General features: G+C 40.1%; 4 protein-coding genes across 11 annotated transcripts; all 4 read right to left on the reverse strand.

The window, feature by feature from the left end:
• Positions 1 to 29,037: 29,037 nt before the first annotated feature.
• LOC142037322 (coagulation factor XI-like) lies at positions 29,038 to 46,910 on the reverse strand. Of its 6 annotated transcripts, none has more exons than XM_075041622.1 (14): positions 46,853 to 46,910; positions 43,262 to 43,424; positions 42,490 to 42,596; positions 40,500 to 40,659; positions 39,813 to 39,922; positions 36,617 to 36,776; positions 35,719 to 35,828; positions 35,471 to 35,630; positions 35,227 to 35,342; positions 34,665 to 34,839; positions 32,587 to 32,762; positions 32,184 to 32,279; positions 30,664 to 30,803; positions 29,038 to 29,279 (listed from the first exon to the last, which is right to left on the reverse strand). In XM_075041622.1, exons 1-14 carry the CDS (start codon positions 46,908 to 46,910, stop codon positions 29,124 to 29,126), a joined length of 1,887 nt encoding a protein of 628 aa, XP_074897723.1. In that variant the 3' UTR covers positions 29,038 to 29,123. The 6 variants fall into 6 exon arrangements, with proteins under 6 accessions (XP_074897723.1, XP_074897767.1, XP_074897739.1 ...); XM_075041666.1 differs by having other exon boundaries at positions 32,163 to 32,279; XM_075041638.1 differs by lacking the exons at positions 36,617 to 36,776; positions 39,813 to 39,922 and adding an exon at positions 35,057 to 35,075 and having other exon boundaries at positions 34,665 to 34,817; positions 35,233 to 35,342; positions 35,471 to 35,588.
• An 8,407-nt stretch (positions 46,911 to 55,317) lies between these two features.
• On the reverse strand, positions 55,318 to 71,309 carry CYP4V2 (cytochrome P450 family 4 subfamily V member 2). Its single transcript, XM_075027176.1, has 11 exons — positions 68,867 to 71,309; positions 66,807 to 66,919; positions 65,850 to 65,935; positions 64,057 to 64,247; positions 63,569 to 63,638; positions 62,220 to 62,346; positions 60,165 to 60,356; positions 58,663 to 58,765; positions 58,180 to 58,314; positions 57,829 to 58,008; positions 55,318 to 56,192 (listed from the first exon to the last, which is right to left on the reverse strand). The coding sequence occupies exons 1-11, from the start codon at positions 69,075 to 69,077 to the stop codon at positions 56,017 to 56,019; spliced, it is 1,584 nt and encodes a 527-aa protein (XP_074883277.1). The 5' UTR covers positions 69,078 to 71,309; the 3' UTR covers positions 55,318 to 56,016.
• Positions 71,310 to 71,332: 23 nt separating this feature from the next.
• On the reverse strand, positions 71,333 to 106,926 carry FAM149A (family with sequence similarity 149 member A). Of its 3 annotated transcripts, none has more exons than XM_075027145.1 (14): positions 106,528 to 106,926; positions 87,635 to 87,745; positions 86,209 to 86,341; positions 84,536 to 84,678; positions 82,170 to 82,295; positions 81,839 to 82,015; positions 79,822 to 80,012; positions 78,245 to 78,399; positions 77,014 to 77,117; positions 76,560 to 76,787; positions 76,139 to 76,259; positions 75,187 to 75,327; positions 74,727 to 74,805; positions 71,333 to 73,932 (listed from the first exon to the last, which is right to left on the reverse strand). In XM_075027145.1, the coding sequence occupies exons 1-14, from the start codon at positions 106,806 to 106,808 to the stop codon at positions 73,859 to 73,861; spliced, it is 2,064 nt and encodes a 687-aa protein (XP_074883246.1). In that variant the 5' UTR covers positions 106,809 to 106,926; the 3' UTR covers positions 71,333 to 73,858. The 3 variants fall into 3 exon arrangements, with proteins under 3 accessions (XP_074883246.1, XP_074883256.1, XP_074883265.1); XM_075027155.1 differs by having other exon boundaries at positions 71,334 to 73,932; positions 75,199 to 75,327; XM_075027164.1 differs by lacking the exon at positions 106,528 to 106,926 and adding an exon at positions 90,038 to 90,134 and having other exon boundaries at positions 71,335 to 73,932.
• Positions 106,927 to 110,635: 3,709 nt separating this feature from the next.
• Positions 110,636 to 121,002, reverse strand: TLR3 (toll like receptor 3). Its single transcript, XM_075027134.1, is given in 6 exon segments — positions 110,636 to 111,850; positions 112,508 to 114,333; positions 116,135 to 116,326; positions 117,761 to 118,209; positions 120,679 to 120,849; positions 120,852 to 121,002. Coding segments are annotated over 6 exon segments (2,940 nt in total). The 5' UTR covers positions 120,925 to 121,002; the 3' UTR covers positions 110,636 to 111,621.
• Positions 121,003 to 121,896: the final 894 nt, after the last annotated feature.

Here is a 121,896-nt window from a genome sequence, read left to right on the forward strand (position 1 = left end):
GCAGTCTGTTCACCTGATCAAGCCATTGCATGGTTTTTGCTTTCCTTTGGGAACAGTGCAGTCCTCTTGCCTGCACCCCTGCCAGTACATCTCTGCTTTTCATCCCCGCCTTGGGCAGTCTCCCAAAGTTGTAGGAAATCACATTATTCCCATGAGGGAGTGGGGCAGAACAGGACAGTGGATGCCCTCGGGCACGGAGATGGCGGGTGAGGGTCCCTGCGGGGTGAAACAAGGGCAGAGCCTCTCGGTGCAGTCAAGGCCTGGACTGTGCCTTCAAACCCCTAAAACTCACCACTGCCTGGATATCCCTCCTCCGTTTCACGGTCTCACATGGGAACAGCATCGGCTGTAAGTGGTACCGGACCTTGCTGGCAGTGTAAACCAGGGAGGGAGCAGCTTGAAACACCTCCACGTTTTCACCTCTTGAATGGTCTGTCGGGGTAGAGACAAAAGCTCCTTGGGGGAGGAAAAAAATGCTTCAGTGCAAAACCATATTTTCAAGGTCACTCATGAAGTTTCAAAATACTATTTTATGAAAACAAACTGAAAAAGAAAGATGTAGCGGTATGCACAATTCACTCTGTCAACAAGGACAAAACTGCTGTTGAAATCTATCACAAGGGGGTTAATAAGGTCTACCAAATGCTAGTACTTTTGTGTTGAATGCACTATTTGAAACTTTCAGGGAGAAATAACATCCTGGAAGATGTGCCTGAAAAATTTCCTGAAACAAGGAGTAAACAAAGTACTCTCTGATCAGTTATTTGTTGCATGCCCTGAACAGCTGCAACCACCTTGTCTCCTTAAGGGTTACCTGAGCAGTAGCCAAGCACCACACAAGTCTGGGTGGTAGTCACTGCAGTCGAATGGGGTACCTGGGCCCAACCTCATTTTGGATCCACAGTATAGGAAAAAATTGTAGTGAGTCACTTCCAGTGTGCTATAGATAGTGTGCTCGGTCTGTCTGCAACTAACCAGCACAAATGGCATAATACAAGCATTTTGATCATAAACAAACATACATCGTGATGCACAAAGTGTTGGTTTGGTTATTTTTTTCTTAGAGAGTTTTAAGTATGCTAGCTATAATGCTTAACAGAACAGGATTTTTTTCCTTAGTGATATTTTTGTTGTTCAAAATATAAGAATAATCAGAGACTATAGCAGCATTGAGAGATGTTACAGAACTTTTCTCTCCCCTGCACCAGAATTACGTAATTTTCTTTTCAAAATAACCCAATTGGATTTCTGAGTTCAGTTCATATGAAACAAGAACAGCAAACCAAATACCATGACTATCTGCTTTGCTGTAAGGGGTTTTAAGGTTGCATTAGAGGTTGTAAGAGACATAATGAAGAAGAGAAAGAAAATAGTCTGTGTTTTAAAATAAACCAAGAACGGTCACAGAGCAATAAATGGCACAAAAAGCAATATGTCAAAAGGAGGACAGAAAAAGAAATGCCAGCAGAAGCACACTTACACTAAATGTCCCCTTAGCACAGAGAGAAAAAGCAAAGTCTGAACTTGACAAGGCTGAAAATAAATTTGACAGCCTTAGACAAGAAATGTAAGATGACCTCAGCTACACTGATTTGAGTAAGCAGTTGTAGACAGATGGCCAAAAGAAAAAAAACTGGGTACTTTCAAGTATAAAATATTCCTGCGACTGTAGAGACAGAGTTGCTGATTATGAATGAGATCTGAAGAGTAAAACTAGATGTTGCAATGTAAAAAATGCCAAACATTATCTTCAGAAAACAATCTAAAATGTCTTATCATAGACTAAAGAAAAAAATATCTGTCACTGAGTAGAAGATATCCAACCTTAATAACTGAAATTCAGAGAAAACAGGAAATAATAGAGCCGTATTTAAAATCCTTGGTCACGCTTGGTACAATAGTAAAGAGGATTTATTTGAATGACAGTGGAAATTTTATCATATATCTCTTTCTGCAATTGAATTAATGCAGAAAAATCACACAGTAGCATTGAAAGTCATTATATATTCATTCTTAATAAAAAATATTGATTCTGAATAAAGCAGACTAATTGCTAGCAATTTACAGTGGAGGGGAGGGGTGTGACTCCTGGTGGTCTCTTCTAGGTGTCCTCAGCTATGAGGTACATGAACTGTTTTGTCTAACCTCCCTGTAAAATCGCCTTACGCCCAGCCTTGCAACTATTTCACTGGGGAGTTTTCTTAAGCAGCACTATAAGCCATGTTTTCTTTTGAAACTGCAGGTATACTCAAGTCTTTCTTGTGTGCATACCTCCCTGCTACACCAGTAACAAACTCATCACCAAGTCTGTTTGGATTTGAGAGACCTTCAGCGACAGAGGCTTTCGTGTTCCTCGGGTTGTCAGCAGATAGTTAGTTCAGCTTCAAGATAGATGGGGGTACAAACACTACTATCACGTTGCCTGGAGGTGTGTAGACTTCAAATAAATTTGAAGTCCTGACTTCTCTTTTTCTCCTGTCTACCAAGAACTGCAAAGGGCTTTTTGTGCTGGAGAAATACTTGACTTACAGCTTTCATTTATTAATTAGAAATCTGCAAAACTAAGAGGATCACTTTTAACATTTGGTTTGCTGAATTTTCCTGCATAGTAGTGAGCCCTCACATTTAATCATTCATTATACTCTGCTCATTCAGAGTCTGTGGATGATGTGCCATTATAGTTAAGTTTTTTCCTCAAGAGTGACTTGCATTACTAAAAATGTGTAAAAGGAAAAAAAAAATCAATTAATATTTCATCTAGCATGCGGTGCTTGTTCTTTTGGAAAAAAGGACTGCAGAAGTTGCATACTGTGCAAGTATTTTAAACTTAATGAAAGCTCAGCAGCATATCAGAAATAATTCTGCTCTTTCTTTGATAAAAACACATGAGAATTTGGTTTGGGTCCCTATAAAAAAAACACTGAAGTACTTTTCAGCACCAGACAATAATTGACTTTTTAGGTCAAGCTCCCTTAGATTTACTTGTAAGGCAGCCTTGCATCATTCAGATGTATCAAATGTATCATCAGTTTAAACTTTTGGCCACTGTATCAGAGGTCCCTTGTTTTATTTGTTCAGTTCTGAATCAAAACTATTTTCAATATATTTTTCATTTAAAAAGCTATTTGTGGCCATCTAAATAAACTTTCATTTGTATTTTACATTATAACCCTAAAACTCTACATTAATCATAATTGAAATGATGATGGCCAACTTTAGCTTCCTGACTGTGAGTGCTGAGATTGTGAGTGCTGTGAAAATCCATACCCGGCAGATTACTAAAAGAAAATAATGTTTTCAGATGTCAAACTGCTGAAGGGTCCTGGGCAACTTTCTTCACAGCCTTACCAGATGGTATGTTTCAGTTTCTATTAAAAAAAACTCCATCAAGCACATTAAAGCACCTGGATAGAAATTATTCTAATGTAATAATGGTAAAATGGTAAATGACCCATACGTTTCCCATAGCTGATCAGGCTATGGGAAAGGAACCGTGGAGGTACACATGCGTGCCTGCCCCAGCAAACGGTGCGGGTAAGGGCTAGTGCTAGTTCAAATATGGACAGAAATGAGAAGCATAGATAAACACCAATCACAGAGCCTATTCAAAAAAAAATAATTAAGTTAACAGAGAAAATCCTACGGTTTGCTGTGGGTTTGACATCTAACCCTGGTGGCAAGGTGTATGGTGATATGATATAACCGTTCTGACTGAAATGGCCCAAACCAAGGTTTCTGCCTCATTTTTCTCTCCAGGGGGATGATGAGGAGAGGAAAATGGAGGATGGGAGGGGAAGGGTAGGAGACAGCTACTATTTTAGCCCCACGTCTGGACTATCAAAGCATAAAAGACATTCTGTATTGATGGGAACATAACATTTTCATTTTGTGTCAGCAATAGAAGTCACAAACAGAATGCCACACATCTGTAACTCATACTGGATTTTGCTGCTGTTAATTATGAAAATGTATCTTGTATGTATGTTCAGAAGTAAAAATAAAAATCATATTTTGATGTTGCCCTGGCAAATTCTTGAGCTTCTTAGAGCAAAGGCTGTGGGGTTTGGCAGAGGGATGTCCCTATAATTCTTAACAGAAAATAAGTAGCCATGTTTCTTAGGTCCAAGAGCTCTCCCCAAAACTCTAGTTGTAATATATTTTACATATTGATAAACATATCTGTATTACGAATGAAATATTCTTGTTATTATTTCAGTGTTGGGTTGGGGTTTTTTTTTTTGGTACAATCCAGGGCCAGAATTTCCACGTAAACTTACTTGTGCTTTGAATTTATGGATTAGAGTCTCAGTACTGCTCATTTTGAATCTCTGTTGCTGTTAATGTGTTTGAAATTGCTTCTGCTTTAGAGAGGGGCTTTCCTACAGATCAAAAGCCCAAAGAAATTTGCAAGTAAGTTATTTCAGCTGTAACAATCTCCTACCCAGCTGTCATTCTCACTCTCCTGCATTTTTGTTAGCAAACTGAGACCAAAATACACCCAACAGTAGCAATTTCTCAAAACATATAGCTGTTTCATAATGGCATCTGAACATAAAATTTGAATACTGTAACCAATGGCATGATAGTACAGTGAAACACCCAACCTGTCCATGACTCACACTTCTGATGGTTGGGCCAATTTCTATGTTGAGAGCTATGAGCAGTTACTGTCTGTTACACATTTTCATTTAAGAGAAAAAAAATCTTTTCCTTGTATCCCATATACAAGATTTTCAAAGCCTAAAACTTAATTTGGCCACACTTCAGTTTAAGGTCTGCTGTCAGACTGGGATATCTCAGATGCTTTTGTCTAGCAAGAAAATAAAAAAGAAAAAAAAAAAAGAATGACCTGCTAAAACCAATTATTGTTATCTAATACAAACCATCGCTCTTCAGGGCATGAGCCGACCAAGTCACTTTGAATAGGAATAAATGTTCACTATCGGGTTTCTGTTTCCTTCATCTAAAAATCCAGATCCTGCTCTTTGTTGGAGATAGTGTATCAAATGGACACATTCCATGTAAAATACCCGTCTCCTAAGAAAACATGACTGATAAGATAGTCAAAATTCATAGGGTTGCTTTATATTAACTTATTTCTAGCTCAGCTGGGACAATGAATTCTGAAGTATAATTAAGTTGTGTATTTATTTGTTTTAAATTGTCACTTATTTACTGAATTAATCTTTTCTTGTAGTTTTTACTAGGAAAAAAAGGAGACTAGGGTGACCTGATTTACCTTCTTTATACAATCCATACCTTTGTAACAATTCAGATCTAAATTAGAAAACCATGGCTGCATATTACTTTTTACCTGTTATATCAATGAAACGTGAAAAATCATGTTTGACTGTCCATGTTAATTCTGTTCTCTGTGATATTGCCTGGAAGAGTTAGTGCACCTTATCTCCTTGTTCTCACTGGGCCACTTGTACCTAAATCAATCCTCTTTTGATCTGCTTCAGAGGAGAAACCAAACACTCCATGTAGTTAATTATACATAAATCTTCTAGAAAAAAATAATTAACATTATTACATAAACATATACACAAAAATTAATAAATATATGTATTTATTTACATATATCTACATGTAGGCATGCCTCAAAACATATGTTGCATGAAGATACATGAAAACTTAGGAAGCTTTTCAAAAGAATAAGTATGTGTTTATTCTTGAATGTCAATTAATACATTATTTTTTAAAATCACAGCAAATAAGTAAATGGTGCATACTTTAAAACTTCCTCCATAAGGAGTATTCAGAATTTGGAGTTACAACTACAGTGCTACCCACAATGTACAGTATCTCCTCCAACAGCATTTGAAAGGCAAAAAACTATAAAAATGTATAAAGAAAATGCAAATTTGAGCTCTAATGACAAAACTGACTGCCTAACAACATTTTTCAGATAGATGCACAATGAACTAAACCACTTCATCTGCCCACTCTGGGAAACATGTGGCAATTAAGACCTATGCTAATCATGTACAAGAAAACGGACTGCTTCACACACACACGGCTCGTACACGCATGCATACACTACTTTCCACAACTTTCCCCTGAGGAAACTGATCTTTTCAGATCCATTTGGTAGTGGATATTTCCAACTAAAATGGGGTCTTTGTCTTAAGAATGTGATTGATTCCATTAACACCATCAGAGGCTTTACAGTCTCTGTTTGTCAGGGTTTTATTTACTTTACAAACCTCTGAACAGATCAGAATATGATATTTACTTGAAACTTCTAAGTGACTCTTCGATGAGTCATTCTGCAAGTGACTTTTTCCTTCAGCCTCTCTAGGATAACCCAGCCTTATGTTCCAGAGGGAAATACAAGGGAATAATCAGCTGTGTTTCCTGTCATTATGATGTTGACTTTCATTGCACTTCCACACAGAGGTCTCACTCAGTGATTACAGCCCTGTTTTACTGCGCATTTACCCAGTGTAATACACTAAAATGTAATTACTCTCATTTTTTCTTATAGAAATTAGTCCTTTTTTTCATTACAAAGCTCTTTAGTATTCAGTTGCCTTTTTAACATTTAATGTAAAAACAAAGGGAAAACAAAAAACACAGTGCTACCAAGGACAGCAATGTCTCCATCCACCCAGAAAATGCAGTGGATGTAGTCTGTTGTCGATCTTTGCCTTGCAGGACATAACCTCACTTATTCATTCACCAGGATTAAAGGCTATTAATCTCCTTTTTGCATTTATGTATCTTACTGCATAAAAATATTCTTCTGAACATAGAATAAAATTTCCTCTTTCTGGTCAAAGGCATGCAATTATATAGATCTAATGTCTAAATTCTTAGAGTCATGCTCATTTCTAATTCTCCAGAAAATAGGATAAATATCTGTGGCATTAATATCTGTTATCCACCTTTTTAAAAAAAAAATCCCATTGATTACATCCATTCAAGCACTGACTGAAAACTTTAGCAAGATTTATCTTTAAAAAGCAATGCCAGAACAGGTTTAAAGAAATAGTATTTTCTCTTGGAATCTTTTACGAATTATCTTTCTATTTCCCAAATAGCCATTGACAAAACCCACCCCCACCCCCCCATCTTTCTCTCTTCTCTTTACTCTTTATATATTTGTCTCTTCCTCTTCCCAGTCCTTTGCCTTTTCCTTTGTTTTCTACTCTTTTGGGATAACTGTCATTGATCAGATTCTGCCCTGATTTAAACTGTGTTGTCCTGCAACTTTTTAATCAGGATACAGAGCATGAGTATCGGAATTCCACAAAACCTGCAGGGAACAGCCTGCACGGCAAAGTGACTTGCACTGAATAAAATCCAGCTGCTGGGGAAGGGGAGGGAGGTGCAAAAATCACCCCTCTTTTTGTTCCTGCAGCAAAGGTTGCTTTCTCAGATTCTACACTGAAGATCAGCATCAAATCTCTCCTTATGGCCTTTTGTTTGGACACAGCAAACATTTAGATAGTTGCTTAACCTTAAGCACACAGTTATTCAACAGAGCGCTTTACTTAAATTGATTCCTCACTGTCCTACTCTTGCATAAATATTCTTAATTACTTGAGGTGAATTACAAGTGCATGTATCGGTACTGGCTGAGATTCCATGTACTTAACTTTTTGGGAACTGCCGTTTCTTAACATAATTAATTTAATGGAAAATTACAAAATGAAACAACTTGCCATTTTATATTGCAGCCTATGAATTATTAAACTTTCATTACAGTTACTTTAGTTCTTTTAATCATTCAAGTCAACACTTACAGTCTTAAGTAGTACACACATTTTTAATATTTCATCTATTGATGGTTCAAATTAGCACTAAGCCAAAGCCTTCCCCGGCACTTTATGAATTTTAGAGCATTCATACCAGAAACGACCTAGAGGGCTAAACATGTCCTTGTTAAATCCTTCATGCATTGTGCCTATAACTGAGAAAAAAGCATGATGCTTCTTCACAGGGGAGGTTTCAGACAATTCTCATGCAGGGAAAAGAGGCGGTACCATAAAATTTTCCACTATTTTTCTCTCTGATGCAGGGACAGAAAAAGTCCTGGCTAAAAAGTGATGCATTCTGCCAGCTTTTGTCAGCATTGGATTTTATACTGAACATGCTTTGATCTTCACAGCAAAATGTCACCTTTGCTTTCCTCCCTAATATCCAGCAAATAGCACTCTGACCACCTAGGGATCAAATCAAGAAGCTTCTTTTGCCAGGAAAGTCAACTGAAGCTGGTTTTAGACCATGGAAGGCTTAAAAATAGTCAGATAAAACAAGAATTTCAAAACCTCAAGCTTAAGGTTTCTCTTGATCCTGGCTTTGTGTCAGCTTTATCTGCTAGACCCCGTCCATCTTTGTTGCAAATCCTTCTGTTTCCTTTGATCCTCACCTCTCTCTACCCAGCTGGAAGCCAGAGCACCACTTGACCTGGTGTTCGAGCAAGCTGCGACAGAGCAAGCTCTCTTTCCCCAGATAAAGTCCTGAGTCAAAATCCCGGCTCCAAGAGAAGACAGGATTTCACCTCTAGCATGACTGTCTTCTCCCTTGTCACAGAAGAAATCCTGTAAATGTTAATGGTTCAATATCTTCAAGCCAGTGACCCCCACAGCTTAGCTACTTCTTAATACTTCAAACTGTGTACAAATGTATTTCCTTTACTGCCTTTTGTGCAATATTATTTCCAGTCAGTGACCAGCAGTCCAGATGCACTCAATATGCAATTTTGCAATACTTAACATATATGTTATTAGCACCGGATAGTAACACAAAGGTGTCCTCAAAGGTTAGGACTCTCTCTTCTCTGTTATGAAGCAGTCAGTGTAGTAGCAAGGAGTAAAATAGAGCAGAAAGCTGCTGAATCCAGACCCTTGGAGAGGGGGTGAGAAGGAGCATTTTTTGCAATAAGGAAAAGTTCAGAGATCTTTGTGGTGTGAGCTATGCTGCTCACAAAGGCCTAAGCTACGCTCCCTTTGAAACTCAGCTGTGCGGTCAGTCCTGAAAGCAACTAGGCTGAAAAGTGTGAGGTTGGTCCAGACAATTTTAGATTTGCTAGGCTGAGTGGCTGAGAGTCTTAGAATTCACTTTTCCTAAAATCTCCAGGCCATGGCTCCTCAAGACTGCTAAAGTAAAAGCTGTGGAATTCACTTTTTCCTCTCTTGTGCTTTGTTGTGAGAAACACAAAAGTTGCATTATGACATGGACTCCAGAGCTCCATCTAAAATCTGAGAAAGGAGTCAACATAACTTTACATTCACCTTTCCTCTCCAAAAAGCTCTACTGTAAAACTAGTATTTAAAGCCCTTCCCTGCTGATTCTCAAAAATAGAGCAGTTCATTATCCAAACTACTGAGTTGCTTGAGAAAATATGTTACTCACGCAGTCCCAACACAACCAGTCCAAGTGGCAGCCACTTCACATCCCTAGTGTAGGAGTTGAGACAGGCTGAGTCCAATTGAATAAGATTGTAGCTCCTCTGGTCTTAACACTTCAGCTGTGCCTGTGAGGTATGAAATAAATCTGAAGCTTTTTCACCAGACTGTGAACAGAAACAGGATTTCCAGGATTAACAGGACATTGGACTTTTTCCCACAAAGTGAAAATTCTTATTACAAAATGAAATGTTTTCTTTCTGTTCAAATATTAATTAAATACTTCACAAATTACAAAACTTGATATTTTACTGAATGCATGATTCCCAGGGAATTGAAATTGGTCCTAAAATATATTTGAAGAAGATGACACAGTTTAAGGTGAGTGCATCTATAACCATTACATGCTTGTGAAAAATAACACCCTGTTTCTTTCACTTCAGGAAAACATTGAAAAAAAAATTCTTTGAGACTGTAAGACCAAGATTTCCTTGGTTTCACTAGAAGAAATTCTAAATGCTACAGATTTAGCAGTTTAAATGCCTGTAGAAATGCTTAAAACTTTATTAAAACTGAACTAAAAAACAAGCAGGAACACCATAAGCCAGGAATGCCATAAGACAGAAAAAATTATTCCCCTAAACTCCTCCCCTGCTTATATTCAATATCTCTCTAATCTTCATTCACTATAATAGGACACTTGCACAAAAGTCAATTGGGGATAATGATGTAACACAAGATGGGAGTGCAGCATTATTATCTATTCAAACTCAGAGATAAGACCATAAAAAGCATAGCAGGTCAGGCCAAAGGCAAGAGCCTTAATCAGATTTTCTAACTCCTCCCTGCAAAGCAAAGCCCTTATTTATATCATGTAGCATATGCTTGAGGTGATAGAGACAGCCCTACTCTGACGACGTTTAACGATACGGGAGCCCTTCCAAGAAGGTCAGGTCTCTGCTCCTCCCTGTTCTGTGAAAGGTCAGCAGCTTCCCTCAGTGACTTATCCTTTTGGATCCAACTGGCTTTTTTCCATATCTGGTTAAAAATGGACAGCACGAAAATGAAACATATTTGATTTACCAAAGAAACTTGCTAAATTTGCACTGCAGTTTGACCTGAATATTCTTTTAAGTTTGGTTCATCTGCCAAGGGATAAAACCAATTATTCATACAGCTTTACTGAAAGCAGTTCTCTTGTCACCCTAATGCATGATTAACTTTCCAAAAATAAAAAATTAGTATTTTTCCCCTCAGTTCCAAAGACCTGACATAACCCACACATTTCCTGAGAAACATGCACATCTTTGATTCCTGAGCGACTCCCAGGATAATAAGTTACATCTGTTTTACACAGGGACTAAGTACTACAAATAACAGTTTCAGTCCAGTGAAGCAACTGAAGTAACAGCCAGTTACCAGAAGAATAATCTTCAGACAATAGTCACCCCACCTCTGGCCTCCCAGATCTCCGACCCCCACTTGCACAACCCCGAACCCACCCTGACTCTCTGCTACCTTTTTTTTCCTGCCTCTGTCTTCCTGTTTCTCTCTCAGTGCTATCCCTTGATGCCGCTCACAACACAGCCTTCATCATGGAGATGGGACTGCACAGCCAGAGCAGGACCTTGAACCACAGCAGCAGAACTGGACCTCCAGACATTTACCAGAACTTCTTAAAGACATGTCTAGGAGCAAAAATTTCTAACTAAATAGCATGGACTAGAAGGAAAACTATGTTTTACACCCATCTCATTTTTTTTCACTTCTTCTATCCCAGCCCCTTCTCTCTCAAACTAAGTTCCTCCTCCTACCTTAAATTGTATATATGTTTAACACAGTTTGTTTATAACACTTGGTCCTACTTAGCTTGGTATTTGGTCTCTCTGTGTCAGATTTGACAAAGGGCTTATGTACCTGAAAGTCTGTCCAGATTTTTCAGGTACATCTGTTTGTCCAACAATGTCTATCAGATCATCTTACAAATCTCACTTTTACATTATCCTGTCATTGTGTACAACATGTAAACAAGAGACAGGGACAGGAATCAAAAACATCCTTCTGCCTCCCAGTGGCCTAGGGAGAGAATCTTCTCATCTCTTCTTCACACTGCTTCATAGTGACCAGCTGCAACAAACAAGAGAGAGCATTTCTCCCGTGACACGTTTAGGATGTTCCTCACAGTAATAGGACACATGATTTTGAACACCTTCTGACTAGGAGGACATGGATCCCGTTTCCCATTTTCCAGATGAGTGCTCTGATCATGAGATTGTTACCCATCACCGCCCCAACAAGAAGCAGCCGCAAGCCCAGTTTGTGACCAGGGAATTTCTAATGGGAGTTTGTCTCCACAGGCAGGCTCTTTAAGTGTGAATTTTTCACAGTTCTTTGATGTAAGTTCCTCATGCACGTCAGTCTTGTTCCACGTCCTTAGACTCGTTGTTAAACCCAAGCCTTGTTGAGGGACCCCCAGCTTCAATCAGGACAGAAGGCCTTGTAAAGCACTCCATTTTTGTTTATCAAGGCGTAAGTAATGGGAAATCAGTTCCATCCATCCCTGTGTATGTGCATTTGGGCAGTATTCTTGTGTGTGTGAAGTCTCACAGGCTGAGCTTCTCAGTGCGATGTTTGTTATCCTGTAAAGCATTTTTCTGGTCGCTTGGAATTTTAATTAATCATCAATTGTCATTGCAACTCACCAACCTCTTTCACAAACACTCCAGTGACCTTTTTTATTGTGCTAAAGAGTAGAAGAGTTTTGTTTCTCAGTGAACAATTGCAAAAGAATACATCTTTCCTATGCCTGTTACACTTTCAAGAAGCTATTTACTGATCAGGGCAACCAAGGTGGATTGATTAAGGGGTTTAGATTACTAATACTTAACTGAAACACTCAGTTCCAGCCACAGAAATTAAATCCAACTGATTTTGAGACTGCAGAATCAGGGCCTGATTTGTCAGTATTGTTTATATAAATTACAATCTTAATTATAGCCAAAAAGCTGTCTATTAATAAGTGCACAGGATGCATCCCACCACAGCTGTTATCTACTATCAGCAGTTCTCACAGCCTGAATTGCAGGTGTCTCGATATTTGGTGTTCCTCTGAAAGCTGGAGTCCTGGTGTGAGAACTGCTTCCACAAAAACAATGCACAAGTTCTGCCTAGCATTTAGAGTTACCAGGTAAACATATAAACATGAACATAAAAAAGATTGCAAATTAACCAAATTCAAAATGAAGAAAAGAGTAATATTTGATTTTGAAACCAACCTCGGTATTTTGGTGTTATTTTTCCCTTGTGCTAAGAAGTGAAAGAATCATTTGTTCTATTCTCAGCCTGTCCTAAACTGCCAATCTTTAGGATTATGAAAAAGTACAACATTTTAAGTGGTAGCCTTGAAAATCATGCTTAACCAAGCTTAAATTTTCTACCCTAGGTAGTCAAGGACTTCCTACAACTCCAAGTGTGTCATCAGGAAATTTGGTGCTTTCAAGCTAAAACAGACTCCAGAAACATCAAAGAAATCAAGAAAAGCTGAAAAAAAGGCAGTTCTTCATATATTTTTTTCACTATCTTTGTCAATTAAGATTAGATTAAGAAAGGACCTAACACCTTGGATATTTTAAATTTGTAACTGTCTGCTTCTTCCACTATTAAAGAAAGAAACCTAGGAAACCCAGGGAGTGATAGACAGTAAAACGGAAAGAAAGTCTGTGTTTTCCTGGATGTTTATGCTGCTAGATAGCTGGATGAATGCAACTACTCCTTTCTAAGCAAACATGCTTAATTGTAACTTGGCAAATAAAATATGAATTCATTAGTGGAAGGACAGATTTTTGTACTGTGTAGCTGGGGAAGATTCAAATAGACTAATTGTGCAACCTACAAATCCAAGGGAATTGTAAGGGAAACAGATATATAAATAGTGAGAATTAAATTATCGCACTAATTGCCATCTGGGTTCCTGTCTCATGTGATCAGCAAGACTTCGGAAAAAAGCAAGCCACTTAACTCATGGTTGGTCAATGCAAGACTTCTGACTTCATTTACAAAATCAAACACTCACATGAGCAAACACAAAACCAAAACCCCACACCCATATAGGACCTCCTTTTCAGTGTGTCTTATAGCTGCTGTTTGTCCACAGGTCTTACGTGACAGCAAGAACAATAGCCAACACACATATAATCTGTTGCTTGTTCTGAAAATCCTTGGTTATGAATTTTATGTACTTTTTGGTACATGTAGATTTATATAAAGATAACAAAGCAAACCAAATACATCCTTTGGAATCACTTTGATTTCCAGTACTGGCATCCAATAGTTTTTGCATTGTGTTGACACTAGAGAAGGGAAGGTAACTCACTGCTTATGCTGCTGGGTCCTGTGTGCCTGTACAAATGTCACCAGGATGTCAGACATGCTGCAAGCCACGGGATAGTGCAGAGGAGGGGAAATGAGGAGAGAGAGGTGCCAATCTTTTTTCCAGTGGTCATGTGATTGCCTCTGCAATTCTTCTGGGCAAGAAGTTACTCAAAAGGATTTTCTTCTTTAGCACTATAGTGGTGGGGCTTTCTTAACAAATAAAACCCTCTTTGGAGGTCCAAGAAAAGATGGGGACTTTTTGACAAGAAACACAATTTTTGTTTAAAATGATGAAGTATTTTCCAAAGCTGAAACATGCAGACAGAACTGGTTGGCTTTTGGGGAGTATGGGGAGGATAAATGAGACAGAGATGGGGATAGGTGACGTTAAGAGTGTGGCCCTCATTAGAAAAAGGCCGGGGGGGGGGGGGGAGAAGTACTTTCGCTGAGAAAACTAGATAGCTGTAAGATGTATCATACCTTGAAGTTACAACTTGTATCGTATGTCACATGGACATTGCTACATTTACTCAAGTACTTACAATCATTTGCTGTGAAAAGTAATAAGGATCCCCAAAATCTTCAAAAAGCCTTTGAAAAATCTCTCAAAAAGTAAACAAGCATAAATAAGCCATCCAAAATTGGTAGGTATTTAAAACTCAGTCTGGTATTAATGTATAATGTATTTAAGAAAGATCCCTAGATTCAAATAGTTTCAAGACCAATAATTTATGCTTCAGGTCTTTTTACTGAGGTGGTTATTTCCAAGGCGTCTATCAAAGGAAAATAGTTTTAAACAAGACATTACAGCAGTGCTATTCAAAATGTAGGTTTTAAGAATATAGAATGAGAACACCTGTGTGATGATTTTTTCCAGACTAAGCCACTGTTCCAGTGAAGTTTAAAAAGTAATCACCTGATAACTCACAGTCTTGTAACCAACTAAATCTTTAGGATTTAAAGAAATTTTTAGGATTTCCTTCTAATACTATAAATGTTACATTTCTGAATTTTATTATTAATTATCTTTAAGCATGTGTAGTGAAATGAATTCACCAAAAAGCCCTCAAAAACATCCATGTTTCCCAGTCTTATGTTCTAAAACTAATTTCAGTGCTGTTAAATCTCATGAAATTATCACACTTCTCATAATTATTTGTTTGTTTGTTTCTCTTTAGCACACAAACTTCTTTAGGCATAAGAACAGGTAAAGGATAAGCCTACAAAGTAAATATTACGTCAGAGCCGAGGGACCCACAAGCACTTCCAAGCTCCCACATTCGGGAAGCACAGCCCAGGTTCAGCCTGTGTCAGGGTGAGACCTGAGGACCAACCATTCCCCTCCTGCCTACTCAAGATCTGATCCTAGTCTCAAGTCCAATGACTCTCTGTTTGTTTTATTCAGTATTTCTTCATGCTTTTGAAGATGAAATAGTCTTGACATCATTACTTGTAATGATGCATTAAACCTCAGAAAAGTTTTTAACAGTCATCCCACCCGCAAAGGAAAATCTCTAAAGTTAGGTTTTCAGAGAAGATGGCTGTCCTAGGTCAGATATATAAAATACCCTGGGGAGATGTGGAGACTTTGAGCTCATACCCTTTAGATAAAAGTTATATCATATCTAGTGAAGTGATTACTCTAGCACAGACTTTTAAAGCTTACTTTAGAGTACTGTTAATCTATCCTGGTGAAACAGAGCTAGTTCCTCTGTAGTCAGGTACTTGGCAATTAATACGAATTTCTTAATTGCCAAAGGCAAGTTAGGCTATCAAGAACGGAAGATATAAAAAAATATGTATCTGCGGACATATTTTATATCACCCAGGAACAGATTTAATCCATGCCTCTCTGAATTCTTCAAAATGTTTCTTGCACTTAAATGTACTGTAACAGCTAACAAATGCTTTTTTAGCTAAATGAACATGCAACATCCTCAGCCAACACAGACAAGGTCAGATGAAAGACAGAAGCTCTGCTGAATAGGTAATGATAAAAGTTCATGTGCTGAGAAAGCCAACTGGTAAAACCACTGATGAATGAAGAGAGACACTTACCAAGCTCAGCTCCTGGTTACTTGTGTAGGCAGTGGGGAAGGTTCTGCTTTGTAGGCATGCCCGTACAGTGCAATTTAGCACCATGAATAAACACCCAAGCTCTGAATAAGCACCAAAACAAAACAAAAAGAGCAAGAAATCTGTTGCATCAGGATTATGCTGAATCCGGCTAATTAGCCTTGCTATGCATCAGAGCTAATTTACCCTGGAAGAGCACTAAATTGCCCCAGGACCCCAAGCAGGGCCTTTGCAGCACACTGGGCAGCCCATGGCACCATCTGGACATGCCAGCTCATGCAGATCTGGCTCAGGGGTCACTTAGAGGAACCCAGCCCGCAGCCCTCTCCTGTGATACAACAGAGTTTTTACAAATCATTCTGCTGACACCACTTTGCAGCCCTGAAGCTACAGCGTAGAGAAGATATAGGATGATAACCTGCACAGAGAAGCTCTGGCCTCACTAAACGGAGAGGTCAACTAGTCACCAACTCAAATAGGGCCAGAATTTCCCTTTCTTTGTAGCAAGTCCCAAGCTGTTCAACTCAGCATCAGCTACTTTTATAGTCATAGCACTTTACCTCTGAGTTCACTCTGGCTGGAACTTTTTGCTTAATGTGCATGGATCATCTCAGCCACATCTGAAATGCTCTGACCCTCCGGGTCAAGAGGCCACGACATCCATTTCATTCTTGCAACGTCTCAAGGCTGGTTTTCAGACAGGAAACAAAAGGAAAAATCTTCAAAAGAAACTGCAAGTAAAAGGTAGATGAGGAGAATGCAAATGTTGCCCTGGCTGAAATATAGCTGGGACAGTTCAAGCTGGCATCTGTATATTTCGAAAAAGTGCTGGAGTAATCACAAATGATGGTGCTCCCTATTGTGCTTCCTTGAACTTTGAACATCCACCAGCAAAATATAATTTGTATCGCTACACTTTCGCTTTCTCTCTGTATTGTATATTTATATATATTACCTTATAGTGCTGATGGACAGAATCGGGCCTTTGTATTTCCTCTATTTTTAAAATATTGCTTTTTCTAGTGCTTATGGAATATTTAAAAAGCCAAAAGTCAGCAGTACTTCATTTTCTCCTTTTGCTTGCCTTATTGTATGTTTGCATGCTTCAACTGCCAACGTATATTTAACTCTCCCTGTCTATCCCTGTTCTTTTTTCTCATCAGTAATTTTTCTGCGTAAGCTCTTTCATCAATCTTCCCTTGAGCCATAAATTTTAATCTTTTCTACAGTTTAAAATTGCACTGGAAGGGCCAGTCTTTCTACGTGTACGGCTTAGCACCAGCTTATCATCCAGTTTCTCCTAACTCCTTCCTGGATGTCAAAGAGGTCTGCCGACCTTTCAATTTATCTTTAACGAGTAATTATTCCAGCAGATACTTATTTAATCCTCTCACACAAAGATTTTTGCTACACTGTTTACTTTCTCTGTAAACTCATATGGTAGGGGGAAAGCAACTTAGCCTTTCTGGTATAAAGAACATTTCTGATAACACAAAAAACAGTCTTTGAGGTGAGGGTGCTGGTGCCAGGACATGAAGTTATGATAAGTAAAAATGTAGAAGATTGAAACGTTATTTAATGTGGTTATCTAGGCTTGTATTCTTACAACGGCATCCAATATAGAGAGAAGAAGGAGTTTATCAGAAACCACAGGCTTAAGAATCCTATTTACCAAATAAAAACTATGTAGTCCAAGTCGAGACCTGATGGACACAATGAGAATCTGACTTTCCACATATGTCACCCAGGTGTGGGGTTTTTTTTTTCCTTTTTCTAGAAGTCAGCTGTCAATAGCATCACCATCTGTACCTTCTGTGCCTCGGGTGAGAGTCATTCTCAGGCAGGCTGTGAGATAACCAGTAAGCAAAGAGTCTACCCCCATCGATGGGTACCCACTTCATGGTATGGCATTCGGAAATTTGGGGCATTTATAACAGCCATGTTGTGATTGAAAATTCATGGTTTCTTGTTACCCCTTAGAGGGCTCATATGTATGCCAGATGTGCTCACCTGAGGCTTACGGATACAACCAGAAAAACAAACATTCAAGTAATAACAGAAATCCGCCAAGGTGGATTCAAAAGGAGATTTGGATGGCATTTTCAAAATATCAAATATTTCCTACACTAGAAAGTACATAGTCAGGTGCTCCATTTTTTTTAACTTCTTTAATTTTTTTTAAGGAGTGGGGGGGGTCATATCCATCCAATTGCTTCAGCCAAAAAAACTAGAGTAAAATGGACAAAATTTTTAAAAAAATTCACATTTATGAATCAAAACATTCCAATTTCTTTTTATTTAGAATCTTTATACAAGTAAATTTGCATCTAATCATGAGAAATTAATGAATGCCATCAAAATTTTCAAAAATAATTTAGTCCAAAATATGATAAAGTTTTTCATTGGTTTGATTTGTCCAGCGGCCTGAAAAATTAAAACTTGTTAAAATAAAACTGAGCTCAAATGTTAAGAAAACCAACTTCATATCAAATTAATACCTTCTTAATATACTTAATAACAATGTCATAATCTTCATTAGAAATGTTTGCAGTCTGAAAATAAAGAACATCCAAAAATCCACTTTGTTTTATGCTTGTTGACTTTCTGCCTTACTAGCATATATACAGAACACACAGCAAAAGCTCTTACGATGCCATGTTTGGAAGAGTTACCAGATACACTAGTTTGACTAACATCTCTCTGGGTACTAGGTCTTTACTTAGAGATTTTTTTCTTTGTACTTCTCACATGCTTATAAATTTAATAGTTAATCTCTCAAAGCAAAATTGGTCCATAGCTGTTATAAAGCTGTTTGGGCTATGTATTCATTCTACAAATTGCCATAACCACTTTTGCTGTCTCTACCATCATTAGAAAAGCCTTTGATTCATGGGGAACGTTTCATAAACTAAATGTTAATGACATGGAAAATGGTATGATCCCAACCAGTCAAAAATGTCTATTGACTGTACATTACAAAGAAGATGCATAAGCAACACTGAACAAAACAGCAGACCTATTATTTACAAAACTGATCATAGCATCTGAAACACAAGTCTACTATCCATCTCAGCATTATACTTCAGTAAAGTGCCAGGACCTGATTTTAGTATTGCTAGTTTACTGTACATTCTTACCCTATTTCCTAAAAAAAAAAAAAATTAAAATAAAATTTAAAAAAATTTTAAAAGGACTACTTATTTTATTTTCTGAAAAAGAAACCAACACATGCACATGAAAAACTTGTTCATTTATCATCTATATTCATCTGTCACTTCCCTCTCATCTACATAGAAATAATTCATTTCACTATAGAATCACCTATTTTATGATGGTCTAGAAAATTTACTTGTTTCTTTTGTTCCTGTGAGCTATCTGAAGGAAATATAATTGCACCTCTATTTGAAACATTATTTTTACCTCATCAAAGGCCCTTCACTGCCCATCCAGCTGGTCTTAAAACATTTTGAAATGCTGTAAGTAGAGATGAACAAAACAAGAATCAAAGTGCTAAGAGTTAGTGAAGTGAGCTCTACATGTGGAGTACCCAAGTCACATCCAGGTATAGATTTATTCAAATATGGGGGAATGTCCCCCATATGAGTTCAAGTCCAAAAGTTAAGCTTAGTCCATTCATAATGACTGGTTATCCTGTAACACTTAGTACTACTGAGAAATTAAGTTCTTAACAGAATACTAAATCCTTTCCATTAAGTTCATAGGGTATAATCTAGATTTTTAGTACAATAAATCAAATGTCATTTGTTAGATATGTTATAAAGTAGCCTTTTGCACTGCATCAAAACATACACCAAAAAATAGGCTGCTTTGATGCCACATACAACTGCAAGTAATAAGGCTGGGAAAGCAATTCATTGAAAAATAAGCATCTCACCAAGCAGGCGTGAGTCATTTTGCCATGGGTATCCCTTGTGTTCAGACAATGTGTTTAGGAAACATGAGTTATCTCTCTATAATCTTGTCTGCCCTGAAGTATTGTAGATGGTCATCACAGTGTTGTCAGTGCACCCGTGAAACACTGCAGTGGGAGTCTCTCCATCAATCAAAGCACAGAAACAGAAGCTGAAAACATTGCTATAATTTCCTAATGATAAAACAGTATTATTATTATTTACTTTGGAGGCTTCCCCCAGACAGGCCAGAGCAGAGAAATGTAGAGAGGCATCATAACTGATAGTCTAGAAGCAAAGGAAGAATAAGTGACATGCTCCAAATAATCAGCTCTTTCAAATCCCAGTTTTATTTGCAAGATTACCCTATCCATCCCTTTTCCAAGTGTGCTTCTTCCAAGGTAATTTTATCTATATCTGTAGGTTTGGATAGTGTCAATACAGAGAGTTCACTTCTGGAACGGAAAAGTAACACCAAGTCCAGACATACCACCTGGGGCCTGTCTACCAAGGCTGCTCTCAGGTTTGGAGTATTTCAGCAGTGCACGCTGCCCTTTGAGGAACCAATGTCGGTGGCTTAAATCATTTACAAGAGTCTGTGGTGTAGATAAAAGGGAACGCAAGACATTCCGGTCAGATTTTGCTGAATTTAAGTTCTGGTGGAACATTTGGCCTATATTTTTAGCTCAGGAGATTTACCCTTCATCTTGTCTGAAGGTTTACATAGTATTGTCAGTGCCACACACGTGACAGCTATGAGTCAGATCTCTGAAAATAATGAAAAAAAGCTTTAATATCAGGAGAATTTTTGTTCAGAAAAACTGCTTACAAGTACTAATGGTAGCTTGTAAGCCTCTAGGATGGCCATAGGTCATGTTTTTCAGCCTTTTTCCCTGCAACCCCAAGAGACAGAAATGTACTTTCTATGTATAAAGGTGACCTTCCTACCCAGTCCTATGAATCTAGCAGCTGCAGCTTTAAAAGGAGTATCAAATACAGAACATTCTGTAGAAAATTAAAAAATAATCAATACCAACTGAGTACAAAATCTTTATATGTCAGTATCAACTGTATTTATGAGGACACTACGAGTTACTCATTTTACCGATGTTTTTTTTCATTAGGTAGCACCTGGAGGCTAACTGAGATGAGTTTCCCTTGTATTATGCAGAGTAATACAAGCATTCAGAAGCAATAGAAAGAGTCACAAAAAGACTGGTTTTCTTGTTTTTCAATCAATGGACAACAATACTCCAAACTGAAGTTCTGCTACCACCTTGAGACAGTTTTCTACTTCTTCCATGCACACTTCTATAACCCAATGTAAATCTCCTTTTACTTTATGTCATGCTGAAAAAATCTTCTTATGGGCAGAAGGAAATGCACCACACATGCACATTCAAAATGTATTGCCAGTCCAGCTAATGTTTTAATAGCTTAATAATCCATGTTGTCTAATTAACACAGAAAATCTTCATTAATAATACAGGAAAAAATGCTATCGAAAGAAAATAGCCCTTCTTACTATGCACCCCTTTTCTCTGGTGTGTGCTTGCCTTTCCCATGTCCCCTTGGGTCCTAAGGTCAATGGTTTCAGGCTTGCTTGAGAAGCTCTCGGTGCAGGGGAGGTGGGGGGCATGTTGCGTATACAGCAACCATGAGCATCCTCAGTCCTTCACTGGGAGGAGTATGCTGTTCAGGGTGGGGATCCCAAAGAGCCACTTGAAGTTATCTCTTTGTGCTTTTTATCAAAGTCTGCTTCTTTCTCATTGTTTCCCAGCTGAAGTTTGAAAGTTGCCCCCAGCCTCCCCCAGCTCTCTTACCCCAGGGGGCTGTTGTTTGTTGCACAGTGGTTCCCTGGGGCTGTCAGGCCTTTACCACATACGGTTTCCCATCGCTCAAACTAAAACAGGTCAGGCAGCAGTCACTGACCACTACACAGCCGTTAAACCAAGCTACAACCAGCTCAGGCCAAGGCACAGGCAAGTGCTGGGTCCCTGCACTGCCAGGTCAGTGCAACGCCTGGTGCTTTCTCCTGGTAATGGCAAAAATCACATTTACCAGACTAGCACAACTAACTCATGTCTTTATATTAGTCATGCTTAGGCCTATTTTATCATCTCAATTTTCTTTATACCTTTCACTTTATTATGATTTTAAATGGACTTGAGTTTTCTAAGCAACCAAAACTGCAGGGAAGGGAAATAAGTCCATAATAAAACATTCTGTTGTACACAGGAGGATGAAAGGAGAGAACCAGCTGAAGAATGGGTAAGAAAAAAAAGCAAACAAATATTCTTCTGATGATATTTCAAGTTCAAAAAGCCACATGTATTATAGGGAAAAAAAAACCCCTAACATGATTTTGTATTGCTGTTGGTGATCACAGGCAGCAGCTGGAAAGTTGTCCAGTCCACCTCCCCGGTGCAAGACAAGGCCTGTTACACCGTGGTGTAACCTAGCCCTACATACTTCCAGTGACGGAAGTTCCACAATAACCTCAACTGCCCCCTAAGCACTGCTTCACTCTCTTTACTCCAGATAATTTTTCTCAGCATCCTTCTTCCTGTAACTTAAGGCCACTCGTTCTTCTTTAATCCACAAATATCTATAAAACCTTGGTTTGTTCACTGGTGCACATAACGAACACCTCTCTCCTCCTGCCTGACTGGTGCAAGTTTTACTAAGATTGACGACCACTTTGAAACCATAGGGTTGTAGTAGAACAGCAAGATATTGTATACCCTCCTGCTCCTCAAGACCCTGTAGTACCTGGGACATCGTTGTGCATGGTCCCCTTTGGTTGTGTCCAGGGCAAATGCTGAAGACTAACAATTCAGATTTTCATAGCTGCTCCAATCCTTTTACCCGTTTCAGCAATTTATCCATTTCAGACAATTTCACTATAGATTTTTCCAGACATGAATATCTGACAAAGGAATTCTTAACAGCTACATATATTTCTGGTGGTAAGAACCATACATTATTAAAGTACAGCCTAAGTTTGCTTTAGGATTATAATGCGCAGTAGTATGTGAGGGCCAGGCTCACACATAGCTCCCCAAGCTGAGGTTTCCCCCAACTCTGCCTCCCCAGCTCCCTGATTCAGGGCCAGACAACTGCACCGTGCCCACGCTGGCCTCCAGCCAAACCCCCCAGAGAGAGCAGATGTGCTCAGGGCCTTGACTGTGGCTTTCAATGGTTTTGATGCCTATTTATTAAAATGTGAAATTCTGTGGGGTTCCACAGGCAGGGAGCTGTGGGCAAATAGCACTTGTTTAGCTTGATTTTGTCAGCCTTCATGTCCTACTGTCTCTTAATGTCCCTATGCCATGCAGAAAAGTGGACCTAAACATATCCACTGTGTTTGAACTCTTTGAGTTCTACAAATGGAGATGCTAATTTAATTACTTACTATTATTGATCAGTGATAGTAATGAAAAATATCCTTTTTAGATCTACTAATCGTACTTACTCTAATCAAAGCTATACTAAAACAAGTTCGATTTCTCACCATAGCTATTACACTCAAGACAAATTAGAGCAAAAGTGCCACCTAGTGACAAAACTATTGAAAGTTATTTTAGAATACATGAAAACACTTCTTTTTTCCCCTGAAATTTTAGCTGAACATGCAGTGAATGTTAAAGAAATCAGAGGCTTACTGAGAGCCATACAAACCTTTTTGTAGATAAGCAGAATACCTTTACTGGAAAGAAATACACAACCTCTTTATTCCATTTCTTTTTCATGTTTATAGTTACTTCAGTGCTCCCACCAGCCCATTCTGCCCATCTGAAAGTTTTGGACTCTTTGAAGTCCAAAGTTTTGAATTATGTGGACTAACCCAATATGAGCCATGTAAATTTTTTATTAACTGTTTATTAACTGTTCACTATAGTTCTTCCCACAAAAGCGTTCAGAAAAGTAGCTGCATTCAGTGATCACCTACAAGTTTATGGCTTCAAGTCATCTGCCAAGACAGCCAAATCCCAGGAAGCCCAGAAGAGAGAAGCAGCTCTAAAGCCGACATACCTTTCCCCTTCTACACCTTCCCCCAGTCCCCCGTGGGATGGCATTGCTCCTCCCTCCTCCCCCACATTGGGTCATCTGTTGAGTATGTCTTGTTCCCTACTCAATGTGTTGGGCACAAGTTCAAAACTAAAATATTCATGCTTTAAGTTCTTAAATGATGAACGATGCACAGGACAAGGGAATCACAATGCAGAAACACAAAAGCCTCAGGAGTGCTATACATGGTGTTCCCATAAGAAGCACCTTTCCATAAGCAGCACTCAGCCAACAGGAATGATTGAAAAAGTGATGCTGTACTAGGGACATGCAATGCAATAAACCTCAGGGAGGCCACATCACCCATTAACACCCCAGAATAGTGATTTCTCCAGATCTCCCATGACAATTAATATCAGACCATTCTTCACATCACCTTACGTGACCTTTGGGGACAAAAATGAATAAAGAGATAATCAGGAGACAAAAACTACCAGATGGTAAGATCAGTGGAGAAAGGTGTGGAAGCACAGACACAATATGGGCCGCTAAATACATGCAGAGCAGCAAATCATAACAGAGAGATATGTGGCAGTAAACTCAGGTCTGAGTGCAGCACAGTCATGTTAGGGCACCATTGCACTTCAGCCAACTCTACAACTTCATAGTACACAAAGAGCTAATAAGCCCGTTTCTGCACTATACCTTATTAATCATCAGCTCCCGGAGTATAGTTGTGTGGACCTGGAAGGGATGTCTGGGTGCTCCATCATGTTTGCAGTTCCAGGTGCCTAGATGAGTACTTACCGTTTGGGCTGGTCTTTCTTCATCTTGCACTGATTCTTGTTTTGTTTGTTCCAACTCTTCTCTTAATAACTTCACTTCAGCTTTAGTTCCTATCAGCTCCTTTTAATTTCTTCGTGTGTGCTCTGTGCCTATAGACCTCTTCCTTCAGTGTTCTTATCCCCCCTTCCTGGTCTTTGCAAAGAAACCAGCTAGCCAAAATGTAAGAACTGACTCAACATTGGCTAACATCACATTGTGATATGAAAAGAGTATCAAATCTATGAAGGGTGACTACAAAAAATGAAAAAAAAAACCAAACAAACAAACAAAAAAAACCAACAACAAAACCCAACCACCCTCCTTCCCATTTTCCATTTCCATGGCAGGTAGTACAAGAAGTACTAGAATTAAACTGCAGGAAAAATTATTTAAGTCAGTGCCAAGGAAAAGCTTTGTAGCTGTGAAGATTGTTGAGCACTGAAATAGCTTATATAGGGTTACTGTAGAACCTCTGTTGCTAGATGCTAGAGAAACTCTAGTCATGAATGATATAGGGGTTCTTGACTGTGCATGAGGGCAGGATGGTGCACTAGTAAATCTCTAAAGACCATCTCCAGATCAGTTTTCTAGGATCCTATGAAAATTAAGAAACATTGTGAAGGTGCAAAACAACTGTTTCATATCTCCACTGCATAACTCTCATGAAAAAATTTATTCTAATGTACAACACTCCACAGTAACTCTAATACATCTATATGTATCTATAACATGATTTACAATACAAAGACCACAGGAAAAACAATTCATTTATTATTCCAGGAAATGCTTAACTATGTAATATTTCATATCTGCTATTATTGTTCAAAGAGGCAAATTAATGTTGCCCTCTATTTGAAGTGGAAGTGCATTTTTAATATATTATAATGCAGATATTTCATAAACAAAATAAGCTAGCAATGATTTTCCAAAGAGTCCTCCACACATACTGGAAATTAGGCAGAAAATAATAATCCACATTTTAATTTAACTGAGTGAGTCTTCCCACTATGAAGACCACCACCATGAATTATTTTCATTCCATCCAGTTCCTTATTTTTCAGCATCTGAGATGCATATTTCATCACAGCAGAATAATATTTTTTCACAGAACAAATAAAACTTATACTAAAAGCTTATACCAAATCATTCCCTTCCCTTCTCTTTCTGGGGAAGCAGAGGAAATGGGCATACTTGGTGATTGCTGTACACCATCACTGTAAGAATTTTTAATTCTCCCAGGCAGAAGAAACAAGAGGCTTCATGTCATCTTATTCCCAGCTCAGGTAACTTTCAAGAAGACATACTTCAGCCTCAGACATTAGGCAAAGCATCAGTAGTGATAAGAAATGCAGTGCAATGCTGGTTTAATGGGAAGCTGGTTTTGTTTGGTTTACAATTCTATTAAAACAGAGAAGGCTATTACAAGCTAAAGAGTCCACTTAAGCAGCACCTCAGTATGTCTTACTTTATGATGAACTAATTGCTCTCCAGGCTATCATGCCATATATAAAGTGTTTCATCTGTGCCTGAACAAGACTGTAAATTTCTGGCATCAGGGACCTTATTTATACAAAAACTCAGGACATACCAGTGCTGCCATTCAATACACCAGCAGTGGTGCTTGCCCCTTGCAAGATTTCTGCCTATCTAGTGTAAATAAGATTATAAGCTTTATTGATTTTCAGTGTAAATAAGAGCTGAATATAAGACACCGCCAGAGACATTTGCCATTAATCAAAATAACAACTAAAGCGCTGATGTTTATGTTCTGTACTAACATAAACAGAGACAGATTTAAAGTGTAAGGTCAGGCTTTTCTTTAATGAGATTGAGATGATAGATTTTGTGGTTGTTGGTTTTTAAAAATTATTTTTCCCCAGAGACATAGAGGAGAAGGGAGAATAAATAAAGGTCATAAACTGCCTCTCATTTAGTGCTAGCTACCTACTGATGCCAGAAAGCCTAAGCAACATAACACTTAATAACACCAACGTGTTTCTATCTATGAGTCTAAAGGTCTCAATGAGTTACATACTATCCTGCTGTATAAATCCACAGAAAGGTCAGACATTCCCTCATGTAGTTCTTCTTAAATGAAGTCACAAGGACTTCATATAGCTAGCAGGAACTCCTGCATTCTCCACATATAATCTATTCCTGTTACTCACGTTTAGCTATCAGGAATTTGTTATGGATGAACAGACAACTACTGCAAAACTTCACTGAAGAATACCTGCTCTAGGTGAAAATATTATTGAAATAAGAAATTTTATCTGGTCAACAGCTGCTCATGAGGGATGTATGTGGTCACTGAGATCCCTTATCCTTTCCACAGCAACAACTAAGTTTCCTTTGGCACATTGCTGTTACCGGGTATACCTCCGAGAAACAAAACATGGAGCTCCAGAGGTCTGCAGAGTACTGCTGAGCTGCCATTCCTCTTCATTACTCCAGTAGCCACAACCTGGAAAGTCTCATAGCAGAAAACGAAACAAAACACACACCAAAAAAAAAAAAAAAAAACCAAACAAAAACCACCACATGCATTTTGTGTGCATTTGAAAAAGAAGCAGCTGATGATAGCATTATTATGGGAAAGCATTAAAGGTTATCAGTTTGACATTGGACATACTTTTTAGCAAATACACAGCTTGAGTATTGGGAGATGGGTATTTTGGATGGTCTCCTGATCATTCTTCTTTAGAGAGATTCAGTGTCTGTTTTCATACTGAAGCAATTCCTTTGTTGCTTCAGCAGCTCTTTTCCAGCTGTCTTCATTCCTTCCCCATGAGGACAGAAGCACAGCTGAATGCCAGGAATCTTTCCTTTTTTGCTGTTTTCTATTTCTCCCTGCTCTTTCTCAGTCCCTTATTTAAGTCTCTAGGTTTTTGACAGCATGTCTGAGGTTTGCTGATTTTTTAAACCAGTCGTGGATTAAACAGAGCACGAAAAGGACATCAGCCCCTACCTTTATCTCCTATTCTGCCTCTGCAGTCAGCATTGGCAAAAAGTCCCAGCACAGCGATATGCCTTCCCTCTCCCCCTTGACCCAATCCCCCCACCGCACGCCAGCCTTCGCCTGGTGGCTCTCTGAACATCTACAGCCAGCCTGGGGACTCCCAAAGCAGGAGACCCTCAGCACCGTGCAGCTCCAGCGATGCAAGCCCCTGTCCCCGGCAGCCCGTGGCGGGGCGGAGGGAAGGCAGGGCCCTTCTTCCCCAAGGTGTGCCTGCAGCAGCACCATTCCCTCTCCCCTCCTGTTACATTAGGACTGTTTTCAGCCCCGCTTTCCATTTTGATTCTTTAAAAACAAACAAACGCAACCAAACTCCCAGCCTTTGAATACAGCTTTGGAATTTTGGGTGGGTTGACTGCAGTCAGCTTAGTGCTGCACAACCCCAAGAAGCGCTTTGACTCCAGGGGTTCTTTGGACACTTAGGCACAGATACAACTGTTTTTAAGCTTGTAGTTGTGGAATCACATTTTTCCTCAGTCTTTTTTGCAAATAAAGCATCAAAAAATTAAATGCAGAAGTTGTTTTCTTTAGCAACTTGACCATTTTCTCCCATAAATTTGACATGTTTAATTTCTAATTTTCACGACCTCCTTTACATGTAAAGCCACTCCTGCTTTTTACCTCTACAACATACCCAGTGTGGGTGTGTGGCAATTATGGGTAGTGCTCTAGAACATATCTTCAGCACATAAGGTAATGTAGATGATTAGGAAACAAGCTCATGAAGTTTGGCAAAGACAGTACCAAGTCCTGTGCTTTCCTTTCTGATTCAGTGTGAAATGGTGCCTTTTACTATAGGAAAGTAATAAATTTTTGACTGCTGTTTCTCACACTAGTGTTAATTTTGGCCATGAAACATATTTGCTACCTGATATAAATTTGTTACCTGGATAGTCTGCTTCAGGGGAAGTAGACCCACATTATGATTCTTATCACAAAACTTTCCACAGAAATAAGAGTAATATAAGTGAAAGACAGTGTTGTTACCATACTTGCAAAATTGTTACTGAAGAGCTTGCCAAGGTCTCTGGTTTTGTTTTCTCAGTTAGTACTGCCACTTTTTTGGCTAATTCCCTAAGGAAACAAGGTTTATACAACTGCACAGGCTTCTCCCTGCCCCAGCTTCCCTTCCCCAAGCCTCTTACTAAGTTTGTAACTGGTTGGCCCATTTCAACCAAATTTGGACAAGGGAGGGAAAACTCCATTGCTGTATCCAAACCTCAGAAGTCAGAAGCAGTTCCCAGGTCTGTACATGCCCTGCAACCTCACCCACTCCCATTTTATGCTAGCAAGGACAGAAGTAATCAATGGTTTGGACATATTCTTTTTTTTTTTTTTTTTCCTGCCAAATCAGAGACCACAGAGTTTATTTTTATTACAGCTTTTTATTTAGTAATAGCAAAGTCATTCATTGCTGCTTTTCTACTTTTTTAATCAAGTTTTTTACATTCTAGGCTAACAAGAAACACCATTTAAAAAACACTAATACACTTCATCACATTGCTCCTAGGGTTATTATTCCATGACATCACTCTGAGGCAGTAGGTAACTCTCACGCTATGTAGTTTTTTCTAGAATCCAGTCTGAATACTCAGCAACTTTTGTGTAGACACCCGGCTGCCTGGGGCGAGCACACCCTTCGCCCCAACTGGTGATGCCCACCAGGTACCACACCTCCTCGTGCTTGCATGACAGCGGCCCTCCCGAATCCCCCTGTGTCACAGGAGAAAAAGACAGAGCATGCAAGGAAGAGCTCTCATCAGTATTTCTCTCACAAAGAAAGCCTTGATTAAAATCAGCATCATTCAGCCTTAACACCAGCATAACCACCTAGATTTCAATCACTTTTGCTTAAGGCTAATTAACAGACTACTGAAGCAGGTTTTCTGTTTTTCTAGTAAATTGACTTGTAAATACTTTCCAGTCATTGCAAATAATTTACACTTCCCAAGAAGGTTCAAAACTACTGGCTTTTTTTTTTTTTTTTAAATTTATCTACACAGACTGATTTAAAACCCAATGAGGACTTCATGTGCAAGTGAGAAAAACAGTAAATCTGCCAATGTTTTCTCTTACGACCTTGGTTTTAGTACCCAAACCTCAGTTCTCTGCGTGGCTAATCTTGTTTGAGTGACTCCGTCCCCCTTGGGATAAAACACCTCTCTGTTTTCTTTTGCTATTCCTGCCTGATATTTCTGAACATAAGGTTCTTTAGGGTAGCTGTTATGAGCTTTTGAGACAATAGCAAGTGTGCTATTTTTATAAAACAGCATCTCCATGTTCTGGTAGACTGTACCAGATAAAGGAAGCTTAATTGGCATAGAGGAAAAATTGCTTCCCAGCTCCAAGGATTTTTATTCCTAATTACTCAATACTGATTATAGTAACAGTAACATTTTAACAGAAAGATGTTAAATGTTTAAAGTGAAAATACTGCATTTTGTAGAGAATTTAATCTTACTAATCAGACTATTTTCTTGTTGCATAAATTAACTCAGAATATTTAAATTAACGGAAGTGCATGAGTTTACACTCAGAGAATTTGGCTCACTGAACTCACGCTGTTGTGACATTTTCAATTCTAGTGATGAACAGACCAGTCTGCTTAAGTTGTCTTTAGCCTTCCATTCCCCATGCATTTTAATAGCATTGCTAGCACCCTCCCTCCTGGTTTGTACATACACAGTGGATGCTTTAAAATAAGCTTTCATGTACTGTATTTCATGTCAAGAAATAAAAATATCACATAGGAAATCTGCTTTTGTTGGAGAAATGCTTTGAGATACTATACTGTCTTTGGATTTCTGATACACCAAAGGAATACTGTTTTATTCCCTAAATGGATGAGATATAGATACGTACACTCAGAGTTTCTTATCCACAGAATCTATCCCTAAAGACTTCAATGTCACTGAAGAAATGTTTTGTATATACCTTGATTTTCAGTGCTTTTGACATGCAAAAGTGACAAGTTAATCAACAGCTCTATTGATAATGATATTTTTCTAATGGTGATTAAAAAATAATTACAGTATTCAATTATATATTTGAGTAAATGGTTGGAATATATGACTACATACTACTTCTTTTTGATTACCTTACAAGCATCCCTTCCACCTTCATCATATCCAGCACAGATCACTTTGTCACCTATTCTGCGCTTCCGATACCTTGCCTGGCATTCCTCTTTTGACATGAGGGGAACAGTAGCCTTCTGAAGAATATCTTCTACACGACCTATGTAATAGACGGTATGAACAGAGAAATGTTTGCTTCTAGCAAAATAAAAGTTAAAATTAAACTCTGGAAATCCCCATACAGTGATATTACAAAGTTGGAGACCACTGCTTTTAGAGTGTCATTAGACGTTCATGACACCGATTTTCTCTTTTTTTGTGTTAGTAAACAATGTGAGTTGTCTGCTAAATTGAATGTTTTCATAATGGCGTTTTATGTCTCATGACTAGGCAAGCTTTAAAACTCTCTTGTGATTTGCAATGAATCCTCATATGAGTATGTCTTTCGGGACATTGGGCCTTGGAACCTGTCCTCCCATTAAGAGCATCACTTTGTGTTACTAACAATTATTTCTTAGTAATGTGTTACAATAGGTTTGGAATCTCCCAGGTGCCAAATCTGTGCTGCTCCATGCCCTTGTATTTTACAGGATGGAGAAATTTGCACGTAGTGTAAGTAAGAGTATTTGAGAGCAGCCTTTTCTTAGAAATTAACAGAAGAAATTAGGTTATACAATCTGTCTAAATGTGTTAGACTTCACATTGAACCCTAACCTTCAAATAGGATGGTGTATAAAGGAAAGGACACCGTTTAAATAGGTGTCTATATATATATGTATACACACACATAAATGTTACACATATAAAAATATATATGAAACATGTACAAACAGACTTTGATAATTAACAGCTATTTGGCCTACCTCCATATAAAATCAGAGGAGTTCAAATCCCATCTACTACCAAAACACAAAAGTCATTGGCATTGTTTATAATCAACCTTCAGAATCATAAAAGCCACATGCTTCAATCTCCGATTTCTAAAGTCATATGAATACAATCACGTACAAAAAAAAAAAAAAAAAAAAAAAAAAAAAGCATGGGTTATCTGCAGACTGTAATTCAAAACCTCACAATTCAGTGATAAGTTTGTTGGCTTTGTTCAGCTGGGAGCATGAAAAGGAGTGTATATTCCAGATATATACTGAGTTTTGTCAGTAGATTAAGCTAGAATCTAAAGAAAAGTATTTGAGGGCTCTACAGGATATATTTATGAAACCGTAAGGTTGCATTCTTACATACATTATTAAATCAAACAATTTATAAGATCTAGTTTTTGTGTCTGAGCACAGAGCTATTTAACGATAATTTCATACATCTTTCATATATGTTTTATGATGTCTTAATAGAAGAAGATTCTAATTAAGAATTATATTACAGTGCTGGCCAGATAGCAATAATAGTAGCCAAGAACATAGTAGAATTTTCTCTTAAAAAAGAAGGGGGTTTTCTTTTTTTTTAAAGAAGGAGGGCTTGGGGTTTTTTTAACCACATGAATTTTGCAAATACAAGAACTCACTGTTTAAATGTTTATCTGTACCTTTTTCTTTTCTGTAACCCCATCCAATTACCCAACAGTCAGTATAAAGTATGTTAGCATCTTCTTTTGATGGCAGGCAAATAGGCAGTTGAAGATCTAAAATATGATTAAAAATATTAGTTTGACCAGCAGAGACAACTGCAACATTAAGGTTTTGTGGGCGCCTACATGACCCCTGATGATAGCCTTCATGTTATGCCTTGTCCCTTACACTATATATCATTCCAGTCACATAAATAAAAGCCACCCATTTTCTTTTCAAAGCCAACAGAATGAGATTCTCCTCAAACCCCAGTAACCACATATTAAAGGAAGCCAGCCCAGGTGTCATGCACTGCCATACCAATGCCAGCCCTGTGTCATCCTGCACATTTTCATAATTCCTCTGAAATACACTACATACCAGTAAAATTCATAGGCTTATCAAGTTTCATTAAAGCAATGTCATATCCAGTCTGTGCGTATTTATACTGAGGGTGAACAATAATCTCTTCCACTTTGAAGAAGGGCGTATCCTCATTTATTTCTGATTGTTTTAAAATACCGGCATAAACACGCCAAATGTTGGGATTCTCAAGACTGAGGGAAAAAGACAAACAGTCAGTCTGTGGCAAAGGATTTGTACTGATGTAGAGCTTGTGTGCAAATGCCAACATCTTCCCTTACTCCTGAGTGTACAGTGAACAGAACTGAGGTCATTTTTTTCCTTTTTTTTTTTTCACACTCTCAGAACTAAAAAAAAGTTCATTTTGTCCCTTCCCTCCACTTCTTCTTTCTGTTCCTCTTCCTATTTATATTTTCATCCCCACATCAGTTTTCTCTCTCATTTATGTGCAGACTCTCATTGTCCTGATCCTTCATCTTCCTTCCCTTTCTGCCTGCTTTTGTTCTCCCCTTTTCTCTTCTTTTTTTTTTTTTTTTTAATTTTCAAGAGCCTAACACAAGTAAATAAGATTCTTTCCATTCATTCCAACACAACAGCTTTACTAGTAATGAAAATAGGGTTGGGAATATAAATTCAAGTAGAGTCTATTCTAACACTTACTAGTTAGGAAAGTGACACTAGCCAAGTAATATAGATTAGAAAGTGTAATATCATAGGCCTATATGAAAAGTTCCAGTTAATCTTTATGATTTCAGCTTTACTTTGAGTAAGCTTAAGGGATATTTCATTGTGATATTCTACCATTAAGGCAACCTAGTAGTTTTGGTACATGCAATGAAGAAGATGCAAAACTTGTCCTAAACAAACTTTCCAATATTTTTGAAGATTTTTATATATGAATTCTTAAACATCAGTTAGGCTTAATAATTTCCAATTATCAAAGTCTATTTTTTTTTTTTTATTTTGCAAGCATATATTCTCCCTTTGCCTTTTATAATACTAGTAACTTCTACACTTGATAGCAGGTAGAGAATGATGTATTTTTTATATAGTTCTTTTAGAGAGTATAACCATTTCTATAAAGTTTGCCACTGGAGGCAAAATATTGGCAATACTATTCCACATGAAAACAATAATGGGTAATGTACTACACTGAATGAGTAAAAATGCCTGATTTTGGACCGTCTTGCTGGGTCAACATCCTCTGAAGCATTTTATCTGTTACTTGTCCCTTTTCTCCCATCAGACTGCATTATAGCCTTAAACTTTTCACTCTGTAAATGACAGGATAACCTGCTTTACAGGTGATGACAATCTAACAAAGGAAATGAATCATCTGCATGACAATTAAATCAGCTTTTCACAACACAAGTAATTTCATGACCCAAATCCGATGGTAATTTGATTAACAATACAGACTATACACATCGGTGCAAATTAGCAATGTTTTAGGTATTGGCTGCTTTAAATTTTGTTCTTACAGCTGAAATCTGCATTAAAAAGAGGGTATTAATTGACCAGTTGATAGAATTTGGAAAAAAAAAAACTGTTAAAGAAATCCAGGACAATTGGGATCTGGATGTTTCATGTGATGAGACAGGTAGCTCAGGTACCAGAAGCAGCCTAATTGGACGCCCACAGAGATTTACTTTGTGTCCTGGTCAAATAAGTTAACTTGCTGAGCACCCTGCTGCTGAAGCTATCAGATTAGTACCACTTCCTAAGTGCCACAGAGAAATCTCTGAGATAAGTCATTTGAAGTTTATGAACTGGAATAAGCTAGCAACAGATTTTCCTTGATAGATGATATGGTATTACAATACGAAAAAGCTTATATCCCATGAGAATGTCAGCTTCTGCAGGTATCTGGTGTCTGCTTTAGAATTTCATCTTCTAGATGCATTAAAATAATTCAGCAGGACAAGGTATGGAGTTCCAGTTACATTAAGGATGTGAATAGTCTACCTTAGAAGTTCACCTTTTGGTTACATTACAACAGTTTATCTTATTCTAGTCCTCATTTTTCTTTTTCTGAAAGGTAGATCTCAACTTATCTCACATGCTGGATGAAATTTTGGGGTTTATTTAAGCCTCACCTCATGACGCAGTGAGCGGCTGTAAGAATCCACTGGTTGCTGATGATAGAGCCCCCACAGAGATGCCTCTGACGAGACAATTTCACGTGCAAGCTGACTTGCCATGGCCATTCACCGGGGGAAGAGTCTGTCCCTCCAACGATCCTAATAGTTCTTGCAGAATGCTGCATACACACTATAGGAATAATTTGAAACTGTGCTTAAAGATAATTTTCACTCACCAAGGAAAATGAAGATGAGGCCACTGCTGATTGCTGAATAGGGACTGATCTATTGCAAAGAAGAAGATACATGATACATTCTAATCCCTTTATGGTTTATGATCATAAAGTCTATTAAAACCAAGTTCACAGTGCTACTGTTGGTGTTTACAATGAGTGGACCTGGCCGACTTCACTTTTTCAGAACACTCTTTAATTTCACAAGGCATCCCACTAGGACAATGCAACCAATTTAATGCAACCAATTAAAAAAAAAAAAAAAAAAAAAAAAGGAGGTTTTGGCTTCCTGTACTGAAATCCGTTAAGCACTGTCTCATTTACATGAAAGAAGTTTTACTTACCAGTACTAGCTTTCTTTCTACATAATCTTAGCGAGTACCCAGAGATCCTTCCTGGCCCATGTACTATTTCCACTGGAGATCCATTCGAGGACATCCTTAGGTGACACTCACACTTTCTGTCAATGAATTAATGCAAAGATTCAGTTTGTACTTTTTTTATGCAGAACACATACATTACCCCCTCACCAAGTCTGTAGAATGATTATTTCAGCAATCTTTGAACATTTTAAAACATATATCTCACCTTTCTTCATTGCATGAATCTTGGAGGGGAAAGTAAGTAAAAAATTGGCAGCGGATCACGTCTGTGCAAACCTGCTGACAGGCTCTGTGTCCTTTAGTATAAGTGACATTGAGTTCATCTCCCAAAAAATTCATATGCATGTAAGTGCGAGAATTGCAGGCTGTAAGAATGAGTGCATTCCAAGCATCAGAAAGTCTATTAATTTGATTAATTCAAAATTAGTATTTTTATTGTAATTTATTGTTTACCGGGAAAGGATCTTCTGCAGTTTAGGAGACCAAAGCCTGATACAGCATTTTCTTGTGATATAAGTGCCTCTGGTATCCCACTTGTTGATGTCTTCAAAAGGCAAAGATTTCTAAAATGAAATTTTTTTTTACAATAACTAAATCTGTTCTTGCATCTTAAAATTGATTGTTTAGGTATTGGTAAGGGAAGGTACTTTCCTAAATGTGTTTTTTCTCCCAAGTGTCTATCTGTAAAAGTATTTCATATGAAAATGTGTTCACTAAGTTCACTAGTTCATACTAAATTGAGGGGCTTTTGTAGTTTTGTGAAATGGCATATTACTGTACTACTAAAGGTTGTACAGTATTTATACATACATGGAAGAGGTGACTTTAGATGATATATGCCATCTCAGCTTTGTTTCTCCCTGAAATTCCCTTGAAACTTTATTCTTCTGTTTTGTGTGGAATGTAGATTTTTAACTATTCTCACTACGAAGTATGAAAGAAGGAAGCTCAATAGAAACATTTTTAAACCTGTTAACTTTATTGAAAATCTTTTCAAGTAAATACCTTAATACTGCTAGGAAACCAGATGACTCTTTGATAATGTCATAAAATTCAGCTTTAAGTCATTAAAGCAATCTGGAGGTTTACTGTCTCTTTGATGTGTATAACTCTTTTCAGATTAACACCAAATATGGAGCTGCAATACAAAATGCCTGATCACACCAGAGAACAGATGAAATGCCCACAGGAAACTATAAATTTATGAATAGAAAACATAAAAAGCTGTGCTTTACTGAAAATAACCTTTTAACAAAAATTTCCATAAGTATAAGAAAATACTGGTCAAAAAAAGACTGTGTGCTTTTTTTAAAAAAAAATCTAGAGAATTTAAGTTAGTTATCATATTCACCTTTGGGATTCTAGTTGCCATTCCTTGCTAAAGAATGTAAAGAACAAGCACCTTGGAAAATATGTACAAATAGTTTGGCAGACAGAGATATCAGGAGTGAAAAAACTTGTAATATTGATTCCTGAAAATTCTTGATCTTCAAAAATGTCCGTTTGACAATCTGTATAAAACAAGAACAAAATATCAAAATTCCAAAGCTTTTATTATGTCATCAGTATATTAAGGTTTACAGATTATTCATTTCTAGCCTTATTCACATTTTCCTTCCTTTGTGACTTATAAACTGGAAAGATAACAACACATTTTAACCAAAAACTATTTCTCAAGAACATTTTTGACTGTGCAAACTTATGGAGAGGACTACTGAGCAGGGATAAGGCTCATATAGAGAAGAGAAATGACATGTTAGAATACAGATTTGCTAATCTAATCAGCAACGCTTTAAATTAGGAACAGTGGAGATCAGTGTACAAATCCACAGTTAGGAATAAATCATGGTAATCTAGGCAAAGCCTAAAATAATTAAGGTAATGGGTATATCTAAGAGGATCATGGGAAGACTAGAAGAAAAATAATGGGATGATCCTCTTAACACTTTATTAAATGCTATTTGAAAAGTAGGTGGAATAAGCAGGAGTAATGTACAGTCTGCCCTCTGACATGACCAAAATAACATAACAGAGGCTTGGCAGGATAATTCACACCACCAGACTATGGATACAGAAGTTACAGGAAGTACTAGCATGTTTAGAAAGAGAAGAATGAGTTGCCTTCTCCAAAGATATACTTGAAGTCTTAGTCAAAATCCTAGTGCAACAATAAAAAGAGGAAAAAAGGAAGCACCAGCATGGAGGATGTTTCTTGAAACTATCATGTTGCAAAGACAGTAAAAACAGCAAAATGATCCAAAACACAGGACTTGGTGGCAGCAGAGAACTTCAGCTGTTGAGAAAGTACAGCAAACAAGTCGACACTGCCCAGTAAGTTACAGAAACATGCTGGGAACATCTTAGTACAGAAAGGGAAAAACAGTAAAAGGAGGAAGTAGAGCTTAATGTGACTCCTGTCAATTTGATAACGTTCTCAAAAAAAAATAAGCATGACAGGATGACAATACAGGACAGTTAATTACACAATAAGAACAGGAAAAAAAATCGGGAGACTAGAAAATAAGGGTCAATTAACTCTGACAATTAATATGTAAGGTACCACGTTAAGGGGAAATAGAGTTCAGGAGAATGGATAGTTTCTAAAGGAGATTATATTTAAAGCACAAATGTGGATCTGGTCAGAATCTGACTGAAGCAACCTCAAAGTTTCTTTGTACAATTTAGATTTTGGTGTTCACAGAGGGTTGCTGTGATTCCAAAAACTTTGAAAGGGGAAGCATCTATTTTTAAAATTATGACACTGGAACAGTATATGTAGGCCTAGTCAGCCTAAATACCATCAGGAAAAAACTAGAACAAATACTCAGATAAACCCATTTCAGATATTTACAACACAACAAGGCAGAAGGTGGTACTGAGGTTTTATGACTACATTTGACAAATCTCTGTCTGGACAGGTATAGCTGTTCTGTCTTGGATTAGGACAGATGACCTCCTTAGATGACCTCTTGATCCAATAGTACTGTCTAGGCTTCTATGATCCCGTGATTTATTCCTCTCTCTCTCTCTCTCTCTCTCCTCCTGCCCTTCTCGCAAGACAGAAAGCAAGGAAAGACAGGTAGGAACAAGATTGACCTTCACATGCTTTCAGAAATTCTGATTTGTGATGGATCATTACTGCCATGTCATCACTGTCATAAACCACATATGTCTTTGATAAAGTCTCAAATCCCTTTTGATGTTTTTTTTTTTACTTAAAATCATATTGTTTGTGCATATGCTACAGTCCCCTGATTCTTCTCAAAGTCTATGAGCAGGACCCTCCTGAGTACTGTGATTTTTCTCCTAAACATGAATACGTGTCTTTCTAGTATATCTTAATATAAGAGTTTGGAAAAAAAAATATTCCCTCCATTCTCTCTCATACACATAGTGAGAGAAAAGTTAAGTTGTTTTCTTCTCTTTACAAAACTTTTTCTTCCTTTTTTTATTCTTCACGCTTCGTTTTTCTTCAAGTGTCTTCATTGTTAAGATCTGAACAAAACTACATTTTCAATAGTTTCTAAAGATTATTCCTACAATAGGACTAGCAGAGTCTGAAGAAAATGTATTGATATAGAAAAAAAGATGAAGAGTCTTTACAAAATGTGATTTCTGTGGGAAAACTAGATTATCTGTGAGCTAAAACAAGGCTATGTGGAAGCAGAAGAACATCACCACCATTAAGAAGGGAAAATACCACACAGTAAGACAAGGTGGAGATAGATTAAAAAAAAAAAAAAAAAAACAGAAAGAAAGAAAAGAAAAGAGAAAAGAGAAAAGAGAAAAGAGAAAGGAGAAGAAAAGAGAAGAAAAGAGAAGAAAAGAGAAGAAAAGAGAAGAGAAGAGAAGAGAAGAGAAGAAAAGAAAAGAAAAGAAAAGAAAAGAAAAGAAAAGAAAAGAAAAGAAAAGAAAAGAAAAGAAAAGAAAAGAAAAGAAAAGAAAAGAAAAGAAAAGAAAAGAAAAGAAGTGAAAGATGTTTCAATTGAGAATAAGAATGTATAATACACACTGTTTGATCTTGCACTCCTGAGAGTTTTGCCTGACTAATGATTGCAGGAACAAGCACAGACACTGCTTTCATCACAACTCACCCACAAAACACAGAATACATCCCTTCATATTAGCCAGTTGTATTAGAAAGCTGCACGTCTTCATTAAAAATTTCTAAGTGCATACACAGTATACAAACATATTTTAGAAAGCTTTATATTCCTCCTAATCTTTGACTTTGATGTGATTTTACCCTTCATTTTTGTATCCACAGTACAAAGATAACATGCAATTTCATCAACCTAATCTTATGAAGGAATTCTTTAGATTTTCAAAGCAGGCAACTGTATTTGTAAGACAAATGATAAAATGGAAAATTTTAAAAGATTTGAACCTACTTTGTGCCTAACTATATTTGCTAACTATATTTGCAAGAATAAGTTTGCATTAGAATTATTTTACATAATGAAACATTTATACATGTTAGAGATAGACGGCACCTTATCATCCATAACCCTTAAAACTAAACTGAATCAGAGATTTTAAACAGTTACCTATTTCAGAAAGCTGGCATGGCTTTAAAGAGAATCCAGACACAACTTCATCAAGCACCTTTATGCTGGTAGGAGTTCCTACACTGGTATGTTTCAAGAAGCATTTTTTACTGAGTGACAAAGAATAAAGAAAGTGGTAAGACAAGACATCTTCCTTAGTCTACACCATCCTCTTGGCCCCATAATTCCTACGATGGTGCATGTTCTGGCCATGGGCCAGAGCAATCTCCAAACTCCAGAATAATCTTCAAATGAGGAACAGAGCTAGCTGAACAATGTTTAACTTGTAAAATTGAGCAAATTTACAGCTCAAAAATAGGCCTGATAAAAATGAAATAATTTATCTGGCTGCTCTGATGATGCTATTTCCAGAGCAATAAGCAGAGCAAGATTTAACAGAGCAATAATGCTGCACACCTACCAATATAATTTGCATTTCAATATCTCCAGAAGATTTTAATTTTTTTCAGTGCTGTGATAATCAGGTTTGTCTTTCTCACCAATGGACAAATGAAAGCTCATTTACTACAGGCATTTTCCTATCTGTAACTTTGAATAAACATTGCAAGGATGACAAGTCAAGGAAAAATTATTTCCTTGAATAACTTCTCACACCTTAGACTGCTCTGAGATTTACTCTACTAAAGCACAGGGCTGTCCAAGGAAAGGGATCAAACCTGTGTTTACCGAAAGCTTGCATTGTGAAATGTTTCTGAGGCATATGTAAAAAAATGACAATGGTTATCATTGGTACATCTTTTTTGACACTGTTGATAGCTGTCAGCCATAGTAACATCATCAATTTTCCCTTCCATATCCAGTCCTATGTGGACATCTGGGCTGCAAGCTGTGAAAAAAGAGAGACCAAGTTCTGAAAACATTCTATTCTTTTCCCCACCCCGCACCCCAAACTGCTCGAAAGATAGCAGTTCATATGACACAGCCCTTATAATCCAGATTCCATATCCCATGCTCACTTCAGTTACATCATACTTCACATATACTTCTGGTAACAAAATCAGAAGTGTAAGGTATAATATAGAATCATAGAATCGTTTAGGTTGCAAAAGACCTTTAAGATCATCGAGTCCAACCATCAACCCAACACTACCATGCCCACTAAACCATGTCCTGAAGTGCCATATCTATGCGTTTTTTGAACATCTCCAGGGATGGTGGCACCACCACCTCCCTGGGCAGCCTGTTCCAATGCCTGACAACCCTTTCAGTAAAAAATTTTTTTCTAATGTCCAATCTAAACTTCCCCTGGCACAACTTGAGGCTATAGTACTGCATGGCAGAGGAAAAAACTGGCAGACTTTGACAGTGCCTCTGCCTACATGAGAGAGGAGCTCTAGCCACTATGGCTGAGACCATGATGTCATTAATCAAAGCAAGAACTCAGGATTAATACTACTTTCCCATTTCCAGATTCATAGAGCAGTTTAAAAGGCAAATTCTGTCTTCATAAGCAACAGACATCTCCCATTTGAGTCAGAAGATTTAATTTACACTCCACAGAGGGAGAATTAGGACTGTGGGGTTTGAAATAACTTTCCGCCATGGAGGATGCAGGTTTTGCCTCATGGTCAGTGGGGTGTCTTCACAGAACACAAGTCAGCCAACCATTGGTGGGGGTTTTAAACATATATGGGTAGATTTTCATTTTAGTGACATTAGTCTGATTCTAGAGTAACAACTCCAGTGATATCAATTAGTCTCTACAGCTTAAATAATAACATCCCACTGAAATCTATTTCGCTGGGCCAAAGCTACTCAGAAATATAAATGTGGTAGGATGTTGGCAACAAAGAGCTTTTAAAAGTCTTGACTGCTCTGAAAGGCAAGTGGCAAGCAAAAGTGAGCACAACTGATTTGTCAATAGCTGCAGTGGAGAACTTCATAAAGCAAAACCCATTTATCCCTGGCATATTGAGGTGCTATACCAATAAAACTAAAGAATTAGTCTGACATCCATAAGACACTATTTGGCCTCAAAGTCAGGAAGTGAATAAATAAATTCATCCTTATTCTGGTTTTCTGCAGTACCATGCTATGCTTAAAGCTGATCTCCTCTTAATGACATCATTATGATGGTACAAGTTCAAAACATATTTAAAACAACACATTTAATAGGCTTTAAATATGCCTGCTGATAACTCACAGGTATGGCACGCTGACACTAAGACTCTGTGCTTAGCACACATACACTAAAAGATGGAGCTGCTAATAAATTATTACACAGAATCATGGAGATAGCAATATTACTTTGTGACTATGCATTTCTGCTTTGCTGGGCATCTGCTCTACAAAGTTAAAAGGCAGGGTCACACACGCTGTACGAGCAGCTTGCTGGAGTGGAATTGTAGTAGTAAATTAATCTTTAGAACTGGAGCTACCAGTTAAAGCATGTGTTCCCATCTGCCTCTCGCAAATAAAACAGTGACTGCAGGAGCATAATTTCCCTGTTACCTCATCTGGGGAGCCTCGGTGGTGGATAGTTGGGGCTGAAGGGTGAAACCAGTGGAAGATGTTGTAAGCTGTGTTTGAGAGAGATCTGGCAAATCAGTGCTTGGCTGCTTCCCTGATTCTGTTCTGTTTTCAAAATGCTAATTATCTAACATCTGCTACATGACACAGAGCATAAAATGCATACATGTGAATAACCATATCTTACCACTAATTTGGATGTTACACTGTTTTAAGGAATGTCCAGAGATGGCTCCTTCCATATCCACTTTCGGCAGCATTTCTGTATCGCTGTCTTTTAAGTAGCAGGAAAACCTGTGTTTTAAAATGCAGCAATTCACAGCTTTTGCAGTACAACAAAGACTTTCATAATTGCTTCTCAGATGAAATGCAGGCTGTCCAATATCCCTCAACATTAAAATTTAGACAACAAGTGCAATTTGGAAGATAGGGTAGAGCTGCATCTGCATTGTTGGCACTGGTGGCAGATTGCTTGGTGTATGTGAGAGCTCCAAGAAGTCTCATTAAAGTGAGAAGCAGAGCCCAGGCTGTGGAGAACAGAAATGCACTGGGCATAGAGAGGAAGAACAACTTCATCCTCCAAGGGTACTGAAGTTCTTAATTGTGAGAGAAATACGCTAAAGAGAGAGGCTGGGGGACAGTAGAGGTGACCATTGGAGATGTGAAAATTGCTCACATTGTCCCCAACAATAAATACGTGGCACAGAAGATGGAGCGCACAGTCAGTTCTGTTTCCCTGAAAGGACTGGTATGTGAGCATGAAAGATTGGGCATTGCCAAATTCAATCTTTCGAATTTAAGCAAATACTCTTTTAGATCACCAATTCTAAAGATACCTGACAGTTTTCCATGGCAACCCTGTAGCTTTCTCTGTGTGCCTGTGTTCTGTCAAAATGTTACCAAGTTCCTAAAGTTATCACAGGAGACCAGCAAAGGCCACACCAACATGAACATTTTACCTTTTTGCAGGATCTTTAGTCCATGCCGCTGGCAAATAGGTGAAGAGCAGACAGGTAGGATGGTAAGTACACACTACTTGGCAGTAATTGGCACTCGGTGTAAAAACCGTAGCGAGGTCTCCTCCTTGGAAGTATGTATTTTCATAAAGCTGAGTCACACATTCTGATACAGAATAACAAAATGCATAAAATATTAGAGATGGGAACATGCACAGTTCACCAGGAGAGGGTAAAGCCACTGCTCCTCTCTGTCATTGACCTTGCTTTTAAGACAGTCCTTTGGCAGGTGAAGAGGGTGAGGGGGCTGAGTGAGTAGCACGGTTCCTCTGAGAGTCTCATCTTTGCTCTCCAGCAGAAATAAAACTCTCTGGCATGTCTCGCCCCGTTCCCTGCCTCATAGCCGATGCTGGAGCCGGGCAGTTTGAGCCGAGGCAGAAGGTCAAGCAGCAGGATGGGCCACAAGGCAGATCGGCACGGCAGAGAGGGAAGGGACCTTCTCTTGGCAGGTCTCGGGAGCGGCAGAAGCATCTTCTGAGAGAGACCAGTACGGAGCAGCATTAAGAGGAAAACCAGGAGAAGGAAGTGCAGAGGCCAAAAGGAGCTAGAAAGTTGTATGTGAAGACAGTGCTATTTTGTTTAGGGATGCTCTGAGGCCAGAGTCATAGGCGGTGCCACTGTGCATAGCTTCAATGGCTCCCAGCAATTTATAAACCTTCTGCTCCCTCACACTCCACCTTGAACCCCTCTGACTTGCTTTGTGTCCTGGTTTCAGCTAGGGTAGAGTTAATTTTCTTTCTAGTAGCTGGTATACTGTTATGTCTTGGATTTAGGATGAGAATAATGTTGATAACACACTGATGCTTTCAGTTGCTGCTCAGTAGTGTTTATACTAAGTTAAGGATTTTTCAGCTGCTCATGCCCAGCCAGCAGGAAGGCTGGAGGGGCACAAGAAGTTGGGAGGGGACACAGCCAGGGCAGCTGACCCAAACTGGCCAAAGGGGTATTCCATACCATGGGACGTCATGCCCAGTATATAAACTGGGGGGAGTTGGCCAGAGGGGATTGCTGCTTGGGAACTAACTGGGCATCGGTCAGCAAGTGGTGAGCAATTGTATTGTGTATCCCTTGTTTTGTATATTCTAATCCTTTTATTATTATTACTATTGTCATTTTATTATTATCATTATTATTTTCTTCCTTTCCATTCTATTAAACTGTTCTTATCTCAACCCATGAGGTTTGGGTTTTTTTTCCTGATTCTCCCCCCCATCCCACTGGGCAGGGGGGGACAAATGGGGTGGTGAGCGAGTGGCTGCGTGGTACTTTATTGCTGGCTGGGGTTAAACCATGACACTTTGCAATGAAGAAAATGCTGTTACAGGAGTAGTGTCTCAGAAACTGTCCAGAATAAAAATGAGCTCAGCTACCACCTGGTATCTGCAGGAATTCATCATCAATTCCACATTGAACCCTGTAATGAAACCCACTCATGCTGCAGAGCCACGCAATGAAGATACCTAAGCAGCAACATGTTCCCATCTTTCAAAATGAAGGCATTTTTAAGATCTCCATGTTAAAACACACAAAAGGGCTGGCTTTGCAGAGGAGACCAATCTTGGTTTGTATTTTGCCCTTCAAAGGGGTAGCAAACTGGTTGATATGCTGACTTTTATTCCTGTATCTACAGAAGTGCTTTTTCTTAGCTAAAAGATAAAGAGAAAACACTGTATTTTTCCAGAATGGGAGGAAACCCAACCGAAAACATTTTACGTAGCTGCTTAATCTGTTACTATAGAGCTATCGTACTGTTTCAAAAGCTATTTAAAATTAAAACAAATGGAACTATCATATTGGATTTTAGTTTTAAAATATTACAAGTCGATCTTATTTGTTAATGTGATTATAAACTCTACTTAGGTAATTCTATGTTTTCTACACATGGCTAAAACATAAAATTTACCCCAAAAAAGGAAAGAGTAAGGGATTATTAGACATATGTGCAAGATATGCTAATATCTCTTAAAGGTTAATTTCTTGGTAATACAAAATTTGTACTTTATAAACATCCAAATTTTCTGGTATATATACTTTCAAGATCTTTCTCTAAAAATTGGCATTTATTATTCTCAGTAGAGTTCCTTTGCCCAACATTGCCACTAACAGAAAAGCATTTTATAATACTTAGAACACTCTAAGCAAATTCCAAAGTCAAAAGAAAAGAATATTAAAATTATTTGCTGTATCAGACATTTTGGATCTTATTTACCTTCTTCTAGTGTAAATTAACAGGCAAAAAAAAATTGATTTATGCTGTAAAACTATGTGCCATGTAAAACTATGCCAGTTCTAAATAATTTAATAAAAACATGTTTCCTAGGCCTCAGAACTGTTTCAAGATTTTAGTTTTGCTGAGATTTCAAACCGTGTAAAACATTTCCTTAAATAATACTACATTTATCTAACAGATTTTGCTAAAAAGCTGAGTTACCTAATTGTCCTCCGAGAAAACAGTTAATACATTACTGAACATAAACCTGTGTTAGGCCTTAGTTATAATTTATCAGCCCAGGGAACTTCAGGGAAATGCAATGCAATTTTTGTAGTTTGACTTTTCCTAACGGAACAAGGTAAATCATTAACACAGACTGACATTGAAAAACATACACAATCACTAATTTTCCAGCGTATCAAGAGAATTCTAAAAAATAATTTACGACGAAACAATTGGTCCTGGAGTTATTCGCACTTATTGCAACAGGCTGTCAAGCATGATGGTACGTAGGTGTTACACAGATACTTTCTACATCAGTAGTTTCACGCGAAGGCAACGTGTGAATAAGACTGAAGGTTGGCGGGGTTTGTTTATTTAAAAAAAAATAAAGAAGGATGCTGGCTCAGGAGCTCAGCAGCTGTCCCCCAGAGAGGCTGTTGGCCGCGGCAGTCTGTCCTGTCTCCTGCCCTGTGGGCAGTGCCTGGCGAAGGGGCTGCGGGTCCTCTGCAGCGGGGCAGAGGAAAGGGCTGCGGGTCCTCTGCAGCAGGGCAGAGGCAGGCAGCGTTCCCCAGCACTGCCGGGCTGAGCCACCGGCAGCCAGCACACCTTCCTGCTAACATTAAGAGAGCTCTAATTTGGGCTGGGGGGAGCCAGGCTAGAGGCAAGTTCAGCTGAGAAGCACGGGGTGCCACTCCACTTCCCGGACCCCCCATCACCCGCAAAGGGCTCCCTTCCTAAGCTGCTGCTAAAGCTGCCAACCTTCCTGTTGGGTGTAGGACACTGAACATCACGCTGGTTTCGCAGTTATGAGCTGGACTCAGCCTCAGCCCAACAGAGAAATCTGCCTGTAGCGTGGTCCCGTGCCTGCTGGGCGCGGTGACACCGTGGTGGGGGTGGTGGCAGGACAATGTCAGTAAAGCCCCATTGGAATGTTCCGTGTCAGGTAATAGGGTTACGTGAGTTACCCAAACTTAACAGAGCGCACCCCAGCAGAATCAAGACAGCTCTCTCGGGACCAGACTGCAGTTACTAATCATCTCCCCTTCTAGAAGGGTTGCGTTACTCTGCGTGCCTATCTTAGGAATTATATAGTCACTTACCACTGTAAACGGAAGCAAGTAAGAAAATGAAATTAAAAGTCTGATAAATCCAAATCATCCTAAAAAACACAAAATCATTCTTTAGGATATGTTTAATAAAGGGTGTATAATTAGTTTTATAAAGTACCGCAAGGCATCTCACTGATTTACACTTGTACTGTTACACCATTAATTCAAAATGATGTTGAAAATTACAAATTACAGCTGTGATATGCAGTTATGGCATATATAAAGTAGCATAAAAGAGCAACAAAGTTTTGTCCTTTACTTATGGTTGCAAAAAGCAATAAAGTTTATAAACACTTAGAGAATTTCTGCTTTGTTTTACAGCAGAATATTTATCCATGCCTAGACTAGGAGCAATACTCCATCAAAATGTCATTATTAATCCTGACTGTCCTGGTAGTTAAGTGGATACTGTTATCAACATAGCAAACAAATGATTCACACTCACTGCTTCTGGTATATGCTACATGAATTTTACACCATTTCTTTTTTTTTTTTTAATCACATGCTACAACTTAGGCTGTGAAAGAAGCAAATAAATTAACCACACAACACAATCCATAAATAGACCAACATACACTGTCTTGTTGCTATCAAAACCTTTCACTGAATATCAGTTGCAATAGTGATTACATACCTGAATATAGAGTAGGTCTGGATGAATGGATAAGGTTTATGCTCTACTAAAAAAAAATTTAAAAAAAAGAGAAAAAAGTCATCCACAGTTTGTGTTAAATATTACTGCGCCTGCAATGCTAACTTATCTTTAGTATTTACTTTGAACGGGTACTCTTTCTGTCAATATTGTTACTGACCTTGGGCTGCATTTTCAGAGCATACATCATCCAGACCGCACTGAAATCGATGTCCAGGTTTTATACCAGCTGAGCACCTGCGTCTTGATGACACTTTAAAATAAAAGGTGAATCCCTTGTTGAGAACAGCCAGAGTCTCCGCTGCTAGCACAAGAACCTACATAAAGCGGGAATGAGATTCATCCCAAGAGTAAGTCCTGAGCTGGGGCAGCGGGGAAATCCATATGGAATCAGTAAGACTAGTGACTCAGACCCAAGTAAGTGACACCATTGAGAAACTGCTGTAACTGAGGACAGAATTGTCACCTGTGTTTTCTTACTATTACACCATTTTCTTGAGGCATTCCCTTAGCAAATAGAGACAGCTCTACTCTTCAACTATGTATTCTGTGCTCTGTTTTCTTTAACATCAGTTTAAGTTCTTATTCTTCCTTTTCAATACTCTGCAGGAATTATCCTGTCTACATCTTCCAAGTAGTTTTACTGTGGCACTTTCTACACTCCTATTTTGTTGTTAGATGCAACTAAGAGTGTCTTCAGTTTGCCGGAAGCCAGAAAAAAGACCAAGCCTGTTTGCAGATGTATGAAATGTAAATGCAACAACAAGAAGTCAAACTTAATTTACAGCTGATCTGAATCACTTGGTTTGATTTCTACAATTCTTTTTAACATGTGTAACCAAAGCAAAATAAATTTCAAGCCAAAAAAAATATCTTTCAAATCTTAAAAAAAAAGGTGTTTTGTTTCATAGTGAAATTGCCAAAGGGGCAACACTTCCCTCCTCCCCACTTTTTCCTCTTTTCTTTTACACTGAATATGCTGGAAAGACAGATACATATGGTCTACTCAGAAAACATCTAGATCAAAACATTTCATCCAACTGTGACCTTTTTGAGCATCCTGATGACTGGAATGACTTCTCCATGATTTATGGGCCAGCAAGGTCTCCAATTCTTCCTTACAGAGGAAGAACTGTCTCAAAGAAAGTATTCATACTCTCCCGTGTATCAATTTGCTTTGCCCTGATATGTTTGTAGGAGAGGACTCAAATGTTTTCAGTACAGCAGCTTTCATTTTTTATGTGCTCTTTTCTAAGTGTGTAACAGTGACAAGGGAGAGTGCTAGAAGGCTTTGCTGCAAAACACATTTGATAGTTTATTCCTATAACATGAAGTGTTTTGAGACTGAGTTGCCTGTACAGCTCTGACCTTCAGCTCGGAAGAGGAGATTTTCCATCAGCCATGGAGTGTAGAGGTATCATGGGAGTACAGCTCTGGGAAAGTATACCACACCACCTCCAGCCAACACCACTGAAGCCTTCCTGTGTAACCACAGGTATGTCACTTAGTCTCTCTTTTCTCATCTATAAAATGATGATAATCTTTCACAGCTCTGGAAAAATTATCACCTTTACTTCAAATTACAGAATTTTCATAATCCTGAAAGTAATCACAAAACCTACCATGCATCTGAACATTTATAAACAAACCAAGCTGAACTTGTAAGTTTTTGTGTTGCTCAACCTGCACCAGGATTCAATTAAAATAATTATTTTTCCTTTTGTGTGTGTGTGTGTGCACACATTTCACCTGGTGGCACAAAAGGATTAGAACTTCTCTCCAAGGACTTTTAATTTCTTCACTTTTCACTTCTCATCTGGGCTTTCCACCTCAGATATCAGGCAGTGTTATTCCAGTTCATTACTGTCTCATTAAAAAACAAAACAAAACAAAACAAAACAAACTCCAACCCCACACTTTTGGAAAAATAAGGTATACAGTTCAAATTGGCAGAAAAAACAGGGCAGATTCATCATAAATTTCAACAAGATCATGTGTTTCATCATACAATATGAAGTCATACCCATTCATCAGAAGCGTCTGTAAGATTTCATTTCTACAATCCATTATGTCTATTTTAAAAACTTGTCTCAGGAAAAGGAATCTTTTGGTGGTGGTTGTTTTTTTTCATAAGCAAACAAGTGGAAAAAAAAGAAAAAAATACTTTCTTAAAGCAGCAGTTCTCAAATTTAGATACCACACTCCTTCCAAAAGCATAAATTATTTTAACTACATCTATATAGGCATCAATTGCATTTGATGGTGAAGCTGAGAAATAAGGCAGCAATGCTATTCAAAGGGAATCATAATAAGCACGGTCACTTTGGAAAAGAAATGCATTTTCTTTCAGGGGGCCTGCTACTCATATGACAAGTGGTCCCCTGTTTACACCACTGCACTGTTGCTCAAATCAACAGAGTTGTACTTCTGTACAGAGAAAAGAATGTGTTACAAACTCTATGTTCCTTAATGAATTATTGTTTATTATATAATAGGACATATTTATTATAAGACAAATTATAAAATATGCTGAGAGGTATCAGTTTACTGAGCTTCACTGAAATCCAAAGAGATTATATGATCTAAAGTAGGAGAAGAGCTAGAGATTCAATGCTGCTAAAACAAGTTCTAAAAATTAAATCTTGATCTTTCCTTCTTACAATGAACAATCTGGAGCCTTTTCATCTGAGTCCAGATGACATTATCTGAGTAAAGAATCCGCTCCTTCACTAGGCCAAAGTCTTCTCATGCTTGACTTGATTCCCCCAAAAATGGCTGCAAAAAGATGGCTAGAATAACTTATTCACTGATTTGTGGAAAGTGCTGGATTGCATATTGTTTTGAAATAAAAGCTGTATAGCAGTTCCATATCCTCCAATTACATGTCAGCAATAGTCTTCCTAGAAACACAGCCCAGAAATAACAGCACATCAGATGTCAAATAAGAAATCAATGCAGACCAAAAAAAATAGAAGACAGTTGCAAGTATTAAACAACAAATCACTACTGGGTTTGTTTTGTAAGAGGCCTTCTTTGATTTTTTTCTTATAAATAGATTTGATTTTTTCTTATAAATGGAGAATCATATAACTGCCCAAGGCCTTGCTTCTTGCAGCTAAAACACCTGATGCTGGTTATTGTTAGACATTAGAGAAGACAGAACATTTCAATATACTGAAGGGTTTCAGTGCCTTGACCAGGCCCTGTAAATTGTCAGACAGTAACTCTTGAGCAAGTTATATGTGTTCCTGAACTACGAGCCTGGTGTCAGGTCTGGAGGTTTGGGCATACAGGTTTTTGTTAACTGACTGCCTCTTTTCACTCAAAATAATTTGCATTTTCAATGAACACTTTCCATCTCTGCAAGCTACACTTGAGGCACGGATCAGAAAAGCCCATTTGTTGAGCAAAAGATGGAGTTATACTGTTACCGAAATCTCGGAATAAAAAACTTATCAACACCAATTTAGTGTAGATAAGCAGACACTTCTTTATTGACGGCCAGGTGCGCGGGCGAGTCCTCTCACGAACCACACACACCTGACACCCAAAACAATACACCTTATATTAAAACTTATTCATGCATATTCATTAGATTTCCAAGAAAGGTTATACATATTCATCAAATTTCCAGGAAATCATTAGCATATGTAAATGTCCTTTACGCAGGCGCAGTGAAGGTCTCTGGTGGTCTTCAGGAGTCCTCTGGTGGTCTTTCATAGTCTTCCTCACCCGTCCGCTTCTTGACCTCTCAGGTGTTTCCAAGCAGCAAGCTGGTGTCCATAACGGTTTCCTTAGCTTTTAAAACAAACACTACAAGACTACCAATCTTTGTCAAAACTTCTGTGGTTAAATGATTTTGAACAATACTTAAATTCTTATGGTTACACATTATACATTCTCTAAGCTCCTAAGTTTCTAAGGCTACATTTCAAACTTAACACTCCCATACTTATGCTTCACAATTTTCTACTTTTTAGTCAAACCAAACTCTTTTATAATCAATTTTAATTTCTTTTATCTTGTTATCTAAGTTCTCAATGTTCCTACTAGATGATTTTAGCCAATTTCTCCGGCCTTGGTACAGGGCTATACAGGGCATTTCACAACAACACTGGTTGTTGGTTAAATATATAAAATACAACATACATATAATTTTGCTGAAATATTAAAATTAAATATGATTAATTCTAACTAATAACAAATCAATGACAAATCAGTAACAATACTTAGCAGAGAACTCCCGTTTTCAGAATTTCAGATTTTTTTAATTCTTTTTATTTTTTTTTTTTAGAAAATGAGTTAATTTAGGTTTTAATCCATGCAAACTATGAAGATCATCTTCTAAATATGACCTGACTATGAACTGAGATAGTACTATACTGGGAGGTTTGCCAGGGGATGGCACCGATACTGCTTCTAGGAAGGAAAGTGGGGTAGTATTCTCCAAAGGCTCTTTGAGCCTTTTACCTGCTGGAAGAGGAGTATCAGTGAGATGACACATTGGATCATGCATGGCAAGAGGATCTGTATGCAGCAGTGTACTAACACCTATACATGAGTGTTTGTCTTTTGCAGCATGACGGTTAAATTCAGTAAGGCGGGCGGATGTCTAGTAAGCACCACTAACCCCCCTCCTGCGTGTGTCCCAAACACGCAGCTTTCAGAGCCCAAAAAGCAGTTTGTGTCAGGGTGGCTGGAAACCTCTAGTGCCTCTGAGGCAGCCCTGGAGGCACTTTCAAGCAGCACCACCCAAGAGGTCACACAGAGGGTTTGTTGTCCGTCTTCTTCATAACAGCTGTAAGCCATGATCCAGAAACGCTCACGCACTCTATTTCTGTCATCCCAGTAAAAAGTTCTGTCCTTCCTGTCACCATTCAAAAGGGATCTTTATATGAGACAAGGCTATCAACTTCTTACAGCAAGGCAGTTGTATTTCAGAAACAGAGCCAGCACCACCCCATGATTAGCATCATTGAGATTACCCTATACGAACCATTACTCAGGAGTAATATTTGGGTTTAGAGTTCAGCTGCTACCTTCCTACCATCAGCAGATACCTAGCCATCAGGACAAAATCACAAACAGCTACCATGCACACACAGTTTTTATTACTGTCATGGTTTAACCCCAGCCAGCAATTAAGCACCACACAGTCCCTCGCTCACCCCCACACACCCCCAGTGGGATGGGGGAGAGAATCAGGGGAAAAAAAAAGTAAAACTCATGGCCTGAGATAAAGACAGTTTAATAGGACAAAAAAGGAGGCGGCGGCGGGGGGAAGGAATAATAATAGAATATACAGAACAAGTGATGCACAATACAATTGCTCAACACTCACTGACCCGACAGCCAATCCCTGATCCGTGGTATCCCCTGGCCAACTCCCCCCAGTTTATATACTGGGCATGACATCATATGGTATGGAATACCCCTTTGGCTCATTCGGGTCAGCTGTCCTGGCTGTGTGCCCTCCCAGTTTCTTGTGCACTCCCAGCCTCTGCTGGCAGGGCAGTATGAAAAGCTGGAAAGCCCCTGACTTAGTTTGAACACTGCTTAGCAACAACTAAAACATCAGTGTGTTATCAACATTATTCTCATCCTAAATCCAGAACACAGCACTGTACCAGCTACTAAGAAGAAAATTAACTTTATTCCAGCTGAAAACAGGACAATTCCACAAAATTTCATTGTCCCGTTACTTTATCTGGAAACCTGGCAAGGCTGCACTGCATTCCTAAATCCTACAGGGTTAAAAAAAAGGAAAAAAAACCTAAACAAACCCAAAGAGTTGTTGCTGACCACAACCAACAGCTACACACCACATGACTCAGGTTAATAAAAGCACACACCCTACACAATGCATCTAACATCTACCCTGCAGGCAGAAAGTCCCTGTTCTTTCAGTATTGGTTTCCCCAATATTTATTTCCTTAGCAGCCTCAAATTGCTTCGGAACCAGTTTTCACAGCAAAGATGAGAGGTCACTGCCTTTTCAGAACAGCTCTGAACACAAAGATTACAGGATTACATCAGCGTTCATCTTGGCAAAGATACTATGTGCATCATTAAATAGGGATTTTCCACTTTGGTAACCCTGTGCCAGCATTTGAGCCCATGCACTCTTAATAATGAGTTTCTCATTACAGTTTTATCCAGTTTTTATCTAACTTATTTTTCTTGTTCCCATCAGAGATTATAAAGAAATTACACTTTACTGGAGATCCCATTATGCGAGAAGAGCATGGTACAAAAACAAAGTGCAAGCAAAAATATTTGGTCCTTGTAGATAGATGTCACTAAAATTATCTCCTTATCAAGAAAATTGTTAGTTTGGTCAATTTTAAAAACTGTTTCCACAAAACAGATCCCACAGAAGAAAAGGAATTAATGTTAATTTTCATTTGTCTTGAAAGTCCTCAATTTAAGGACATAGTTTGACAAAACACATGATGTACTTCTCCAGGTTTCAACTACACACCGAGTGAGAAAACATATTCTGGATGCAAATCTTGTATACCTGCAAAGCTCAGATTACCAAGTACCCAAAAGCGTTAAATAATTCCTTCACTTAAAGTCTCTTTAGAAAACATGTGTCATTTGTTTTATGTGCATTAATGTAAGAAGGTAGTCTCAAAAGTTATCTCATTATAAAGAAAACAATTTTTACAATCAGCCCTGTAAACTTAAATTCTTGTTATTATCTAGCAATGAAACCTGTCTTTGAAAATGAAGGCTGAAGAAAGTAACCATACTATCATTGTTACATGACTTTTGTTTTCTTAATGGTAAAAGAAAGGCAGCAATTAAAATAAACTATTTGTCAAGGTCTGTGATTTCATTTATGTAAACTAAGCAGTTACATCCTTTCTTTTTGTAAGATCCTCATAAAATGGTAAAACCTAGGTTTATCAGAATATAGAGAATTTGGCAGGTTCAAGGAAACCTCTAATTTACTTGGAAAACATAGGAATTCTTTTATCTCTATTCTGATGTTCTACAAAGCACAGCAATATCCCAGGAATTAAACCACTAAATGTTGTTAAAAGGGCATAAGGAAACAGACAAAAGAAAAGCATCCCTAAAGGTCAACAAAACCAGTAAAGATAGATTACTCCTTTCTTACTCTGTAACACATTATTCACTAGGGGTGGACCAGTCCACATTAGCCGTATCAGCTCTGACCTCCAGCTTCTCATCCAGTTCCCCTCTGCAGGTCACCCACAGCCCCAGAGCAATCTAAAGGCGATAACACACCTAAAAACCCCACCGCCAATCACGGGGGCAAGAGCAACCGCTGCATCGGCAGATAAAGACAGAGGTATGGCTATCGGTGTGCATCCTTCTTTGTACAGTGCCGGGGTCAAGCTGGGTTAACACACACCAGCCAAAAGAAGTCCCAAAGCATAGGGCAGAAGTAAAGGGCAGACCAGCTAGAGGACCTCAGCCTGGTCTAGCACCACCTTTTTCTTCAGTGCTTACAAAAGTCACGGAAAGTCTGTTCTCCAGCTGTGTGGCTTGTTGCAGATTTTGACCTGTCTTGAAGGTACAGCCAGAAACTTTCACAGGCACTTCATTCCGTCATTGTAATTCCTCTTTAACATCAATTAGCAAGAAATTCCCTATGTTGCCTTCAGGACTCTAGAAGGCAAGAGCAGACTGGCTCATTGTTTCAGCTTTGACTAACACAGTAAAATCTGGTCAATCGATCACCCCAGGGGAACCGATGATAAGAAGTAATTATCCATCAGTAATTTACCTGCACCCAGGCATGCAATTTTTACAGATATAATTTCATTCCATATTGAGGCATAGTAGAAGTTTATTCTCAGAATTTCTAATAATACAGTGTTTCTGTCATTATGAAATCCTGTGTGAAATTTGCACACTATCTAGTTCATGGTATGATTATACAGATTAATGCTTATGGTACACTTTGCTAAAAAATAATTCAGAGCACTCACTATTTAAGAACTACTGTAAATGCTTACAAAGGAGGAGTGCAATTATCAGAGATTTTTCCTTTGTCTTCATAGAGGCAGTCATCACCAAAACAGAAAAAAAAAGTGCAAAGTGGAAGAACTGATTACTTGTACCTTTCAGAACCAAAAGAAACCTGAAAACTATCCAAAGATTTGAGACTATCGAGTTACCTCGCAAATGCTATGGAATATAACCAGTTCACTCCATCACAGGCATTACTGTTGTTACTACTGTAATTTAAAGTTTTTTGCACTGTTGCAATAGAATAGTTTCATCCGAGTAGATAAGGCACTAAGATTTGATGTTTAAGGACTTGGACTTCAAAGATGAACATGAAGTTCACAGGTACTAGGAAACTACAGCAATTTAGGGCTATTACAACATCTTCTTTAATGAAACAATCAGTAATGATTGTAGTTTCAACAAATTTCCAGGTGTCCATCAAAATATCTGATTTAAAAACATATCTCAGCTTAAATAGCTTGGAAGTTTTTGGAAAAATAAAATCTTGAATTCCCTTTCATTCTGATCCAGCCTTTGGCCTCCTCTTCAGCTTAATCCAGATGCCATTATTTGGACGAAGAATCAGTTCTCCAGTTATACCAAGCTCTTCTGGCTTTTGACATGAGTCCACCCAAAAGCGCCGCAGGATGAGGGCTAGAAGAGCTTTCTCCTCCATTTGTGCAAAGCGCTGACCTATGAATTACAGGGCAGCAAAAAAAAAAGATGTTATTGTCTGGTTGCATCAACAGTTGCTGCATTCGCATGCTCACAGCAATACCCCTAGGAACAGAGGACAGCAAAGACTGTGCATTTGCCTTGAGAATAGAACTGGCCTTAGGCCAAAATTGAGGTCATATGGATACTAGTGAAACCAGCACTTTTCTCTGCACCATAACTCTGGCCTTCCTGGCACAATCCACAGCACATCCTCCTTCCCATAGTATGCAGAAATCAAACAGCAAAGAGGAAACACTTCACATGGAACTAATACAAAACACAGCCTTGTCATGTCTCTTGGATGGACTAGGCAAGGAGGAATGGATGACAGACCAGAGCAGGAGAAGATGCAGCACGAGGACTGCAAGGAGAGACAAATCCCACTGTTCCATATAGGCAGAGAGGAGCAAAGGAGATACAACTGCAACAGAATGACAGACAGACCTTCCTTTAAAGAACACTAAGCATCACACACACTGATCATTTGCTAGCACAGAGGGCAAAGTTCAATTTACATTTCAGAGAAGGGTGGAGGAGGAAAGGGGAGAACAAAGAAATATGAGGGAAACCAAACCAAGTGTCACAATCCAGGCAGTTCATTCAAACTAAACTGAAAATGGGAACAGGACACAAAACTCAGTGCTCAAAACTTTTCTGTGCTCCCCTCTGTATAATATGCACAGATGGATGTCTGTACACATGTACACAGTGGTGTATTTCTGCAATAATATTAATGAACCAACTCTCCTGCACTTGTTCCTATACACCCAGGAATTAGCTAGACTTGTAATATTAAATTAGATTCCTCTTTGGAACATGGGAAGACATAGTCTGCTGTTTTTATGGGAAGGGCACCTATTCCCAATGAGAGAAATTAAAAACAAACAAACAAACGAGCCAACCCTGCCCCCCAAAAATAAAACAAACAAAACCAAAACCCCAGAAGTTGTAGTATTTCCCATTCTTGTAAATGGCATGAAAATTGCTGAATGTTCCCCATCTGCACTTAAGATCAGTGCAGGGAACAGTCTTCTCCTCTGTCGTACAATATAAACAACGATGCCTCTACTTTGAAAACTGAGAAATTCTAAGTCTCCTGGTGGCACTTGAAGAGCTAACAAGTTCTGGGATGGTAGTAAAAACACCAGAGCAACAACAGTGTCAGAAAGAGGGGAAGGATACATCAGTTGCAGACAGTATGTTTGGGACACCCAGCTGAGATAGATTTTTCCAGAGCAAAACAAGTGCAGGACATTTGCCTTCTCTCTCTCTGTCTTGCTGACACTGAGGATCAGAAATTTGGAAGCAATCCTGTCCTAACACAGGAGCCCATTAACATGCTGCAAGGCTGCACAGGCAGTGAGAGGGAAACACCAGCATGATAGACATTGGCCTCTGGGAAGAAAGGAGCCCTTGGGAAGAAACAAAATGTGTCAGCTCAAGCACCAGGCTTGTAGGGGAGACAGTGCCCAGAATTCAGGGGGGATGGAGAGGGGAGACACGACCAGCAGGCACATAAAGACTTAAGTTTCTCATACACTCACTGCTGCCACAATTACCACACCAGAAGCAGCATTGTCACATTACAAGGGCTTACTCTTCAGCTACCTACCAATGCAGTTCCTGGGACCAGCTGAGAAGGGCACGTAAGCATACGGGTGCCTTCCCTTACAATTTTCAGGGAAGAATCGCTCAGGCCTGAACTCCTCCGGGTCAGGGAAGCTCTCGGGGTCTCTATGCAGGGCGTAAGTTATGACAAGAACATTTGTGCCTTTTGGTACCTGATATCCTTCTAAAGAGAAAAGGGAAAGGGAGAAGAAGGGTCAAAACAACAGCAAATAAGTGACTTTCTGTACACAACAGCAAAATAAAAAATAAAACAACGCTGCCCTTTACTTGGGCAACACCTCCACTGAGGAGATGCTAGCAGGATAGGAAGTGGCAAACACAGGACACTACTTACTAATACAGCAATCCTCTCTCAAGGCACGGGCAAACAGCGGAACTGAAGGGAAGAGCCGAAGGGCTTCTTTCACAACACACTCAAGGTATCGAAGCTTCTTCAAATCGTCCATTGTAAGAGGACGCTCAGTGTTGCCTGTTCAAAAGCAAATGGGGATGAGCGAGACCAAAACTCCCCATTTTTGGTGAAACAAACTCATTCCAGCTCCCTCCAGAAACGCTCATCATGCACCAAGACCACATAAGAGAAGGTGCTACACATACATTGAACATGCATGACTTGCCCCAAAGCCATAAAGTTGGCTGTACTCTCCTACAGGCCTTCCAGCACCCATCCCAATCACCTCTAGCTATTGAAAGCTCCAGAAGGGCCACAAGGCATGTTCCTACCTCCGCTTCTACATTTAGGCTTATAATGTATCACATCCCCACTCACAAATGGAAACACCACCACAACCCCAAGGCAGTGGGAACGGAAACGTACCAAACACCTCATCCAGCTCTCTGTGAACCTTCTTCTGGGCTTCAGGATTATGTCCAAGTAAGTACAGGGCCCAGTTCAAGGCAGCTGCTGTTGTATCATGGCCCTAGAGGTACAGATTTACAAAGAGACTCACTTCAACACCATTCCTGTGCACAAGAAGGCTTTGTAAATACTTGGGTGTGCAAGTAGTATGGAAAGTGAGATTTATTTGTCCCATGACCACGAGAAAAACAAAAATCAAGAGTGAAGACATCTATCCAACATGCTGATTATCAGGATGTAAGATGACCCATGATTCTGTCAGGTGCCTGAAAACTGCCTAAAATGGAAAAGTGTTGAAATAACCCAAGCAAACAGCGCTCTCTTCTGCCTCCCAGAAGGTGCATCAACTACCAGTATCTACACAATGGAACAGATGTATATTCATGTTTTTGGTTACTGTCCAGTCAACAATGTAACATCTGGGGAGGCAACGACTACCACGGGAGAAATACAATGGACACAATCTGTAACCTTTACAAAACTATCCAAAAAAAGGTACAAAACTATCCAGAAAAGGGTCTAATGAGACACAGTACAGTGGCCATAGGAGGAAATACTTCTTGGCTTCCTATGAGAAGGGGGATCAGCTACTACAGTTCTCAGCACCACATAACAACTTGGAAAGGAAAGGAAACAAAGAGAAGGGGAACACACAAAAAATGGGGGGGGGAGGGTGAGGGCAGGGAACAGAAAAGGGAAAAGTTGACCAACAAAGGATTTTGGTACTAAAAAGGAGCACTTGTGAAGTTCAGGATACTGTACCTCTTCAAAATCCAGCTATGGAGTAGTACAGGAATGGTAAAATGGGAAGAGGGTTTCTTTAGGTTACAACAGCAGTAATATGACTCTGAATTAAGCTCTTCTGAGATAGAATTCAGGTCCACCTAATGGATGTGTGTGGAAAACTTGTGAAAGTCTTGTTGAGATCCTTCATTGGACAGGGAACCAGGCACAAGATGACAGTACCAATGCACAGTTGTTGACAGAACGAGGAGGTTACAGCCAATGTGGCAAGGGACAAAATGTGAGGAGAGCTGACAAAATGCAAAGCAAAACCCTTTAGAGCTCTCTTGAGCATTAATGAGGTTTGCAACAGGAGCTGAGAGCCCATGGCCCACATCAGCCATTAAGCTCTTATTACACACCTGCTTTCATGAGTAGAGCCTGCTCACATAGGCAGGGCATACCACATGTGTATTGCCCAACATTTTGCCAGGGCACACAATTCTGGCTCAATTGTTTCTATCCTTCAGTAGGTTCTATCCTATAGAGATTTCCTCTTGGGTTTCCAGGACTAAAATAACTTCATACTAAAAGCAACCTCCTGAACTAAGAAAAGGAGGAGTCACCACCAGTAAATGGTGAATCTTGGGTTCTGGGAGAAAAAACAAAACAAAACAAAAAACAACAACAAAAACCACAAACCCAAACCCATCAACAACCCAAAGTTCCTTGGGTACCTCAAACATGAAAGTATCCACTTCCTCACGAATGTCCCTGTAGCTCAATTTGTTCCCTTCATCATCTGTTGCACTCAGCAGCATGTCCAGGAAAGCTTTTCTCTTTTTGGAGCCACTTTCTTCATAGTTACCATCAGTATCACATTTTGTTTGCTTGGTGTTTTCAAGTTCTGCAGCTTTTTCTGCAATGACCTGAGATTAGAACCATTATATTAGACATGATGCATGCAGCACACACGCACAGTCTGCAGCACACACGCACATTCTACATCACGCAGATTTGTCCCAACTTACTAAAACAACAACATCCATCTGTAGCAGTCTACATGAGCTAGTTAGCATAGCTCTCAGCATTAGCTTATGAACTTTAATTGACTTTTTTGTGTTAGTAGGTGAAATATGACCAACCCCTCTTGTCCCAAGCAATAGAATGAACCCTGAATAGCCTTTGTGTGATCAAGAAAATAGATAGCCAAACTATGCAAACAACTTGTTGATCCTCAAGAAGTGTAAACACATCCAGAATATCTGGAACAAGCCAATCTTGAATGCCAACAATAGTGATAGCAAATCAAAACCATCACTACAATTTGAACAGACTGATCACCAAGAAGATATTCTCTACCCTATACAATAACTAAGGAAAGGATCACATCTCCAATCTCTGCAGAACCCAGGAGATTGAAGAGAAGCCAGGGCACCCCACACCCTGCATCAGGACTACATAAAGCACAGCTGGAAACACTACACTAAAGCTTCCCAAATTTTCTTCAGTATGAAAGCAATGGTTGAACTTCCCTTTTGTAGGTCAAAGAACAGCTCCAGCAACAGACAGAGACTTCCTGCTGTCACCACCGTTGTCATAACAGCAAAACAGAACCCTTCAATAAACTGGTATTGCTCTCAACAACAAAATAATTAAAATAAAGGGTGTAGAATATGTAATTCTGTTCAGAGGAAGCACTGAATGGGAAAAAAAAGTAGTTTTACACACACACACACAGTTTCCCTCACTGAACATACACATACAAAAGCAGATATTGAACCACCTTTTGTCTCAGTGCATTCTGTCAGCACCTACACTAGGTGATATTATTATTTACTGTTCCTTTGTCATCTTCTAAGATTTGTCTTCTTATATCCAATGCAGCAGCCCAGCATTGGAAGAGAGCAAGTGTTACCGCAGGTCCCTTTAAGAGCCTCTCTCATGACTCACTGATGCAATTCCCAATAAAAGGAAGCAAAATATGAACTACTTAAAACCAATGCAGAGTCAATGTGGCTCATTATATGTAGTGAAAGTTCAGAGATTATTTCCTTTGTTGTGGCATTGATATAACGACATTGTGGGGCTCATACACCTATTTCAGGGAAAGCGGCCTCCCTGGGAACATTCTAACAGTAGACTTGGGAGGGCAACCATTGGCAAGAACAGCATAGAGGCTATTTGGTGAGAGAAAGGGGTGTTACCTGCACAGTCTAACACAGTGAGAGAACACTGCGTTTTATGCCCTCAGTGACGTATGCTTAACGGTTTCTGTGTCAAAGTGTCCTATTGCTGAGGTGGGGACCTGCATGTGTTTGCTCATCTCAACCGTTCTGCTCCAAATAGGGGAAAATGAATACAGGCTTCCATTTCTGAGGGCTGGACCAAGGGACATTACCAAGCAGAGAGCCCTATGCTTACTGCTACAAACTTGGCAGTGAGCTGTTGCAGGCAATTCAGATGTGGAGCATCTGGGGCAGAACAGGAGTTCAGTGAACTCTTGTTCATTTTGGTTGGCAAGGACCTGTAAGTCCTGTTACTCCCTTGGAGTAGTATATTCCCTTGCTTAAATATGACAAAGTTCCTGACAGAGAAGTCAGCTGTTGTGTTCTTTTCAGGGAACTCCTTGGCATCCCAACAGAGAGAGAGTTCTCCTCTTAATAGATGCATATCAAGGGAGTTGAACCTTACCCCCATTTGGAAGCTCTCTACTGAGTGCAAGACTTTGCTCCAACAAATAGAATGTACTGTTAATAATAATAATAATAATAATAATAAAGAATCTATACTGTATCTGTAAAATTGTGAAGGATTTTGAGGTTCCTCTCATGCTCTCTTCCTTCCTTGAACAGCATATATACAAGATCAGGCCAAAGCCAAGGGCTCTTCTGCCTCTGTTGGATTAGATCACTCATCCTAGGGGCACAACAATTACATTATGTAACATTTCCTGACAAAAAATACGTTTACAGCAGATTTTCAAGAACCAAAAAAAGTTCTACCTCCCCCAGTGAAATGGAGCTTAACATATTGTGTGGGTTTAAACCCATTCATCTGAAAGGAAGGAAGTTCATATTTGTTTCCTGATTTTAAACCATCTCAAAATTTCTGTAACTTGTCCCAGCATCCAGCATCACCATGATTTATATCTTTAAGCACTGAACTCTGAGAAGGAGAGCATACTGTCATTTAGTGGGAATCCTCTTGAAAAAGACATATTAAGTCATCCAGTCCAGTCCCACTCCACATCAGTAAAGCACTGATCATGCTGAAAAGATATGTACAACCTGAAAAGACTACGTGTTGAGGACTCCAAAATATCTGCTCTATGACCTCAAAAAGTCATCTAAAAGCATTACATTACTACCTGACTATCCAGGTACCATAAATGCCAGACTGCACATGAAAAGTATTTGAAATAAAAATTATGAGACCTCAAGTATGCTCAAACACAACTGGAGTATATCTGGAAGGGCTGATTGTCATTGCTATTCAGCTCTTGCGCATGCATTTGGCTGCAGAAAAAGACTTTGAGGAGAAATTATTACATTTAGACTGACCTCAGGCCAGCCCACTTGCAGTACCATTTGGGAAAGGCCAAGGAACCAATGACAATCAAACCCTCTAATTCCACCCCTTTTTTGCAACACGTATCTCAACAAGCCCCATCAAGGCTAGGGGTGAGAAGCCACAAGCAGCTGACCCACCAGTGTGGCAGGAATATAAACCATGCTTTGCCTAATCCACTGGACAGTCACATAGAGTTTGAATGGTGTAAATACTGCCGTGAACTGCAGAGCAGAAGTGCCTCAGCTTTAAAATGCTGTCTAAAACACCACCCTTCCAATTCTGCCAGTCACGCTGATATGAAATGTTGCAACTCTGTTTTTTTTCTAACCTCCTGTACCAATGGATTAACTGAATGGCAGCTGACCCCTCTTCAAAGCCTCAGCCTCCCATTGCATATACTCATATCAGAAAATGCATCAAAAGCTGCAGGTTTTCCTGCCTTCTTGGCTTTCTACCTCCACCTGTGACCCTCTGGCCCTCCCTCCTGGCTCACAGCAGATGAACTCCTGACACCAGCAGCATCAACTCCAGCCCAACTACAAAGTAGCCAAGGAAAATTTCCATATACCTGTAGACAGCACGAACATACTCAGAATCCTTATTCTCCTGAGCACCCACATTCTTGCCCATCGCCGTTTCTAGGAGGAGGAAATCATCAATGGTTCACAAATGCAAAGTAAAATGCAGAGTCCCAGTACACAATAGGTTACTACTGCTCCCAGTCTCTGACTGTCACCACACCATCCTTTCAACAGGTAAATACACACATCCCGTTTCAGGTGATGAGCTGACTACATTTTCATGCCCAGGAGCCCTGCCCGTCAACACAAGCTCACTTCAGACTGCTACCTCTGCCCTGCCCATCCCACAAACTCACCTGCTCAGATGCACACAAGACACCCTAGGAGGAAGGATGACCTTGGGAGGATGGAAATGCATTCACACAATATGCAGGGACATTCCTCTTCAACTGTCTCCTCACACAACATGGCACAGCTGTACTCATGAGCCTCTGCATCATTTGCAGCCACACCACGATAACTGAAGAGGACTTACCACAGATGATATCAAGGGCACACAGAGTGATGTATAGAAAGACATCAAATGGTTCCTTGTCAACATGCTTCTCAAGTTTCTCCAACAAAATACCTCCTTGTTCATTCATAACCTCTAGAAAGTCAGTTAAGATCGCAAAGTGGAACGTGGGAGTTATCATCTTCCTCCGTGACCGCCACTTGTCCCCAGTGCTACAAAATTAACAGGGAGAAGGAAGGGTTAAAAAGTCCAAGTCAAAAATAAAACCCTCAGCATCACAGGAAGCACACAGTAAAAGCTGCAGCCTGGAACACCTGCACAGATGGACACGCTGTAGATGACTCTTCAAGCTGTCCATAGCACTCCCCACCCAGAAGGAGCAAAATGGAAATATTTCTTGCTCCAGCTACCTTCAAAGCACAAGCCACCATTTCTATAGCTGCTCTCAACAAAAGGAGATGCCAACAAGCCCTCAGGCAATACGGCCTCATGCTTGCTCAGTGCACAGGCTCAGAGGGATCAAGTGGAAGCCATCTGTAAAACAAACCAGCTATTTAGCACCAAGACCTCAAGTCATCACGCTGTCTCTGTGAATCACCACCCATGCTTGCCTTCAACCCCTGACTAGGAAATGAGGATTGCAGAGAACTAGGGTCCACAGACATTATGCAATTAGTGCCTCAAGGCCTGGCTGCAAAGTACTTCCTTGGAGAGAGGCAACCACCTCCCACGTGTCAGTGAAAGAGCATGGAGCCACAGCTGGTGACACCAGCTTCCTGGGAGTTCTTGTTCGCTTTTTCTGAATCACATGCCCCACAGGCACACAAATGGCAGCTCTGCTTACAGGGTAAACCATCACACCACTTCTGTTAGCCTGCTATGGACCATGGACCTCAACTTTCTGCACTTTGCTACTGATAACTGCCTCCTTAAGGGCCATGAACAAAACTCGGGATAAAAGGTATTCCTCATCCTCTCCCATAAACTTGCACCTCCCACACCACGTGATCACAGCTGGCTTTCAGGACACCATGGTCCCATCACAAAGCACGAGGAGTTTACCTCTGAGGGCTCCAAACAGGCAACAAAGCTCCACTGCTAACAGGGGGACCTTGACCTTCTCACACAAACACAGAAGAGGCGCAAAGGCACCAGAGCCACTCTACGTTCACCTTGCTCTGACTCTTGAACATCTGCATCATCCAGACCAAACTTCCCTTGACCCTCCCAAGACCACAGGACACCAAGCCCTTACATCACTGGTCCCCCCTCTCTCCACTCCTGACTTGCGCTTTTACCCAGGCTCACTTCTTCCAAGCCTCCACTTCACGAGGGAAATGAAGGACAGGGTACAGATACTCTCCTATCCTACCCCAAAGCATCACCAACCTCAGACCCATCCTCCTGGTTGCAGCACCACCAGCTGAGATGATAAGCAATGCACACAGTCACAGTTCTGCCACAGTCTGACCACTCGACACATATCACAACATTCAAAATATCCAGTGTATAGCATCACAGAGTGAAAGACACCACTTGCCATAGGATACAACTTCCCAAAACACATTCATTTCAAGCCTCTGGGCAAAAAAGTAACAATGGCCAAATTTGCCAAGAAACAGATAATGCCAAAAGATTTTTATTGGGCATTAGCTGCTAAAGAGCAACCAAGACCATCACAAGCAATAAGACTTCTACAGCTATCACCTACATCTCTGTCCAGAGATGCACACAGCATTCCTGCCCCCAAGCCCCTTCCTATCATATACCCTGCAATTTCAGAAAGACAGCAATGCACCTGCATTTCACTATACCTTGTCAGAAGTCCAGTGCCCAACCACGGCTGCAGGAATTTGTACAGGTATGATTTTTCTATGTGTTTTGAACTGCTCAGAATAACCTGTCAGAAAAATTAAAGCAGAGGAAAAAACATCACTTGTTGGATGGAGAGAGATTTCTTCAGATGAGATTACTTCACACAACCTCAGTTCCTCCACAAAAATGCCCTGAGCCTCAGTAAAATTCACAATATTTCAGTACAAGCTGGTACACAGGGGAAACATTGAGTTCACACCCTCAAGTCTTTCAGTAAATATCCCAATCCTGAGAAACAATGAAATACACAAAACCTACCACCCCCACTCCCCTTATCTTCCTGAAAAAGAAAAATCTGTGTTACAAAGTCACAGGCAGAGGTCAGAGAAAACCCAACGGTTTCCAGCCTTAACCAAACTCACAGGAAGTACCATCTCTCCAATAAACACTCCAACAAAGAAACAACTCTATCTTCCCAGATCAAGGACAATCATTGTCAGTAACAAAACTAATGACTACATTTCATGGCATCAAGACACACCAACCAAGTTCTAATGCAGAAGCCAGTCAAACAGACACAAGCATTGCAACCTGCATTTCATAATGTTCTGTCCCTATTTCAGTGGTCCCATCTTCCCTGCTATCTGCTTGTCCATTCTGATCCTGGGAGCAGGAGCTTTCACACATGTGAAAACAAAGCTAAAGGAGATGCTTCTTTGTATAAAACATACTGAGTTGGTGGTTTCATTTGCTGGCCATCTTATTTATTTTTTTCCAAGACTAGGCTCTTTATATTCTTCCGCTTTCAGCCCTTCTTTAGTACTGGGTCAGAGGACAATCTCAAGTAAAATCAGACCAAGCCCTTTTTTGCAAAAATTACACTGAAAGAATAGAAACTAACAGGTTGGACACTGCTTTGCATGACAGTAGAATAGACAGGAGATAAGAACACTCACCTCCACATTGTCAGGGTGATACAAAACCAGGACAGGTAACGGTCCTATCCAAATTTTGAGCAATGGCCAACTCCTGAACTCTTCAGCGTAAACTTGTAGTTGTTTAAAAAAACCTGGCATGAAAACAGCATATTAGAATTTTTTAAAAAGGGGGTTTTGCTAAAGCAAGACTTCTGTAATGAACTCTTTTTCACCATATGCCCTGTAATTATGTTTTTGTTGTACTTCTACCTTGCTACTATAACAAAGCAGCATATTTTGCACCTAGCTATTAGCTGTACTGCAAGACCATTTCTTTATGGCTGCATTCTTGATGGCACTCTATTCTAGAGAACCCCCTCCTAGCTGTAGATAAGGCAGCTTGATTTAAGCAGTCTCAAAGCACTGCAGCATGGGCCTTCTGCATTGCAATGCTCTTTGTAACAATTAAAGCCAAATCAAACTTTATCAAGGCTATGCTTACATTTTGGCTTATCTGACACTAGCCAAAATGCTGTATCAAGTTGCTTCTTTACTTTCCCAGTACAGCACCAAGCCTTTTCCTGTCTGAGACCTCATTGACAGGTACTACATTTGTGGTGCATACACAAGTGATGTCACGCACAGTAATGGCAGAGCACTGCACAGGAACCAGTAACACTTGAAATGTCTAGCTTCTGATAGCTGGACTCCTGAAGAAAATCTTTGGAGCCCTTACACTGTCATTGTCTACAAACAAATTCTTTCTTACTCCAACATGCTTAAATTCTCTAAATTCGCTAACAAAGGAGATTAGAGACTCCACAGAACATAAGAGCCTCCATCAAATTGCTTTCTGGAGAGAGAAGCAATGTTCTTTATTGTTTTGGGTTTTTTAAGAAGATTTAAAAAGAAGAAGAAAAAAAGAAGATTTGTCTTTCAGTCAGGCTCATATACACATCCTGACTATGATCCTGCTACTGCTTCCCCGAAGTCAGCTTCAGGGAAAGCTGCCTGCCCTTGCTTCCACCAAAGAAAGATATCTCATATCTCTGTTTAGATATGGGGTTGGATCCAGAGGAAAGATGCGAGTGTGTACCCTGGCAAACAGAGGGACGATGTCTCAGCATGTGTCAGTACTGGGCACTGTGCGCGCCCATGCTGTACTCGTCCTTGGCTTCACCACGCTCCCACGACCCAGTCGCTCTCTCTTCAGGCAGCGTACCTGGCAGCACAGCCAGTAACGCATGTGCACAGAGCAGACTGGCATACACAGGCATCACAAACACACCCAGAGGAGTCTGCTGGTCCACTGACAGCACAGCCACAGCCACTTTCACACCACTGACTCCTCAAGAAATATGCTCCTGTGCAAAACCGAGTGCCAAACAGAAGAGGAACATGTAGCACATTAGCAGTCTCTCAAGTACCTGGCAAAAAGAAGGTACCATTGATCAATGTGAGAACAGAAAGGTTTGCTTTTGAGGGATGTACTGCAAATACTCCGCAAGTTCTTCTGCATCTAACGCATAAATCTAAGGCACAGTTAATTCCAAAACTGACCCAGCAACTCAGCATGCTGAAGTCCCTTGTACATGTTCACTTGGGGGAAGATAATTGTTTAAAGAAATATTTTTCCTTTACAAGCTAAAAGCTTTGTTTGGATTGCAGCTAGCAGCCCCGGGGACACAGTGCTCTGCATTGTGAAACAGCACTTCCTGCAAGAGTATCCACCACGCCTCCCTGTCACAAAAACATATTCCACGGCATTCTTGCTCCACCTCACCAACAACTGGAAACAGGTCCCAGTCCAGCATCTGGAAGCCGCTATCAGATTGAACCTCGAGCTAATCTTTGACCACTAATAACGCCACATTTCTGCAGTTCCTCTCCTTTTCCCTCTACTACCCACTTCTCACACAGTTCCCCTCTGCAGATCGCCCACAGCCCCAGAGCGACCTAAAGGCGATGGCACACCCTACAACCTGCCCCAGACAGCCGCAGCTCGATCACCCAAGCACCTCACCAGTGCTGGCTCCTCCAGCAAAGCCCCATACAGCGCAGGGGCCTCATAGCTGGGCTGTGGCGTGAGCTGCCCTTACCTTCTCCCTCCCGCTCCAAGAGCAGTGCATTTCCCAGCAGAGGATAGCAGGGGCCGATACCCGGGATCGGCTTCGTCACCCACCATCGCCTCCAGTAATCCATCAGGGAGGGCAGGCAGCAGGCGGCCACAGCCGTCAACAGCAGAGCGATGACCCCAGCCCCCAAATGCAGCACCTGGGGTCCCCCTGCGGCTCCCTGCACGACCTCCATCACCACCTCCCAGCCTCCTGCTCCCAGCCCTGATCCCTACCGGGGAACCGGCACTGCCTGCACCCACAGCGGCCGCACTGCAGCCAGCCGAGTGGGCCGGGACCCAGGCTACCAGAGCGGGAGGCGGAGCTGTCGCACGGCCCCGAGGCACAGCTTCCTGCCAGGAAAATAAACAAAGATATTAAAAAAACCCACATGTGGAGAGGCTGTCTGCAAGCACTTCCGGACAGCAGAGCAGCCCCGGGGAACCGTGCCATTTCCCTGCCCTCACTTGGCTCTTCTGACTCAAGTGAAGAGTGAGAAAGTTCTTCGCAGGACCGTGCAATGCCTCAGAAGGAAAAGACACAAACTGCTGTCAAAAGAAAAAACACTTTTTTGCTGATTTGGGAAGGATGGGTTTTCCCAACATCATCTTTCTCCTGTTTTCAGGTGCTCGGGGAACACCACCATTTTGCCATACAGAACTGATCCAGTGCTCTCCAACACGATGCCTGAAGGGTTTCAAGAGCTTCAGATGGGCAGTACCTTTCTTCAGTTGGGCTGATGACTTCGAGGGGTTACACAAACCAGAGCCCATACAGGCCCACAATCAAGAGCAGCAGTGCAAGGCATGCTGATGCTTCTCCGCTCAAATGGCCTTTACTGATCTCACTGTCGAACACTCAGTCACAGGCTAAAGGGTGCCAGTAGCACGACTGGCAGCACCAGCACCTGTGTCATAACTTGCAAAGTGCTTGGGTAGAAGTGGTGCCATACCCGCCGTATATCCTGCTGCCCTTCCTGCCTCAGGAGGATCCAGAGTCCCTTCTTTCTGCTGCAGGGCTGCTGAGCACCTGCTCCTCAAAGCCTCCAATGCTCACAAACCTTGTGGTCAAACAGAAGTTCGGTGAAAAGACAGCACGGCTCGCACCCAATTTGCAAAACTTCACCCCCTGAATACACCACAAAAGCTTTTTATAGCCATAGCCATGTTTCTCCTGTCTGTTTTGTACCAAAATTTACTGCACTGACTGCACTGGCATTTTTAGTAAATCAACAAACAGTGTAAACAAAGCAACTAAGATAAGAAACACAAACAGAGAAAGCTCAAAACATCAGAAGTTAAGAAAGGGCTGATGACCCTTGGCAGCAGAGGGCAGTAAATTTTGGCACTTTGTTCCTGCAATCTGCCAGCAAACACTTTATCATAAATGCTGACTGTTGCATTTTTCTGCACAGTAAACATCTGGAAATGAACTTTGCTGCTCTTGCTGTTATTTGTAATGGTTTGTGACAGAAAACAGCAGATACATATTCTGTCTTGCAAACACATGAGACAAGCTACATAGCCATCAGTGCCCTCTTTTGTTCAGGTGACATCCCAGGAAGGAAGGAAGCGTGCAGGATTAAGAGGCCCACCTTTTGTCTTTGTAACATGGAGATCAGCTGGGTAATTTTACTCTCTTTATAAAAAACCTTGCCGTTTGTTGCCTTCATGGAGCTGATAACTAGATGCAGTGGTTAATTGTGATTCTGAGTCAAACTCTGTGTTCCTAACTGCTGATAGCTCCTTCTGCAGGAAAAAAACTGAGAAACTGTGAAGCAGCAGGAACAGGGTGAAAAGCCACAGGGAAAGCAGTCGGGAACACAGCAGAACAAACACTGCAAAATCCTGCCAGCAGCTGGCAACAGTGATGCTGCCAAGAAAAAAGGCAGTGGCTACAATGGAATGAGATGTAAAAGATATACCCAAGAAATAAGAAATGAGAGGCCTGGCATCTTTGAGGCCTAATTATGTCACTGAGACTTGCATCATTACAAACCCTGGAGGATGTTCTGTAGGAGAGGAGTTTTCTACCAGATTGTGATTAGCATTCCTTTTTTTACTTGGAGAGCTATTTGCTCAGTGTTGGATTTCAGCAGGCACTCCACTAGTTAGCGAACCTTTGCTTTTATAAATGCATGAAAATCTGCTTTTACTCAGCCTCTCACCTAAGTGGAAGCCTATCTGCCCGTGCTGACAGAAGGCACGCATCCTGTCAGGCAGCTATGTCAGCCCACAGGCACAATGGCAAGGCAGGCTTCTGGTGGTCCTTAGAACCCGGGGGTCCTGGTGGACAACAAGCTCCATATGAGTGAACAGTGTGCTGCTGCGGCCATGAAACCCAACAGGATGCAGGCTGCAGCAACAAGGGCATCACCAGCAGAGATAAAGGAGTCATTAGCCCACTCTGCTCAGCGCTGGTCAGGCCACACCTGGAATACTGTGTTCAGTTTTGGTCCCTGCTACACAAGAAAGATGTGGACAGGCCAGAGAGGGTCCAGAGAAGGCCACAAAGATGATCAAAGGCCTGGGAAGCCTGCCGTATGAGGAAAGGCTGAGAGCACTGGGCTTGCTCAACCTTGAGAAAAGAAGGCTTAGGGGAGACCTTACCACCATGTTCCAGTATTTAAAGGGTGGCTACAAAGAAGATGGAGACTCCCTTTTTACAAGGAGTCACATGGAAAAGACGAGGGGTAACGGGTACAAGTTACTCCTGTGGAGATTCCAATCAGACAGGAGAGGAAAATTTTTCACAATGAGAACAATCAGCCAGAGGAATAATCTCCCCAGGGAAGTGGTGGATTCCCCAACACTGCACACTTCTAAGATTTGGCTAGACAAGGTGCTAGACCATCTTGTCTAGACCATGCTTTTGCCAAGAAAGGTTGGACCAGATGATCCATGAGGTCCCTTCCAGCCTGGTATTCTATGATATGATGATTATCAGGATGTAGGATGACACACGATTCTGTCAGGTGCCCAAAAACTGACCAAAAGGGAAAAGTGTTAAAATACTTCTGGTAGCCAGCAAACATCCCTCTTCCCTCTCTGCCACCTGAGTGTTCCATTGCTGCTCTAGTAATTAGCAGATCTTTCCTTCCCTTTAAACTGCAGAAGCAGATGCTTGCTGCTCTGCATTTCTGTCCATTCATAAATCTAGTGACTGAGCTCCATCACTTCACAGAGGTCAGCAATCTTCTTTCTTTCACAAAGTGCCAGATGATGAACACTCTTCACTGTCTGGTTCCCACTTTTGCCATTACAGAACCAAACCGGCGCATATTCATCTTTTCATTTAGTCCACAACGTAAGGTCTGAATTGCCATGAAGTGCTGCAAGATGTTAAAAGACACATTGTACCATCGTTTCTCTGCATTCTCGTCAATGTCTATATACTACAGAACAGAGCACTCATGAGAGCGAAAGCATATTTTGGATACACCACTGAAAAAGACTTAAATGTGAATTTTGAACATTAGGTCAATTTGACCTAAGATTTCTGAAGAAACTGCATCAAATTGACCCGCAACTGTACAAAATCAAACTCCAAAGCAAAAGCATTCTTTCTCAGATACTGTACCATAATATCACCAGTGAGTAAACTTAGTGTAACCAAAGGAGAAAAATACTAAGCCAGAAAAGTAATTTAAAAATGCTTTCATTTACTCATAAGAATGCAGTGCTTGATGACCATTTACAAAAACTAGAAATCTGATTAACAGTACAGATATAAAACATACATTACAAACGCTTTGCCTTGGATTACCAATCCTTGAACATTCATAAAAAGAAGTGAGGAGAACTGGTATTAGTTCCCAAGTAGAAGAAACCAATTCTACTCTTAACTGCACAACCTGGGCAAATAATTTTTCTCCTCATCCCTTTCCCCTTCAACAGCTCTTCAACCACATTTACTTAAACTGCTGGCTTTCTGATAGAAGGACGAATCCCTGACTGTGAAGGCACACAGTACTAATAGCCAGGGACATGATCAGGGCTGTAATCTTTGGGTAGAATGCAATCCCAATCTCCAATCTGATCTTCCCATTTGGGTCTACACAAAGAGGTATAAAATAACGCTTTCATCAGTTAAGTTTTCATATTAAAAGTTTGAAGGCTTAGATATTTCAAAATATGATAAATTTATACGATAACAATTATTGTTATTATTTTAGTGTTATAATTGTTATATTATATTGTTACCATTGTAATATTTTATAAGAAATCTCAAGAAATGGGAACAGCCTTACCGACTTGTCAAGCATGCAGGTTCAATTGCTCAGCACCTATAAAAATGTTTGGCCCGACAAGGAAAGCATTACCTCCTGTAAACACAGTTTATCACAGCAGTTCCCATAGCTACTGATGATTAGAACACTGAAAGTAGAAGCAATGAATGAATTCCATCTCAAAAGAATTAAAGGAAGAAGAAAAAGTAGCGACAGACAATACTTACCAGAGAACAACTGCAATAAGCAGACAGACTGAAAAATGGAAGAATGTTAAAACAGCAGTTAAAGAGGAGATACCACAAACTCCTGTTTAGAAGTATAAATTTTATATATGACCGAAGTTTGGATAGGCTAGAACATCTTTAACACTGAGGAAACGTCAAAAAGCAGGAACAGGACTTCATGGCCTAAACATAACTTACTTGCTTCTGTAGGTAGAATAACAATTCCCTAAGGAAAGACAGAAAAAGGAGGAATGCCTGAAAAGAAAGTGCAGCAGCAGCAGCAGCATCTTGACGCTGCAAACAGAGCAGACACCTCAACCATTTATTTCATTTGCTCTAATTTTCAATCTAACCGCTGGTCAGACAACTTTAAAAGAAGGCAATGCAGGCATCCTGAGGATTGCAAGGCTCAGCAGAAACCAGCATACTGCATGTTCTTTGTTACACAAGATAGTAGCTGGCAAATTTAGTGCTTGAGTCTCCCATTGAGTGCAGGAGGTTTCTGTATCTTCCTAAGCTGGGTTAAGAAGCAATCTGAAATCTCTTCCTTGAGGCTGGAGGATTTCTCTGAAAGGATCTGTAGTAATGCTGTGAGCCTAGAAAGATAAAACATTGTTTGTTAATTGTGGTAAAATCTGAAAGACACACCAAGATTATTTATGAGTTAATTCCATCAGCCTGCTCTGATCCATGTTTGCTAACCCGCCCATACTCTTACATCACATTTTATATAATTATGCCAATCATATAATTATTTAAACTCAAGGAAATTCCAAACAATTAAAGGTTATGCACAAGCACTCAAATACCTCAGGAACTAGGCCACGTAGGGCTGCTGTCTTTTTCGGTGTTATAAATGGAAGACATAGTTGCAAATCAATATTGATTTTTTTTAATTTAATTAAGACAGCTTTATACTTATGTTAAAAATGCACATTTTCACTTTTCTTTTTCCCCAAATAAAAAGTTTACTAATTTGGTGAATTTATATCATGCTAAACCAAAATTTTTGTCATGAAAAAGTTCAAAGACATGTATTTGTGTTGCTACTCTAGTAGCTGCAAAACATCTAGCTTGTACACTAGATATTCTTGCCATAATTGTAAATATGCTGAAATCTTAAACAACAACAACAAAAAATTAAGATGAGGGGGAATCCTTTTCCTTCCATGTCATAACAATGAAAAGAAGCCTTCCAGGATTCCTAAGTCAGAGGGCTATCTCACACCAAGTGAGAAGAAACTTCAAAACCAAACTCAAAAGATCCTGCCAAGCACACCTATTCTTTTATGCCAAGATGGCTCTCCTGAGCACTTTACCTCTCAACTGTACTGTGGGTTAATAGGTTTTGTTGGCCTTTTGCCTTCCAAGTGATTCTTACTTTGCCTACCTATTAAAAATCCTTGACCTGTCCCTCTGTGGTTAGCAAAATCCATGGGAGTCAGTGATCTCTTCTGAAGTGTGTCTGTCTGTAAAAAGGAGAGACGTACTATTAGCCAGTGCGGTATGCTTATCTACTGAAATGGTTTGATTACTGTTTTCACAATCTAGTCCAGCAGAGTGAGTCCTACCAAGCCGCAAAGCTCCAAGCAGTATTAAAACTGCACAATTCTAGTACATAGACACCCTCAAAGGAACTGTTTGATGCATTAGACCAGAAAAAAATCTCTTCCTCATACACTAGTCTTGCTTTTCAAGGTCCCACACCTTCCCAAAACCTTTCAACATCCTCCTCTCTACAGGTAGCATGAATCCCTGTACATCAGAAATCTGGGGAGACACAGTAAATGAGTCCTCCTCCACAGTGGGTGTGAATGGAAGCCTCTTCACTTTTCCATGTCTCTACTTACATTGTAACATACCCTGAATGTATGAGTTGTGTTGGGCCTTGAAACTTGACCAATAATAACAGTTCTTTCTCTGAGTGGCCGTTGCTCTGTGCTGCCAGGCACTGCGCTTGACACTCTGCTATGAGCATACCGTCCTCGATGCTGAGAGAATTAAAAAGAGGATTGAGAGAATGCAGCAATTTAATTGGTTAAAATAGTAATTTTTCCATTGCCATACAAAAAAACACAAGAGAGAGAGAAAGAAAAATATGTCTTCACTAACCCAAAGCACCAATTTAAGGTAATTCAAGGGTACTCATGTTTTTCAAACAGGTTTGAAACTGTTCCCTAATATTAGTCTATAATCCCCAAAGGCTTATACTAATTAAAATAATAATAATAACAACAACAACAACAATAATATTAATAATAATAGACTTTACAGGTGTCTCAATTCAAAATATTATTCAGAAGCAAAATAATATCAACATACCAATTTACTTGCATTCTGGTGATTTATTACTTCCCTATCCTTCAAAAATAGGTCAGTATCAATAAGACTTATCCTTTTTTTTTCAGTCAGTATCCTTTTCTACTTCAGCATAATTTACTACTTCTTATAACCTAACTTTAGTGAATAAAACACTGAAAAGAACTACTTAAATCCAGATGCCTATAAGTGCAAGGTTATTATCTGGTTGGTTGGTTGTTTTCCTCTTTTTTTTTTTTTAAAACCAGATTTTTCTGTTGTCAGAGAAAAGTCTTTCCACCATGATCTGTTTGTGACCTAAGGTTTTTAACTGGCTTGTCTTGCATTCTAATGATACCCCAATGTAACACACATTAGCATGTTAAGACCATGTATTAAAAACAAACCAACACAAACTGTAAAATTATTCAACAAGTGACACAGAGCGATTTATTTCCAAATAGCTCAAAGTTCTTCACCAGAACAAAAATGAACACAACTTACACAGCTCTGTTGCAATCGAGGTACTGAAAGATATTGTTCAACAGCCTCTGAGTTTATTGGCGGTAACTTGTTCCAGGATGTAGGTGCACGAGCAGAAGACAAACGATCCAAGCTGGCACCCCTACAGAATTTTAAGGGTTCCTCTTTTAGGAGAATTCATATTAAAGATTTCTTCACTGCAATAATATGAAATTATTAAGCAGTACATTTCTTTATAGAGCTCAACTACAGAAACAGCACCTAATATAGCATCAAAAAAATAAATGCCTCTCCTCAAAAAACAGTTCTGCTTGCTTTCTTTTTCTCTCTGAATTCTAGAATCAATAATAAATCTGAGTTGTCAAGTATTTTGCAAAATTCTTCACTGGTGAAATTTCAGTAAAGTTCTGAGGAAAGCAAAGAATAAAATGAAAAAACTCACAATTTAGTCCCCCTAAGGATTTCATCATTGTACACACTAGGAGCTTTTGAGGAGAGTTGGTCAGAAGTGAGAGAAGGTAACCTACAATGGCTTGGTAGCTTCCTAGAAGATGCCAGCAGTACCCGAGATGATGAGAGAATACTGTTATCAGCAATTCTCCCCAACCTAGCATGCACTGAATTTGGAGCACTGGAGCCAATGCTATGCTGTTTATCTTCTTGCTCATTCCTAGGGAAAAAGGAAGGAGAATGACATAGGGAATGAGGATGAAGGGGAAAAAAAAAAGAAAAGGATTTCTTAACAGAGCATCACTGCAGCCTCTACAAATCATTATCACATCAGTGATACACACAAAGGAGATGACTGCCTTCTTATTGCCTTTTTATAATTGCAAAACATCTTTTACATACTATGAATTATGATGCATTTTGAAAATGTCAATACTAACACCTACGGTATTTTTTCTACTGTGGCAACATGCCTCTGTTGGAGTGGTTTTGCTTGAATTGTCATCACACCATTCAAATTACTACAGAAGTTGCTGGAGAAACGGTGAACCTAGTAAAAGCAAAACATGCATTAACCTTTACTTTTTTGAAGGAAGACCTCAAAAAGCACGTAGTTAGGAGACATTTAACTTGTTTCTTAGAACAGTTTCTGTTAAGATGGTTCAGTAGAATTCTCAGTAGTAGATGGGGCAAATATGTTGTTTTGCTTGTTTTAAACAGATTCTTACAAACAGAACTTGTGTAATTTAGTTACTGAATTGCAACTCAATTTGCAATCTAAGTTTCAGCTGAAGCTGGAGTTCAATTCTCTGAAGTTTCCGTTTCCCCTCAGCACAGTCCAGCCCAGGGGCACAGCGCCTGGGCATTACTTATCTAAGCATTTTACTATTTCTGGCTGCTGGGACCACTACAGAACCAAGCGCACCGATGGGGAGCACCGAGACTGCTGTGCTACCTCTTCCATGTTTCTTATCGTGCTACCTAACAAGCATGGAAGAAGAGCAGACAGAAGAGAATGAAGTCACTTAAACTGAAGAGAGACAGGGAAAAAAACCAAACAGAAGCAGTGGCTGGAAAAGAAAAAAATGTGCTAAACAGGAGCCAGGGAACAGAGGGAGGAAGCAAGCAGGACTAAAAAGGGCATTTTATCAATACAAACATGAACTTCCACAGAGACAGGTAAAGCCTAGTGCCGGTGCACTGGTGGATATACTGCAGAGTCCCCTTTTATAAGGGGCAAAGGAAATGAAAAGGAATGAGAAAGTCTGAAACTCACAGGGTTGTGAGTAAAGCACTTCAAGTTGCAGCTTCACATCCCTGCAGTCCAGGGAAAAGCCTGATTTTTTTTCTTAACTCTACCAAGAGGAAATGACTTGACCTATTTTCTAAGGATGAAATACAGTCTAACAAGTGGGTTTTTTTAAACCAACTTCACCAATATCTTAGTGGTAAACGGCACCTTTAAGAACCACCAAAGAAGAACAAGTGATAGTAAACGAAATGCGCATTTAATGAACCTTCATTTTAAATGAGATGACATTTTCAGTATACCTAATTAGTTAAAAAAAAAAAAAAAAGGAAAGAAAAGAAAAAAAAAGAGCCCTTTCTAGCTTCAGCCAGGACTCTGTCCCAGGTTAGCATAAAAAAGAACACCATTTAACAGAAAGTTATTTTTACCTGTGAGGAAACAAAATGAGACCCAAAAGATACACTTCGTGCTTCAGAGCCTCTGGAAAGAGGAACACTCCCAGCATCTGCTGTAATACGAACGACTGGCAAATGTGGCAGTTTTGCTGTAACAGCTTTCAGTTTTTCCACCTGTTTGTCACACTCTGCACAACAGCAAAAAAACATAGAGGGAATATGAGGTATTTCGTATGTTTACCAGCCATCACTTGTTCGGATTCAAACAATATTACACTTCACAGTAAATAAAGACTTTCATATAAAGTTCCCATGGTATTTAAAAATCTACCATAAATGATGTTCTTCTGAAAGCATTCCCATTTGTTTATGCTTTCTCTGACACTGACAAACAAGTTGGTCTATACAGGTAGAGCTGGAGGAGGGTGTTTGTTTAAGAAAATACTGCTAAGACTCTTGGAATGTTATTTAAAAATTCCCAAAGATTTTTTTTTAAAGCAGAAAAAAAAAAATTTAAAAAAAAAAAAGTCTATTGATCCTATCCTTGCCTGACAGCAGCTACACAGAGTTTCATTTTGGGTATATACTGCCATCTTATTTCTATTATAAACCCACATTCTTTTACATTCCTAGTTGAATTCCTTTGGTTGGCTATCTATTTGTCACAAGTTTATGCCCCTCATAAAGATAAAAGAGCACACCTATCATAAAACTGCTAAGCTCCCCTCCCTAAACTATAATATTGAGCTAAACAATCCACCTGTGTTGTGGAAAGCCCTGTTATATTTCAGTAACACCTGAAATGCTAAGTTCTGATGCTGCAAGTATTCTAAGAAATTTTGCCATTTCTTACTATGTTGTAGACTTACATTTGAGGTTGAGTGTACGTTACATTTGAGGTAATTTCCAAAACCCACCCCCAAGTATTCTTCTATTACTGTCCTTTTAAAATACATTGAAAGGAGAACTGAAATTTCCCTCAACCTCCAAAGACGACACATGCACACTAAATTGAATTTAACTTCTAGTTAATTTTCCTAGCTTCTGCTTTTCTTCACTACACTCTGTTAGAATACAAAAACATAAAATGAAATGCATCACCATTTCTTCATCTATATTAAACTCATGAACTCCTGCACTGTCAGCAGGACTGTCTCTCTCTATCTGACTGCCTAAGGGCTCTTTTTATTAACAAAGCTCAAACAATGAGGACTAGGAGACTTTGATTCCTAGGTTCCAGATTCAGAACACACTGTCAGTGATCCCCTGCTAAGAGCACCAATTTGCATCCTGAGCCAGCAATTAAGATTATTTTTTTTTAAAACAGGCTTTCCTGCAATGAAGCTCTTTCAGTTAGTATTATTCCTTTTTTTACAGCTCATACAATCCTGCCTGAAAATTAGCAGGAACGTTTTTATTTTAGGTGTTTGCGTATGTATGCGTGCATGCCCATGGCAAGGCATTACATATCTTATAGTGCTGTACTACCAACATGATTATCTTAAAATAACCAGATTTCCCAAGCTTTATTTAAGGGGGGGAGGGGAGGGGGAGAGAATCACTTTTCTGAGTTTGATTCAATAAATACCATATCTGAAAATACCAAATACCTGTGATACTAGTTTCCCAATTTTTTTTAATCAGTTCATCCAATATTTCAATTACATTGCTCCAGATACAATCAAATACTTCAGAAGCCACGGCATCTTTGATACAGGCATTGGGAGAAACCGGGGGAATGCCACGCTTACTCCTCTTCTCAGCAAGATGCATTTTCTTTTGTTCCCAACTCTCATCATCACTAATAAAGGAAGCAAATTCAAATAAAATTCCATGGGGTTTGTATTAGAAGGAGGGGTTTTCCCCTCCTTCTAATATACCAAATGAATAGACACATATATATGGAAGAAAAGCCAGTCAGAAGTAGATCACAAAAAAATTCAAATTCAAACATACAGAGTACCTATGGGAACAGAACCTATTGAATAAATACAATGATTTCTTTTTCTTTTGCTTGCAGGTGAAAAATGAAAAAAATCCAGTCAGGGCATTACAACAGAAAGATCTGCAGCTCTAGAAGGAACAGCTTTATATGTGGCAATTAATCTTATTTGAGACTAAATCCTAGGCTTCTTACCATAAATTTAAGGGAACTATTGTCTGTTGCATTTGGCAGGAGGACTATCACATAGAACATTTCTTTTTTTATCACGTCCTGTGTACCTGCACACATCTGCAACACTCCACCACTGATCAAAGACAAACAACCTCAAAGGATTTCTGCAGCCTCACAAGAATAGCAGAGCCCATAGCCTTACACTCACCTCCTTCCCTTCCACTACTGTGTGGACAGTTACATTTTTTTTTTATTTTATTTTTTTCCCTCCCTCCCTCCCTCGGGAAGCACAGTGTAGCAACATTTCCTAATTTGGTCTTCTAATACACCTCTCAGGAAGAAAGTTTTAACCTTTCTCTTTTTTTTAATGCTATCATATTTCTTTCTAAGGAAATGCAATTTTTTTTTATGATTACATGCATGATCCCAAATTCATACTGGTTTCTACTATCTCCCTTTCTCTTCTCAGTCACTTCTTCCTCAAACTGGACTGCAAAATTCTTAACTATGAGACTTGGTTGAATGGTCCAACTCACAAAATGACCAAGCTATTTTCATATCAGGCTTTGTAACACCTAATGGAGAACAAGGTGTTTCAGAATTGAAGGAAACAAGAAACAACATATCAAGGAGGCACAAAGGAGAGAAATGCACCTTCAGTCAAGTCTCTCTCCCAAATTAAGTTTGCCTACTTAGCAAAACGAAGAGAGAAGAATCCTAAGAGGATTCTCGAACCCAAACCCTTTCCAACAAGGCAGCCACCCAGGCCCTCTCTTTCAGAAACAGGACTGAAAGGGTCTCGGTCTGGTTCCTCAGTTTTTCAGAACCACCATGTCTTTTTCTTGTAAGTGCATCAAGCTTTAGCACAAAAAGCTATGCTTTGTGCCCCACTACTCCTACCAAAGCTTCCCCCTTGTAGCAGTCTTTTAGAAAACAGCACATTACAGTCTTTCATCCACCCACAGCCTCATTGCTGGAACACTCAGCTGGCTCACAGGAAACCTAGGTTGCACTGTCAAGACGACAGCTGCATGACTCCTGTCACTCAACAAGAGTGTATCCTTGTATCCTGCACCTCTCCTCACAAAGCTGTTAGACAGTGCACAGAAAGAATTTAAGATTCATTAGGGCAGACAATGAGAACACGTGCAGTGTAATGACCCTAAACAACCTGGTGGTCAAGGCACTCACCTGGGGAGAAGGGATTCCTTCATTCTACTCCATGTCTCAGAATTATTCACTTTATTGAATCTCCATGCACAAAACACCTCACAACAACTAGTGGTTAAGACACATTCCTCTGACATGGCAGACGTGAGCTTTGAACCACCAGAAAGACAACATACCTAATCTTCCACCTGCCCAGTGAGTGCTCTGACCACTGCGCTACCAAACACAGGGACAGAAGGAACTGTATTTTACAGAAGAGAAACATAGTTTATGAACCCTGACTGGATTCACTGATAATTTTTCATTATATTCTTCAAATAATACATGTATCTGTTATTTACAGCTCCTTGTTGTCAAAGGCAAAATATTCTTCTATTTTTCCATCCATATCATAGATTTCTTCTTCCAGGAATGAATACATGGATGAAGCAGAGGCAGAAATCCTAGTGGAGCTTGAATCTAGTGATTTATGTATTGGAGATGCTGTTGGGATCAGTCTGGAGCCTGAAATGCAGAGCCTGAAAAAATATCAACAAATGAGAATTAAATATTCAGAGAAAGAAGAAAGTGTATATTTAATTATACTGAAATGTTTCAGTAATACAAAAGTAATATTTGTACATATTTCTGAAGAGGGAAGACCAAAAAGAAAACTTTAAAACATTAACATACTCTTTTCTATTACTAGTACATTCATGGAGGCCAGATAAACACTTAGTATCCACAGAGGTATCACTTCTGCTCTGAAAATGCTGAAAGCCTTCGTCCTTTGGCAGTAGGAGCTGCTTTCCTAGAACCCTGAATAAAAAGGAGAGAGCGAGCAATATCTTAGATGAAAATCCACTCCATGTGCAAGTTACCAAGAATACAAATACCTGCAAAGAGTAGGCAATGCGGAAATACACCTTACATTTTCTTTGAAAAAGCAATTTATGGAGGGGCCAGGGTCTTGTGTAATATGTTAACATTGCCTAGTATTTAAGTCATTAAATTTAAGCTGATTTACGCTACATGAGATTCCAGCTTATAACTTTTAAGAGTAAATAGTCAAACGTGTTAGATTGTTCTAAAGGCAGATAAACACACTTCCTTTCTTATCAAAACTCTGTAAGAAATGTTTAAAAATGGATGCAGAAGACAAATAGCATCTGCTATGACTTCACTTATCCAACTCCAGTATCCATCAATGTGAGCAGAAATCCTAATTCAAAATGTTTACATGGATAGTTGAGGCTAGAATTAATGTTCAGAAAATGCACAAATTCCAACATGCATAACAGAGGCAAAGAGAAAGTAAAAGCAACTCTATTCTATTTAAATGTACATGAAGTTACTCTATAAAATAATGTCTGAACACAGTATTGGCAAATAATAATCACTGCTTACTGTTTTTCACTAGAATTCACCAGGGATCTCAAAAGAATTTACCATTTGCATCAGTAGCACAAGCAGCAATGTTCAGACTCACCTCAACACATTTTCTTAAGACTACCATTTACAGAGCAGCACTTCATGCCGCATGAAGCTCTAAGCAATAGCCTTTTTTACTTTTTGTTTTGTAAGCCATGAACAAAAATCTTTCTCTTTAAATAGATCTGATCTTTCTCTTATTGATGACAGTTGCCAAGTGTATTTATACCCATGTGCTGAGCTAAGTATTCATATATCAACATAGCTGGTTTACAAATTGGAAAAAAAAAAAAAAGGACAGCCAGCAAGCAATTTGAAGCACAACTCTCAGATATAAATCTGGCATCCCAGAAGCTATTCTTTTGAGTAACTAGTCAACACAAACTGAGTTTTAAGGTTTAAGTTTAATAATGAAAATAACTTTTTTTTCTTCCTTTTTAAACCACAGGATGTACCACATCCCTTAGTACCAAATGACACAGAGCTCCCAGATTTCTTCAGTTCACTTTCAACCTCTTGGACTTGGTTGGTATTGCCAGCATTAGATTTGAATCAGAAAATCATAAGTACAGGGAATCACTTACTTAAAAATATAGTGAAATGACTTAATATTTTGAATGAATTACACAGCACAAAAACCTGTCTCTATTTTATGCATGTTCTATTAATTTTTACAGTATCTAAACAAGGCAAAGCATGGCTTAATGCTAGTGAAAATTGCCTCAGGTTTATTTAACAATTCTCTCTTGTTCCCAACAAACTGCGACACACTTTGTTAGTTGATTTTAGTTTATATTTACTAGTAACAAGCCCCTGCAAATTATCTAAAAGCACTGAAAGTATACCACAGTTATTGACAGGATTCTTTTTAATGGTGTTAAAACTATTGACTAGAAGATAGACACATGCAGGTCTATGTTTAGAATGGCTTAGAGTCACCACATCTCACAAAGAATGACATGCCATCATTTCTGAAGGCAGGACAGTACAACTCAGTACAACACTGACTTCTGTCCCCTGTGTTATAAGAAGTAATCATCAGGCTGCCTAGACATTTTGCACAACTACGTAAATCAATTCTCATTAATCATGTATGCATTCTCATATCCGTTCAACTAGTTATTGCCAGGTTAATATCACACACTGTTTTACATTGATGTACATAGCCTAGGAGGACATTACAGCTGTGCAGTGTATGTGAAGCATGTGGTTGCCTTGATTTTTTCATTTCTTTTTAGAAGAATCAATAACGGAATCAACGCTAAATTTCTTGGAATTTCACAGTATGTTTTCACTTACAGTAAAAACAAATGTTTCTTTACAAGATGTATTCTTTATTTAGAACAGGTCATTATGAAAATGGTGCATTATTATTTTCTCATTACATCCTGCTGAAGTATCTTTGCCTGCAATCATCGTATTAAGCAAAATAAAGAGCATGAGCTGCTAGTGCACCACCACCCAGACTTGCTGTGTAACTGTGGCACAGCTTTGTCCCAAAGATCCAGATCTGAACGCAGAAGTGTTACTGATGCCATACATCAAGAGCAATTCATACAAGGGTACCCCAAAAATTCAAACTAGAGTAATAACTGGTTAAAATTAGTATCAGCAAGAAATTTCCTCACCTTAGATGAGGAAATTGTTCAACCCAGTCTGCACATTCTGCCTGCAGGCTCTGAGTTTGGGAGGTCACTTTTCCTTCAAACAGCAATTCATCAATCTCCCAAAATAACTGATGCACTCTCTGTGTGTTGGCTTTATCAAATTCCTACATATTATAAAATTAACAGTTGTTAGCAAATATGCATATATACTAAAAAAACCCACAATATTTAAAGAACAGGACAACTTGGACTGACTTGGCTGAGCATCTCAGAATGGATCTTCAGACTACCTACTTTGGACACACAATTTATATACCACAGTGCAAAAACACAAATCCTACGTAGCTGCCCTGAGCAAGGCAATTTAGCAAAAAGGAACTAGAAGCCTGTATTTCTATGAAGTTAATGGAAAACAGGCAGCTGCCTAGGATTAGCCAACAGAAAACACCAGTTATAGGGTGCCCGGACTCTCAGCTCGCTCCCTGCTCCAACGTGAAGTGAAGCATGCACACTGCACCTCTGGGACCCACGGTACCAAAGCTCCCTGCTCTTTCGAGCAGCATTCTTCCTTTCTGAGTAAGACAGCTAAGAGGTCAAAGAGGGGGCACCTTGCTTCTGCATGACATAGTCTGGTGGTTAGGAAACAGCCGCCAGTGTGAGAAATGGCCTTCCACACCTTTCCACTGAAGCTACAACTCAGTGCAACTAGAAACGGGCGAGCACAGGAGTGCATGGAAATAGCAGGGAAGAGCCTGACTTTGTCCAGTAACGTGGGAACGAGCACTTGGCTGACGGTTCCTCAGCTGGGGCACTGTTCGTAATGATATTTGGCCACTTATATTAATATGAGACTTTGAAGCACGGAAAAAAGTGATAATGCTCAGGGCTCAAATCATATCTGTTCACTTTCAGCTGAGTGCCCCAACTACTTCAGGCTACAGAAGGGATCACACTTGAAAAGGAATGGGAAAATAACTCTCACCCAGGCTATTGTATGATCCAGGGTCAGGCTTTCTCCTGGAGGGCTGGCAGCAACAGATGGGGTCAGTACCCTAATGGTTAGGATATTATGCAAAAGGTATGGCAGAACTACCATGGACGGCTTTTTAAAATTAAAGTGGAGTGACCGCAATGCTTTTGTATTTATTCAGCCTGCACCAGCCATGCCTCAGAGGTCAGCCTCCCTAACAGACTTAACCTCTCACTGGATCATCTATGAAACAGAACTGACCTTAGGTAAGAGCTAAATATTTTCTCAGACTGGGACATTTACATGCATGCTCATGAATGTACTTTATGACTCAAAACACTGAGAACAGTTCAATTTAGACACTGCCCATGTTATGCAGTATTTGAAAACACGTCTTTTATCATTCTCTTGGACTCAGAAACCTAAGCCTACCTGCTTTCGTGAACCAGGTTTGTTTCCCCCAAATTTCATTATTTCTTATTTTTATTCTATTTTTCTTTGTTACACATCAGCTGCACTGATATCAACTTGCAAACAGGAACTATTTTTTAAATACTCAATTAATATACTTACTCATTAGGCTATAATGAATGAAAGTGGTTAACTTCTCCTACAGGACATGTGCTGCATGTCCATTTTCTATTCTGTTCTTGGGATTGCATTCTGCCCAGAACTATTCTACAATATTCAGATAAAGTGCACTGTAAAAGTTTCTGTGACATACATCATCCCTCCAGGAGTAAACTGAACTTCTTTCAGTAGACAAACCAGTAGTATAGCTGTTTATTCCAGACCAAGAATTATTCAACTCCGTGGGTGTTGTACAACCACTAGATGGAAGCGATGAAAGCGTTTCACTGTGAAAAGACAACAAATTAAGATGAACACCACAATGGTTTTCTGTATAAATATTTTAAAAATAACACAACTGATCACATAAACGGACAGTGATACATATTCCTGTTGGATGCAAGATTTTCAGGACATGCTGTTACAGTCAGTATGAAGAGCTGCAAATGTATGTTTTTAAGTAGAGTGCAATGAGTGCATGCTCCTATTTGAACCATTTACTGCCTTAAAGGCAATTCCTTCTACAGCATTTCGCTTTTATATGTACATATATCATTGCAACTGTAAGGGCACTCTAGAATATATCCACACATACATAGACACACACACGTACCAAGCATTTCCACCTCTAACAATTATTTTGTTTTCTCCGGTTCAGCTATTGGGCACATCAAAACTATACATTAAAGATAACATGAGCCTTCTTTAACTCTATTAGAAGCTATCACAAGAAAATTATGCAAAACTGAGCATAACATCTCTACAAATGTTTCAAATAGCATTGAGTTACATATCTGTACACAATGTCTTTTATGCTGTTAGACCTGGTGCACTTTAAACCTTGAGCTCTGGGATTCCAGCTCTCAGAAAGCTTTAGCTGGTCCCTGCCAGCTACCACCCACCTGGGGATGCAGTGACAGCAACAGCAGTCAGACATACAGGCCAGGCAAATCCTAACCAGTGCCAACTGGAATGAAACTTCTTGAAAGTTAAGTGACCTGCAACACTGGTGAGCGTTATTTGTGTTTAACCGTGAAGTCTGACTTCCCTTCCAGGCTTAATTGGTACCTTTCGCTATGTTTTAAAAATACGCAAACCCATTACACAAAGCAGAAGTAAAGTTCAAACCTTCTCGACAATGGTTTAGATCAATTTATACCCTATGTTATGTGTAATCTGCACATTTCTATACATAGAGAGGAATTACGCAGCTGACAGAAGCAGAAAGCACAGCAATATATTCTAAGCAACAAATATCATGCAGAAGTAGTACGTAAATTACAGAAAGAAAAAGATACAGGACTAATTACTACTTAGTCCCGTAACGCTAAATTAAACTGACATATATAGAAGCCTGAACACAGCCATCTCAGCTGATTAAAGTGCTGGTTTGCCTGCAAATTCAAATAATCTCTAAAGTTAAATTCCTTACTGAATAGTTGTCATCCTGAGATGACATGATCCATGAGAATGACTAGAATGACTAGAAGCATGACTAGTTAAAATGAATGCCAATCATTAAATACCTATTTAAGCCAAGAGTTCATTAATGAAGTACTACTTCAGAAGTGAATGCATACCAAGTATAATTGCTGATGGCTTCCTGCACATTTCTCTCAAAAACTGCTGGAAGAGACTCTCCACTTTTCCCAGAAAGACACTGATTTGTGGAACCTCTGGACAGTCCCCTCCTATAAATACAGAAACACACCATTCCATAATATTAAATAAGGTTAACTCACACTTTTACCGGAGAAAAAAGAAGAAAGATGACAGCAACTCTTTTGAATTCTTCAATCCTATCCAACATGAACATTCACTTGAAGCAAACTACCTTATTTTAAAATAGGTTTTATTTACCTTATTTACATAAATGTTTTTCAGAAAAATGTACATACAATTTGAGACTTATTTTACTCCACAGACGTTCTCCTACAGTTTTGCACTTTAAAATTTGCATGAAGCGCACACAAACGCAGCAGCACCTCATTATTGCAGGAACAGAGCAAAGGCACAAACCAGTAATTGTCCACACAGTTATTTAGCTATGTGGTTCTGTTCAATCATTAACATAGAGACCATTTTCTCAGACATCTCTCTGCATAAAAAGAAGTTACACACATGGTGCCAAGCAAACGGGGGCCTTTACTATAACAATGAACTCTCAACTTGGCTGTTTTAAGTGAATCAGGATATTAGTACATCAGGAAACATAGGCATATTCTCAACACATTTACAGGCCACGAAGCAGCAGTTCCTCCAGTACCAAAGACTCCTTAAGACTGCATTAAAAACCAAGCCACAAACTGTCTAATATTATGCCTTTACAGCATAAGAGATGCTAGAACTTGCCTTTTTTGGTTCTCCAAATACCTGAACACATGCTCAAACTTCAGAACCTCTTCAGAATGTATTCAGAGGTGGCAAAGTTTTCCTCAGAAACACTTTTAGAGCAACAGATTACTTCATCTGTGGAAGTTCCTATTTTCATCTCATAAAATCCTCAGGTCATAACCGTGAATAGCAACATGATTGCATCAAAGTACATTTGTGAATGAGTAATTGTAAGGAAACAGCCGACAGTTTAAGAGTTCCCTTGATTTCTTTAGCCAAGAACTGTAGATTAGCCCTGCAACAGTTAGGATTGCTCTGCCTTCTTCCTATCCTTTCTTGCCTTTACACAGATTACAAAGATGCATATGTCAATATCTAAGTCCCTATTCAAACGGACCACATCACACATGCTACTCCTTGGCTAATAAAGCCACCAAAACCTACCACAAGTTTAAATTTCTCATCAGGGAAGACCTTGAATGGCAAATTCCTGGAGGCTGAGACAACAGCAGTGGAAAGCACCTCTACGTGCTTGCTCTAAACCTCCTCCTTGTTCCCTAGGCATCTGCTTTTGGCCACTGTCAGCACCAAGAGGCCCTGTGAAACGTGGCACGGTCCAGACCAGTGAAAAGTTCATTTTGTCGTAACACCAAGATAGATCTCCTAAGCAATAATGGTGAGCTCACAGCCCATCTTCTGCATGGAAAGCTGGTTCCCTCTGTTAACATACATCCCTCTCTGCCATTTCGTTTCCCATGTTATCACCCAGGCAGTCTTATAAAGCCTTTCTCAATTTTTTTCATGGCTGACCCTTGCCCTTTGTATTTTTCCACAGCTTACTATCACCACCAAGCCTTCTCACTTCACTGCTCACCCCTTTACCTGGTCAACTAGCTTGAACTGCGCGGGACAGATCCCTGTGAAACACCACTGGAGCAGGAAACCATTTACTGCTGCCCTGTTTCCCATTGCAGTGATTTGCCTGTGCAAGAGCCCTTTCCTCTCGTGTTACAGCTGCTTCTTTTACTTGACAGGCTTCTGGCAATCTGAACAGGCTACACTCATTGGATGTCTTGTATCTATGAGGCTTTCTGACTTTTCAAAGAACCCCAGGTGGGCTTTTTCTGGTGGCTTTGAAGGAAACCTGAACCTCCAAACGTGAAAAAAACCCAGAAATACCACCAATAAAATGTCGCGGCGTCACTCTCTGTGAAATGCATGACACTTAATGGCACAGTACGTGAGGTGGAGCAAGAAAGCGTTCCTGCCACCTCGCTCCGCCGGGTGCAGTGGTAGTGCTCCTCCCGACCCCTGGGACCGCCTGCCCTCAGACGATGAGGCAGGAGACGACCGCAGGAAAACGACAGGAGAAGGGCAGCCCACCCGTCGCACGCTTCCCCGGCGCTGCCGAGCCGACGCCGGGCACTGCAGCAGCCGGCCCCCGCCTGCGCTCCCGCCCTCACCCAACTCCCCGCAACCGCAGGCATCGAGCGATGACGCTACAAAATCATGACGTCGCCCGCCGAACACCCGCGCCAGGGCTTCAGCCGCCCCCGCCGCCTCCCCGCGGCAGGCGGCAGCCCCCCGCAACCAGGCAAGGACCGGGGGGCAGCCCCCCACACCCCCCAACCCCCGGCCCTGCCACTCACCCCACGACGAGGAGCCCCCGGCCCTCGCTGCTGCGGCAGCCGCCCGGCGGACCGGCGCCCCGCGCCCGGCCCATAGAGGGGGACACGGACGGACGGACGGACGCGGGGGGAGCCCCCGGCCGGCGCAGGGCGGCGAGGAGGAGGAGGAGGAGGAGGAAGAGGAGGAGGAGGCCCGGCAGCGCCCGCCCCGCCGGCGCGGCTCGTCCCCCCACGCCCCGGGGGTATGGGCTGGGCACACACCTCCCCCCCCGGGCTCCCGACCCAAAAGGGTGCCCGCAAAATTAAGCTTCAGCCTGAAGGGGAAGGGTGCACATCTCCCTCACCCTTCGCCTCTGAACACGCAGCCAAAAAAAGGCTCAGTATAGGGTCTTTCTGACCGGAGAGGGTTTCCCCCGCCTTTATAGATGATAACAAGGTTATGCGGTGCGGGACAACTGAATAAAGAACATTCCTTGTTAGTTAATTGAGTTCTCCTCCGAACTATCCCTGTGCAAATCATCGATCTCCCGCAGCACGGGTGACGGGGCAGAGTGTAGGCTGTCTGCTGCAGATTTACACCAGACCATTCGTCTCTAGCTCCGTATATAAATTCTGGCGTCTACGTATTTTGCTGAAAGCCTCTCTCGGAGGAGGAAGTACACCCGCTCATAAGCAAGAAGAAAATAGAAGGATTCTTGCTGGGAAAGAAGAAGAAAGGCAATGTTAAAAATGCTGAAAATTAAGACCGAAAAAGTAGACCTTATGAAACCTCTCATTGTAGGAAAACAAACAGCAGATTTAAAGTTTCATAACCAAAGAAAATACTACTTGCTAAGAAAGGTATATGGAAAATGACTATGCATTTTTCCCCTGATATTTAAAGAATTCTTGCCAAACATAGCTTTAAAAAAAAAGTTCCACATTCTTCTGATCCAGTCAAACATTAAGGAAGATTTTACTTTGTTATGGTTTAACCCCAGCCAGCAACTAAGCACCACGCAGCCGCTCACTCGCTCCCCCCCCCGCCCCCCAGTGGGATGGGGAAGAAAATCAGGAAAAAGAAGTAAAACTCCTGGGTTGAGATAAGAACGGTTTAATACAACAGAAAAGAAGAAACTAATAATGATAATGATAACACTAATAAAATGACAACAGTAGTAATAAAAGGATTGGAATGTACAAATGATGCGCAGGGCAATTGCTCACCACCCATCAACCAACACCCAGCCAGTCCCTGAGCGGCGATTCCCGCCCCCACTTCCCAGTTCCTAAACTAGATGGGACGTCCCATGGTATGGAATACACCGTTGGCCAGTTTGGGTCAGCTGCCCTGGCTGTGTCCTGTGCCAACTTTTTGTGCCCTGGCTGGGCATGAGAAGCTGAAAAATCCTTGACTATAGTCTAAACACTACTGAGCAACAACTGAAAACATCAGTGTGTTATCAACATTGTTGGTATACTGAACTCAAAACATAGCACTGTACCAGCTACTAGGAAGACAGTTAACTCTATCCCAGCTGAAACCAGGACATACTTACGTATTTTATAACAACTCTCTTTGCCCTTAGTAATCATTCTTCTGTAAGAGCAGGTTTGTCCAAAATCTCAAACACACACAGCAAAAAGCATAGTTCTTTGTCAAGCTACATGTATCCAGCAAGCAGCTGAAGATCTAGAACAGCAAGTTATGTCCAGGTTAAGAAAATGCAATTTTAACTCTGAATCACTGCATATACATATTCGTGGAATGCAACCTTTACAAACAGAGCACTGTAAATCTCCGAGAACTACAATTTGCTTCATGTTCTAAATGTTATTGGGAGCACAATTATTTCTTTGAAACCTGCTGAAGATTTTCTACATATTTTTTCAAACTACATATCCTGAAACCCTGTTTTGAGCTACAGGAACTGAATGCTGCAGTGCTATGCAGGCTCTAAGGGGATTTTGCTATCATCTAGCTTTTGGTCACTTCTGTCCTAAGGACCTACCCACACATGTACATAAATACTCTTCAAGAGTATTTAGCTAGTTTTTTTTCTATTTTCTAATCTGCTAGAACAAATTAGAAGGAAGGCAACACACTGCCTAACAAAGGGCCAAGACGATGCACCCCTACATAAAGCCCAAGCAAGCAAGCTTTGCAGCAGAGATTTACGCTATCAGTCCAGGGACAATGCATATTTGCAGACTTCTCTTGTTCACATATGCAAGCAGCAGAGGATGGCAAGAAAAAATGCAGATACAAAGTTATCAATCACTTATTTTTTTTTAATCCTTGCATTGAGGGTAACAATTATGGACATTATATAACTAATTATCCTACAAAATCACTACCACGAGGAAGACTGACATCCACAGTAACTCTTTGTACCCCAGCTGACTGCTGTGGTCACCTCAGCCTCCTCACCCTTCAATATGCCTTACAACTTCCAGTTCAAAACATTAAAAAAAACGCATTTCCACACTGGCAGAACTCCAGTTTTGCGTTACCTCCAGAAGCACAAAACGTTGAAGGCAGCGCTGGCTGTTAGTTCAGCTCCACAAAACATACCAGAAGGGGAACACATTAGCACAAATATGGCAGTGGGATAGACTTTTCTTGCTGAAAAAGTGAAAAGAAGCACATCCACAGTACAGACAAATGAAAGCAAAAAGAAGAATGAAACCCTGTGATCTTTTTCCCTAAATTCCAAAAGCTTGTGGGACAGCCATTTCCAATAACAGTAAATAGGCACATAACAAAACAACAAATAATAACAAAATGTGTTTAAACTGATTCTACTGCATGTAATTTGTTTCCTTTAAAAGCAACATTCATACCACAGAGTCAATGCCCCAAAATAATCCTATACTAGGGTGAATTAACCTCAGTCAAACTGTTGTGCATGCTGTTTATCTCACGCTGCTCCAAGTCATTACATTTTCTTACAGGAGAGAAAATAACAGTCTCAAACAAAACTGTGTCAAAATAAAGGAAAATATAAGGCTGCTCGTGAGTTTGAATGATGTCAAAAAAGGATATTGACTGAAATGGAGCAAAATAAGAACACAAAACAGGAAGAGGGAAGGCCTGAGCAAATGAAGCAGCATGTCTCTTTAGTTGAATTTTAAGGTCTTTGTTTTGTATTTGTTTACTGTAAAGGGGCATGGGGGGGGGGGAGAGCCTTGTGGGCAGTAAAACTGTCTTAAATTTGGTCCATCTTACATTTATATATTAATTGCAAGAAGCATTTGATTTTTTCCCTCCCTCTTTCTGGAAGCAACACACAAAATTTGTCTAGTTGCTTAGATCAAAAAGGGATAAATACAATATGCCAGCTAAGCACAGAAGTTTCACAGTTGTGTTTAAAGGTCAAACTGTGCTACAGAATTGCTTATACCATCAACCTCAGAATGCTGTATAGAGGTAAGACAGCCCTTTAGTCTACATTAAAAAGAAGAAGAGGGCATCGGATACAAGGAAAAGCAGACTAAAGAAGTAGCAGCAAGGTATAACATCCTAATCTCTAATAAAACTGTTGCCTTGTTGTCTAAGAGAATTAATTTTCTCAGATCTCCAATCTTCTTTACTATTTTGGAAGTATGATTTGTAAGAAATGTAAATATACTAAATGCATCATATTCTCATAACATGACATGCTTTATCTTATAACCTGACACCATTCATTTCATTCATATTCTCACTTTCTGCTAGTTGTTCCATCCCACACTTAGTTTGTAAAACCAAGAGATAACTATTATTTGTATGACAGATTTATAGAAAACTTTTATATGACTGAGACTATTAAAAAAAATCAAAATATAAACTCTCTCTAGCATAAAAGTATACATCTGTGGGAAGAAATTGATTTTGAAATCACACCATCCTTTCCTACACTGCTTTGGGACAATTACCATGAGAGCCTATGTCTTACTCTTCTTCGAAGTAATATAGGGAACAGAAGATGTTACTCCACAAATCCAGCCTGCTTAAATATTCCTCTGTGAAGGGTTACTCCCACCACAGTGCTCACCTCTCAGGAACACTTTCATGGAAGTGAATAGACCACTCCTGCTCACTATGTTGTTCACAGAGCAGAATGTACAACTTCATTACAAACGACACTGAGTTATCGTCACTGCACAAAAGGGCGCTTCCACGTGTCCCCCAGCTAATGCTGCTCCATCTGTGGAGCAAGGAAGAAACAGACGTGACATGACTGCTTTCTGCATCAACGATAAACAATATCCCAGGCATGTGATGCAGCACTGTAGTTGAACATTTACACCACAGAAAGTACAAAGTTCATAGGAAATACACACATCCTTTTCCCTCTAGGTCAGGTAGTCATCTGTCCAACTTGGTTGCAGTCAACCATGGTACTCTCTCCCTGTATTGCTTGACAAATTAGATTTTTTTAAACAGACTCAGGGGACCTTTAAGAAGATAAGAGCACTTTTAGCCTCTTGTAATAACTTCAGTAACCACAGACTGTCATGTATGACAAACAGTATTGAACATCATTGGCAGATCCTAGAGGTGGTGTATCTGAAGACTCTGCTGTGACGACAGTGCTCAGGGCTAGGCATACTTACATGTGATTAATACGACAGCACCAAATTCTTCCTTCAGCAGTCTGGACCTTTTATGAGACAGATCCAGTGACTTTTGCAGCTGTTGAAAGCAGTCAGTTTGGCTCAGCCTTTAATTACTTATTGCAGCAACACAAAGGAAATCAAAGTAGGTGACAACAACGCCTGTTCCTGCTTACAATCCCTATTCCTCAGCTTTCTCAAAGTTAAGACAATTGTGGCGTATCTTGAAAAGTCATCCCTGAAATACGTTATCTGAGGTAACCCCAGTAGGTGCACAATAAATGAAGCAGAATCATGAGAAATTTAACAGATCTTCCATCTAGCTTTCCACAGAAAATTATTTTAAGACAGCTATAATAACTGTTTGGCCTGTTTGCTTAGAAATGACATGGCTCAATGAGGGCAAGAAAAAAAAAAATCTGCGTTGGAAGGTGGTATAGCAAACATTTACCTTCTAAGCTTCTAGGAATACAACAACTTTACCATTGTCATTACTGAACATGCCAAAGGCTTGACAGCTATCAAAGATACACCCCCAAAAATGATAGCACTTATCTTTCTTGATAAGTTTCACTCCAGACCCAGAGATGATCTTCATTTTGCTCTCTTATCTATTAATGAGCATTGTCAAAAGCACTTCAGTGCTTTCAGTCATCTTGGTCATTGTTCAACAAAGTATTGACTTCACCTGAAGCTTGAAAATACAAACCTTTATCAGAGTTTTTCTACTGTTAGCATTTAATCATACCACCTGACTGGGCCCTTCCTTTTTCAGAAATGGCACTTACTATCTTTGAAGCTATATAGGGGTTACTGATGCTTTGATGATTGGACTACCGTGGAAGCATTCATACAGTTGAAACGTTAGTGAGTTTTCACGTGACAATCTTTTTGATCTGACCAAATTAGCATAATTTGCCACAATGTAAATTTTCTTCATATGTAGCTAAAAATCTTTTCCTAAATAACTGTAAAAGCCACACTTGGTTCAAAAAGAAGAGAGCTTTGGAAAACGCTGCCTTCAGCTCCAGAAAGGAGGTAATCTTGAAAGACTTTGGAATATCATTGCTCATCAGTGCAATGCAGCTGATCAACATACATCCTCATTATCTCATGATAACACCGCCACAACCATGGTCTAGTGTCGTGGTTTAACCCCAGCCAGCAACTAAGCACCACGCAGCCGCTCACTCACTTCCCTCCTCACCCAGTGGGATGGGGAAGAAAATTGGGAAAAGAAGTAAAACTCGTGGGTTGAGATAAGAACGGTTTAATAGAACAGAAAAGAAGAAACTTATAATGATGATGATAACACTAATAAAATGACAACAGCAATAATAAAAGGATTGGAATGTACAAATGATGCGCAGTGCAATTGCTCGCCACCTGCCAATTGACACCCAGTCAGTCCCTGAGCGGTGATCCCCCCGCCCCCACTCCCCCCAGTTTATATACTAGACATGACGTCCCATGGTATGGAATACCCTGTTGGCTGCTTTGGGTCAGCTGTCCTGGCTGTGTCCCCTCCCAACTTCTTGTGCCCCTCCAGCCTTCTTGTTGGCTGGGCATGAGAAGCTGAAAAATCCTTGACTTAGTCTAAACACTACTTAGCAACAACTGAAAACATCAGTGTGTTATCAACATTCTTCGCATACTGAACTCAAAACATAGCACCGTACCAGCTACTAGGAGGACAATTAACTCTATCCCACCTGAAACCAGGACATTTAGGTAGGCAAATGGCCTCCAGGAAGACTGTGATTTGATCTTCTATCTCAGTTTTGGGGAACAATTGCATTAACGGCTAGACAAAAAAAAAAATAAATAAAAAAGTCTGGGCCAGCAGTATAAGAGAAGGGCTCACTGCAGCTCAGAACTACCACTCGTCTTTGCTTCCTCCAGGTAGCAGCGTGTTCTCTCAGAACCTGAATCCCAGAGCACAGAGGTTCCTCGCTGCTTGCCTGCACCACCATCTGCAGCTTGTTAGTCCTCTGTGGCACACAGCATTTGCTAGCTGCACTCAAAATTACCTCTTTTACCTAAGATCTGCTTCTCCTTAGGGTTAAGGTCTTCACTTTTGTATTGGGTTTGCATGGCAACATTTTGGCAGCAGGGGGGCTACAGGGGTGGCTTCTGTGAGAAGCTGCTAGAAGCTTCCCCCATGTCTGACAGAGCCAATGCCAGCTGCCTCCAAGATGAACCCACCACTGGCCAAGGCCAAGCACACCAGCGATGGTGGTAGTGCCCCTGGGATAACAGATTTAATAAGGGAAAAAAGCTACTGTGGCACAGAAACTGCAGCCAGAGAGAGGAGTGAGAACATGTGAGAGAAACAACCCTGCAGACCCCCAGGTCAGTGAAGGAGGGGGAGGAGATGCTCCAGGCGCACAAGCAGAGATTCCCCTGCAGCCCGTGGGGAAGACCCTGGTGAGGCAGGCTGTCCCCCTGCAGCCCAGGGAGGTCCATGGTGGAGCAGATCTCCACCTGCAGCCCATGGAGGACCCCACGCTGGAGCAAGTAGGTGCCCGAAGGAGGCTGTGACCCCGTGGGAACCCGCGTGGAAGCAGGCTCCTGGGAGGACCTGTGGCCCCGTGGAGAGAGGAGCCCACGCTGGAGCAGGTTTTCTGGCAGGACTTGTGACCCCGCGGGGGACCCACGCTGGAGCAGTCTGTGCCTGAAGGACTGCATGCCGTGGAAGGGACCCACGCTGGAGCAGTTCGTGAAGAACTGCAGCCCGTGGGAAGGACCCACATTGGAGAAGATTGTGGAGGACTGTCTCCTGTGGGAGGGACCCCATGCTGGAGCAGGGGAAGAGTGAGGAGCCCTGCCCCCGAGGAGGAAGGAGCAGCAGAGACAACGTGTGATGAACTGACTGCAACCCCCATTCCCCGTCCCCCTGCACCACTGGGGGGGGTAGGTGGAGAAAACAGGGAGTGAAGCTGTGGCCGGGAAGAAGGGAGGGGTGGGGGGAAGGTGTTTTAAGATTTGGTTTTATTTCTCATTATGCTACTCCAATTTGATTGGTAATAAATGAAATTAATTTTCTGCAAGTTGAGTCTGTTTTGCCCATGATGGTAATTGGTTGAGTGACCTCTCCCTGTCCTTATCTCAACCCACGAGCCCTTTGTTATATTTTCTCTCCCCTGTCCAGCTGAGGCAGGGTGTGATAGAGCAGCTTTGGTGGGCACCTGGCATCCAGCCAGGGTCAGCACACCACAACTTGTTATTGCATCTGGAGTGAAGAAAAATAAGAAATAAGCGGACATAAATTTTTTTTAAACCCCTGACAACATACAGAGCAGCAGCACACATAGAGTATCCTTCTGCATCTTCAGGGCTACTTCTAAAGAGGTGGAATAAGGGAAAAACAGGCCATCATTTTTAATACAATAACAATATATGTACATAGAACACAACATCTTAGGTGGCTATTTGTACTACATACACTTAAGTGAAATGCCTACTATTAGGCATTTTCATTGAATCCTGAAATAGATTTAAGCCTTTAGCAACCATAAACTGTTGTGAGTTCTGCTCCTATCTTTACAAGATGGAGTAACAATAAATTGTTTTAATTCTAAAGATACGCTTATTTGTATATAGTCATTTTATTCTTCTGCAAATTTTGAATGCATTTCAAAATTATAAAGCCTTTTTAAACTTATTTCTAATATTGGTTCACTGTCAAAATGTAAACACAAGTATAATATTTGGTTCTAGGAAACAAACAATTTCTGAGAGCAAGATATGCATGTTAAGTACCTCTTCTATTTATAGAAGTAAATCTGACTTTTTAATATAAATTATGAATTAACATTAAGGAAAATACTATCATCTTAATTAACTGCAATAATAAAGAATGCTAATTAGTGTCTTAGAGAAGGTGTTTTATTTCTTTGGATCTGATAAGAGGCATTTACTGCTGCAGGATCAAGTGTCTGTGAACAGACAGACAGAGAGTAGCACCCTAAAAAAACCACTTGGAAGTAGTCCACAAGACTTTCCCTGTATATTCTTGTAACTGATGTATATTTGGAAATTCAGTTAATATCTTTTTATAACAGATTTCCTTCATCACCATAACATCAGAGAGATCAGAACATTTTTTTCCGTTCTGTTCATTAATCTCTGAAGAAAACTGGACATATAATAAATCATTCAGAAGAGGTGCAGAACTTCTTCTCTGAACACTGAATTAAAAAAAAAAAAGTCTTTGAAATGTTGTATAGCAACAGCTCTACAGTACAGAGTGAAGCAATGCAAGCGTGAGGAGACCTTAGTCTGTATATGCTCAGGTATACTAAGTACCTTTCTCCTTCCTCTGGGACCACAGACACCCCTGGCTTGAGATGTCAAGATGTCACATCATGTCTCTAAAAGCTTCTGTAGCCCAACAGACTTGAGGACCTGAAACTTCTCCTCTACCCTTGCTATAGCATGACTTCCATGGTGTCTGGAAGAAATGCACTACTGAAAAAACAAAGAAACAACCCTTCATCTATCCCACAACCTCAACACCTTTCCTCCAAAAAAAAGTGAGATTATAAACTATTTAAGGCTTGTTTTGCCTTTCATTACAAAAATACCTTTTATGTTGAAATTTCCAGATTTCATTAAGTTTAAAGATCACTACACCCACTACATAAATTAACATGACCTTACATGATCTTATAATATAAACAATTTTCATTTCAAGCAATAAAGTTGTTTAACAGTCTGTTTTAAATATCTTACTGAATTTTGCAGTGAGGTCAAGACATTTAGTTTACAATGTTAAAAAGATAACCACTGCATCTAGTCTCCTCTTTATATGATCAAAACTGTACTTCCACTTTTGTTCACTTAAACTACCAGATAATGTTCAATACTCTATTTCATCTGCTAGGTTGCCATTAACATTCAGTATCAAACACCAGCAAGTGCTCCAATACTCTGCCAAAATATTACACAGTGGAAGCCTCTCCCTCCAATTCCGTAGCCATGAGCAACAAAAATAAGGATACAACTGAAATGCTGCTAGTACTGTGTACACATCTCTTCCAGTGCTTATCTCAAGTACTAAACAATCTTGCAGCAAGTTCTCAGAGCAGCATGTGCTTATTCCAATGTTTTTCCTTCATATCTTTCACATATTTTAAAGCACAAGTGCTCGCTATGTAAATATGCTGAAATAGAGGTGTATCAGCCAGAGCAGAGGGATTACACACTGATGATGGGCAGTGTTCAGTCAGGTAATCTCCTGCTGCACATCATAAGAAATCCCTCAGGTACACTGCCACTTTTGGATTATTAAGAAGAGCCATCGAGTCACTGTGCTAAACCTCTATTCCTTGCTGGCTTCAGCCTGTGGGACACGATGCTACTACATCACCCAGCAGCTAACCAGCTTTCACCTCACGTTAGCACCTATGAACTGAACAAACATGCACAGCAGCTTTCGAGCTGTGTGTCCATACACAGGTCAACAAAGACATTTCTTGTTAACATAGGAAGAAAAAAAAAAAAGTGTACATTATGACATACACTTTAATTTCAGGTTATAGAAAGATAATAAAGAAATCAAAATTAAATTAAAGGGTTAAACAATTAATTAAAACCTCTGGTGACTGTTGAGATAAGAAGATGTTTTTTAGACAGTAGATAGAAAGACAATAACCAGTCTATCCAGAGGAATCTACATGGCCAAGAGAGGATGTATTTTGAAGACTATTAGTTCAGCACACCTAGTCAGGAGAGACAAGAGTACGGATGTAAAAACAATCACTCATTCAGAAAGTGTTGTGAAAGGGAACGAGTAGGAGGAAGAGGGGGAATAACATGAAAAGGAGAAGAAAACAATGGAGACAACATGAAAGCCACTAGAATTATGTTGTAAAATAGAAAGCAAGACAAAAGGTTTGGGTTCTTTGTGTCATGTTTTGATTCTTCTATATTAAGCCAGGTGCATAGTAACCCGTAATAAACGTTCCATAGGGATTTACATTTTGGTGTAGAAAAGTTCCCAATATGCTCTTTGTAAAGAGCTGGAACGCAGTCATGTCATTAAAAATATTAAAATAGTCAATCAGTATGACCTTGGGCAATTGGTCACATTAAATATTTTTATTGGAGTGCGTCTTTTTTGGTTACAAACCAGACATGCTTTGTAAATATATGTTGAACTCCAAACATGCATTCTCTAAAACTGAACACAGGGCTTGCTTGTGTTTCTTCTCAGCAGCTATGTGTTATTTAATGTTTTACTTCTGCACTGCTTAGGTAGTTGCGACGCATTTTAGCAAGTGACAAGTACAGGTTATTGTAGCTATGCTGATGATTTGAGACAGAACTTGTTCAACCCTGACATACATAATCCTGTATTTTTAACTGACTAAAACTGTGAAACACTTTTACATGTGCTTCTGTTTTATTTACCAATGGACAGTTATTAGCTGACCATACAGCTGAATGCTATGTTTCATTTTGCCTCACTATAAAGATTTCTGTCTGGAAGAAAACACTGTAACAATACTCTCAGAGACTGTTAAACTGTCTTATTGCAACATAACTCAAGCCTTGTTCAAAGCATGCTATTTAGGATTTATCCCTTACAGTTTATAGAAAAAAAAAAAGAATTTACTAAAAACATTCCAAACTCTCTGAATGGAGTATAAAGTATGTGTGCATATATATATATATTTTTTTTTTTTAGCAAAAATGCTTAAAAGCTTTACACATTAATCCTCACATAGTTCCAGAGCTTTTAAGAGCTATTTAGAATGTGTTTTTGTAAAAAATACAGGGGTAAGAGAAGAAGAAGAAAAAATATTTTTAGCAATTGCCTCCTGTATTGGTTACTTAAGAATTCCCCTTCAGAAGAAATTATCTGGTAAAAATAATCTGTGTGCCAATTTGAGTGCATTATGAAGATGTGTTTTCAACTGAAGGAGTCAAAACAGCACAGAAATGCCCACCCCTATTATCCATACAGCGTACATGTACACCCATGCACAAGTACACATTCACAGCACTTCAAAAATTTTCCGACAAGATTATGGCAACAGCTAGAAAGGACTGATTCATTTAGTCCCAAATTCAGTATTTTGCAAAAACAAGAAATTTCTAATTCCTTTAGAACTTGATCAAGCTGACAGGAGTGATCTCACCACTGAAAAAAACCATGAACTTCCAACAAAGTACTGCAGGATCCAAGAATCTTCTACCTTATCAGAAATATCAGGAAAAAAAAAATACTGATCTGCTGCCACTACGGGCCAAAGCTAAACTAAAAAGTATAACTCCACAAACAATTGCACACTGAACTCTACACTGACGAGCAATAAAAAAACATTATAGACTCATTATAAAATAGAATTTATTTCTAGCCCACCAACTCACAAGATTTTAGAGCAATTCACAATCAGAGTTAAGAGTACAACATGGGCCCAGGGCCCTTCTTCTCCTTTCCATGGCTAACGCTAGTGATCCCACTCACAGAGCACTGAATCAGAAATAAAATGCCTGGTTGTAAACATACCACCTTAGTTTCCTGTAAACAACACAGACTAATATTAAATGTACACAAGAATAAGTTCTTAGCATCTGAAAGCAACAAAGCACTTGGATGAAAATTGGGATTCTTTGGGTTTAGCTTGCTTTTTTTTTTTTTGACATTTATTCTCTAGCTGATTAGCTACTTGCTGGAAACTTCATAAGACTTTACCAAAAAAACCTAATGTTACATATAATATTATAAAATGTTAGGAATTACTTTTAGTTCCATCCATCTAGAAGAATATTCACTTCCATAGTACCATGTAAAATTAAAATTTACCTCTAAGCAATTTTATACTTATTTTCAATGAAAAAAATAGACCACGGCAAACTGCCACATTACTACATTTACTCTTTTAGATCACTACAACAATGGAAATAAGCAGCTAAGTAACACTGCAATGCTCTATCTAGGTTAGTATGCATTACAGCATGAAAGAGATCTATTGCTTTTAGTGGTTAAAACAGGAGACAGGGAATCCGAGTTTCCATCCTCTTCTGCAGCTCATCAAGTTACTTATACCCACATTTTCAAAGTTAATCATTTTGAAGGCCAAAGCTTGAGCTACTGAGAAATAAAAGCTAGCAGAAGACAGTGACATTTTTACACCGCAGATAAAGCTACCTTTCTTATACCAAGTTCACAAACACATTTTTCATGTGTTAGAACTATCCTGAAAAGAGGGAGCAGCACAATTAATTTCTACAAAATATTATCCACTCCTAAAGAACATAACTTAAGCCTTGCCCAATTTACCTTTAGATCACCTAAGGGCTATTACCTCCTCTAGTTATTGCAACATATTAGGATGGCAGTAATAATGTTTCTTTAAAAAGAAATCTATGTATCTTGGTGCCACCATCATATTGTGGTAGAGTGTAGCATAATGTGTCTTATTATACTCCCAAGGAATTTCATGTTCTTACATGGCAGAACATATTTTTTCAAACAACAGTGATAAGAGGGGGTTTTTTTCTCCATTTGAAGAAAAAGAGATTTATTCATTACCACTCCTTCAATTTGATTAGAAGGATATGAAATCACTATGTAAACAAACAGTAAAATCTTACAAAGTACTACTATAGTTTAGCCCTAGACAGTATTAGGACCAGTTGTCAGTAGTTGCGGAGCTCAGAAAATTCAGAGTACCTGGGAAAGATAGGAAGAAATCAGTGCCAGATTTCCACTATTTTGCGCTCTCAGTGTATTTTGATTGCTATCAACTTCTCAGCACCTAAGAAAAAAATAGTAAGACATAAAATAGATCCTTTCATTTATTGACCAGTTAATCCTAGTGAAACAGCTATTAATGAAAGTACACTGGCCATTGATAATGTCTTCTAAAACATTTTAAACAGCAATAAAACTTGTCACAGAGGAACTTTCTTTGGGTAAGCAAAAGCTTCCTATGTGTAAGTACCAATAATATAGTATCATATTCTGTAACTCACAAATTCAAATCTGAACTCTAGGCAAGGAATACTGAAGTTTTCAATATTTAATTAAGATGCTTGTTCTAAAAGCTTAAGTGGAACCAACTAATTAAAAAATGCTAATGTGGAGGTATAGACTTTCCTTGTCAAAGTGATGTATCTTATTCCTTCTTCTACATCTTTCTGGTTTGGTTTTGTTTTTTTGAAGACAGACAATACCTTATCAGAATAAGCTTGACTGCTATGAATAAAATATTTGAAATGCCACCATGCATACAAAAGTATAACAGTTAGGGGATAATTAGGGGACATCAGTTAGAAGTGTTTCAATAGCAAGCTGAAATAATCATTTTGCTGCATGCAACCAGTTTTAATGTCATAGGGTTTATTCTTCATCCCAATACAACCAATTAGTTTGTCTTCAGAGAGAATTTCATCCTTTTATTTTTTGTAATGATTAAAGTCATTGGCACTTCAACAGGAATACTGGCTCACACAGCATTAAACTTGGCTTTATTTTTGGTACTGTCTGGGTTTCAGCTGGGATAGAGTTAATTTTCTTCCTAGTAGCTGGTACAGTGCTATGTTTTGAGTTCAGTATGAGAACAATGTTGATAACACACTGATGTTTTCAGTTGTTGCTAAGTAATGTTTAGTCTAAAGTCAGGGATTTTTCAGCTTCTCATGCCCAGCCAGCGAGAAAGCTGGAGGGGGCACAAGAAGCTGGCACAGGACACAGCCAGGGCAGCTGACCCAAACTGGCCAAAGGGGTATTCCATACCATGGGACATCACGTCTAGTATATAAACTGGGGGGTAGTTGGCCAGGGGGCAGGGGGCAGATCGCTGCTCGAGAACTAACTGCGCACCGGTCAGCAGGTGGTGAGCAATTGCATTGTGCATCACTTGTTTTGTATATTCCAATCCTTTTATTATTACTATTATAATTTTATTACTATTATCAGTATTATTATTTTCTTCCTTTCTGTCCTATTAAACTGCCTTTATCTCAAACCACAAGTTTTACGTTTTTTTCTGATTCTCTTCCCCATCCCACTGGGTGTGGATGAGTGAGCGAATGGCTGCATGGTACTTAGTTGCTGGCTGGGGTTAAACCACAACAGATACTAAAAAAAAAGAAACAACTAGTAGGAAGTTATAGGCAAACAACCCTGATTTGATTCTGGTACTGCTTATATAAAGCATCAAATACCTTCTAAATAGAATCCTGTCAATACACTTCAAACCAGATTAACCACCCTGTTCCAGAAAGGCTACTATTCTACACAAATGCAGAAAAAGTTTAAGCCTGAAAAAGCTTACGATTTATTCCAAAACAAAACCAAATGCATTAGATGGGAGTAGGAGGCAATAAAAGCAGCACATCTGGGAGGGTTTGTGTTCCTACTTGTATTATTTTCACACTGTCACATAGCTTCGTTATCTCGCAATTATAATATTTCAATTCATTTACTATTTGCTGAAATAAATTTATAAATATCTAGAGAAAAGTATGTATTTACAAATATGTATTGTCAATGGTTATCCAGGAAAAAACAATCTAAAGCACCTTTACATGCTGCTGACATTGGGACTGGCAGTCACAGCTCAGAAAGCAATCCTGGAGTCTTCGTGGACTCAATACACAGGGACAACCAAAGCCACCAACAAAACACTGGTCCACATCAGGAAGGATACAGAGACAGAAATGGAAAGCATCACTTAGCTGCTGTGTAAAACCTTATTGTGTCCACAAACAGAATACTGTGTGCAGTTCTCGTCCCGGCATCTCAAGAAAGACATACTGGAGTAAGAGAAGGGCTACAGACATGATTAAGGGAATAGAGAGCCTTCAGAAGGAAGGCTAAAAAGGCTGGGACTTGGAGAAGGCTAACAGATGATGTGCTCAAGGGTTACAAAATCATAGAAGAGGTAGATAAATCAGAAGATGAATGAATGATTACTATACCTTGCAACAGAAGAACTAGAGACACCCCTTGACATCGGCAGATCAGTTTAAACAGGGGTAAGAGAAAAAACACTTCCCACCCTCTCCCAAAACAGAACAGGCAGTGACTTTCAAGACATTGTTGCTACTAAAGCTCACAGAAGCAAACGCTACTAGCAAGTTCAAAAACAGGTCAGCCACATTCACAGGCATCAGGCCCATAAACCGATAACAAAAGGACTAAATAGGTGCCTACCTTCTAACATACCCACTCTAATGACCACGGACGGTGAGCAATAAGCACAATTTCTCTGCCCAAGGAAGAGCATTTAAATATTTATATTTAGTATCATTTAAATATTATGCTACAAGGAAACCAAACTAAAAGTAGAGGTTCTAAAATCCATCTGAAAGTTTAACAGCCTACTAGAGGGATTTCAGTCCTAAAGAGTTAAAAACTTAACTTTCTGAAATACATTCATTCCTATTGACACCTGACAAAATATTAACATTTTTCTGACTGTCGGTAACATCAAAGACTAGCATAGCTTAGTACCACAGAGGCAGCAATTATAGACGTTCACGTAATATATACAGTAGCCCTTTCTTTCGGTAAGAGTAAAAACTACTCGACCGATAGAGCAACGCAACTGTTACTCGCTTTAGTAAGCTCTTCTGCTTTACACGTGCTAAGAAACCGCTTTCTGCTCTGCTACACCTTTCCTTTAGCAAAGTACCACCACCTGAATGCTACAGCACACAAGCTTAACGGGCTTCTTTCACCTTCGGCAAAACCTAAGTATTTTCAAGGCGTAGCTCGACGATTAAAGACCGAAGCGTCCCAACCGCGTTTCACACCCGTTGCTGACCCCTTCGACTTCTACAAGGCGGTGACCGAAAGCGCCTGCTTTGAGGCACAGCTGCAACCTCGCGGCGGACGCCGATACGGCTCGTACGCTACCCCCCCCGCGCCCCAACCACACACGAGCCCCCCCGGTTTTCGGGGGTCGCGCACTCACGCGGGGCGCCGGGGGCCGCAGGCAGTCTCCGCGCCCTCGCTCTCGGCTGCCGCCTCCTCCCCGATGTCGGGCAGGGGGACGAGCAGCGCCTTGGCCCCCGGCCGCCCCCCGGCCTCCCTCTCCGCCGCGCCGGCCGCCGGGCGCGGGGGGCGGCCGCCCGCTCCCCCCGGCGGCACCGCCCTGCCCGGGCCGCAGCCCCCGCCCGGCGGCGGGGCGCGGGGGCCGGGGGCGCGGCGCAGCCTGGCGAGGAGGGCGGCGGGGTCGGGCGCCGACGCCCTCATGGCGGCGGGGCGGGAGCCCCTTCCCGCCCGCCGCGAGGCCGGCCCGGCGGGCGTTGCTAGGCGAAACAAACCCCGCCGAGGGCGGTGCGGGGTGCCCGGCGCCGGCAGAAAGCCTGCGAGCCGCCCTCCGCCTGCGCAGCCGGCTGCCGTGCGGAGGGAGAGGCCCGGGGCGGTGACCTGCCGCGGGCGAGGGGAGGCGAAGCGCGGCGCCGTGCCTCTCGGGCGAAATCCCACCTCGCCTTGAGGGGCGGAAGGCAACGCCGCCTGCCGGGGCCGCGGGGCCCCGCCTCGCCCCCCTCCTCTGTGCGCAGAACGGGTTTTAGGGAACCGGGGAGCGAGGCGGGCCCAAGCCAGTACCCCTCTTCACACCAGGTCGGGCAACCGCAGAAGGGAGCCGCCAGCAATCCCAGGCAGCTCGGAGAGCCGCCGAGGGGGTCGGCCCCAAAGACCGGGCGCTCTTCTGCTACAAAGAGCGGCAGCAGCGGCACAGGGCAGGCAGGGGGAGGCAGATGAGGAGGGGCTGGGGCAGAGACCGCCCTAGCCTTGCAGCACGGGCATGGATGGATAGATGGATGATGGATGATGGATGGATGGAGAGAAGCGAGATCATGCCAGCAGCAGTTTGGGCACACTGGGACGGCCGGTGTTATAGACGGGACAAACGGTGTGTCAGCTCAGAACACGGCAGGTAGCGTGGCCCTGGGCAGCGTCCAAAAGAACAGCACAGGGTGAAGGGATAGCACAGCTGCTTTATACGTACGAGCCCAGGATCATACATCAAGCAACTAGTTGCACTAGCAACTTAAAGCTGGCAGCTGCCAGTAGACAACAGCCAAGTGTACAACGTGGGGATTTTTATCCCTGCCTGGTCTTCCTAGCACATCAAGAAGTGCAATGAGCTGGCAGAGCAGAGCGCACACGTGACACCAAGGAGAGGGCTGAGATTTGAAATTGGGATATTCTTGGCCTTTTTTCTTACGAACTGAAATAAATATGTTCTGACCAACCCTTATGGAATAGGTCCACATAAACCTAACAGCAGCACAGTCTGCATTTATTCCTCGCCTTGGCTGAGCCACAGTCAGAGTAGCATAATTGAGCACATTGGTGTGTAGTATATTTATCGCAGCTGCAGCCCCGAAGCAACCCTGCATGAAGACCTGGAATAGAAACTATTATGAACATCACTGCCTGTAACTTGTTCATTACTCCCTGTCATTCAAGAACCACAGAAACAGGTTCCACCCCAAATCTACAGACTTGAACATTCTGCCTCGCTCAAGTCCTTTAGATATTCTGCTTTCAATACAGATGATTCCTCTTTAATCCTAGGTAGCATCTTTGACACTACAACTTTGGAACTGTTTTTCATTTATTCGGTATCCAAGTCCTCAGAAAATGAGCATAATTTAGTCTGATGCTACCTCCTGCAAAGAAACTACCCAGCTCAGATACAGACTGTTAATCCCGAAAGCACTTACAACTCTGCGCCACAGTAAACCCATTTCCTTACTCTCAGATAATATTGTCAAACAAATGTACAGGAGCAGAGCAGAAGTAGGTAACTTCCAGACAAATAGAAAATTTATATGAAAATTTTATGTTAAGTATAATTAATTATTACCATTGGCCCTGTGCTTATTGCTTTTGTGGTTTTTTTTTAATAACATTAATCTAATTCTCATCATGAGCCTTTATAATGTCTTTTTCTGTTGTAAGTTATTTTAAACTGAATGTAGGTACTAAAATAACTGTTTAGAATGCATCATCATATTTTTTATCATTTAAAATTATTTTCACTCAAGTGCAAGTACTTTTAGTTTGTATTCTTAGCTATATTACAAAACTAAGCATCTATAACACATTTTTTCACTGTTCTGAGACCGACTTTGGGGGCATTTGTTGTAACAAGAAAAATCTGTATAGAATTTAGACACGCTGTCATTTGTCCAGGTTTAAGGGCCAGAAAAGACCCATTTGATCACCTAGTCTGATCTCTTGTATCACATTTGACCTCAGCATTTCTCCATGCATTCTCTGCACCTCTATGTCCTTTTTAATATCCATGTGAACTGCTAACATTTTCTAAACAATTTGTATTGATGTGGAATGAGAAATTCTGCTACTCTGTGTCATTACAGATTTAGGAAACATAGGAACCCTTTCACATGTTAGTCTTTAAATAAGAGAAAGAGCAACTGACATGGTGCATACCTGGCATCCCATCCTTACCGACTTGCCTCCTCAACTTTCATGGCCTAAACATGAAGAAAGAATTTGTCACTTCACCTGAAAAGGTTGGAAAGATGAGATGAAAGCATCACAATGGGGATAATCCTATTACTGTAATTAGGGAATCATCATCTATCCCTTCAACTGTAAACAAAGACTTTTTTGTTTTCATTCAGGACTTCCTGAGCAAGTGAAGACAGTCTACACCCCCTTCACTCTTCCGGTGCATGCAAAATCTATTTCATTAATTATTTTTCTCATTTACATTTGTTATCATCATGGGACATACAAACCTATTAAAACACAATGTTTTTCATCTATGCATATAACAAATCATGAGAAAAGCTGCTTAAAATGTTAAGCATTGAACTATCTGACAGCAGTTTTCTAAAGCAGTAAAAACAGCGTTCTTGGAGTATTGGTGGTATTGAAATTGATAAAGGAAACGCTAGGGGTAAAAAGCAATTTAAAAATACTCCTGAGCTACTGAAGGATCACACACACCTACTGAAAATTGACAAAGTTTTATAAGGTCCTTGGAGCAGCAATTAAGTATTAACAAAACCACACAAATGACTGTCTAGTGTCTAATTTACAATAAATTGTGCTCAAACATTCCATAAAATTGCAACCAGTTTCAAACATTATGAACATCTTTTCAGAGCACACTTTGCTGGTTCTCAGCTCTCTCCAGATCAGGCTACTAGCCCATATGTTTGAACCTTAATGCTCTAGAATTGCCAACTAGCCCATGTTCCTGTAGGAAAAAACAAACTAGACTAATATATAAGAAATTAAACTACAGAATTCTATCTGATTTCTTTACAAATTCCTCTTGAGCTATCAAAGGCAAAACTACACACAGTCATAAAGAAAAAGGAAACAAAAGATTTGAAATTAATCTACTTTTGAAGTTTTTCTCCCACTCTACCTGTAACTGTAGTCACAGTAGTATTTCTTATACGGTTTAAAACTATTTCTTATGGGGGGGTTATTTTTTGTTGTTGTTGCACCAATAACAAAGTTTTCAGTAATGAAATTACAGTAGCACCACTTCCCCCACAAAGCTGTCTTCTGGTTATGCTACAGAAATATCTATGCCGTTATTCATTTTATACAGGTGCACCAGCTGTGCCTTGGCCATATTTCACATTAATTTCAAGTTCTATTTAAAGGCCCGCATATAGTTTTATGTGCATTCAAAGAATTAAGGAGACATCTCTCAGTACAAATGTCCTTCTGTTAGCTCTCTAAATCTGAGGAGGGAAGAGTAAAAATTTTTTTTTTAATTATACCACATGGATTAAATCCGTTGACTTACAGTCTGAAAATCTGTTTTTGATAGTCACCAGTACTAGCCCCACCCAGAAGGCATAAGCAATCCTTCACTGAATGTTCTGAACAGGCTGCTCACAGGGTCAAGTTCCTTTCTGTGGCTTTTTCTTAAAAAAAAAAAGGTTTTAAAACTTACTTTGAAACTCTGCTGTGTTTCCTGGTTTCAACTACAGAAATAATTTTCCATGTTTCTTACTGTGCTTCACGTGGTGTCATGGCTTAACCCCAGCCAGAAGCTAAGTAGAACGCAGCCGCTCGCTCACTTCCCCCCGACCCAGTGGGATGGAGGAGGGAATCAGGGGAAAAAAAATAAATAAAAGAAGTCATGGGTTGAGATAAGAACAGTTTAATAGAACAGAAAGGAAGAAAATAATAATGATAATAATAATAAAAGGATTGGAATATACAAAACAAATGGTGCACAATGCAATCGCTCACCACCGACTGACTGATCCCCAGTTAGTTTCCGAGCAGCAATCTGCCCCCCAGGCCCCCACTCCCCCCAGTTTATATACTAGATATGACGACACATGGTATGGAATACCCTGTTTGCCAGTTTGGGTCAGCTGCCCTGGCTGTGTCCTGTGCCAACTTCTTGTGTCCCTCCAGCCTTCTCACTGGCTGGGCATGAGAAGCTGAAAAATCCCTGACTTAGTCTAAACACTGTGTAACAACAACTGAAGGCATCAGTGTTATCAACATTCTTCTCATACTGAACCCAAAACATAGCACTGTACCAGCTACTAGAAAGAAAATTAACTCTATCCCAGCCAAAACCAGGACACGTTGAAAGCTTTGCAATTTTAATTTCACTGAATCTCCCCTTGTGTTATGAAAGTAAGCAGTAGTGTCCACTCTATCTTCTACACAGAATTTGCTATTTTATTGCGTTCTGTTTTGCATATCCCTTTAAAGTAGTGAGTCTATGTCTTTTCTGCACTACATCAGATAGACATTTTTCCTAGAACACCAGTCATTCTCAGTGCTTTTCAGAATTTCTACCACATTTTTGATACACAGAATGACTGTCAATCATGACCCACTTTAACATGTCACTTCAGTGCTGGTGAATTAAAATTTCAGCAAAAACATGAATATAGACAAGTAAATTTAAATTATAGTGACTCTTAACAAATCTTTCCAGCATGACACACTTTTTCAGGTCTTCCTGAAGGCTTGTTAGTTTTCCAATGATAGAAAATATGCAATTAAATGACTTCATAATTCAAATCTGTACTTTCAAAATTCAGTTCACTTTACTATTTGATTTAAGTGCCATCACTAATTGCTGATGAAATGCACTGACTCGTTCTTTCTGGGCTGGCCAGTTCAAGATGCAGCAAGATCTGAACATTCCTCTTCTCAGGTGAAGTGCATGATACAACTTGTAATCTTGGATATCCTGAAGAAAGATCAATATGATGGAGTCCCGACTTTGTTCAATAGCTTGCTGAAGAGCATGATACACCTTAAAACTGAAGCAAAAATTAGACAAAAATATGAGTTTTCTTTCATATGGAGGGAAAAAATGACAAACCTTTCTTTTAATAGCTCATGTAATAGCACATAGCAAATTCAAAGACTGGACTCAAACAGGGGTCTTAATGTCTATTCTATGATATAAAATTGTCATTACCTATCTTAAATTAGATACCTTATAACTAATAAAAAAATCATCCTCTAAAAATATAACCTAAGTCTACTGTCTTGATATAGCCTTGTTTAGCATAGTTCCTTTCTTTTCAAGTTCACTACCTAAGAAAGGTGAAGACTCGTTTAAAGGCAAATAAAAATCATCTTTGGATGCTAGTGATCTCACCCATTATTGCTCTTTTTCAAACATGTAACTTTACAGAAAGCAATCCGCACAGGTGACAGCTTGACTTTTTGTAAAAAAAAATACTGAGAGATTCAAATTTCTAATAGTGTACATGTGGAACAATTAACTTTATTAATTTAGGAATTCTTCTGAAGTTACGATGTATTAAGTAAATATATTAAAGTAGAATTGGCGTGGTATTTTTTATTAAATGGTATTTTTTATTAAATTACACAGCAAAAAATATTACCTTGTTAAAAAAGTCTGTTAAGAAATTTTTCCCCTTACATATAAAATTTTATATCCTACTCACTTTTTGCACCAGGGATCCTGTAAGAGGTGTTCAGTCACAACAAAAATAATCTTCCTGCTCATTTTTATACTGTTAATTGTGGCTTCAAATTCAGATACGCCTGCTTCAAAGTCCCGTTCTTCTAAACAAAACCTAATTTGAAAGCGGTTATGTTTTTCCAGAGAGATGAAATTCTTCGATACCCAATTCTTGTCCTGTTTTGCATGAATAACATAGGCATCATAATCAAACTCTTCCTGTTGTCTGTCAAGTTCTTTAAAACCGAGTACTCGATTTACTAAAATATTCCAGTAGAAAGCTATTCTCCACCCTTCAAAATGGATGCTGAGAACAATAAAAATGAGTAGCATCACAACAGAGGTAGTGATCACAAACAGAAGTTTAAATGGAGCACTGTCTTTGCAGGCTGAGCTATCAAAATGCAGCACCAGACTACCATGATATTTAGGTGGGGTGTTGCAAATGTACTGGGACTGCAATCCAGGTATATATGCTTGGGTCACATTAAGCCAATCAGCAAACCAAGCAATGCTTTCACAGGTGCAATCAAATGGATTGGAATCCATCTCTAGTATTCTCAAGCTCTTGAAAGCTGGGCCAAACACTTTTTCTTCAACTGAGGTTATCAGATTTTTCTGAAGGTTCAATGAAATCAGAGAGGTTTGGTCATCAAACAGAGTTGCTGGAAGCATATTCAAATTATTTGATCCTAAATCCAAGTTTTTTAGTTGAAACAGACCCTTGAAAACCTGAACTGGAATCTCATCAAGCCCATTTGATTTTAAATTAAGAATGCGCAAGTTGGGAAGATCTTTTAAAAAAAGAACAGGGCCACCTGGATTCGCATGTTTCCAGAGTCGGGCTAAATTATTGTGCTGCAAATCCAGAATGTCAAGTTTGTGAAGTCCATCAAACAAGTCTTCTTTTATGTTTGCTATGTTGTTATTGCTGATGTCCAGGACAGTCAGATTTTGTAGAGGATGAAAAGGTGAAGGAGAAAGTGCCAGATTACTGCAACCTACCTTCCTCAGCATCAGTTTTCTAAGGCTTGGGACAAAAATGAATGATTCACTTTGCAAAGCCAAGTTTTTGTTATAGGAAAGATAAATATCTTGTATATTATTGAGACCTTTAAACTCATGACCTGTGAGCTCTTGACTAATTTCATTGAGACCAAGATCAAGAATTTTCAGATGTCCCAAAGAGGAGAATGCCCCACTTTCTATTGTAGAGATCCTTGTTTTTGTGAGGTTGAGAACTTGCAAACTGGAATTACCAAGTGATGAAAATGTTTTATTAGTTATTCTTTGTAAGTTTATGTTGCAGTTACAGAGACTCAGGTATTTCAGGTTGTTCAGACCCGTGAACGTATTAGCAGTAATTCCTGGAAAATTGTTATTATCCATTATAAGGTACTCCAGGTGGTATAACCAATGAAAGGAAAAATCTTCAATTTTCCCAGTAAGTGAATTTATCAGATTCAGATGTTTGAGGCTGGATAATCCATAAAATAAACGTGAAGATATACGAAAGTTGTTATGCTTCAGGTTTAAGTATTGTAAACTTGAAAGCCACTGAAATGAGTCATCTTCTATCACAGACAGAGAATTTTGGGAAAGGTTTAAAACTGTAAGATTTGTTCCTTGCAGTCCCTGGAAAGTTGACTTGCCAACATACGAAAGTTTCACGTGGCTCAGTGAGAGGTTCTGAATCGCCGTGTTTGATAATTCTGTACAAAGTTTCTTTGTGCGATTTTCACCAAGTTCAACATCATTCAGTATGAGGCCAAACAGATTTCCGATCGCATGTAAACATCCTATGTGAAACTGGAAGGAAAAGGAAAAAAAGAGTTTTGACCTAAACAAGGGGATTATGTAAGAAACTTGACTCATAAAGCCAAAATTTGGAAAGGTTTTCAAACAAGATTTTGAAGCAGAATATGACCTCCTACACAGATTTTTCTACAGCCAAGGTCAGACAAACACTTCTTGGAGTTTATACTGAATGATTCAAATGCGTAAAGCTACTTTTCAGACAGCAGTACTGTAAAATCAGAGCCGCTTAAACTAGCATAAAGTAGCACTGCCCAAGAAAGGAGCAGTCCCATCTACTTATCCACACACTGTACCCTTGTGCCAATATGGCCATACATGCAGTCACATGATAAATCAAACAGGGAACCAGCCTGACTACAAGCTAACCAAACCAAAAAGTCTATAGAGTTTCCCCAGTGATCCAGTGCATAGCCTCATTAAAGCTTGTACCAGAAAGAGAGAGGGATGAAGTGGTGAAGGGAAAGAGGATGGTGGGATTGCCTCTCAGCAGTGGTACAAGCTTTAAAATGTTCTTGTAATTTCCATGTACATGTTCTTTACAAATCAATCAACTGGGAAAAAAACCAAGCAAATTCAATGCAAATTCAGTAGTCATACGCTGAGGGTCAGCCAGCTGAGAACTGCAACACTTACCATCACTCTTCAAAGAATCATACTGCAACACTGAGAAGTGGGTCAGAGAGAAGAGTGCAGTCGGTGTAGGTTGCAGAAGAAACACCCACTTGTTTTTTTAAAGGAGTAAGTACACTTTTCTGCAATGATGATTTCTCTGGGGTACTCCACAGACACAAATGAACATTCTCTTTGATCATCCAGGAAGTGAGACCTAGATGGTATAACTAGCCTTGCATAACATCACACTTTTACCCCACTTAGAAAGTGTGTGTCGTGGTTTAACCCCAGCCAGCAACTAAGCACCACGCAGCCGCTCACTCACTTCCCCCCTCACCCAGTGGGACGGGGAAGAAAATCGGGAAAAGAAGTAAAACTCGTGGATTGAGATAAGAACGGTTTAATAGAACAGAAAAGAAGAAACTAATAATGATGATGATAACACTAATAAAATGACAACAGTAGTAATAAAAGGATTGGAATATACAAATGATGCACAGTGCAATTGCTCACCACCCACCGATCAACGCCCAGTTAGTCCGTGAGCGGTGATCCCCCCACCCCCACTCCCCCCAGTTTATATACTAGGTGTGATGTCTCATGGTATGGAATACCCCTTTGACCAGTTTGGGTCAGCTGCCCTGGCTGTGTCCCCTCCCAGCATCTTGTGCCCCTCCAGCCTTCTTGCTGGCTGGGCATGAGAAGCTGAAAAATCCCTGACTTAGTCTAAACATGACTTAGCAACAACTGAAAATGTCAGTGTGTTATCAACATTCTTCTGGTACTAAATCCAAAACATAGCACTATACCAGCTACTAGGAAGACAATTAACTCTATCCCAGCTGAAACCAGGACAGTATGTCAGCTCTTCACCTTCAGCACAAACAAAAGAAATCCTGCATAGAAAATACCTGGTAAGGGTTCACAGAGCTACTTGATCTAGCTCTTGCTTGAGACCTCTGATCTACATGGAACCAGCTCTTGCTGTTTCCAGTGGGAGAAAAATAATTGTGTATCACTACTGGAGATCAGGATTAATGCTGTATACAATCAAATGGTTTTATCTTGGACCTCAGTGGATCAAAAGTGTAACGTAAATGCTATACAATCATAAAGGATAAATCAGGATAGCTCCATTTTTTACTTACACCTGTTGAATTTCTGTTTAAATGCTTCCTACCTCTTTCAGTGGATTTGATGACAAATCAAGACTATTCAATGAGGTGTTGCTAAGAAAACTGAAGTCTTCCTTTTTTAACTCAGTGATTTCATTGCTATCCAAGATGAGCACACGAAGGTTCTTCAACTGTTGCTGCAATCCTAAATTTGCCGACTTCAAAAGATTATGAGATAGGTCCAAAATATTCAAGTTCTGGGGAGAAGATGCAAACAGAAAAGTATACAATTATTTTTATTTTATATAATACAAAATAATTTTGAAATATTGCATTAGAGTCCAATTGATTAGAAAATAGTTGCAATACTACAATTAAAATAAATTTGTAATAGGGAAATGGCAGCTTTCAAGATCCTGCAGGGAGAAGCCTTCTGTATCTTCCACCCCTGTAACTTTCATTGTATCCATGGTCTTAACCTGCTAAAATATCTTACTGCAAACCAAAGATTTACTTTATCTAAAATTCCTTAATTCACTGAAAGCCCTCCTGCTCCAGATAAAGTGATAAAAGCAAAAGCCTACAGTTGCTGCAGTTACAACTCCTGCAGTATTAAACCTTGCATTCCACCCTCTTCACTGTGGTCCACCCCCAGAAATGGAAGTGAGGAAGGTGAAGAGGAGTGCAGTAGCAGCCTACAAAGATCAGTGCTGTATGCCCTGTAATACTCCAGCTCATGCCCAGGTGCTCAGACTCCTCCTGCACCTGCAGAGGAGGAGATGCTACTCTAAAGGTGACTCCACAGAATGTGCCTTGAGGTGCCCCAAGCCTGGCCTCCATCAGTAACAGGTCAGCAGCAAAGTGAGGAAGGCCAGAACTTCAGTTCTGTTCCCAGTACCGAAGCTGGCTGTACTCATTTGTACTTAGTTGAGTCAGCATCCTACAATGCAAGCAAGTGCATCTCATGTAACTGAACTGGAATACTGACTTTAGGAGAAAAGTCCAGACTTGTTCAAAACAACATGCACACTCATTAGAACATTGTACAACAATTAGTACCCACACATTGTCTCTATTTACTTTTGTCCTTAGGCCCTTCCTTTTGCATGATTCCCTGCCTGGTGCAAAGACAACGGCATAGTCTTTTCCTGACTCCTGTGCTCATAGATGCTACAGAGAATAATATTTAACCACAGGGAAACTACCAGGAAAAACAAAGATAGAGTAAAAAGGCTTTTACTCTTTCTCAATCCCCAAAGTCCTGGGAGACACTACATTCAGCCTAAGCACTAGCCTTCATGATCAGAGTAACTACACTATGCCCTTGAGAATTTAGGCTAGCTACCATTTTTATACCCCAGGCAACTCGGATTCCACACCATCCACTTCACCTTATATGTCATCTGCTGCTGCTATTCTCTCAGCACAAATCCTGCATGGCCAGGTGCCTCAATGGGCTGCAATAGGGAAAAGGGGATGGAGAGGATTGACTTATAAGGATGGCTGAGACTCCAGTGTGATTCTAACACAAGAAGCCACTAGGACTCTTCTTTAGAAAAAGAATGAAGGAATATTATATGCTGGGTATTTTCAGGTGCAAATAGGCAAGTGTTCTGTACACACAGTGGAAAATACAGTAAATTCCCCATTTATACTTTATTTACATGAAAAGGTGCATTTCTAAAGCTTACCTCCAGAGTTTTGAAAGGATCATTTTTTGTATCTATTCTGTTGTATCCTAGGTTGAGCTCAGTCAGGTTGGTGCAGGAAGCAAAGACTCCATCAGGGATCTTATACAATTCATTATGTTCTAACTTCAGAATCTGCAACAGGGGCACATTTTTGCACAATTCCGGTTGCAGTTTAGAGATGCTGTTGTAGCCTGCGTTCAAGTAAACCAGCTGGCTGTACTTGGTCAGATTTGCAGGACCTAGCTGCCTTAGCTGATTATGAGAAATGTCCAAACCTGTTATATTGTTTGGGAGATCAGAAGGAATTTGAGTCAGCTTTAGGTGACTGCAGTCAGCCATTTCATTTCGGATCTGACATTGTTTTCCAACTGATGCACACAGCAAGCAGACAGACACCAGTTTGACAGATAAGCTGCTCCACCAAAGAACGGCACTTCCCATTGTTTTATCTGCAAAGGCAAAATGAACACCATGCAAATTACAATCATTTTGACATAACTTATATCTTAAACTGAAGGCTAAGCAAGCCAGGCTCAAAAACCATGTCGTTTTATACCAAGCAAACACTCAGTATTTTTCACCCATAAAGTAGCATTCATTTCTGCAGAAAAGGTATGTCTAATAATCTAAGTTAAGATTTTTATTTAAAAACAACAGTATTGTCTTATATGCTCAAAAAGCTACCAACACTTTATCTATTATCAATGCAAATTTCCAGCCATTTTCCCTTTTCTGATTAATTTTTCATTGCTTTAACATGCAAAAAATACAATAAATATGACAAATTACACATAGGCCCCTCAATTTTAATCACACTGATAAATATTTATACACCGGCCCCTCAATGTTAATCACTATGCTCCGAGCTTAACTGCACTTAAAATATTTATAGTTATATGCAGTAAGAATGCCTAATATGCCACCACTTTATTTTACAGTTGTTGCCAGTTGTTGTTTTACAAGCCAGCCACACAAACTTCTAACTCTCTTTCCACCTCATAGTGAAAGAAGGAATACCAGGCTATAGAAAGGTATACGAGAAGGTAAAAGCAGACAGAATAAATCAGTACCTACCTAATCAGAGAAAGAAATGGAGAAGAGCCAAGGTGTAGAAAAAACACTGTTCATAGATTCAGTACATTTATCCAAATTCGTCCAGGAAAACTTACACATTTAAGAATTTAAACACCCCACCCCATATCTTTTGAGAACTTCCATTAGGATATCAGCCTCTGTCCACTGGTGCTCTAATCTTCAACGGCTCTGCCTGTTTAGGCATGACATTTCTGAAGAATCTCAGAGTTTTTCATATTTTATTCAGTTTCAATTTAGTATCCATAAGATTTAAATTTACCTGGTGATCTTGTAATGCAGCTTTACTGGATAAAGAAGAAAATTAATTCCACAAAAATTCTGACTGGATTAGAGCTGTAAGAGCTCAGAAAGGTTTGACAAGCCTGCTCATAGAGCTTGTCTAATTAAATAGCATCTCCACTAATCAAGAGAGAAGTCCAGTGTATCTTTCGTATCATTCTCTACAGAATTAATCTTCAGTAGAGGGAGAACAAATAATCAAGAGAAGAGTCCAGTGTATCTTTCGTATCATTCTCTACAGAATTAATCTTCAGTAGAGGGAGGACAAATAATCAAGAGAAGAGTCCAGTGTATCTTCCATATCATTCTATACAGAATTAAACTTCAGTAGAGGGAAAACAAATACTTTGGGAGTGCTTGCCTGAATATTTTTCCATGCTTTAGCAGAGAACAGTAAGCTTAGGTTCTTCCACTTCAAATTTTTTCTTTTTTAAAAAATACAAACCTTATACTTTCACCCCTGAAGCTTTGAGTGTCTCTACAATCTCCAAACACACACATCTGTATGGCCTTCTGCCAACAAATTTGGAACCTACCTGCTCAACCTCAATTTACCAATGAGTTAAGTCTCAGCATGATGGGCTCCCAGGTAGAGAAGACTGTCGGTGCCCCACTACAGAACAGGGCCCCACTACAGAACAGGCTATAGATGGGAATTTAACATTACTAGACTTAACAGGAATCTAAAACAGCTTCTCAAAAGACTAACTCCCAGGAATATGAGCTTTCTTAGTTCTGCAGCTCACATTTTCCTTTGCTTGGAACCTGTGTTTAATCAACATGATCTAGCTTTGAGCACATGACATTATTGCTCAAACAATGAACAAGAAATGAAACAAGAAATTAAACCAGTACATTTGTATAGAAAAAGAAAAAGCCCTCAGAACTGATGTTTTTTGAAGAGAAGAGTTTTCACTACTGTAACAAAACACTCTGAGGAACTGACACTGCAACCTGCAGCCAAACAGGAGTTTAGCAGGTCAGACCCCAGCAAAGTTTGGCTCCATAGGTAACATGCCTTTTCAGAGAGCACACATTAGGACTCCTCTAGTAACAAAAAGCCACATTGTAGTGGCCAGAGGGGAACCCTGTGAGTGCCTCTGTGGGAGCAACCTGGCCATCTAGGGAGAGACATCAGTAAAATCCAATGGGAGTGGGCGTAAAAGCAAGGGAAAAAGGGACCTAAAGCATTGCAAAGGTGTACAGAAAGGACTGCAAAAGACAATTTAAAATAAACCTTAATGAAATACCAATTCCCTGCCGGGCACTGCATGTGGGCCTGACCCATCTCCTGCAGCTCACACAGCCTGGCTCTCCACTCACCTTGCCGCTGGCAAATGAGGAAGGGGAAGCGATAGCAAATAACTCAACACGATGGTCCTGCAGACAGCCTGACCTGCTACAGCGGCTGCTGAACACCGCACCCGTGTCCCTGTAGCTGAGGAAAATAAAGGACCGCTTGTCCTGCCTCATTCCTCTGTACCCCAGCTGCTGGAAGAGCTAAGGAAAACAAAGCGGGAGCTCGTCTGTAACAAAAGCTTTACCTCTGGCCTGCATCCCTCTGAGGGTTTGTTTTAGGGACGTAGCTGCCAGGCTCCTCGGCAGTTGTTGCCAGCTCATCTTTAAGTCTGAAAGGCGCAAGAAATGTACTGCACAAACACAAAACGAGTTCTTTGGCTGACTTCCAGCGAGGCCTGAAGGGCTGCCTTTTCCTGCTTTTTCATTGCGTGAAGTCTGGAATCAGCTTTAGGCGTTTTATGCTTTGGTTGGGGATGCAGTGAAGAAAGCATACACCCAGCGTCAGACTTAAGGGACAGTGTTACAGAATAGTATTTAACAGACAAAAGAAAGAATGACAGTTTTAACGTTACGAGCAAGAACTTTAAAAAACTGGAGAATTTAGCAGGGGAGCTTCCAGCATCTCCCAGGGAGGGACATTCCCACTTCACCTATGTTACCTTCTCCTTTTATTTTTTTTTAACACCCAGAAATACCTCCTGCCAGCTGGGGACACCACACCCGGGCACAAGCGCCAAAGCACACTCATTAAGCAAACAGCAAGGACGCCGACTTTGCTAACTTGCAAGCGAGGAGAAATCCAAGATGATCGAAAATCGCCCGAACTCCTGAGCAGTCCTTCGGGCTTTGTACCTCCGATATTCGCGTTTATTACCAAGCACCGAAGAACGGCATCCCCTTACCGCTGCGGGCTCTACCTCCTCCGGTCTGGAGGCATCCAGGCACCGTACAACTTTCTCAGCGCACGAAAACCACGAGGAAACACTCGGCCGGCAGCCGGAAGAAGTGAAACCGAAAGCGGGGCAGGACGCGGCGTGGGAAGCCGGGCCGGGCCGGGCCGGGCGGAGCGTCCGCCGGGTGCCGGGGAGGGGGCTCCTGAGCTGGGCGGCGGGCTGGCGCTGGGGGTTTTCCCCACGGAAACCCGTTGCAGCACGCAGGTGTGTCGGACGCGAGCAGCGTCCCACAGTCCTGCTTGTAACACAGTTGCGGTTTATTCCTAGCCAGTTCCAGTGTCTCTGAAAATCCCCCAGGGCCCATCCCAAAGGCGGATAGGCTGACCGACAGATTACCGACATGGGGAGATTACTCTCTTAACGTAGAAACAAAGCACCCCTAGGTTCCTCCAGAGCCACGTAAAGCATCCCTTTTCAAAAGGGAACTTGTTTATGAGAGGGAGCAATATACTACATTTTTAAGAGAGATAATCACATATTTTCTGTTGCATTACAAAGAAATCATTTTCA

Source organism: Buteo buteo, chromosome 1 (genome assembly GCF_964188355.1).
Source record: "Buteo buteo chromosome 1, bButBut1.hap1.1, whole genome shotgun sequence".
NCBI classification, from domain to species: Eukaryota; Metazoa; Chordata; class Aves; order Accipitriformes; family Accipitridae; genus Buteo; species Buteo buteo.

Excerpts from the sequence above, each read along its gene's own strand:
- LOC142037322 (XM_075041666.1), bottom strand. The coding sequence starts at position 46,910 with ATGATTTGGATTTATCAGACTTTTAATTTCATTTTCTTACTTGCTTCC. Across the intron at positions 34,840-35,226 it reads TAGAAAGAAAGCTAGTACTG|TGTGTATGCAGCATTCTGCA; the intron begins GTAAGTAAAACT and ends TTATTCCTATAG. Across the intron at positions 29,280-30,663 it reads GTGGAAGGGATGCTTGTAAG|GGGGATTCGGGAGGGCCGCT; the intron begins GTAATCAAAAAG and ends CCTGTGACACAG.
- CYP4V2 (XM_075027176.1), bottom strand. The coding sequence starts at position 69,077 with ATGGAGGTCGTGCAGGGAGCCGCAGGGGGACCCCAGGTGCTGCATTTG. Across the intron at positions 62,347-63,568 it reads TATGTTCGTGCTGTCTACAG|GATGAGTGATCTAATCCAAC; the intron begins GTATATGGAAAT and ends TTGTGCCCCTAG. Across the intron at positions 60,357-62,219 it reads TTCACAATTTTACAGATACA|GTCATTGCAGAAAAAGCTGC; the intron begins GTATAGATTCTT and ends TTCTAATCTCAG.
- FAM149A (XM_075027145.1), bottom strand. The coding sequence starts at position 106,808 with ATGAGGGCGTCGGCGCCCGACCCCGCCGCCCTCCTCGCCAGGCTGCGC. Across the intron at positions 77,118-78,244 it reads CTCATTTTGTTTCCTCACAG|GTTCACCGTTTCTCCAGCAA; the intron begins GTAAAAATAACT and ends TGCTTTTACTAG. Across the intron at positions 75,328-76,138 it reads CTCGATTGCAACAGAGCTGT|CATCGAGGACGGTATGCTCA; the intron begins GTAAGTTGTGTT and ends TAATTCTCTCAG.